General features: G+C 45.5%; 3 protein-coding genes across 5 annotated transcripts; all 3 read left to right on the top strand.

Moving 5' to 3' along the window:
• Window positions 1-1,533: 1,533 nt before the first annotated feature.
• Window positions 1,534-57,971, top strand: atxn3 (ataxin 3). Of its 3 annotated transcripts, none has more exons than XM_078406778.1 (11): window positions 1,534-1,582; window positions 9,594-9,758; window positions 12,242-12,286; window positions 18,501-18,586; window positions 18,820-18,886; window positions 21,309-21,396; window positions 25,455-25,593; window positions 25,987-26,159; window positions 36,966-37,098; window positions 38,575-38,648; window positions 55,247-57,971. In XM_078406778.1, exons 1-11 carry the CDS (start codon window positions 1,559-1,561, stop codon window positions 55,336-55,338), a joined length of 1,086 nt encoding a protein of 361 aa, XP_078262904.1. In that variant the 5' UTR covers window positions 1,534-1,558; the 3' UTR covers window positions 55,339-57,971. The 3 variants fall into 3 exon arrangements, with proteins under 3 accessions (XP_078262904.1, XP_078262902.1, XP_078262905.1); XM_078406776.1 differs by having other exon boundaries at window positions 18,820-18,889; XM_078406779.1 differs by lacking the exon at window positions 1,534-1,582 and adding an exon at window positions 4,787-4,840 and having other exon boundaries at window positions 18,820-18,889.
• A 15,775-nt stretch (window positions 57,972-73,746) lies between these two features.
• On the top strand, window positions 73,747-107,924 carry sgpp1b (sphingosine-1-phosphate phosphatase 1b). The gene is made up of 3 exons (XM_078406775.1): window positions 73,747-75,243; window positions 94,446-94,535; window positions 99,190-107,924. The coding sequence occupies exons 1-3, from the start codon at window positions 74,533-74,535 to the stop codon at window positions 99,739-99,741; spliced, it is 1,353 nt and encodes a 450-aa protein (XP_078262901.1). The 5' UTR covers window positions 73,747-74,532; the 3' UTR covers window positions 99,742-107,924.
• Window positions 107,925-118,736: 10,812 nt separating this feature from the next.
• wdr89 (WD repeat domain 89) lies at window positions 118,737-130,125 on the top strand. Its single transcript, XM_078407203.1, has 3 exons — window positions 118,737-118,993; window positions 122,556-124,287; window positions 129,076-130,125. Exon 2 carries the CDS (start codon window positions 122,579-122,581, stop codon window positions 123,743-123,745), a length of 1,167 nt encoding a protein of 388 aa, XP_078263329.1. The 5' UTR covers window positions 118,737-118,993; window positions 122,556-122,578; the 3' UTR covers window positions 123,746-124,287; window positions 129,076-130,125.
• The last annotated feature ends 11,175 nt before the right edge of the window (window positions 130,126-141,300 follow it).

The raw sequence follows: 141,300 nt of genomic DNA, 5'->3' as shown, positions 1-141,300 counted from the left end.
GTAGTTGAGGCTGAGACTATCCCATCGTTTAAGAAACAGACAGGTACATGGATAGGACCGGTTTTGAGGGATATGGACAAAGCGCAGGTAAGTGGGTCTAGTGTAGCTGGCATTGTTAGACGAGTTGGGCCGAAGGGCCTGTTTCACACTATCACTATGACTGAGAACCTTGGAAAAACCTCATGCCATTTTCAATATTTATAGTCCTATGGTTGGATCACAGTGAGGTGTTCTATAAAGCAAAAATTGATATGGCATTCCACTGCTAATATGAAGCCAATTTCCCCCTAGGTTTGTTGAGTAAACAGGTTTTATACATCCCCATCGCATATGTTGCCTGACCTGCTGAATTCCTCTGGCACTTTGTATTTTGATCAAGATTTCAGCATCTCCAATCTTATGTGTCTCAATTAGATGAGATCTGTTCAATTGCTCCTCTAGTAGTAGGTCAGAATCTGCTTTCTGATTCAACTCACGTTTATGGACATACTCTGTCAGAGTTAAGAAACTGACTTAATATTTTTTTTTTGAGAAAGAAACATTTAGTGTAAAGCAAATGTTCATCCGACGATGTTTATGTAAATGGTTCTGTAAATAGCTTATTTGCTTTTTGGGTTTATTACTGTCAGTGCCCCCAGGGTCGAGCCACACCTGCTCATCAGTTGTGGCGTGGCGCCAGTGCAGAGACCACATGCAAACTGAATGATAGCACCGCGTATTGTGTTTGAATGGCTTACAACTTCAGGGTACGAACACTGGAGATTAGTTACCTAAGATTGGAGAATTCAAATATCCCCATATGGACTCGTGTTCCGTTTCAGGGCATATGACAATAAAACACATTTGACTCGCCCATTCCTTCCACCTATATTCCCTACTCCAGCTTCACAATCCATACATCTATCCTTATCTCACACCTTTTGTGTTTTTTTCATCTCTGGCCTTTGTTCAACCATAGGCCTATCAAAAAAACGCTCACCTGTCTTCGGTGCAGAACTCGGCTCAGTCATTGCTGCCACAGTTCCCATTGCAGAGCTTCTCCCTGGCTGCTGAGCCATACTCTCATCCCGGCAGTGTCTCCTGTGCAGAGCTCCGCCCTCTCAACCTCGGCGTTGTCCCCAATGTAGAGCTATGCTTTCTCATCTCGGCAGTGTTCCCCGTGCAGAAGGAGAAGAAGAGTCTCACCTAACCATGTTCTTCAGAGACGCTGCCTGACCCCGCTGAGTAACTCGAGCACTCTGTGTCCCCGTGGCAGAGCTCCGCCCTCTCAAGCCCGGCTGTGTCCCCAGTGCAGAGCTCCGCCCTCTCATCCCGCAGTGGTCCCAGTACATAAGAAGAAGGGAAACGTTGCCCGTGCATGTCCTCCAGACACGCTGCCTGACCTGTTGAGTTACTCCAGCACGCTGTGTCCCCAGTGCAGAGCTCCGCCCCGCCGCCGGTGTCCCCAGCGCAGAGCTCCGCCCTGCCGCCCCGGCGGTGTCCCCAGTGCAGAGCTGATTGGTTTGTGAGGTTTGACCTGGCGGGTCACGCCGCACAGGACGATGGTCCATTATCCATCATGGAGGCGATATTTCACGAGAAAGTAAGTTGATGGCGGAAATTGTGTTTTAAATCGTCAACGCCAGCGGCGGGGAGGCAAGACGAGGCGGCATCACTCTGAGATGTTTTGGTGGAGGGGGATCTAATGAAGCCGGGCGGCCCCGAGCTGATTCCTTTCCTACAGGCCAGGCTTCGTGCACCGGGAGGCGGACGGCTGCACTGGTGTCGGGTGTTGACTAATGGTCGGGTAGACAGGGCAATAACTTCGTCTATCCGAGGTGGCAAGAGTGGAAAACCGGTGAAATGGCTTCAGGCAGAACGGCCTGGGAAAGAGGGGCGCTAATTTGGAAGGCTTGACAGCTGGGAATACTGGAAAAGACGACCAAAAAGATGTTAAATGTTTCAACAATTGGAACAAAAAAAGTAATGAGACAAGGGGAAGGTGAGACCAATGCAAACAGGAAGAGTTTCACCTGATCCAGCACTGGGAGATGGAGAGGAGAGTTTAAACTAAGGGGAATGGGATACAGAGTAAGAAGAGAGTGTCAGCCAAATGAAAAAAAAAGCTTAAGCTCCAGCACATGGGGAAAAATAGTAGGCTGGTTTCATCCATTAGAATACAAAGAATCTCTTGTGCAAGGAAGGTATTTATTCACAAAATGTTGGAGTAACTCAGCAGGTCAGGCAACATCTCGGGAGAGAAGGAATGGGTGACGTTTTGGGTCGAGACCCTTCTTCAGGATGTTGCAAGGATGTTGAACTGAGGATGACGATTAACTTGTGACTTTAACAACTCAATGCACAGAATTGTTAATCTTTGTGGGACAGGGGGACGATATTATGGATGAGATGGAATGACAATATTGATCAAGAAGTCCTTTAATGCATTAAGGAAGGAGGGTATTTTGGATGGTATCTGCAAATGAGGCTCTATGGCTGAAGCTTCAAAACAAAAAGCAGGTGATTACTTTGCAGGGGTGTACCATAAACCTCCAAATAGTTAGCGGTAGATGGAGGAGCAGTATGCAGTCAAGTCACAAATAAACTAGTTGTGGAGAATAACTAGAATGAATTGGAAATTAGGGTCCTGGAGATTTCTTTTCCCAGGATGGAAAAAACAAATTCTAGAGGTAGAGCTTTAACACGAGAGAGCAAAGTTTAAAGGAGATGTGCAGAGATCCAGTTATTTTACACAGAGGGTGGTGAGTGCCTGGAACACGCTGCTTGGGATGGTTGCCGAGGCAGATAGGATACTGACATTTAAGAGACTTTTGGATAGGCAAATGAATATGCAAGGAATGGAGGAATACGGATTATGTGCAGGTAGGTAAGAGTTAGTCTTGATATCATGTTCGGCACAGATTGTGGGCAGTACTGTGCTGTACTGTTTTATGTTCTATGAACTGGGAGAAGATTGATGTCAATATTGATAAGTCTGGACTTCGCAGAGATAGGCTAGGCTCAGCAACTTGTATACTTGGGAGGCATCCAAAAATGAAACAGAATTCAGAGAGTAATGGTGAAGGCCGGCAAGGCTATGGATCCCTTCATGTTAAGCACATCTGGACAAGGGGGGGAAAAGTATAGACAATAAGAAAAATCACAAGATATTTTATGTTACATTGAAGGGAGTAATCAGGAGAAATAGTGAGTTATTTTCATTACAGACCAAAGCCACACCCTGCGCATGGTGTTAGAGGAAGCAGGTGAGGTCCTAATGATATGCTTCTCATTTGTATTTACTGCGGAGATCTGATCTACAATAGTAAAGAACATTGTGGTTGGACAATTCTGGGGTGGGGGTGGGGAGAGGGGCAGCAATGGTAGAATTCTAAAATAAATCACCATTGAAAAGTAGATTTTGGACATTTTACTAGACTTAAAGGTGGATTAATCCCTAGGCCTGATAGGATGCATCACTGGTTTCTATGAAAGACAAAGGAAGAGATTGCTGGGGCCAGAATGAAAAATTCAATTTTTCCCTGGGACAACAAATTTGGTATCTCTATTCAAGAAGTGCAGAAGAGTTAAACCAATTTAGTCTAACATCAGTGGCAGGTAAATTATTGGGGAAAGTTCTGAGAAGCTAAATTTATTAGCACTAGGAGAGCCAAGGAAAAGGCAGATTCTATTTAGGGCACTTCTGACTGAATGATTTATTGAATTTTTCCAGGTCCCAAAGTGCCAATGAGATTAGTGTACTCACTGTAGTCTACATATACTTCAATACGGCCTTGACAAGGATCCCCGATAGGAGACCGAGCCAAAGGAAAAAGTACTTGTGATCCACGGCAATTTGGATCTGAAATTGGCTTGGTGATAGATGACAGAAGATATTGGTTGACAGTCGATTCTGAGAGTGAATGGTAACTGGAATGTTGGGGGGGACGGGGGGGACGGACTGATGAGTGGTGGGGAAGGAGCTAAGAGGGAGGACTGAATGAAAGAAATGGAGCAAAGAGGATGAATAGAGGGGAGGGATTTGAAGGAAGGGTGAGCTGAGGAGAGAGAGGGAGGAGAGGGAAGGAAAAAAGAGGGGAGAGATTATTGGGGTAAGAAGAAATATCGGAGTGGGGTGGGCGGGTCACAAAGTATGTTTCAATGAGAGTGTGGCGATGTTTGGCATTTGGTTAAGAATATAGATTGGTAAAGAGTAATGATGGGAAAGTGGCAATAAAAGTTCAATTAAGTTGGACGGAACGAGTGCAGAGGGTTACAAGAGGTGCACTGGAAGAAGCTGCATCTAATGATCAGTTTAGATATAGGCAGTAATGGAAATGGGTTACGTTAATGATGGATAAGACATGGTGTGAAGCTTAGTTTATTGAAACTGGACATGCAAGATCTTTGTTTCACACTGAGCAAATGGACAAAACGATTTAACCAGTGAGTGTAGAGTTATCGACCTGAGCATGTGTAGGGACTTGTAGGTGTCACGGCAGTGCCAGTTCATGAGTGATAGGAGCAGAATTAGGCCATTCGCCCCATCAAGTCTACTCTGCCATTCAATCATGGCTAATCTATTCTTCCCTCTTAACTCTATTCTCCTGCCTCTCCCCACAATCCCTGGCACCCTACTAATCAAGAATCTATCTCTGCTTTTAAAATATCCATTGACTTGGCCTTCACGGCATTCTGTGGCAATGAATTGCACAGATCCACTACCCCCTGACTAAAAATTCTGTCTCATCTCCTTCCTAAAGGAACGTTCTTTAATTCCGAGGCTATTCTGGTCCTAGACTCTCCTGCCAGTGGAAACATCCTCTCCCCATCTACTCTATCCCAGCCTTTCATTAATTCGGTAAGTTAAATATCTCCCCTCATCCTTCTAATCTCCAGTGAGAAGAGGCCCAGTGCCATCAAACACTCATCATATGTTAACCCACTCATTCCTGGGATCATCATTCTCATAAAAACTTTCTTTGGACCCACTCCAGCACATCCACTCCAGATCAGATATGGGGTCTCTCTCTGCCTCTCTATTTACCTCTGTCATGTGTTGGAGCCTATTACAGAGTCTTGATTGTTGAACCTCTATAGGCTCCTTTGTGCAATACACAAACAATATTGTCTAAAAGGAATGGCCATTTTTCAAAGGAAACATGAAAATTGATACTTTCTTTGCCCTCATCAATGCCATGTAGCTGTTCCAGTGTCCCAAGTAGAATTTCTTACTTAACTAACGTCACTAAAATAGATCATTTTGTGATTTTTATTTTCTTGCAGTTTGAGAGAAGTTACATTTTCTTACGTTTCATCAGTCCTTGCATTGCAAAATTAGTCCATTGTCTGTAAAGTCCTTTGTGATTGAAAGGTTATGAGGAAGATACTTTGTAATCCAAGTTTGTTCTTCAATAAGTGATATTGGTAGAGTCCAAGGTAATTCTGGAAATGTTGACAATTATTGATGAACACAACAAGGTTAGTTTGCTATAAATATGGAGCATTTTTGAGTCAGAATATTACAATGCAAAGTCTCAGTGAAAAACTATTTGGCACAAACTATTTGGACTAAATGCTCAATTTCTGACTTGTATATTGTATCAAGATTCTCTGTTAAAATATCGTGTCAGGTTTGGTACTTCATCTCATTTTTAATTCAAATTTCAACATGCAGCAAAGCTGGATTTCAGCATCAGTTAGAACATTTACAAAAAAACAAATAAGTATCAGTTAATATCCTACCCCATCTAGCCATGAAGCTTTCACCTGATAATCTATACACTGCTACCGATAGCCTTGAAGCTGAGTACCCTGAGGCTATGTTCATCATTGCCAGGGGCTTCAACTAGGCCATCTCAGTATCAAAATACTATCAACATGTCTCCTGACCCACCAGAGGCACAAACTCCCTAACGAATGGCTAGACAACCACCAACGATGCCTACCACTCCAGTCCCCCGCCCATATTTTGGGAAAACTGACCACATTTGGCTCTGCTCATATTCCCTGCTGACATACAGAAACTGAACCATGAGGATCCAGTACCAAAAGTTATCCAGTCCAGGTCCAATGAAACAGATGAACTCCTAAGTGATTGCTTTCGGTCAGTGGACTGGTCCATATTCAAGGACTCTGCAACCAATAACATAAGTATGCCACTGCCATCACAGATTATTTCATTAGGTGTGCAGAGGACTGTGTGCCAAAGAACTTAACCCAAGTGCTATCTAACGGGAAACCCTGGATGGACCATGAGATCCACTCCCCGGTGAAGTCCAAGTTGAACAATCCCAATCTGATCATGAAATCTAGGTACTAGAAATCTTCGCAAAGCCATGAGGATGACCATGAGAAAATTCCAGATCAAACGAGAGTCCCAGAATAGCCACACAGTCACCTGTCGATTGTGGCAAGGCGTGCATGCTATAATGGTCTGCAAAGTGGCTCTGACATCTGCCATCGTAAAATACTTCTGGAGGGTCACGACACCCATCAACTCTAACCTCCCAGACAACTTTTATCCACTGCAGTTTGCCTACCATCGCAGGTACATGGCAGACACAATCTCCCTATCCCTATGCTCTTTGCTAGAACATCTGGATAACAAGGACTCCCATTTTTTGACTGTAGCTCCACCTTCAGCACCATACATCTAACCAAACACATCTTTTATTTAAAGTCATTGCTGCTAACGTCTTTCCTGGTTTACAGCAGGGTTCTATTCCTGAGAACTGTTCATAACCCAATCAGTTTGCAGGTCAGAAATGCAGCTGTGAACCAAGTTTGCACACAGCAAAAGAGGCCCACAGAGGCAGGTTGTCCCTTAGGAATAGATAGGCTGGAGAAGCCTGTTAAATCGAGATTTGCCATTCTTAATAATAAAGTTGAAATTAACAAATTTAACCCAAGCCTTTTTTAGGTATTGCACGATACTCTTGAAAGAGGATTTTTCTGCAGACAAGGTTTTAAATGCCATATACGGTATAAAAAAAAGGACACAGCCTCTGGTGTGGGCAGCTTGTCTCCAGAAATAATTTGCAAATTGCTTACTTTAGTTTAGTTCAGAGATACAGCACGGAAACAGGCCCTTCGAGTCCACGCCGACCAGCAATCCCAGCACATTAACACTATCCTACCCACATGAGGGACAAAGCACAATTTTTACCGAAGCCAATTAGCCTACAAAACTGTACGCCTTTGGAGTGTGGGAGGAAACTGAAGATCCCGGAGAAAACCCTTGTAGGTCACGGGGAGAACGTACACACTCCATACAAACTGCACACGTTGTCAGGATCGAACCTGCGTCTTTGGCACTGAAAGGCAGCAACTCTACCGCTAGGACACCGTGCCGATCCTTTTGTGTTAATTAGAATGGATTCTTCCTGGGTTTGGCATAACAAACAGTTGCCTGCAACGCAGTAGCAGCGGCAAATCTCTTTCCCCAGTCCACATGTATGGGCTGTGCATAAATCGGGGCATTTATAAACTGGAGGCTATCGGTTTCATGGGATGAGATGTATAAATACTATAATTATTTGTGAAGTATCACAAGTTTACTAACTCTTGATTATAGAGAGAGATTTATTTTGGAGAAATTGAGTGTTTGGAATCTCTGAGCTTGGTTGATTAATTTGCCAATTCTCCAGAGACGGCAGAGGCATGACAGTTATTTAATTTACTTTGCTTCACTTTTTCATCTGGTTAGCCTGTGCCTGAGAGATGTGCTCAACTTCACAGTGCTTTGTGCAATAACAAAGTTATTGTACAAAGTTTGTGTGCAATAACCTCAATTGAATAATTGCCATTAACAAGATTTTTTGGTCTCTAAACAAGTGATTCTATTTGGTTCAGTGAGCAGGTTAATGGACTAAGGATAATGCCTGTGCCCTAATCTCACTGTTAATTTATTTGTAATTATCCTATAAATTAATGAATTAGTGGGAGGTACCACTCTCTGTTTATGGTGGGTCTCTTTAGTGCTGCTGCTGCATCTAGTACATGCCACAAAACTATAACAAGTAATTATTCATCATACAATCTGCTATTCCAGGTAATTAGTGCAGCTGGTCCCTGAGAAATGTCTTGTTACCGCTTCGGTTTTGTGCGCTCTGAGTGATTTTATGAGCCTGGTAACTGCAGCCTGTTCCACGAATGGGCAGGAGGTGGCTGACAGACAAGGCGTGAGCATAGTTTGTGAGGTACTGTGCTCTTCTGCTTCAGGGGTTGTATATGATTCTAAAGCAAGGCCACGTTATCCTGAATGCTGCTTCTCCCTTTTGAGCAGTCGTGGGTCAGATGTTCCTGGGAGTCATTGAGGATGTTGCACTTCTTCAAGGAACCTTTGAGCACATCCTAGCTTTTAAGCCATAGAAAATACCAAGATTAGCTTTAATCTATCTTGGTAAGAAGATTGAGCTGCAATTTGTTTGTTTTTTAATCTCCACTGTAAGATTTAAAAAAAAGAGATTAAGATGTGTCTTTTAATGACAAAACAATACAGAATACAGAATACAGAGCCTTTATTTGTCATTCGGTACCGAGGTACCGAACAAAATTACGTTACCAGCAGTCACACAAAAAAAGAAACACAAGACACATAACCCCAACACAAACACCCATCACAGTGACTCCAAACACCCCCTCACTGTGATGGAGGCAACAAAACGTCCGCTCTCTTCCCCACGCCCAAGTCCCCGCGGCCGAGCCACACCGGGCGCTGAAACATCCCGCGGCCGAGCCGGGCGATGGAAGGCCCCGCGGCCGAGCCGGGCGATGGAAGGCCCCGCGGCCGTACCGTGCGCAGCTAAGTCCCGCGGCCGAGCCACGCCGGGCGATGGAAGGCCCCGCGGCCGAGCCGCACCAGCGTTGTAAAGTCCCGCGGCCGAGCCGCACCGGCGATGGAAGGCCCCGCGGCCGAGCCGCGCCGGGTGATGTTAGGTCCTGCGGCCGAGCTGCGCCGGGCGATGTTAGGTCCCGCGGCCGAGCCGCGCCGGGTGATGTTAGGTCCCGCGGCCGAGCCGCGTCGGGTGATGAAAGGTCCCGCGGCCGAGCCGCACCTGGCGCTGAACCGTCCCTCGGCCGTACCGGGCGATGGAAGGTCCTGCGGCCGAGCCGCACCGGGCACTGTTAAGTCCAGCGGCCGAGCCGCACCGGGCGATGGAAGGCCCCGCGTTTTTTTCCCAGCGCAAACGGAGATACGACCCGGAAAGGGTCGCATCTCCGTTGAGGAAGAGATTTTTAAAGGTTTCCCCCACCACCCCCCACATATACACAGCTAAAGATAGACTATTTCATACATCTAACACTAACAAATAGACAAGAAAAGAAGAAAGACAAACAGACTGCCGGCGAGCCGCAGCTGCAGGGCAGCGCCGCCACTTCCGGATAGTTGTCGACTGGGCTTGTATTCACTGGAATTTAGATAAAATTCTTAAAGGATTGGACAGGCTAGATGCAGGAAAAATGTTCCCGAAGTTGGGGGAGTCCAGAACCAGGGGTCACGAAATGAGTCTTTTTGAGAATTGTTGACTTATTTTCAGAATGTTCCAAGGGACACTGCTCCCAGAGTTTACATGAAAGTTTTATGTGCTTTATTCTGTTTGATCCTGCAGCAAGAAGGGTCTCTCTGTGCTCAACATTGCCTCAACAATTTGCTTCAGGGTGAGTACTTCAGCCCCATAGATCTGTCTACAATTGCACAACAATTGGATGAAGAGGAGCGAGCAAGAATGGCAGAGGGGGGGACTACCACAGAAGAATACAAAATATTTTTACAGGTAAAAGTTGCGTCTTAAATCAAACCTGTGTTTACTTCTATTGTTTCAAATAGACTTTTGCAATAGCTAGATTTTAACAACTCAACTCCAAGTCAAACAGTTGTGGGTCTAACATGGGCAGGACCTACGGAGTGAATGAAACATCGAAGAATAGGTGCAGGAGTAGGCCATTCAGCCCTTCGAGTCAGCACCGCCATTCAATATGATCATGGCTGATCATCAGATATCAGTACCCTGTTCTTGCTTTTTCCCCATATACCTTAATTCCTTTAGCCCGAAGAGCTAAATCTAACTCTCTCTTGAAAACATCCAGTGAATTGGCCTCCACTGCCTCCTGTGGCAGGGAATTCCACAGATTCACAACTCTCTGGATGAAGAAGTCTTTCCTCATCTCAGTCCTAAATGTTCAACCCCTTATTCTTAAACCGTGACCCCTGGTTCTGGACTCCCCCAACTTCGGGAACATTTTTCCTGCATCTAGTCTGTCCAATCCTTTAAGAATTTTATATGTTTCTATAAGATCCCCTCTCATCCTTCTAAATTCCAGTGAATACAAGCCCAGTCGACACATTATTTCATCATATGTCAGTCTCGCCATCCAGGGAATTAACCTGGTGAACCTACACTGCACTCACTCCCTCAATAGCAATAATATCCTTCCTCCATTAGGAGACAAATTGCACACAATACTCCAGGTCCGGTCTCACCAGGGCCCTGTACAACTGCAATAGGACCTCCTTGCTCCTAGCAATGGTAGGGCTCTGGGGAGTGTTTTAGAGCAGAGGGATCTTGGAGTGCAGGTGCATGGTTCCTTGAAGGTGGAGTCACAAGTCGATATGGTGGTCTAAAAGGCGATTTGCACATTGGCCTTCATCAGTCAGACTATTGAGTATAGAAGTTGGGAGGGCATGTTGCTGGAATTTAGAATTTAGAAGACTGAGGGGGGATCTTATAGAAACATATAAAATTCGTAAGGGGTTGGAGAGGCTAGATGCGGGAAGATTGTTCCCGATGTTGGGGGAGTCCAGAACCAGGGGTCACAGTTTAAGGATAAGGGGGAAGTCTTTTAGGACCGAGATGAGAAAACATTTCTTCACACAGAGAGTGGTGAGTCTGTGGAATTCTCTGCCACAGAAGGTAGTTGAGGCCAGTTCATTTGCTATATTTAAGAGGGAGTTAGATGTGGCCCTTTTTGCTAAAGGGATCAGGGGGTATGGAGAGAAGGCAGGTACAGGCTACTGAGCTGAATGATCAGCCATGATCATATTGAATGGCGGTGCAGGCTCGAAGGGCCGAATGGCCTACTCCTGCACCTAGTTTCTATGTTTCTATGTATAAGTCGTTGGTAAGGCCGCATTTAGAGTATTGTGCTCCGTTCTGGGCACCATGTTATAGAAAATATGTTATCAAGCTGGAAAGGGTACAGAGAAGATTTACAAGGACAATGCTCGGGCTAGAGGGTCTGAGTTATAAGGAGAGGTTGAGTCGGCCGAAGGGCCTGTTTCCACACTGTATCACTCTATGACTCTAGGGGTTTGTTTTTGTCCGCAGAGAAGCAATTCAAAGTAACAAAAAATTATATATGGCGTCAAAAATTCCTGCAATTTTCATAAACGGGGAAAGTCACTTTCAGTGCAGTATAATTGAATAATTAACCAATGGTTTCGGAATTTTATAGTAATAATAATCCAAACCGACAAAGCAAGGAGTAGTTTGGTGGATTTTTCTGAATTGCAGTAATTGTAGATGGATGCAGTTGTCTCCATGCACCATCCTGCTATTTCTCGCAATATCCTTGTATTGTCTTTAGTAGGTGCTTATGAATATCTCAAATGACTTTTATTCCCCTCTTTTCTTAATTTCTTCTCTGAAAACCAACTGAGAACAGAAATACATTATATGGGAGATGAAGATAAATAAAATGTCCTCACCACTTTACAGTGTAGAGTACTGGAGTTTCCGTTTACCATTTTAACAAATGATTGAGATTACCAAATTATTTGATTTGAAACTCTTGCTTGATCGAAGTGATTGTGCAACAGAAACACACGCTAACTAAATTCATTATTTTGTGAACGTGTTATTTTGTCAACCGGGGACAGCAGTACATTATCATCTCCCTTTCAAAAATAATGTTTATACTTGTGTCAGGCTCATGAGAAGAAATTCAGAGTAGAGAGTTAGGTTCCTCTGAGTAACTTCTGTTTTTCAAAAATGAAATTTTAACTTGTGCACTTTGGTGCCACAACATAGTCTAAACTGCAAGAATAATTATTTTCGATGTAAAGAGCAGGTTTATAACTACAATTTTGATTATGTATGTTGATGAAATATTATTCCTACGTTGATTCTTTCAGCTCTGTTTGATAAAATAAGTCAGATATTGAAATTCTATGTTTGGCAGTTAGCATTGGGCAATTTTAGTCACAGTACGATGAATGCTTGTATTATCCCATCTTTACAAACTCTCTCTCATTTTAAAGCAACCGTCAGGGAATATGGATGACAGTGGATTCTTTTCAATTCAAGTAAGTATCTAATTTTACGCCAGTAACCTGTTAATTTTAAATATAAATTTGGCAGGTTTGCTAGTGCTACACGGGTGGTTTTAAACTAAAAAGTGTGGGGGTTGGAGTCAACAACCTGGAAGCATATCCGTGCAGCTAACGGGAGAGAGAGTGTAGGGAAGGTCACGTTTAAACTAACAGGGCAGGGGGATGGGACCCAATGCAAGGAGACACGGGGCCATAAAAGGACGGAAGCAAAAGGTAGAAGGGAGAAAAGAAAAACGAACCTGAAAGCTTTGTGCCTTAATGCGAGGAGCATTCGAAATAAGGTGGATGAATTGAACGCGCAGTTAGTAGTTAAAGGATATGATATAGTTGGAATTAGGGAGACATGGCTCCAGGGTGACCAAGGCTGGGAGCTAAACATGCAGGAGTAGACGATATTCAGGAAGGATAGACGGAAAGGAAGAGGAGGTGGGGTGACATTGTTGGTTAAAGCAGAGATAAATGCAATAGCAAGGAGAGACATTAGCTTGGGTGTTGCAGAATCAGTCTGGGTAGAACTGCAAAATAGCCATGGGCAGAAAACGCTTGTTGGAGTTGTATACAGACCACCAGATTTATTAACTGAATGGTGTCAGATTAGGAGAAGGGGAGGTGCAAGGATACCTGGGAGTGCTTGTACATCAGTCACTGAAAGTAAGCATGCAGGTGCAACAGGCAGTGAAGAAAGCCAATGGCATGTTGGCCTTCATTGCGAGAGGATTTGAGTTTAGGAGCAAGGAGGTCCTACTGCAGTTGTACAGGACCCTGGTGAGACCGCAGCAGGAGTATTGTGTGCAATTTTGGTCTCCTAGTTTAAGGAAGGACATTATTGCTTTTGAGGGAGTGCAGCGTAGGTTCACCAGGTTAATTCCCGGGATGGCAGGACTGACATATGATGAAAGAATGGGTCGATTGGGCTTCTATTCGCAGGAATTTAGAAGGATGAGAGGGGATCTTATAGAAACATATAAAATTCTTAGAGGATTGGACAGGTTAGATGCAGGAAAAATTGTCCCGATGTTGGGGGTCAAGAACCAGGGGTCACAAGTTAAGAATATGGGGCAAGCCATTTAGGACTGAGATGAGGAAAAACGTTTTTGCCCAGAGAGTTGTGAATCTGTGGAATTTTCTGCCACAGAAGGCAGTGGAGGCCAATTCAATGGATGTTTTCAAGAGAGAGTTAGATTTAGCTCTTCGGGCTAAGGGAATCAAGGGATATGGGGAAAAAGCTGGAACGGGGTACTGATTTTGGATGATCAGCCATGATCATATTGGATGGCGGTGCTGGCTCGAAGGGCCGAATGGCCTACTCCACCTATTTTCTATGTTTTTACCCTCCAACCCCTGACTCCCCATTTTCTGTATGCCAGGGATGAGGAAGGATTAAATTTGCCTTAGTTATCGATTTATTAAATATGACCATATAGTCTATAGTTTCAAGTTAGCCACATCTTCAGCCACATGCAATAGCTAAAAGTAATCTGCAGACAGAAATAACCCTAAAGAACCCTAAAGAACTGAAGCAGTGGTTGCGTGGGGTTAACAGTTTTCGTAATTCATGTTGTGGATGCTAATACAGGTTGAACACTGATTTTCCAGCACCCTTGGTTCCATAGTCTTTCTGGATTAACCGATTTTCACGTGATAATGAAACGACATTATCCCTTTCCCCGCTAACGACATCCCTCCCGTCTCTCAAAAGCACCATGGAGTGCCATAAACTTAAATAAAACAAATATAAAATGTAAACTGAATGTGAATGGAATGACCTGCCGACCCATCCCCGGCTCACACCGTCTCCCTGACTGTTTGGAGCCCTGACTTCCGACCCCACTCCCGACTGGCAAGGTGCACCGTGCCCTCCTTCACCCTCCAAAAGGAGGCCAAGTGCAGGAGTCATTCGGTGGGTCAAGATCTCTTGAGAACACGGATAGGTGACTGATACAGTCAGCTGAGTTACTCCAGCATTTAGTGTTGTTTCACTTTAAAATTAGGTGCTGATGCCGCTGGTCTGCACTAGCGAGCCTGTCTTTCCTATCGCTCCTGCATAATCAGATCTTTGGACTGAGGTTTCTCTATTCTTCAATTTTCACTGGAATCCTACCATTCATTGTATATGTCCTGCACTTACAAGTCCTCCTGAAATGCATCTCATTTATCAGGATTAAATTCCAAGTGCCATTGACCTGCTCATCTAATCAACTGATCAATACCATCCTGCTGCTTTTGACAATCTTTCTCATTATTAACATTTTATGGGTCATTTGTGAACAAACTAATCACAACTCCTAGTTTCACGTTCAAATTATTAAAATAAATAAGATCCCAACACTGATCCCCCTGGTACATTATAGTAACATTGCGACCATCCACTATCTGACTATTTGGAAAACCCATTGGTTCAGCATCTGGCTCATCAGATGCTAATTCCTGCACTCCCTTTATTACACTGGGTCTTACTAAACTCCATGTAGTCTATATCAATTGCAATGCATCAATGTGTTTTGTCATTTCTTTGAAAAATTCAATCAATTTGGTTGGAAAGAATATTCCCCCTAACAAAGCCATGACTACTATCTGTATGTAATCCTTACCTTTCCATGTGTAGATTAATCATATCCACCAGAATTTGTCACCCAGATCTATGCCAGGCTTAACCCTACTCCCTTTCTTGGGGAAAAAAAAGCACGTTTTCACTTCAGCAGTGGCGGGTGAAGATTTAAAAATAACTTTGTCAGGGTTCCAACAATTTCCGTGGATTGTAGGAGGTTGAGTTGTGACCTTACTGAGGTTTATATAATAATGAGGGGCGTAGCTAAGGTGAATAACCATAATCTTTTCCCCAGAGTAGAGGACTCAAAAACTAGAAAGGATAGGTTTAAGTTAAGGGGAAAGATTTAAAGGAGACCTGAGGGGCAATGTTTTCCCACAGAGGGTGGTGTGTAGAGAGAACAAGCTGTCAGAGGCAGTGGTAGAGGTATGTACAATTACAACATTTAAAAAACACGTAGACATATTCATGGACAGGAGAGGTTTGGAAATATATGGGATAGTTGCAGGCAAGTGTGACTAGCTACATTAAGTAACTTGGTCAGTATGGACAAGTTGGACTGTTGGGGCAGTTTCTTGGCTTTATAGCTCTTTGACTTTGTGATTCTATAATAGCAATGTGGGAGTACTTTCACTGGGAGGATTGTAATGGTTCAAGAATTTGGCTCAACTCCTTCGCAAGAGTAATCAAGGATGGGCAATAAATACTGGCCTTGCCGGCATTACCCACATATCCAAAGATTGTATGAATATATATTTTTTTAAGTGAAAATTAATCTCCCCTAAAGGCACAGTAGCAAGTGGTTAACTTATGGACAAGCAGCCAGGGTTTTGAATGATCGATTCATAGATGACCTTGAACTTCCACAGCAGCTAGGGCGATTTATATTCAAGCAATTAAGTGTGGATGCTGTCTGTAAGGAGCATTTTTTTAAAAAGATGGTGGTAGCCAAAAAAAATACTGGATTGTTTTAAAAAGCCACTAATGTCATTTGGGGAAGGAAATGTGCCATTCTTTCCTGTATTGGCCTGTGTGATTCCAAACCAACCAATGCGGTTCACACTTAACTGTCTGCTTAGGTCAGGGATAGTTAAGAATGGACAATAAATGTCTGTGTTTCAAGTGCCATCTGCATCCTGTGAGTGAACACAATGAAAAAGGACATAATTTGAAACTTAGAATCATACTATTGACGAGTGAAAACAAGGGGAACCATTGTGTACCCAGAATTAAAGAAACAGGTCTCGCCACACTCTCCCCTTCTCTCTATTTATCATGGCTTGTAACAAAATTGAGGCAGTTGACAATTTCAAGACAGATTAACCTTTTATTGGGGTTTACTACAATATATCACACACAGAACAGAGAACAGTACAGCACAAGTACAGGTTTTTTGGCCCACAATGTCTGTGCCGAACACTGTTATACTCAATTCCTCGATCAATGAAAGCAAGCATACCAAATGCCTTCTTTACCACTCTTATTAACTTGTGTTGCCACTTTCAGGGAGTTATGGACTTGGATCCCAAAAGCCTTCTATACATCAACGCTACTTAGGCTCGTCCATTAATTATATATTCTCCCCTTACATTTGACCTCCCAAAGTTCCATGCCTCACATTTGCCCAAATTAAACTCCATCTGCCATTTCTCCACCCATTTCTGTAGCTGATCAATAACCCGCTGTATATTTTTGACAGCCTTTCTCACAGTCCACGACCCCAGCAATCTTAATATTATTTGCAAACTTATTAACCAACTCGTCTACATTTACGTCCAAGTCATTTACATATGTCACAAACAGCAGAGGTCCCGGCACAGATCCCTGCAAAACTTCACTGGTCGCAAATCTCCAGCTGAATATTGTCCTTCCATTACTACCCTCTGTCCTCTATCAGTAAGCCAGTTCTGAATCCATAACAAAGTCACTCTTAATCCTGTGCATCTTAATCTTCTGCATCAACTTACCATGGGGGAGTTCATCAAATGCCTTACTAAAATCTATGAAGACAACATCCACCACCCTACCCTCATTGATCACCTTTGTTCCCTCTTCAAAAAACATGATCAAGTTAGTATGACACAAACTGCCGTGTACAAAGCCATGCTGACTCCCTAATTCACCCATTTTCTTCCAAAGTAAATCTGATCCCAAAGAATCCTCTTGAATTCTCCCTACCACTGACGAGATGTGCCCTGGCCTATAACTCCTTGAATTCTCTCCAGTTCCATTCTTAACCAATGGAACAACTTAAGCTACTCTCTAGTCCTCCAGGACCTCGCCTGTAACTAGAGAAGACACAAAGATCTTTGTCAAGGCTCCTGCAATCTGTTAATAACTTAAAATAGATCCCATCAGGTCCTGGGGATTTATCCACCCTAAAGTCAAGTCAAGTCAAGTCAATTTTATTTGTATAGCACATTTAAAAACAACCCACGTTGACCAAGTGCTGTACATCAGTTCAGGTACTAAGAACGAACATACAATGGCACACAAACATAACAGCCCATACATAAACAGTTCACAGTTCCCCCTCAGAGGGCCTCAAACGCTAGGGAGTAGAAATAGGTTTTGAGCCTGGACTTAAAGGAGTCGATGGAGGGGGCAGTTCTGATGGGGAGAGGGATGCTGTTCCACAGTCTAGGAGCTGCAACCGCAAAAGCGCGGTCACCCCTGAGCTTAAGCCTAGACCGCGGGATAGTCATTAGCCCCAAGTCGCCCGACCTGAGGGACCTGGAGATAGAGTGGTGGGTTAGAAGATTTTTGATATGGGGGGGGGGAAGCCCGTTTAGGGCTTTGTATGTGAATAGGAGGAGCTTGAAGTTGATTCTGTACCGTACTGGGAGCCAGTGTAGAGAGGCCAGAATCGGGGTGATGTGGTCCCTTTTACGGGTACCCGTCAGGAGTCTCGCTGCGGCGTTTTGGACCAATTGCAGACGGGGCAGAGATGATTGGCTGATCCCAGTCTATAGGGAGTTGCAGTAGTCTAGGCGGGAGGAAATAAAGGTCTTCAAGAGCCCCAACAGCCCCTCCTGCTTAATCCTAAACTTCTCTTGTATATTAGTAATCTCCACATGGATATCACTGTCCTCCATGACCTCCTTAGTGAAAACTTGTGTAATACCTTGCTCATATCCCCAGACTCCAAGCACAAATTCCCTCCTTTATCCTGAATTCTCTCCTTTATCCATAGTAAAACAGATTCAGGGGCCTATTCTTGGGTACTTGTGCAAGTGCTTTAGGTAGTGCTGAAGAGGTATTGGAAAATTAATTGAAAATTGCATTTGGGAAACTTGTGCTTGCACTGTTCATACATTTGGAAGAAAATGTCTCATTTGCCATACTATTTATAACATGTTTACAGAATGGTCACAGAAGACACTGAAGTTTCTACAGAGAAAATAATGAAAAGTTCTGCACAGATTGTGTTCCTAATTGTTATGTGAGAGGGAAGGGGCAGATTGATGCATTAATGTCCAAAATACGAAACCAATAGAGGTTTATTGATAAATATATATTTTAATGCTTATATTTCTGTGCATTATAACAGATGTTGCTAGTAGAATTATGTATTTTAAATGGGCTGCAATGTAATTATGTAAAATCCAAAACACTTTCAAATAAATGTTATTTCTACAGGTGATTAGTAGTGCCTTGAGAGTCTGGGGGTTAGAGATTACCCTCTTCAACAGCCCAGAATATCAGCGATTAAGGATTGATCCAATGTAAGACACATTATATATAAACACAGTGTTTTTGATTGAAATTACAATTATTGTTAATGCGACTTAATTTTAATTTATAGATTTTGGATTCAGAATTGCAAATTATATTCTTAAAACTCACAAATAAACAATAGCCATTTTGAATTAGGCATTTTGAAAAATTAAATTGATTCTTTCAATAAATTCCGTGTGAAATGGTTTACGGTCTATCCACATGTTTGTTGTTTCCACAGAAATGAAAGGGCATTTATATGCAACTACAAAGAACATTGGTTTACAGTACGAAAATTAGGAAATCAGGTAGTTTACTCTTTGACATTAAATAATTGGTATAGAATTTTGATTCTCACCTCCACAATAAGGAAAAATTAGAGCATTCCATTTACAATTTTCCTTCCAATATTTCCCATGATTGTTTATTTCTATTTGACCACAAAAAAATATTTTTAAAAATATGCTCCACTAATAGTTTGCTAGACTTTACAGTGCTGTAGTTTGAATGACTTCTATTGCAAAATTCCTAATTTAATTTTTTTTAAACTTCAACAGGTGTGAAAATAAATTTGTTTCTTTGGGAAGATTGAGGAATTTTAAAATATTGCTACAAAAATGCAATTTAAGTTGGTTGTCTTTCACCTAAACCAGGTTTTGCTCTCCCTCACAGCATCAAAATAGCCCTAACTAAACAGACTAATGATATTCACTGTGTCATGGTATATTATTTGCAGCTTTCGGCACAATTGATCATAGTATTTCAGCACATCCCCTTGGTCCAAACTCCGGAGTATCATCAAATAAATATGAAAGGAACCAAATATATTTTCCCTCCTTACCTTGGTAGTTTTGAATCCCCCCCCGCCCCCAACATCTATCCTTGCACTTCCTCACCAGCTTGGTGACTGCAACCTCTCATGCAAGCGCTACCATTGTACTGCCTCTCCCAGCTCCTGCACAGCCAGAATACTACTTGTAAAGCAACCAACCTGGGGAACTGCAGTTTCCTGAGAGGACTACAGCTATTTGTTTAGATTGCATCACAAGTTCTGTACCCTTGCCAATAATTCCATACACCTCGCCACTGCGCCCGTGCCGACTAGACTGTGAATTTGAAAGTTTACTGAATTGTGAGCTGATTCTCTATCGCCCCTTGTCTTCATCATTGCAATCCACCTGTCACTGCCATTACTTCAAACCATCAGCTACTCTTCATGACAAGTAGTTTGTAGATTTGATAATTCTTACACTTCTTTACTGATCAAATTCCTCTGGTGCTGTGAAGTGCAGCTGCTGCCTCACAGCACCAGAGACTCGGGTTCGATCTTGACCATGGGTATTGTCTGCGCAAAGCTTGCATGTTCTCACTGTGCCCACGGAGTTCTCCCTTCTCTGGATCCTCCTGTTTTCTCCCACATTTAAATACGTGTAGGTTTGCACATTCATTGGCGTCTGTAAATAGCTCCTATTTATAGGACATAGAACAAATGTACGGGTGATCAATAGTCAGCGTGGACTCTGTGGGCCGAAAAGCCTGTTTCCATGCTGTATTACTAAGTTCAAATCCTTCGCCTTTCATCAGCAAAATCTGCAATTTGTATCATATCCTGCACTGGCCATTTATCCCTTACCACATAACACCAGTTCCCCAATGCCTCAAAGCTTAATTTCTGATCCTGTAGTTTAAACCATTTCCTGACCATTCCATCCTACACCTGTCACTACACTTTCTGCATTTTTATTGATTATCCTAACTCTGTTTTATTTTTTCCCCATTGGCCTGCATTTACCTAGGTTTTGCAGTCTGACATTGCCTAAAGTTTGTCGTCCACTCTTTTTAAAGTTATTCTGGAAATGTACCTCTTTGACCTTCTCCATTGCTTCAGTATTTTTTTTAACCAGCATGATTTTTTTTGTTTTGTTAAAGACGCCCTATAAATGTTATTATGAAATGCAAGAAACCCAGCCTTTAAAACCAACTAATTTCAGATGTTTGAAGTGGAGTATTTATAATCTACTTTAATATTGGAAAAATCAAATTTTCTGTTACCTCAAGTGGCAGATTCTCTGCATGGTGAAACATTCAATCTTTAGGAACATTTCACACTTAGTATCCAGCTGTTAAGTTGGCCTTGACAGTTGTGACAGTACCTTGTCTCTCCATCCCACCCCTCTCCCTCCTCTTGTTAAATGTGGTAAATCTTGTGGTCATCAGCTAGCCTCAAAACAAAGTGTGTGCTTGTGCAATTTTACCTAACCAAACCACTGCTTCCCCCCAACAACCTTGCAGGGGTAAACTGGCCTAATCCTCAGTGATGATGTACCACGTGTTGACAGGGCCCTCTGCCATGTTACATCATCACATGGGGATAGGAGACAGCTGGCTAAACTACTCCCCCGACTTAGCCAAACTCACTAAAATAATTCATAATCACTCAAAATGGTTACGTTCAAAAAACTATTAAGACTTTTCAAAGAAAAGAACAATAAAACCAAAAAAAAAGTAAAATCTCTTAAGATTCAAGCAGTCTAGTCTAAATTAACAAAAACATCAAATACTTCTCAGGCATACCACTAGGTGGCGCAGTTGATGTATTTTCTAGCAGAGTTAGACTAATAAGGAGTAAACTTCGAAATACTTTAAGATGGGTTAATGTGAAGACGATGCATCTTTCCAGTAACTGTGTCACAGATGTAAAGAATAACTGTTGCTTTCTTTTCCGACCAGTGGTTTAACCTGAATTCTTTATTGACGGGTCCAGAATTGATCTCCGACACTTACCTCGCTCTGTTCCTGGCTCAGTTACAGCAAGAAGGTATTCCCTATTCAACATCCCTGCAAGTTATCTTATTAATCTGCATAAAGAAAATGTCTATAAAGCTTTTGATGCAACAGGCTTTGAATAAGAAAAGAAGGAAGTCTTGTTGCAATTGTTCAGTGGTTTGTGGTGCCAAAAATGGCGCCAAAAACATGGCGTGTGTAAATGTGCAAAAAAAAAATTCACTCTGTAGTTGTACATGTGACAAATAAAGCACCAGTGAACTATTGTTAATTCCACACATGGAGTATAATGCACAGTTTAAACCTCCTGACTTGAGAAAGAATAGTCTTGCCTTTTGATGTGGCGCAGAGGAAATTATCTATAAAGCCGCATGCAGTTTTAAGCTATGCTCTCTCGAATTTAAAAGCATGTGATGTGATCTCTTTCAGCACAATTTTGAGACGGTATAGCATGATAAATGTTGAGAAACTGAAAAATGGTAGAAATAGGAAGCTAAGTCTTGAAATAAGGGTTTGGGTGCTTCAGGCATTCCATTCATGAGATGAGAGATTTATATTCTTGGCGGTCCAAGTCTTTGGAATTCCCTATTCTAGAGAAATGTGGGTGAATGTGTTCAAGCTGAGATAACTAGGTTATTAAACATAGAGAATTAGGGTCATAATTGTCCATGGAAAAGTGTGACTTAGAAAGAAGCTTTTGGGTGCTGTCCATGTTCTTGTAAGATCACGGTCTTACTGATATGACAGATGGAGCAGGCCTCGGTGGCCTAATGGGCTAAGGCATACAGGTTTGTAGGCTAATTGGCTTGGTAAAATTGTAAATTGTCCCTAGTGTGTGCAGGATAGTGTTCGTGTGCGGGAATCGCTGGCCAGCGCGGACTTGGTGGGCCGAAAGGCGTGCTTCCACGCTGTATCTCTAAACTAAACTATTTCTCCGTCTTGGGTTTAATTTTTTGAAATGCTTTCATGGGATGTGGAAAGCCAGCATTTAGTTGCCTAATCCATAATTGCCCTTTGAGAGGACATGGGTGAACTGCTGCCTTGAACCTTGGCAGTGCTTGTAGTGTGGGTACACCCAGAATGCTGTGAGGTGGAGAGTTCCATGATTTTGACCCAGGAAGGGTGATATATCTCTGAGTCATGATGGTGTATTGCTTGGAGGGTAACTTCCAGGTGGTGGCGTTTATATGCTTTTGTGGTTCATAAGATCATAAGTGATAGGAGCAGAATTAGGCAATTCGGCCCATCAAGTCTATTCCGCTATTCAATCATGGCTGATCTATCTTTCCCTCCTCACCCCATTCTCCTACCTTCTCTCCATAACCTCTCACACCCGTACTAATCAATAATCCATCTCTGCCTTAAAAATATTCATTGATTTGGCCTTCACGGCCTTCTGTGGCAAATAATTCTACAGATTCACCACCCTCTGACTAAAGAAATTTCTCCATCTTCCTAAAGGAACATCCTTTAATTTTGAGGCTATGACCTCTAATCCTAGACTCTCCCACTAGTGGAAATCCTCTCCACATCCACAATATCCAAGCCTTTCACTATTCTGTACGTTTCATTGAGGTCCCCCCTCATTCTTCTAAACTCCAGCGAGTACAGGCCCAGTGCTGTCAAACGCTCATCAGATGTTAACCTACTCATTCCTGGGTTCTTATCCTACTAACCGGTGGATGTTTGCCGGTTTGGAAAGTGTTGTCTAGGTGAATTGCTGCAGTGCATCCAGCAGATGGTACAGATTGCGACAATTGCATGCCAGTGTCGCAGTGAGTGAGTGAACGGTTGTGGAAAGGGTGCCTATCAAGCAGGCTGCTATATCCTCTATGATGCATAACCTTGAGCGTTGTTCAAGCTGCTCTCATCAAGGCCTTTGGGGAATCTTCCATCGCATTGAATTTAAAGTTCTTAATTCAAGCCCAATAAATAATAGATGGTAAAGCGATAGCTCACAAACTGTCAGCCATTTAACAGGCAATAAACAATATCGCTATACTAGCCTCCTGATTCATAAAAGCCTTTATCATCTGCAAGATATAAATGACGTTCGGAAGGGTCTGCTTCATCAATACTTGGAGCTTGATACAGTACTATCCAGTATTCTAATTCAGTTTAGTATGTTGCCATACAATCCAGGATACAGTGAAATTCTTAGTTCACACGAAGCTCATAGAGGACTGGCATCCCGTCCACGTTGTTGTACATGATGAAGATACTTTATTGTCACTTGTACCTAGCTAGGTGCAGTGAAATTCTTTGTTAACAGCATTCATGCAAATGAATGTAAAACATTGAAAATTTCGGTGTGTTCTTTCAAAGTTGATGCAAATTATAGCTCAGATTTACATTGCTGACAATTGACTCATTTATTTTAATGGCCACTTGAACCAAATAAAACTTTGTAATTGATAATATCTCCAGTATCGAAAAATATCTGTTCATTGATTGATAGAAATAATCTCTTGTCATTTTTTAAGGATTCCACTAGCCTTTTATAATTTGATTCTCTGCTATAATTATCAGTTTGGCACAAACATGGGAAATTACCATTTAAGCTGTGGAGCGATAACCAAGCAAGAATGTGACTCTCAGAAAATGTCAGCAGAAGTTTAGGCAGGGAAATAGAAATGTAGAGCAGGATTAAAGTTCAAAGTTAATCTTTGTAAAAGTTTTTAATGATGGGGATATTTCTGTTGTGCATCTCGCATTCAATCATCTTGTAATAAAAATACAAAAATAACATGATACTGCAAAAATAATTATAATATTTTAAAATCTCATTTCACAGTACGTCTTCCCAGTTTACAAACACCTGACTTGTGCACTGCCCCTATATATGGCCGAGTGTTTGGGGGACGGGGACGGGGGGGGGGAGGTAGATTTGCCGGCTGCTGCTAGGCTGCGGGTGGTGAGTGGTCCTTGATTATTTTGACTGCTTTCCCAAGGTAGCGTGATGCAAGTAGTCATTGGGGGAAGGCTGGTTTGCGTGAATTGCTGGACTGCATCCACAACACTGCAATTTCTTGCGGACTGGAGCAGATGCCAATCCAAGCTGTGGTGCATCTGGATAGATTGCTCTTAATGGTGCTTTGTAGATAAAGCCAATGGAGACATGCAGAATGTTCTATCTCCCAAAGAAGTAGAGGTTTTGTGTGCTTTCTTAGGAGTAGCGTCAGTGTGGTTGGACTAGGATAAATGTTTGGTGATATTTACACCTAGGAACCTAAAGCTTTTGACCATCTCCATTTCACCACATTGAAGCAGACTGGGGGACTCCACACTGTTTTCTGAAGTCCATGACCAGCTTCTTTGTGGTGCTGACATTGCGGGAGAGGTTGTTATTTTGGCATCATTTCTAATCGGTTGTCTATTTCCTTCCTGACTCCATCTCGTCATTGCTCAAGATCCAGCCTACAATGGTGGTGTCATCTCCAAGCATGTCAATGCGAGTTATTTGATGGTTCAGTTCTAATCAGTCGTGATCACATAGAGTTTGATGGAATAAGTGTTTAAAGTGTTGGACGTCAAGGAAATGGAGTTAAACTTTCTACTGCAAAGGATATTGGGTGATAGAAAACCGTCTGCCACACACAAGGTTCTAGTTTGTTTACTGTTCATGTCTTTCTGCAAGTGAAAGTATTTCTAATGTATGGTAAGAGATTAATTACTTGGCTTTTTTGGTGATAGAGAATCAGGCAAAATGAATACTTTGAATTTTTAATAGGTAGTATTGTTAACAGAGATATTTTCTCAATTAAATATGCAACAACCCCAGTAAAGAAAACGGTGTGTGTAGTGCACTATGTACTATGTCTAAATGTGACTTAGGCACATGGCTTTTAATCAAATGTGCACCATTTGGTTGTGAAGCCATGGGAACTTGACCCACAACTCCAAATGAATGATGACTCTTAAAACATCTGGGTATTTTACAACATTTTGGCAGGGTTAATGCAGTAAGTTCTGGTGAACTATGGGTTACCCAACCGAAGATCGGTTAGTGTTTACGTAAGATAAAGATGATTTCAAATAATTTGGTATTGGGTCAGTTTGAAATGAAAGGAACAAATTTTGTTTGTCCCCCAGGTTATTCAATATTTGTAGTCAGAGGAGACCTACCAGAGTGTGCGGCTGATGATTTACTTAAAAGAATGAGAGTGGTGCAGCTAGAGAGACCAAAGCTAATTGGAGAAGAGGCAAATCAACGAACAGAAACTGAACAAAGGTACTGTGGATGAAAAGGCTAAAATTAATTTGCAAAGTTTACACCTGATAAATCATTTCTGGGCCATAAGTGTTGTGTAATTTATTTTTGGCAGTGATCCTAATGCTGCTCAATTAAGAATATAAGTGTTGATTGATGTAACTCCAGTTACTACTTTCATTTCCTCTAGGGATTCATTTTCCCAGCCATGAAAAGTGTTCCAGAAAACATTTAAATTTCACAATAGACATTCACAAAAACATCAGCACTTGAAAAGACTAATTCGTGGGAAGAATTAGAATACCTGTATGGTATTGTTTAAATGGCAGTAAGAATAAAAGAGCAATGGTAGGCTTATGCATATGCATTCCCCAATGGCAGGTTCTGACTTCTTATTTTGAATCATTTCTCAAGGGTACAGAGCAATGACTGGGAGCAAGTGATTGATGTGAATAAATCAATTACAAATGTTGTGGATGATGATGAGGATGAAAATCTGCAGCATGCATTGTCACTAAGTCGTCAGCACATGGAGACAGAAGATGAAGAAGCAGATCTACGAAGAGCAATTCACCTCAGCATGCAAGGTAAAGATGGGTGCACTGAGTTACAATCAGAAGCACTCCTTCACCAAGTTTAATCATCTGATCATCTGTTCAACTAGACATTTTAAGTAGGAAGGATCCGCAGGTGGTTGTTTACACCGAAGATAGTCACAAAAAGCTGAAGTAACTCAGTGGGTCAGGCAGCATCTTTGGAGAAAAGAAAAAGGTGATGTTTCGGATCGAGACTCAAAACGTCACCTATTCCTTCTCTCCAGGGATGCTGCCTGACCCGCTGATTTCCTCCAGAATTTTGTACCATTTTAAGTACCATTTTAAGATAGACCATTGTGCTAAAAACCGTGAATCCTTCCCAGGGTCAGAAATATCCTGTCATAGATTCATACGTATGGAAACTGGCCCTTCAATCCAACTCATCCATGCTGACCAAGATACCTATCAAAGCTATTCCCATTTACCTGTGTAAGGCGCATATTCCTCTCAAACTTCCTATAATGCACCTACCCAAATGTCTTTTAAATGGTGTCATTATAATTGCCTCATCTACATCCTCTGGCAGCTTGTTCCATATACCCACTGCCCTCTGGGTGAAAAGTTGTTCCTCGGGTTCCTATTAAATCTTTCCCCTCTCATTTTAATCCATTACCCACCCGCTAGTTCTTGATGCCCTTACCCTCGGGGAGAAAAAAGACTGCACTTGCCCTATCTATTCCTCTCATGATCTTGTACACCTCTAGGATTACTCCTCATCCTCCAGCTGTCCAAGGAATAAAGTCGTAGCTTGCCCAATCTCTCCCATAGCTCAGGCCCTCCAGTCCCAGGGTGTTAGCAGGGTGATCAAAACGGAACAGTGCGGTGTCACCAACATTTTGTGCATCTGTAACATCACACCCCAACTTCTATACTCAATTCCCTGACTAATGAAGGCCAATGTGCCAACAACCTTCTTCACTATCTACCTGTGATGCCACTTTCAGGGAACTGTGTACTTGTACTCCAATATCCTTCTGTTCTACAACAAGCCCAAGGGCTCTACCATTCACTGTGACCCTGCCCTGGTTTGACTTTCCAAAATGCAACATCTCACACTTATTTGAATTAAACTCCATCAACCATTCTTTGGCACACTTGACTGACTGCCGTAATTCTTGATAATCGTCCTCGCTGTCTACAATGCTACTTATTTTAGTATCATCTGCAAACTGACTAATCATGCCTTGTACATTCTTATCCAAATCGTTGATATAAATGACGAGCAGCAAGGGGCCCAGCACAGATTCCTGAGGGAGGCCACTAACCATAGCCTTCAGTCCGCAAAACAACCTTCCACCACCTTCTGCTTCCTACCATGAAGCTAATTCTGTATCCAGTTGGTTAACTCTCCTGAGATCCTATGTGATCTGATCTTCGAGAGCAGCCTACAGTGCAGAACCTTATCAAAGGCCTTGCTGACGTCTATATCGACTACATCTACAACCCTGCCCTTGTCAACTTTCTTGCTACTTCTTCAATTAACTCCAACCGGTAAGACACCATCTCCCACATACAAGACCATGCTGATTATTCCTAATCAACCTTTGTTTATCCAAATAATGTATATTTAATCCCTCGGAATCTTTTCCAGTAACTTTCCAACCACAGTTAGACCTCATCAAAAGTTCCCAGGTTTTTCTTTGCAGTCCTTCTTAAATAAAGGCACAATGTAAACCACCCTGTAGTATTCTAGCACCACACCCATATTCAACAATGATTCATATATCTCAGCCAGGATTCTTGTAATTTATTTCCCCCTTGGTGTTTTTGATTATATATCTGATTAGGTCCCAGAGATTTATCGACTTTCATATGTCTTAGGACGACCAGCACCTCCTCAACTGTAATAGAGGCATTCCTCAAGACGTTTCCATTAGTTTTCCCAAGTTCCCTAGACCTCATGTCTTTCTCTGTAGTAAAGTTCATTGTAATTCCACACATCATAATAAATCTCTGCAGTTACTACAAACCACAAGCATGCATAAGTGGTTCTTGCTGATGTTTTCTTGCTGGTAACAATAAATCAACATTCCGAAAAACATTGGTGCACCAAATTAACAAAATAGGTGACTTTAAAAATATATATTTTTAGTTTAGAGATACAGCGCGGAAACACGCCTACCAAGTCCGCACTAACCAGCAATCCCCGCACATTAACACAAGCCGACATTGGGGAGACATTGGGGAATCCTAGCAAGACATTAGGGACAATTTACACTTACACCGAGAATACAAACCCAAGCCAATTAAGCTACAAACCTGTACGTCTTTGGAGTGTGGGAAGAAACCAAAGATCTCGGAGAAAACCCACGCAGGTCATGGGGAGAACGTACAAATTCCGTACAGACAGCACCCGTAGTCGGGATCAAACCTGGGTCTCCAGCGCTGCATTCGTTATAAGGCAACAACTTTAACGCTGCGCCACCTTCTGGAGCAATAACCTTGCAAACTCCTAATAGGAGATTGCATTGAATTATTAAAATGCCAATATATCTTGGAGAAAGCAAACATTGTACATCTATCTGTTCAGAAAGGAAGGCTCATATGGTGAACCTACTTTACTCATTTATGCCGAACCTAAGCTTGTCAAACCTATAAGCCTGTAAAAACATAGAATTTGTGTTCACTGACAGTACAATGGGATAGCCATATTTTCAAGGAAAGTCTTGGAGAAAGATGCTGGGGTGGGTGGAAGATCTGGAAGAGATGATTGCTGATGAAACTCTGAAAAATAATTTCTAATTCTATTCTTTCAGTGTGTGTATGTCACACACATAATCCAGACTGGCATTTTTGTGTCAAGTTGTAGTTGTAGTTGGAACAGTAATTCAAGGCCCTGTATTCCCATTTAACTGGATGCAACTTGAAGGCAGTGGTGTTCACGTAGAATTCTGCCTAGTATTACTCCATAACTGTTAACTAAAAACAGATCTTTTTTTCGTTTACTTCATTGTTGTTTGTGGGATATTGCTATGTACAAATTCACATGCATTTTCCACAATTGACTATCTCAAAAGTACTTCTGTTGTAAAGTGCTTTGGGATATCATGACATTGAAAAAGATACAAGAAAAAACAGGTATTCCTTTTTTTTTTAATGGAAAACCACCGAGTCTTATTTTGTCATGTCTTCTCTGCTTCATTAGATAATAGACAATAGGTGCAGGAGTAGGCCATTCGGCCCTTCAAGCCAGCACCACCATTCAATGTGATCATGGCTGATCATTCTCAATCAGTACCCCGTTCCTGCCTTCTCCCCATACCCCCTGACTCCGCTATCCTTAAGAGCTGTATCTAGCCCTCTCTTGAATGCATCTCTCTTTCAATTCATCTTCAATGTAGTGTTTCCAAGTCTTCTCTTTAGTTTATAGTAGAACATTTGTCTAAGTTGTTCATTATTGAATGCCATTTCTATAGAAAGCAAAATATGAAGAGCCACCACAGACATTATTTTTAAATATTTTTAATGAGAACCAATTTAGATTACTGCTTTTCTACAGTTGGATTTTGAAAAAAGATAGATTAAAATAGCTTTTATCCTTTGATACAGAAATGTCCAAAAGAAGGTGATAGTCTTCACACCCCTGCATGGCTGGAAAGAGCGCAAAGCAGTACTGTATGCCGTATGTACATACAGTGTTAAGAGGGAGAGGAATCGTTATTGACCTGTTCTATAACTGGTTACAAAATAAAACATGAAAACCATGTTTTTATGTTTGTAGTTTACAAAAAAATGAACTGCATATAGAATTTAGAAGCTGCAGAATAAAGTGTTTTTTTAATGTAATCGTGTTGTTGAAATGATTAGGAAATATCTTTGGGGTACTTGGTGAAACCAACCCCTTATGTACTTCTGAACAAATGTTCTACTTCTGAAAATGATTGCTTTAAGAATGAAATCTGTTACTTCAAAATCAAATTAGATATGTAGCTAATAGCTGGTAGGCAACAAAGGTGATGCCTCCATTTCCACAATCAACAATCCACACCACAAAATTGTATTGTCAGATACCATGCCATAAATTGACAATTTCTTTTGATTTGAATTATAGAACTCTGCACTACGACAACCCAGTTATTAATCATACTTGTGCGAGTTCTTGAGCAGCTATTCACTTCCTCCGTATCTTTTTACAACTTTATCTACCCTTCATGCTGCCTCGGGGAAAGTAGTCAGCATAATCAAGGACCGTTTTCACCCCAGTCCTTCCTTCTTCTCTCTACTCCCATCAGGCAGAAGACACCAAAGCTTGAAAGCACGTACCACCCCATTCATTAACCGCTTCTCTACTATTATTGGACAACTGATCGGCCCACCCATAAACTAAAGAGTAGTCCTGACCTCCCAAATTATCTCTCTGTGGACCTTGCGCTTATTTTTCATCTGTACTTTCACTGTAACTGTACTGCTAGAAAGCTGTAACGCTATATTCTGCACATCGGTATTTTACTCTTTGCCTACCTATTCTACTTGTGTATGGCTTGATTGTATTTATGAATGGTATGGTTTGACTAGACAGCACACAGTCAAAGTATTCCACTGTACACTTGTCAATAATAAGCCAATACTAATACTTTTAAAACTTATCGGATTGCAGTAAAATAGAATCCTGATATGGCTACATCTGGAATATTGTGCACAGGAAATGCTATCTATCTAAGATGGGATATACTTGCAGGAGAGAAAGTGTATCAAAGGTTTACCAGAATGGTGAGATTTGTCTGATGAAGAGAGATGAAGCAGACTGGTCATATACTCTCTAGAGTTTAGAAGAATGGAAGATGATCTTATTGAAGCATGCAAAATTCTTAAGGGGTTGTCCATATTTTAGCAGGTCAACATAGCTTTTCTCCAAGTTGTAAATAAATTCATTTAGTTTACCAGAAGCCAGGGAAAATTGTTGGTGAACTTCCTGGTGAACCTTTATCATCTGGCTCTTTTTACCATTTCATTACCATTTAAATTGGCCTGCTGATATTATAATGCAAGTATTGCTGTGCAGCAACAGACTTGATGTTGTCAAGTTTAGAATTTCATTAACTGATAACTAAACCATGAAAAATCGGATGTGTTTATGGAATCATAGAGGCACATTTGGGAATGAAAAACAAATAAGACGATCGAATGCTGAAGGGAGGCACAATTCATGCTGAGGTTTAATATTACCGAGTAATATATAAAGGTAATCAAAATCTTGAATTACTTGTGGGTGTTAAGTTACCAGGTTTAAAGAAGAAACGTTGTTCTTGTCCCACATGAGGAGCAGAATATTTATTTTGTGTAAATAGTGGATTAAATGGGATGCGTTTTTGAAAATTATTTTACTTCATAATTTTTGATATTTTCATTATTTTGGCTAATACTGATTTTACCTACTACTTTTATTTGTTGGGTTACATGGAGCAGCCTCAAAGGGATGCCGATGTATTAACAGTCATATAATAATTGTAGCTTAAAAGCTGGCTTTAAGCGGAGCATAATTGTGTGATGTGGAGTTAAACTTTGTTCAAATAGGATGAAATTTAGGATAGTTAAAACAACCTGTTCTGTTAACATTGAAAGATGAGCTGTGGATTCCCCTGAGGGTTTAGGGAAAATAGTAGTAAGCAATGAAATGTTCAAAGAGATATTGGAATATTTTAGCATACAATGTGGCCAGCTAATGGTATAATATATTATTTGGTGGAATAGATAATATTGAAAGGAGAAATTTATCTCCATATCTATATACTAAAACTCTCGTTTGTTTCTTTGTTCCTGAACTATAGCCAAAACGGTACACGGTAGCGCAACAATTTTAGGCCCACCTTACTCACCGTCGTCCCTTTGGTGCTAATGGAAGACGTTTCATTGAAATTGGTGTTATATTTTTTAAGTTATTCACATTTTAAAGTTTAAATCTACTAGGGAGGGAGGGAGGGGGGGTTGAGGGGGATGGAGTGGAGGGGAGGGGGGGAGAGGGTGCTGCACCAATGCAGGAGAGGTTTGGGCCCAACGGGTCCACTTGGTCTAGTGAATAACTAAAGCTTGAACAGTGTCACGTGGCCTAAAATGTTGCATGTTCTCCAGGATTTCTAGATCTAAAATACATTTTGATTAAATAAATGTAAGAGGTACTATAAAAAAAAAAGACAAAGTTCAAACAATTTGGCCGTGTGAATGAATATTGTAAATTCAACGCAAGTGCATTATCAAAAGAAAATGTACATTCTGAACATTTTGAGGTCTATCTTGTTGATAAATGAGCAATTTGGTGGCTGATTTTTGTTTTTGGTATTGAAGGAATAATTAGTATAAATTCTTAAACTCACTTTGCTGAACCAAAAGCTTTTCTTTGGCAAAAGTTGTGAATAGTATTAACATTCTAATCAAACAATAGGAAAGAAAGAGGAACCATAATGATACTGACGCAAATCTAGTGTCACGCTTTTCCTTCTGTTCAGCCTGTCTAAAATGTAATGGAAGTCTGATTATTAGTATTCTTGTTAACTATTTAAATTGAATTTTATTTCAGTGCAATCAACACTGCTTTGCAGTGGTTCATACTGAAACTGCATAGGCATGTGTTTGGATCACTTACAGTGTGCTCTACCATTCAGCTGGATTTTAAAGTTTTAAATGAAGAATATAAATATTCCAAATTAATATTTTTGAAGTCAATGCTCTACCAATTAGACAAATTGAGCTTGAATTTAAAAATAAATAGCGGGAAACCCTCAATATCTGTGAAAAGAGGAACAGAATGAATGTTTTGAGTCAAAGATACTTCCTCAGATCCGGGAAAGAGAAACCAACTTGGTTCAATGTTGCAGAGCAATTGGGGGAGGGATGGATTAGCAAAGGGATTATTCCTGATAAACTGAGTAAAGAGCAGCACCAGGAAAAACTGTAAACTAGGTCAGATGGTTAAAGGGAGGCAATAGAAGAGGGCACGAATCTGAACAAAAGGATATAACGGCTATGAAATGGGGGCAGTTAAAAAGCGAGAACACAAAGGAATGTTAAAATTACAAAATGCAGCATATTTTGTCATTGCTGGTCGGTCATGTGGGGTTAATGAAGAGAGGGAAAACTGAGCCAATGTTACAGATAGAACGGTCATTCTGATGCAGCGAGAGAGAATTATCTGTAGTTGCAGAATTCAATGTTGGGTTCTGAGGCTCACATGGAGGCTCACATGGCTCTGTGTGCTCGCATGGAAGATGAGGTGCTTTTCCTCAAGCTCGCATTAAGCTGCCGACAGAAGACTCAGTGGGATGGAGAATTAAAGTTGTAGGCGGAGGCTTAATGCAGAAACTAAATAAAAATGGTGCTGAGTATGCTTATGTGAACGTTACATTGTTCAGTAGATAGAGCTCAGCAGAAGGGTTTATATTACACTTATTAAGAAGAGTATGTATTGATCTGTAGAATGTAGCTAACAAAATTTGGTAAACCTACATACACAGAGTAAATGGAATTTATTATTTTAAACTATTAACAAGGCTAAAGATAAAATTGATAGGGACTAAAAATTATTTTGATTTTTCATTTATTGAACAGAAGATATGGTCTATGGACTAACTGTCACAGGGAAAACAAAAACTAGTGGAAATATAATCTAAGATAGTGTAAAGTTTTGCTATCTTAAACTCAAAAGGAAACAAAGTCATTTGAAAATAATAGAAACAAAAATGTTGGTTCCTCTTTTATTGTCACATTTATACTTAACCTTGTAAGGAATTGAAATGTCTTTGTGGTACAATGCTAAATTATTTTGTGTATCCTTTATTCAGTGCTCAGGAACTCTTCTTCCAGATTTCTGCTGTAAACAATCTCAATCAGACCTTCAATTGAAGCCTTTTTTTGACATTCACCACCTGCACCTTGATCCATGGCTGGTTTTCGCCCCTTGAGTGCTGTCTTCCACTCACTGATATGAATCAATTCAATACCAACTGAAGGTCCAACTCCAAAATTTCCTATAATTTGCATTTCCACCAGAGGAGCCCAGTAACTATAGTCTAAGCAAAACAAATGGATCTGCTTTTTTTCTTTCCACTTATTAAGATTAGTTATAACATCCAACAGAGTGAGAATTGCAAAGTTCACCCATAATTTGCATAGTTCAGCATTATTCAGCAGGTCAAGCAGCATCTGCAGAAGCACAGTAGACCTTCTGAGATCTGCCAGCTATCTGCACAAATGTGAAACGGCCAGTTACCCCATTATTCCAGAACATTTAACCATGACGATATAACATTACTTATACCATTATACTAGCCAGATCGCTGTATGCCCCTGATATCAGTCATTAATGCACAGGGACACCTGCATATTCATCCATTATCATAGGGATTTTTAATCTCAAAAGTACTTCAATGTAATGTACTTCAGAAGCACAGTGGTCAGAAAGGTACAAATTAAAACCATTTTTTTTCTTGTGTGTTAGTATGTTGATTTTGTAAGTATACCTTAATGGAGATTCTGTTCAGTATTGATTCTGTGGTATTTACTTGTAAATGACTAGAAACATAAAAAATAGGTGCAGGAGTAGGCCATTCGGCCCTTTGAGCCTGCACCAATCTATTCAATATAATCATGGCTGATCATCCTAAATCAGTACCCCATGCTTTCTCCCCATATCCCTTGATTCCGTCAGCCCTAAGGGCTATATTTAACTCTCTCTCTTCCACCCTTATCCCTCCCACTGGTTTTACATTTCGCTCTTCCTCTTTCCTTATCTGACACTCCACTTTTCACATCTACCTTTGTCATTAAGAAGATACTAGTTTCAATCCCGTATTTAGTTATCTGAACTGAGCTGAGGCTGATTTTTATTATCGGAATTGTCTGCTGATTGGTGAAGTAGGAAGGACACGTATAATTTCCCCTTGCATTTGACCTTCCAAACTGCAAAACCTTACACTTGTTCAGGTTGCAATCCAGTCACCCTCAGTGAAAGTGCTCATTTTGAATATAGCTCTGCATTGACATTGTTACTCTGATACTTGCTGCATGGTTCAGACATTGCTTTCAGAAAGAAACGATTCAAGAAGAGGGATGTGGACAGAATGTAGTTTATGTACTATTTGCAATAAAGTAACAGTCCCATATAACAGCTGGCTCTCAGGGTTGTTTGTGGTGGAACAACAATATTCAGACTGAAGGTCTGTGACTAGTGGAATTCCACATGGATTGGGGCCTCTGCTATTGGGACCATGAGGTCTGGGCCTCTGAGATCTGGGTCCATAGGCTGGGTCTGTTGAGACCTCTGCTATTTGTGAAGTCTATAAATGACTTGGAGATAAATGTAGACGGGTTATTTAGCAAGTTTGCAGGTGAGAATGAGATTTCTGGGGTTGGACTGTGAGGACGGCTGTTAGATTATACAGCGTGATATAGATCAGCTACAGAAATAGGTGGAGAAATGCAGATGGAGTTTAATCTGAGCAAGTGTGAGATGCTTCACTCTGGGAGGTCAAATGTAAGTGGAATTGTATGCAATTAATGGCGTGACCTGTACAGCATTAATGAGGGCTCTTGGGGTTAAAGTCCATAGCTCCCTGAAAGTGGCAACACAAGTAGATGGAGCAGTAAAGAAGACATATGGTATGAGAAAATAACTGCAGATGCTGGTACAAATCGATTTATTCACAAAATGCTGGAGTAACTCAGCAGGTCAGGCAGCATCTCGGGAGAGAAGGAATGGGTGACGTTTCGGGTCGAGACCCTTCTTCAGTCGGGTCTGAAGAAGGGTCTCGACCCGAAACGTCACCCATTCCTTCTCTCCCGAGATGCTGCCTGACCTGCTGAGTTACTCCAACATTTTGTGAATAAATAGACATATGGTATGCTTGCTTTCATAGGTCAGGGATTGAATATGAGTCATGACGCAGCTTGCAGTTCTGGTTACCCCATTGCAGGAAGGATGGGGAGGCTTTGGAAAGAGTGTGGAGGTGATTTATCAGAATGATGCCTGGAATAGGGGGTAAAGGGAGAGGTTGGACAGACTTGGATTGTTTTCTCTGGAACGTCGGATGTTGCGGGGAGACCTGACAGAAATATATTAAATTATGAGAGGCCTAGATAGGGTAGACTGGCAGAACCTTTTTCCCAGGATGGAAAAATTAAATAGTACAGGACAGCTTTAAGGTGAAGGGGGCAAAGTTTAAAGTAGATGGGCGGAACAAATTTTATTTTACACAGAGAATGGCAAGTGCCTGGAACGCGCTGCCGGAGGTAGTCATTGAGGCAAAGTGAGACACAAAAAGCTGGAGTAACTCAGTGAGACAGGCAGCATCTCTGGAGAGAAGGAATGGGTGACGTTTCGGGTCAAGACTCTTCTTTAGTCATTGAGGCCTATTTTACTCTGGTTTATTTTCACCCACATGTTTAGACTGTAATGGTGTATCCTTATTGTTTTGATGTGTTTATGCTTTATTCTTAATTGTTAACTGTATGTTTGTGTTGTCATTTGTGAGTGGAGCACCAAAGCACATTCCTTGTATATGCATACTTGGCCAATAAATGTGTACATTCATTCATTCATTCATTCATTCATTCATTCAATAGTGGCATTGAAGAGACTTTTGGATAGACATATGGACATACGGGGAATGGAGGGATATGATTATGTGCAGGCAGGTAAGAATTGGTCTTGGTATAGTGTGCAGGACAGACAGTGTGGGCTGAAGGGGCTGTTCCTGTGGTGTACTATTCTAGTTGATTGGTTCTCAGATATGACATTTGGAAGAATGTAATTTTAAGTGCTTGGGATATATTCTATTTAATAATGTAATATTAACAAATCTTTAGGTTTTATACAAGGAACAGAAAATTCCGAAATGGCCGCATCCCAAAATAAAACTACAGATTCTTCAGGAACAATTGCAGCTGAATCTCCTACAATGGAGGAGCTCCGGAGACGGAGACAAGCGTACTTTGAGAGGTGAGCAAACCATAAGTCTGCATTACTACAACACATGACTTAATATCCCCGATAGAATGTGCAACCTTTCTTTTTAAAATATTGATTTTCAAAATGTTCTTAGTCTCCAGTACTATAATAACATTTAAAAGACATTTGGACAGGTTCATGGATAGGAAAGGTTTAGAGGATTATGGGCCAAACGTGGGCGTGGGCATGGGCATGTTGGGCCAAAGGGCCTATTTCCATGCTGTGTATGATCCTATGGCTTCTTATTTGTGATAACGAAAGAATGATCATTCACTCATCTCTGAAATAAAGAATTCCTAAGATTCACAGCCCTTTGAGTGAAGTCACTTATTTTTGTCTTGGTTCAAAATAGCTAAGCTTTTCTTTTGAGGCAAAGGCCTTGAGTTTTAAACCGGTCAACCAGGGTAACATTCTTCCAGTGTCCTCCCTGTCAAGCCCCTTATGGTATGTATTTCGATGAGACCTTAATACAACATCCCCAGATCTACTGATTCTCTAGATGGGATAATCTGTTCTTCACTACGTTCGTCGAATGAATATTCTGGACGGGTTCCACTCATTGGATTAATTTCATGTTTCTTGTTATGGTTTATGACTGGCAGACCAATTTCCCTCCTGGGATAAATAAAGTTCTATTGTATCGTATAGTATTATCTTCTTCCCTCTGCAAAGCCCAGCACGGTTTCATTGAAGTTTCAATAATTATACTGATACATCTGTCCCCTTGCACTTCAACCCCTTGTAATAAAGGCAACTGCATCATTTTATTTTCTAGGTGATCATCCAGGTTTAATGATCAGTGAATTGTGTATAAGAACACCTGAATCCTTTTAAATACCGTAAATGAAAAATTGTACCAAGATACACAGCAACATTTAAGAAATTAATTAATCTGTGCTTTTCTCGGTAATAACAAAACCTCTCGTTTTCACTCCTCACTTGTTATAGCTTGTCAGTCACAATCTCCGAATGGTCAATGTCCAGTCATTTTAGTAAATCCAACTCTTTAGATATTTTCCATAAAATTTGACACATTATAAAATTAAAAACTATCTGGGAATTTATAGTGGACAGATTGCATTCAATAAAAAATATCAATACTTTAATTTCATTAGACTGGCTTGGATTGATCACAATTGTGCAGACAAAATATTTTAAAACCTTTTTCGAAAAAGAGAAGGCAATATTCCCAGCATCCTGACCACTACAATTTATGTGTAATTTCAAAGCCCATGTTTGCATGATCATAATATTAAAAAATATCATGAACTAAATCAGACCATTCCTCAACAATTGAATTGATCATTTTGGAGTTCAATTATTTACAATAACTACTTCATGCATATTAAAATATTAGGACATTCATATTTTATCACAATGGAGAAAACTAAGCATTATTTCATAGTAGCAAACTATATTGCACTTACTATTTGTTTTATTGTACAGTGTCTTTTTTATTTCCACCAGAAAACAACAGTTACAGCCTGAAAATTTGGATCATCCAGAAAAACAAAGTTGTGCAGCGCAAAAGGCAAATTCAGGTCTGTTTCCCAATATGGTAGTTTTTAACCTATTGAATAAACATCACTGCTCTAAAATATGTATTAGTTTCCTTTACATGCTGCCTAACCATAGCTCTGTGTTTTGTGTTGATCATAATCCTGTTTAATAATCCTGTTTAATAACATCCTGTGCACAAGAATTAGATCAGCTGAACTTCAGGTTTTTTTTGTTTCCTGTTGAGGGTGGGATGATTGTTTAAACAATCTCCATTTCAAAGGATCTTCCATTGTTGATATTGCAATTTACAATGCCCTCCATAATGTTTGGGACAAAGACCCATCATTTATTTATTTGCCTCTGTATACTCCACAATTTGAGATTTGTAATAGAAAAAATCACATGTGGTTAAAGTGCACATTGTCAGATTTTAATAAAGGCAATTTTTATACATTTTGGTTTCACTATGTAGAAATTACAGCAGTGTTTATACATAGTCTCCCCCCCCCCCCCCCCTATTTCAGGGCACTATAATGTTTGGGACACAGCAATGTCATGTAAATGAAAGTAGTCATGTTTAGTATTTTGCCTTCACTATTGCCCCTGTACCCAAAAAAACAAGGATTACTGGTCTTAATGCCTACAGACCTGTCGCGCTGACTTCTGTAGTCATGAAGACCTTTGAAAGGCGTGTTAACACAGCTGAAAAACATCTCAAACCCCCTGCTGGACCCTCTGCAGTTTGCATACCGGGCCAATAGATCGGTGGATGACGCAGTCAACCTAGGCCTGCACTTCATCCTCCAGCACTTTGACCGCAAGGGGACCTATGCAAGGATTTTGTTTGTGGACTTCAGCTCTGCTTTTAACACCACTGTGCCAGAGTTACTACACTCCAAACTCTCCCAGTTGACTGTTCCTGAACCCCTCTGTCAGTGGATCATCAACTTCCTGACAGACAGGATATGAGGCTGGGAAAGCACATCTCTGACCCGCAGACCCTCAGTATAGGAGCACCGTAAGGCTGCGTACTCTCCCCTCTCCTTTACTTTCTCTACACCAACGACTGCACCTCCACAGACTCCTCTGTCAAGCTTCTCATGTTTGCGGATGACACAACCCTGATTGGACTGATCCAGGATGGGGAGGAATCTGCCTATAGACAGGAAGTGACACAGCTGGCGTCCTGGTGCCATCGCAACAACCTGGAGCTCAATGTTCTTAAGACAGTGGAACTGATTGTAAACTTTAGGAGAGCTCCCCCTCCCCTCCTCCCACTCACCATCAACAACACCACAGTCACATCTGTGGAGTCATTTAAGTTCCTTGGAACCATCATCACCAAGGACCTTAAATGGGAGGTCCCCATCAACTCCACAGTCAAAAAGGCCCAACAGAGGATGTACTTCCTGCGGCAGCTGAGGAAACAGGCAATGATGGTCCAATTCTATACTGCCATCGTTGAGTCCATCCTCACGTTCTTCATCGTGGTCTGGTTTGGCTCAGCCACCAAGCACGACATCCGGAGGCTGCAACGAATCGTTCGATCAGCTGAGATGCTTGTTGGCTGCAACCTCCCCCCCATTGACGAAATGTACACTGCAAGGGCCAGGAAGCGAGCGGGCAAGATCATCTCTGACCCCTCTCACCCTGGCCACAAACTCTTTGAAGCACTTCCCTCTGGAAGGCGACATCGGACTGTCAGCAGCCACAGCCGGACATAAAAACAGCGAGTAGTAGCTCTACTCAATAACCAAAAGTCTGTAGTCTCTTTTTGCTCTGGTTTATTTCACTCACATGTTTAAACTGCAATGTTGTATTCTTAATGTTTTATGCTTTATTCTTAATTGTTTACTGTATGTTCCTATTGTTATTTGCGAGCAATGACTGCTTGAAGTCTGCGATTCATGGACATCAGCAGTTGTTGGGTATATTCTCTGGTGATGCTCTGCCTGGCCGGTATTGCAGCCATCTTTAGCTTATGCTTGTTTTGGGGGCTAGTCCTCTTCAGTTTTCTGAAGATGCTCAATTGGGTTCAGATCAGTTGATTCACTTGGCCACTCAAGAATTGACCATTTTTTAGCTTTGAAAAACTCCTTTGTTGCTTTAGTTGTTTCGGATCATTGTCTTGTTGTAGAATGAACTGCCGGCCAATGAGTTTCGAGGCATTTGTTTGAACTTGACTAGATAGGATGTGCAGACCTCCCAACCCTTCCGAATTTGGCGGAACGTTTCCGCTTTCTTATTTAATTTCCGCCATTCCGATTTCACCTCACATTTTCCCGCAAAACATATGCCTCGCCGCTCACCCTGCCTCTCGCCCCGCCGCTCGCCTCACGCCGCTGGCCTTGCCGCTGGCCCCGCCTCACCTCGCCGCTGGCCCCGACTCGCCTCGCCGCTGGCCCCGTCTCACCTCGCCGCTGGCCCGGTCGCACCTCGCCGCTGGCCTCACCTCGCCTCGCCGCTGGCCCCGTCTCGCCTTGCCTCACCGCTGGCCCCGACTCGCCGCTGGCCCCGATTCGCCTTGCTGCTGGCCAAGCCTCGCCTCGCCACTGGCCCCGACTTGCCTCGCCTCACCTCGCCGCTGGCCCCGACTCGCCTCGCCGCTGGCCCCGTCTCGCCTCGCCGCTGGCCCCGTCTCGCCTCGCCTCGCCGCTGGCCCCGACTCGCCTCGCCTCGCCGGTGGCCCCGACTCGCCTCGCCGCTGGCCCGGACTCGCCACGCCGCTGGCCCCGTCTCGCCTCGCCGCTGGCCTGGTCTCACCTCGCCGCTGGCCTCGCCGCTGGCCCCGTCTCGCCGCTGGCCTCGCCTCGCCGCTGGCCTCGCCTCGCCGCTGGCCCCGACTCACCTCGCCTCGCCGCTGGCCCCGACTAGCCTCGCCTCACCGCTGGCCTCGCCTCGCAGCTGGCCCCGACTCGCCTCGCCTCGCCGCTGGCCCCGACTAGCCTCGCCTCGCCGCTGGCCCGGCCTCGCCGCTGGCCCCGACTCGCCTCGCCGCTGGCCCCGACTCACCTCGCCTCGCCGCTGGCCCCGACTCGCCGCTGGCCCCGATTCGCCTCGCTGCTGGCCTCCACTTGCCTCGCCTCGCCTCGCCACTGGCCCCGACTCGCCTCGCCGCTGGCCCCGACTCGCCTCGCCGCTGGCCCCGACTCGCCTCGCCGCTGACCCCGTCTCGCCTCGCCTCGCCGCTGGCCCCGTCTCGCCTCGAATCGCCGCTGGCCCCAACTGGCCTCGCCGCTGGCCCCGACTGGCGTCGCCGCTGGCCCCGACTCGCCTCGCCGCTGGCCCCGACTCGCCTCGCCGCTGGCCCCGTCTCGCCTCGCCGCTGGCCCCGACTCGCCTCGCCGCTGGCCCCGTCTCGCCTGGCCTCGCCTCCCCGCTGGCCCGGTCTCACCTCGCTGCTGGCCTCACCTCGCCTCACCGCTGGCCCCGCCTCGCCGCTAGCCTCGCCTCGCCGCTGGCCCCGACTCGCCTCGCCTCGCCGCTGGCCCCGACTCGCCTCGCCTCACCGCTGGCCCCGACTAGCCTCGCCTCGCCGCTGGCCCCGACTCGCCTCGCCTCGCTGCTGGCCCCGACTAGCCTCGCCTCGCCGCTGGCCCTGACTCGCCTCGCCTCGCCGCTGGCCTCGCCTCGCCGCTGTCCCCGACTAGCCTCTCCTCGCCGCTGGCCCTGACTCGCCTCGCCTCGCCGCTGGCCCCGACTCGCCTCGCCGCTGGCCCCGACTCGCCTCGCCGCTGGCCCCGACTCGCCTCGCCGCTGGCCCCGACTCGCCTGGCCTCGCCTCGCCGCTGGCCCGGTCTCACCTCGCCGCTAGCCTCGCCTCGCCGCTGGCCCCGACTCGCCTCGCCTCACCGCTGGCCCCGACTAGCGTCGCCTCACCGCTGGCCCCGACTAGCCTCGCCTCGCCGCTGGCCCCGACTAGCCTCGCCTCGCCGCTGGCCCCGACTCGCCTCGCCTCGCCGCTGGCCCGGCCTCGCGGCTGGCCCCGACTCGCCTCGCCGCTGGCCCCGACTAGCCGCTGGCCCTGATTCGCCTCGCTGCTGGCCTCGCCTCGCCGCTGGCCCTGACTCGCCTCGCCTCGCCGCTGGCCTCGCCTCGCCGCTGGCCCCGACTCGCCTCGCCGCTGGCCCCGACTCGCCTGGCCTGGCCTCGCCGCTGGCCCGGTCTCACCTCGCCGCTGGCCTCACCTCGCCTCGTCGCTAGCCTCGCCTCGCCGCTGGCCCCGACTCGCCTCGCCTCGCCGCTGGCCCCGACTAGCATCGCCTCGCCGCTGGCCCCGACTAGCCTCGCCTCGCCGCTGGCCCCGACTAGCCTCGCCTCGCCGCTGGCCCCGACTCGCCTCGCCTCGCCGCTGGCCCGGCCTCGCGGCTGGCCCCGACTCGCCTCGCCGCTGGCCCCGACTCGCCTCGCCGCTGGCCCCGACTAGCCGCTGGCCCTGATTCGCCTCGCTGCTGGCCTCGCCGCTGGCCCGGTCTCACCTCGCCGCTGGACCCCACTCGCCTCGCATCGCCGCTGGCCCTGTCTCACCTCGCCGCTGGCCCTGTCTCACCTCGCCGCTGGACCCCACTCGCCTCGCATCGCCGCTGGCCCCGACTCGCCTCGCCGCTGGCCCCGACTCGCCTCACATCGCCGCTGGCCCCGACTCCCCACGCCGCTGGCCCCGACTCGCCTCGCCGCTGGCCTCGCCTCGCCGCTGGCCTCACCTCGCCTCGCCGCTGGCCCCGCCTCGCCGCTGGCCCCGACTCGCCTCGCCTCGCCGCTGGCCCCGACTCGCCTCGCCTCACCGCTGGCCCCGACTCGCCTCGCCTCGCTGCTGGCCCCGACTAGCCTCGCCTCGCCGCTGGCCCGGCCTCGCCGCTGGCCCCGACTCGCCTCGTCGCTGGCCCCGACTCACCTCGCCTCGCCGCTGGCCCCGACTCGCCGCTGGCCCCAACTCGCCTCGCCGCTGGCCCCGTCTCGCCACGCCTCGCCGCTGGCCCTGACTCGCCTCGCCTCGTCGCTGGCCCCATCTCGCCTCGCCGCTGGCCCCGACTCGCCTGGCCTCGCCTCGCCGCTAGCCTCGCCTCGCCGCTGGCCCCGACTCGCCTCGCCTCACCGCTGGCCCCGACTAGCGTCGCCTCACCGCTGGCCCCGACTAGCCTCGCCTCGCCGCTGGCCCCGACTAGCCTCGCCTCGCCGCTGGCCCCGACTAGCCTCGCCTCGCCGCTGGCCCCGACTCGCCTCGCCTCGCCGCTGGCCCGGCCTCGCGGCTGGCCCCGACTCGCCTCGCCGCTGGCCCCGACTAGCCGCTGGCCCTGATTCGCCTCGCTGCTGGCCTCGCCTCGCCGCTGGCCCTGACTCGCCTCGCCTCGCCGCTGGCCTCGCCTCGCCGCTGGCCCCGACTCGCCTCGCCGCTGGCCCCGACTCGCCTGGCCTCGCCTCGCCGCTGGCCCGGTCTCACCTCGCCGCTGGCCTCACCTCGCCTCGTCGCTGGCCTCGTCTCGCCTCGCCGCTAGCCTCGCCTCGCCGCTGGCCCCGACTCGCCTCGCCTCGCCGCTGGCCCCGACTAGCATCGCCTCGCCGCTGGCCCCGACTAGCCTCGCCTCGCCGCTGGCCCCGACTAGCCTCGCCTCGCCGCTGGCCCCGACTCGCCTCGCCTCGCCGCTGGCCCGGCCTCGCGGCTGGCCCCGACTCGCCTCGCCGCTGGCCCCGACTAGCCGCTGGCCCTGATTCGCCTCGCTGCTGGCCTCGCCGCTGGCCCGGTCTCACCTCGCCGCTGGACCCCACTCGCCTCGCATCGCCGCTGGCCCTGTCTCACCTCGCCGCTGGACCCCACTCGCCTCGCATCGCCGCTGGCCCCGCCTCGCCGCTGGCCCCGCCTCGCCGCTGGCCCCGACTCGCCTCGCCTCGCCGCTGGCCCCGACTCGCCTCGCCTCGCCGCTGGCCCCGACTCGCCTCGCCTCGCTGCTGGCCCCGACTAGCCTCGCCTCGCCGCTGGCCCGGCCTCGCCGCTGGCCCCGACTCGCCTCGTCGCTGGCCCCGACTCACCTCGCCTCGCCGCTGGCCCCGACTCGCCGCTGGCCCCAACTCGCCTCGCCGCTGGCCCCGTCTCGCCTCGCCTCGCCGCTGGCCCTGACTCGCCTCGCCTCGTCGCTGGCCCCATCTCGCCTCGCCGCTGGCCCCGACTCGCCTCGCCGCTAGCTCCGTCTCGCCTCGCCTCGCCACTGGCCCAGTCTCGCCTCGCCGATGGCCCCGCCTCGCCTCGCCGCTGGCCCCGTCTCGCCTCGCCGCTGTCCCGGTCTCACCTCGCCGCTGGCCTCACCTCGCCTCGCCGCTGGCCCCGTCTCGCCTCGCCGCTGTCCCGGTCTCACCTCGCCGCTGGCCTCACCTCGCCTCGCCGCTGGCCCCGGACTCGACTCGCCGCTGGCCCCGTCTCGCCTCGCCGTTGGCCCCGACTCGCCTCGCCGCTGGCCCCGACTGGCCTCGCCGCTGGCCTCGCCTCGCCGCTGGCCCGGTCTCACCTCGCCGCTGGCCTCACCTCGCCTCGCCGCTGGCCCTGCCTCGCCGCTGGCCCCGACTAGTCTTGCCTCACCGCTGGCATCGCCTCGCCGCTGGCCCCGACCCGACTCGACTCGCCTCGCTGCTGGCCCTGACTAGCCTCGCCTCGCCGCTGGCCCGGCCTCGCCGCTGGCCCCGACTCGCCTCGTCGCTGGCCCCGACTCACCTCGCCTCGCCGCTAGGCCCCGACTCGCCGCTGGCCCCGATTCGTCTCGCTGCTGGCCTCGCCTCGCCTCACCACTGTCCCCGACTTGCCTCGCCTCTCCTCGCCGCTGGCCCCGACTCGCTTCGCCGCTGGCCCCGTCTCGCCTCGCCTCGCCGCTGGCCCGGACTCGCCTCGCCGCTGGCCCCGTCTCGCCTCGCCTCGCCTCGTCGCTGGCCCGGCCTCGCCGCTGGCCCCGACTCGCCTCGCCGCTGGCCTCGCCTCGCCGCTGGCCCTGACTCGCCTCGCCTCGCCGCTGGCCCCATCTCGCCTCGCCGCTGGCCCCGACTAGCCTCGCCGCTAGCTCCGTCTCGCCTCGCCTCGCTGCTGGCCCGGACTCGCCTCGCCGCTGGCCCCGACCCGCCTCGCCGCTGGCCCCGACCCGCCTCGCCGCTGGCAGCGAGTGGCCTCGCAGCTGGCCCCGCCTCGCCGCTGGCCCCGTCTCGCCTCGCCTCGCCACTGGTCTCGCCTCGCCGCTGGCCTCAACTCGCCTCGCCGCTGGCCCCGTCTCGCCTCGCCTCACCGCTGGCCCCGCCTCGCCGCTCGCCTCGCCGCTGGCCCGGACTAGCCTCGCCTCACCGCTGGCCTCGCATCGCCGCTGGCCCCGACTAGCCTCGCCGCTAGCTCCGTCTCGCCTCGCCTCGCTGCTGGCCCGGACTCGCCTCGCCGCTGGCCCCGACCCGCCTCGCCGCTGGCCCCGACCCGCCTCGCCGCTGGCAGCGAGTGGCCTCGCAGCTGGCCCCGTCTCGCCTCGCCGCTGGCCCCGTCTCGCCTCGCCTCGCCACTGGTCTCGCCTCGCCGCTGGCCTCAACTCGCCTCGCCGCTGGCCCCGTCTCGCCTCGCCTCACCGCTGGCCCCGCCTCGCCGCTCGCCTCGCCGCTGGCCCGGACTAGCCTCGCCTCACCGCTGGCCTCGCATCGCCGCTGGCCCCGACTCGCCTCTCCTCGCCGCTGGCCCCGACTCGCTTCGCCGCTGGCCCCGTCTCGCCTCGCCTCGCCGCTGGCCCGGACTCGCCTCGCCGCTGGCCCCGTCTCGCCTCGCCTCGCCTCGTCGCTGGCCCGGCCTCGCCGCTGGCCCCGACTCGCCTCGCCGCTGGCCTCGCCTCGCCGCTGGCCCTGACTCGCCTCGCCTCGCCGCTGGCCCCATCTCGCCTCGCCGCTGGCCCCGACTAGCCTCACCGCTAGCTCCGTCTCGCCTCGCCTCGCTGCTGGCCCGGACTCGCCTCGCCGCTGGCCCCGACCCGCCTCGCCGCTGGCCCCGACCCGCCTCGCCGCTGGCAGCGAGTGGCCTCGCAGCTGGCCCCGTCTCGCCTCGCCGCTGGCCCCGTCTCGCCTCGCCTCGCCACTGGTCTCGCCTCGCCGCTGGCCTCAACTCGCCTCGCCGCTGGCCCCGTCTCGCCTCGCCTCACCGCTGGCCCCGCCTCGCCGCTCGCCTCGCCGCTGGCCCGGACTCGCCTCGCCGCTGGCCCCGACCCGCCTCGCCGCTGGCCCCGACCCGCCTCGCCGCTGGCAGCGAGTGGCCTCGCAGCTGGCCCCGTCTCGCCTCGCCTCTGGCCCCGACTAGCCTCGCCTCGCCGCTGGCCCGGCCTCGCCGCTGGCCCCGACTCACCTCGCCTCGCCGCTGGCCCCGACTCGCCGCTGGCCCCGATTCGCCTCGCTGCTGGCCAAGCCTCGCCTCGCCACTGGCCCCGACTTTCCTCGCCTCACCGCTGGCCTCGCCTCGCCTCGCCGCTGGCCTCGCCTCGCCGCTGGCCTGGTCTCACCTCGCCGCTGGCCTCGCCGCTGGCCCCGTCTCGCCCCGTCTCGCTCGCCGCCGACTCGCCTCGCCGCTGGCTCCGACTCGCCTCGCCGCTGGCCCCGACTAGCCTCGCCGCTGGCCCCGACTAGCCTCGCCACTGGCCCCGACTCGCCTCGCCGCTGGCCCCGACTCGCCTCGCCGCTGGCCCCGTCTCGCCTGGCCTCGCCTCCCCGCTGGCCCGGTCTCACCTCGCCTCACCGCTGGCCCCGCCTCGCCGCTAGCCTCGCCTCGCCGCTGGCCTCGCCTCGCCTCGCCGCTGGCCCCGACTAGCATCGCCTCACCGCTGGCCCCGACTAGCCTCGCCTCGCCGCTGGCCCCGACTCGCCTCGCCTCGCCGCTGGCCCCGACTAGCCTCGCCTCGCCGCTGGCCCTGACTCGCCTCGCCTCGCCGCTGGCCTCGCCTCGCCGCTGTCCCCGACTAGCCTCGCCTCGCCGCTGGCCCTGACTCGCCTCACCTCGCCGCTGGCCTCGCCTCGCCGCTGGCCCCGACTCGCCTCGCCGCTGGCCCCGACTCGCCTCGCCGCTGGCCCCGACTCGCCTCGCCGCTGGCCCCGACTCGCCTCGCCGCTGGCCCCGACTCGCCTGGCCTCGCCTCGCCGCTGGCCCGGTCTCACCTCGCCGCTAGCCTCGCCTCGCCGCTGGCCCCGACTCGCGTCGCCTCGCCGCTGGCCCCGACTAGCGTCGCCTCACCGCTGGCCCCGACTAGCCTCGCCTCGCCGCTGGCCCCGACTAGCCTCGCCTCGCCGCTGGCCCCGACTCGCCTCGCCTCGCCGCTGGCCCGGCCTCGCGGCTGGCCCCGACTCGCCTCGCCGCTGGCCCCGACTAGCCGCTGGCCCTGATTCGCCTCGCTGCTGGCCTCGCCTCGCCGCTGGCCCCGACTCGCCTCGCCTCGCCGCTGGCCCGGCCTCGCGGCTGGCCCCGACTCGCCTCGCCGCTGGCCCCGACTAGCATCGCCTCACCGCTGGCCCCGACTAGCCTCGCCTCGCCGCTGGCCCCGACTCGCCTCGCCTCGCCGCTGGCCTCGCCTCGCCGCTGGCCCCGACTCGCCTGGCCTCGCCTCGCCGCTGGCCCGGTCTCACCTCGCCGCTGGCCTCACCTCGCCTCGTCGCTGGCCTCGTCTCGCCTCGCCGCTAGCCTTGCCTCGCCGCTGGCCCCGACTCGCCTCGCCTCGCCGCTGGCCCCGACTAGCATCGCCTCGCCGCTGGCCCCGACTAGCCTCGCCTCGCCGCTGGCCCCGACTAGCCTCGCCTCGCCGCTGGCCTCGCCTCGCCTCGCCGCTGGCCCGGCCTCGCGGCTGGCCCCGACTCGCCTCGCCGCTGGCCCCGACTAGCCGCTGGCCCTGATTCGCCTCGCTGCTGGCCTCGCCTCGCCGCTGGCCCCGACTAGCATCGCCTCACCGCTGGCCCCGACTAGCCTCGCCTCGCCGCTGGCCCCGACTCGCCTCGCCTCGCCGCTGGCCCGGCCTCGCGGCTGGCCCCGACTCGCCTCGCCGCTGGCCCCGACTAGCCGCTGGCCCTGATTCGCCTCGCTGCTGGCCTCGCCTCGCCGCTGGCCCCGACTCGCCTCGCCTCGCCGCTGGCCCCGACTCGCCTCGCCGCTGGCCCCGACTCGCCTGGCCTCGCCTCGCCGCTGGCCCGGTCTCACCTCGCCGCTGGCCTCACCTCGCCTCGTCGCTGGCCTCGTCTCGCCTCGCCGCTAGCCTTGCCTCGCCACTGGCCCCGACTCGCCTCGCCTCGCCGCTGGCCCCGACTAGCATCGCCTCGCCGCTGGCCCCGACTAGCCTCGCCTCGCCGCTGGCCCCGACTCGCCTCGCCTCGCCGCTGGCCCGGCCTCGCCGCTGGCCCTGATTCGCCTCGCTGCTGGCCTCGCCTCGCCGCTGGCCCGGTCTCACCTCGCCGCTGGACCCCACTCGCCTCGCATCGCCGCTGGCCCGGACTCGCCTCGCCGCTGGCCCTGTCTCACCTCGCCGCTGGACCCCACTCGCCTCGCATCGCCGCTGGCCCCGACTCGCCTCGCCGCTGGCCCCGACTCGCCTCACATCGCCGCTGGCCCCGACTCCCCGCGCCGCTGGCCCCGACTCGCCTCGCCGCTGGCCTTGCCTCGCCGCTGGCCCGGTCTAACCTCGCAGCTGGCCTCACCTCGCCTTGCCGCTGGCCCCGCCTCGCCGCTGGCCCCGGCTCGCCTCGCCTCGCCGCTGGCCCCGACTCGCCTCGCCTCACCGCTGGCCCCGACTCGCCTCGCCTCGCCGCTGGCCCCGACTAGCCTCGCCTCGCCGCTGGCCCAGCCTCGCCGCTGGCCCCGACTCGCCTCGCCGCTGGCCCCGACTCGCCTCGCCGCTGGCCCCGTCTCGCCTCGCCTCGCCGCTGGCCCAGTCTCGCCTCGCCGCTGGCCCCGACTCGCCTCGTCGCTGGCCCCGACTCACCTCGCCTCGCCGCTGGCCCCGACTCGCCGCTGGCCCCGACTCGCCTCGCCGCTGGCCCCGTCTCGCCTCGCCTCGCCGCTGGCCCTGACTCGCCTCGCCTCGCCGCTGGCCCCATCTCGCCTCGCCGCTGGCCCCGACTCGCCTCGCCGCTAGCTCCGTCTCGCCTCGCCGCTGGCCCAGTCTCGCCTCGCCGCTGGCCCCGACTCGCCTCGCCGCTGGCCCCGTCTCGCCTCGCCGCTGTCCCGGTCTCACCTCGCCGCTGGCCTCACCTCGCCTCGCCGCTGGCCCCGGACTCGACTCGCCGCTGGCCCCGTCTCGCCTCGCCGCTGGCCCCGTCTCGCCTCGCCGCTGGCCCCGACTCGCCTCGCCGCTGGCCTCGCCTCGCCGCTGGCCCGGTCTCACCTCGCCGCTGGCCTCACCTCGCCTCGCCGCTGGCCCTGCCTCGCCGCTGGCCCCGACTAGTCTTGCCTCACCGCTGGCATCACCTCGCCGCTGGCCCCGACTCGCCTCGCCTCGCTGCTGGCCCTGACTAGCCTCGCCTCGCCGCTGGCCCGGCCTCGCCGCTGGCCCCGACTCACCTCGCCTCGCCGCTGGCCCCGACTCGCCGCTGGCCCCGATTCGTCTCGCTGCTGGCCTCGCCTCGCCTCGCCACTGTCCCCGACTTGCCTCGCCTCTCCTCGCCGCTGGCCCCGACTCGCTTCGCCGCTGGCCCCGTTTCGCCTCGCCTCGCCGCTGGCCCGGACTCGCCTCGCCGCTGGCCCCGTCTCGCCTCGCCTCGCCTCGTCGCTGGCCCGGCCTCGCCGCTGGCCCCGACTCGCCTCGCCGCTGGCCCCGACTCGCCTCGCCGCTGGCCTCGCCTCGCCGCTGGCCCTGACTCGCCTCGCCTCGCCGCTGGCCCCATCTCGCCTCGCCGCTGGCCCCGACTCGCCTCGCCGCTAGCTCCGTCTCGCCTCGCCTCGCCGCTGGCCCGGACTCGCCTCACCGCTGGCCCAGTCTCGCCTCGCCGCTGGCCCCGACCCGCCTCGCCGCTGGCCCCGACTCGCCTCGCCGCTGGCCTCGCCTCGCCGCTGGCCCGGTCTCACCTCGCCGCTGGCCTCACCTCGCCTCGCCGCTGGCCCTGCCTCGCCGCTGGCCCCGACTAGTCTTGCCTCACCGCTGGCATCGCCTCGCCGCTGGCCCCGACTCGCCTCGCCTCGCTGCTGGCCCTGACTAGCCTCGCCTCGCCGCTGGCCCGGCCTCGCCGCTGGCCCCGACTCGCCTCGTCGCTGGCCCCGACTTACCTCGCCTCGCCGCTGGCCCCGACTCGCCGCTGGCCCCAATTCGTCTCGCTGCTGGCCTCGCCTCGCCTCGCCACTGTCCCCGACTTGCCTCGCCTCTCCTCGCCGCTGGCCCCGACTCGCTTCGCCGCTGGCCCCGTCTCGCCTCGCCTCGCCGCTGGCCCGGACTCGCCTCGCCGCTGGCCCCGTCTCGCCTCGCCTCGCCTCGTCGCTGGCCCGGCCTTGCCGCTGGCCCCGACTCGCCTCGCCGCTGGCCCCGACTCGCCTCGCCGCTGGCCTCGCCTCGCCGCTGGCCCTGACTCGCCTCGCCTCGCCGCTGGCCCCATCTCGCCTCGCCGCTGGCCCCGACTCGCCTCGCCGCTAGCTCCGTCTCGCCTCGCCTCGCCGCTGGCCCGGACTCGCCCCACCGCTGGCCCAGTCTCGCCTCGCCGCTGGCCCCGACTCGCCTGTCCCCGACCCGCCTCGCCGCTGGCCCCGACCCGCCTCGCCGCTGGCAGCGACTCACCTCGCAGCTGGCCCCGTCTCGCCGCTGGTCTCGCCTCGCCGCTGGCCCGGTCTCACCTCGCCGCTGGCCTCACCTCGCCTCGCCGCTGGCCCCGTCTCGCCTCGCCTCACCGCTGGCCCCGCCTCGCCGCTCGCCTCGCCGCTGGCCCGGACTAGCCTCGCCTCACCGCTGGCCTCGCATCGCCGCTGGCCCCGACTCGCCTCGCCTCGCCGCTGGCCCCGACTAGCCTCGCCTCTGGCCCCGACTAGCCTCGCCTCTGGCCCCGACTAGCCTCGCCTCTGGCCCCGACTAGCCTCGCCTCTGGCCCCGACTAGCCTCGCCTCGCCGCTGGCCCGGCCTCGCCGCTGGCCCCGACTCACCTCGCCTCGCCGCTGGCCCCGACTCGCCGCTGGCCCCGATTCGCCTCGCTGCTGGCCAAGCCTCGCCTCGCCACTGGCCCCGACTTTCCTCGCCTCACCGCTGGCCCCGACTCGCTTTGCTGCTGGCCCCGCCTCGCCTCGCCTCGCCGCTGGCCCCGACTCGCCTCGCTAGCCGCTGGCCCCGACTCGCCTCGCTAGCCGCTGGCCCCGACTCGCCTCGCTAGCCGCTGGCCCCGACTCGCCTCGCCGCTGGCCCCTGGCCCTGTCTCGCCTCGCCTCGCCGCTGTCCCCGACTCGCCTCGCCGCTGGCCCCGTCTCGCCTCGCCTCGCCGCTGGCCCCGTCTCGCCTCGCCTCGCCGCTGGCCCCAACTCGCCTCGCCTCGCCGCTGGCCCCGACTCGCCTCGCCTCGCCGCTGGTCTCACCTCGCCTCGCCGCTGGTCTCACCTCGCCTCGCCGCTGGCCCCAACTCGTCTCGCCGCTGGCCCTGACTCGCCTCGCTGCTGGCCTCGGCTTACCGCTGGGCTCCCCTCGCTGCTGGGCTCGTCTCACCTTGCCGCTGGCCTCGACTCACTTCGCCGCTGGCCTCGCCTCGCCGCTGGCCCCGACTCGCCTCGCCCCTGGCCCAGCCTCACCATGCCGCTGGGCTAGCCTCGCTGCGTAGCACAAGACCCGTTGATGTTGAGAGGGAATGGGGTGCGGGGGAGGGGAGCAGGGGAGGGGGGAGTGGGGGTCGGAGGGGTGGAGGAAGGGTGGGGGTGGAGGGGGGTGGGGGAGGAGGGGAGGGGAAAAGGTGGGGAGGGGAGGGCGAGAGTGGGGGGGAAAGGGAGGGGATTGGGGGGGTAGGCGGGAGTGGGGAGGAAAAGGGGAGGGGGGTAGGCGGGAGTGGGGGGTGGCGGGAGTTGGGAGTGGGGGGAGGGCGGGGGTCGGGGGGAAAGTGGGAGGGGAGTGGGGGGGAGTCTGGAGTGAGCCTAGAGTGGGAGTGGGGGGGGATGAGGGTGGTGGGGAGGGTAATGGGAATTAGTGGGGGGTGGGGGGGCATGAACTGTTGTGATTTGCTGTTGAAGACCACTGGAGCAAGTATGTCTTCAATGAAATTAGGTATGTGCGTTTTAAATGAAACTCTTTCTTCATATCTTAGTCATACATTTTATGTAAGGAAAAAGCAAAATGGAGAAAACAAAACAAAACAATTTTTCTTTGTGTTGTAAAAAGTATTTCTGGTCAATAACCTTTCTATAAATAGCAGAATATACTCATGATAGGCCTGACATTGTACATGTAGTCCAAGAACTACAGACTGTTGGAAATAATAGTCGTTTTTCAGACATGAATGTTGCGCAACATGGATGCACATTTGGCGTGCATACCTTTTTTTGCTGAAAAGTTGCATTATGAATTTTGATGTAAAATTCTGAATTTTGGACATCAAAATTCTGAATTTGTAAAATCAAATGTTGGGAGGTCTGGATGTGTCTGTACACTTCAGAATTAATTATGCTACTACATCAGCAGTTGTATCATCAATGAAGATAAGTGAGCCAGTACCTTCAGCAGCCGTACATGCCCAGGCCATAACACCCCCACCACCGTGTTTCACAGATGAGGTGGTATGCTTTGGATCTTGTGCAGTTCCTGCTCTCCTCCTTACTTTGCTCTTGCTATCACTCTGATATAAGTTAATCTTCGTCTCATCTGGCCACAAGACCTATTTCCAGAACTGTGGTTGCTCTTTTAAGTACTTCTTGGCAAACTGTAACCTGGCCATCCTATTTTTGCAGCTAACCAGTGGTTTGCATCTTGCAGTGTCGCCTCTGTATTTCTGTTCATGAAGTCTTCTATGGACAGTGGTCAATGATAAATCCACACCTGACTCCAGAACAGTGTTTCTGATCTGTCAGAGAGGTGTTTGAGGATTTTTCTTTATAAGAGAGAATTCTTCTGTCATCAGCTGTGGAGGTCTTCCTTGGCCTGCCAATCCCTTTGCGATTAGTAAGCTCACCAGTGCTCTCTTTCTTCTGAATGATGTTCCAAACAGTTGATTTTGGTCAGCCTAAGTCAGCTGATTTTGGTCAGCTGATGTCTCTAACAGTTTTATTGTTTCTTAGTCTCATAATGGCTTCTTTGACTTTCATTGGCACAACTTTGGGCATCATGTTGATAAAGAGCAATAAAAGTTTCCAAAGGTGATGGAAAGACTGGAGGAAAGACTAGGTGCTGAGAGCTCTCTTAAATATGCATTAAGCAGGCATTTAAACACATCTGAGCAATTGCTGAGCACACACCTGTGAAGCTATGTGTCCCAGACATTATGGTGCCCTGAAATGAGGTGACTATGTATAAACACAGCTGTAATGTCTACATGGTGAAACCAAAATGTATAAAAATGGCCTTTAATAAATTCTGATAACGTGCACTTTAACCACATGTGATTTTTTTTTTCTATTACAAATCTCAAATTGTGGAGTGCAGAAGCAAATAAATAAATAAATGATGGATCTTTGTCCCAAACATTATGGAGGGTACTACATAAAAGCTGATCACACAGACAGAGACAGGTGTGCTTTCCCTTTTTAAAAAAATGTTGAAATTTAATCAAATGTATGGATTAAAGGGAAAGAAAATTGCCTGTGGTGAGGATATTGGGGAAACTACTTTCTTATATAAGAAGAGTTTAGAAATATTTTGTTCCCCGGATTATCAGTGCTGTCAAGGTATTTATAATGACACAGAAGGAAGCAGGGGCGATGTTAGTTCCCAACAGTGAACCCACTGGTTCCATCTTCCTCCTTATTTTTCCTGCACACCTGCCACAACTTCTCTCCTATATACCCTTCAGTACCCATTTCATTTTTTATGCTACTAAACTACACAAAGAAGTAATTTACTGTAACCAGTTCTCCCCCAGTACAACGCTGGGTGATGTGGGTTCTTAAAGAGACCGGTGTTCAATTCAAGGCTGTATAATGAGATTAAACTATTATTTTTCTCCCTGGTAAATAGTATTTCCATCAGGAACCCCTGAATAGCTTTGGATTTATATCATGGTATTTTTTTTAGTGAAAGTTTAGTTTAGAGACACAGCATGAAAACGTGCCCTCGGCCCACCGAGTCCCCACCGATCATTGATCCCCATAAACTAGCACTATTGTACACACCTTAGGAGCAAGTCACTATTTTTACTGAAGCCAATTGACCTACAAACCTGTCCGTCTATGGAGTGTGGGGGGAAACCGGTGCACCCGGAGAAAACCCACGCGGTCACGGGGATAATGTGCAAACAACATACAGCCAACAACCATGGTCAGGATCAAACCCGGGTGTTTGGAGCTGTAAGGCAGCAACTCTACCGCTGCGCCACCGTGCCATCCTATATTTAAAGGGTTGGTTTCAATTAAGGAGGGGACTGCAAATATTGCCAGTTATTTAACAATAAAGAGCCTTTAAATAGCATTATAGCTCAAGATTTTATGGGCATCCTTTCTTCAATGAGCTGATACATTTAGAACCAATAAGAGTTATTTTATCTTTCCTATCTATAGCTAACGTGACTGAAGGAGAACTGCCTCAAGCAGATGTGTTGAAACCACTAGAAGCTGGTGCCAATAATAATTCAAAAGGGGAAGGAAGTTAATTTAAGAACAAATATACCAGTAACAACTGTACTTCCACTTCTGATTTGCGTGAACTGTTCTCCTCGTGTACATCAGCTACGTAGTGAAATAGGCAGATGTGTTGAGAGAGAACAAAGATAATGTTCACTTGATGCAATTGGCATTCATTGTTTAATGAAATCGGTCGTGGTACAGAACGAGTTTTTGGTCTTCAATTGTAGCACCTTACCTGCTGTAAAACCTTCTTCATGCACAACCTAGTAAATTACAAGGAAGTGTTGAAATATTTTGCACCCACGTGTAAACTTTGCCACTTGGCAAACACTTACTGGTTTATTTCATGGTTTAATTGTGCAACTGGGCCTTGGAAGAAGGAAGTGTTGATATGTTAAGTTCTTTGCTTTTTAAAAACTTATATACATGTTTAAGCCTCTTGCCTGATGTATCTGTGAAAATCAAGTTCATGTAAATTTTGACTTAAGGGATACAATATGCAGCAAATGCCTGAGGTTTGAGTGTTTTATTGACACTTGGAGATTTTTAAAAAAATTTTGTTTGGATATTGATCCTGTGCTGGCACTGAAATGCCTTTGAGTCGCTCTAAAAATTAATCACCTTTATGTTTAATGTGTTGTACTCAATTATGCAAGTTCTATTTATGTCCTTGAATTTCAATTTTTGTCCATTTAATTTTGAAGTTGAAGTCTGGGAACATAGGTGCAGAACATGGAATTACATGAAATATGAAAAACTGTATTTGAATCATTAATCTGATATCCATTATGACTTCTGTTTAAAGATTGTAGCTTCAGATCACATTTTTGATTGTAATGAAGTAAATGTCTCTGCATTTTATGCATTATTTTGTTCTTTCATCGAAACATTTAAACTCAGTCACACATGTTATCCATTGAAACGTCATGAGACTTGCATTACCATATTAATGCACAAAAATCATGTGTTTGTCTATGCTTAAATTTATGTTCCCTGCAAAATACTGGTGCAAATTAGGGTCCAAACATACGAGGAATAAATATTGCTTAATCAGATAATAAGATTGTATTTTAAAATAAATTAACAAGGAAAAGTATGTAAATTGCTGGATTTTCATAAAATCAGGCTCTTCATAAATGACATTTTGGAAATAGAGCTTACTACAAGTCTGATCTACATTCTACTACAATCTAACACTACTCTAAGCTCCGGAATAAATCTGGTTAACTTGTAAAGTGGCCTTTTTTAGTTAAATATAAATTTGAAATTGGCGGTGCTGGCTCGAAGGCCAAATGGCGGCCTCCTGCACCTATTTTCTATGAAAAGTGAGAATTATTTGTCTTATTGCTCTATTTTCGTCCCAAGACTTTGGCTCGATAGAATATAGTAGGCACTAGTGGTCACCCAGCACCATAGTGTCAGTAACACTCCTCTCTTCCTGGACTGAGTAGCTTAGTAATTCTAACATGGCGGTGGTTGGGGATCAGGATGGCAGAGTAGAAGAGTGGAATTAGGAAATTGTGACTAAGCTCATTTATTTAACTAAAATGTTTAAGCAGAAGGTGATGATGGATAGGAATGGTAATTTTGTTTTCACCATCAACACTTTGCCACCCTTTATCATGCAGCATTGCAAAATGTAGGCTCAGTTTTAGAAATCCCATTCTCAACTCGACTGACATCAGTTAACTCTGAGTCCAGGAATGTCACATTGATATTTGTGTCATACCAGCGCTTTATGTCAGTTTAGTGTGTGTGTGTACGTGAAAATATACAATTCTATTCATCTCACTTTTGAAGTTTGACCAAGGCCAGCTCCAATTTTAAGGTAAAAATTCTCTCTGACTAACCTATCAAGTCTATTTATAATATCCCTTCAGTTAAAATATCTTAACGTGAATGCCAGAAATGCTGAAGCGCCCGATTCAATTGTTAGTTTGGGAAACATTTACTTTTACCTCAATTGGATGGAGAGTTGGTACAATGATTGCCCATTTGATTGTGTTTTCCAAGGCACAATCAAATAGACCTTCTGCTTGTGGCGACTGGCCTGACTTCCCCAATGGCCTCTGCAGAGGAATGGCCAGTTAACGGCATCTGGCTTCACTGAAGTGTAATCTCTTGTGCAAGGGACCAGGGTGATTAATTCTTTGCCACACTACTAATGAATGCTTTTGGGAGGGAGGCTTGAACGGGAAATAAAAAGCAGAACTTGCTCACATTTCAGCTTTCAGTGTGTTTTTAACCATGTTTTCTCAAAACTATTGGCATTATTTGAAACTACTGCAATCTCCATATTATTTCCTTCCTGCTTACTTTTTTTAATGTTTTTTTTAAATGGTTCCTAAAAACAGTTGCAGTGCCTGTATGTTACGTGTGCTGAAGTTTGGACTTTAATTTCTCCCTGTTCTAGGAGTTATCTGCAGAATCAAATTTCTATTTGAATGCAGTTTTTTTAAAGGTTAAGACCAAAATGGTAAAGAATGTTAGATTAAATGAGAATGTCTTCCTGCCTTGTTTTATTTTAGCAAGGAGGTAGATGACATTAAAAAAAAAAAAAGGTTATTTGCATTTTGCAAAGCTTTTTTTCTTCATCTGCACACTGGAGATAAGATGTGTTGGTCTCTAAAATAGTATTTACATGGCTGTGTATTAAATAAAGCTGCATTTTGGTTTTGGAAGTCTGTGTCTTTCTTGATGTTATGCTGTGAGTTACTGAATGAGTCATTTCACTGACGTCATGAACTGATAAGCATACTTGGCATAGGTTCGTGTTTGAAACGATAAAACGTGCGATTTTGTCTTTTAGAGATAACCTAGTGGTCTTTCAACAGTCTGGAATGTTGTGACAATTTCCAGTGCATCTGCAAACTTAACAGATTTTTGAAAAATATCTTCTTTTCTGTAATATTCAGAAATATTTTCTTACACCAAATAGAGTCATTGTTAAACAGCTTTGAAACAGGCCCTTCGGCCCAACTTGTCCATGCCCATCAACTTGTCCCATTTGCTTGCATTCGGCAATATCCCTCTATTTCTTTTCGATTGTCCAAATGTCTTTTAAATATAAATATACCTACTTCTACCACTTCCCTTGGCAGCTCGTTCTATAGATCCACCACCTTCTGTGTGAAGACGTTGCCACTCAGTTCCCCTTTCAATCCTCCCCCTCTGACCATAAACCGATGCCCTCTAGTTTTAGACTTCCCTATCCTGGGAAAAAAAACTGTGACCACCTTTTCTCTGCCGCCATGATTTTGTACATCTCTATAAGGTCTCCTTTCAGCCTCTTTCAATCCAGGGGGAAAATGGCCCAACCTATCCAGTCTGTCATAACTCAAGACCTCCAGTCCTGGCAACCTCCTAGTGAATCTTTTCTGTGGCCTCTGGCTTAATCACATCTTTTATTAGAAAAAAACAACACATTTTTCAGATTCTAAACCTTATAAAATGCTTGGTGTTGAAGACTGTGTCTAAATTATGTAATATTGCATTGATAATTAATGTTGGCAGCTTTCTAGTTCCATTGATTATGGTTTTATAATTCCAGAAAATACTGAAGCTTTAGCGTTTCTCTGCAAGGCCTACATTTTTTATACCCCCTTTTTGGAGTTTTGTCTTTACATGTTCAGAGATGCCCATGGAAATCTAATCACCCATGTCAAAAGGTCTGAACAACAAACTGATTTAACATCTTATTAAGTCTTAAAATAATTAGCAGTGGCCTCACAATTATACAGGTTTGACCTTGGCACTGTCATGCCCTGTACAAATATCATTTCTATATATTTGTAGACAGGAGAAAATCCTAGTCTGAATATTCACTGTCTGAAAGATCCAACATTCAGGTCAAGTCAAGTCAAGTTTATTTGTCACATACACACACACACACACGATGTGCAGTGAAATGAAAGTGGCAATGCCTGCGGATTGTGCACAAAAAAGAATTACAGTTACAGCATATAAATAAAGTTAATATAGAGAAGACAAAATTTAGTCCTTGGAGTTATAAAAGTTAACAGTCCTGATGGCCTGTGGGAAGAAACTCCGTCTCATCCTCTCCGTTTTCACAACGTGACAGCGGAGGCGTTTGCCTGACCGTAGCATCTGGAACAGTCCGTTGCTGGGGTGGCAGGGGTCCCTCATGATCTTGCTTGCTCTGGATCTGCACCTCCTGATGTATAGGTCCTGCAGGGGGACGAGTGTAGTTCCCATGGTGCGTTCTGCCGAACGCACTACTCTCTGCAGGGCCATCCTGTCCTGGGCAGAGCTGTTCCCAAACCAGACTGTCATGTTGCCGGACAGGATGCTCTCTACAGCCCCAGAGTAGAAGCAATGAAGGATCCTCAGAGACACTCTGAATTTCCTCAGCTGTCTAAGCTCAGGGTCAAGCTCAGGGTCCCTGCCACAATGGATCTTTTCCAAAGGTTGTAATTTCCACATGCAGTGCGGAATATCTCATTGTTAATTACTGTCTTTAAATTAATATATCCCAGAAATTTAGGAGCGGCAAAGGATTTACTCAATGCAAATATCACTAGATATGTCATGGGTGGCATTTTGCTTCTGCGAGGAGCAATCATAAAATGAAAAAGCGGAAGAGGAGGTCATTTAATTAATCATGCCCTTGCCGTTTCTCTCAAAGGCCTGCCCCCCTGTGCTTCCCTTGGGGGGAGGGGAGGGAGGGGGGGGGGAATATCTGGTATTCAATTCCATTTTGAAAGTTATTTCTGAATCTGCTCCCACCAGACTTAAAGGAGTACCTTGCAGATTATAAATTGCTGCAAAAACTTTTGTTTGTTCTTCTAAATTCTACACATTTTGCCAAGTACCTTAATTCTGCCACACTTGGGACTGCCATTTTGCCTTTGAAAATAGTTGCTCCTTATTTACTCTCTCAAAATCATGAATGACTTTGAATACTTATCTCAAATTCCCCGTTCCATTATTCTGCTCCAAGGAAAACAATTGCAGCTTCTCTAGACTTACATAGGACAGATACAGGAATAGGCCATGTAGCGCCTCAAGCCTGTATTTCTATTCAATTGTGAAGCCAGACACCAGATATCTGTAGCCAGACACTTGCCTTTCTTCTCATCCCTTAACATCTTTGGTGAAAGACGTTCTATCAGTCTCAGAATTGAAATTACAAATGTTCAAGTCAACTCCTTTCAAACCTCCACACTTTAACATTTTGAAAGTATTTCCGAACATCAATCTGCCCAAAACTAAACTCATTTGTTTTCTGTCCTATCAATTGCACTTCAAAGCTTGAAAAATGTTATCAAATGGTTGTTTATTCTTCCAAATTCCAGGGAAGATGACTCTAGTTTGTGTATTCTACACCCTTGGATTCGAGGTACGTTTCGGATAAATCTGCACTGCACCAATTGCAAAGGCAATATCTGCTTCCTAAATGTGCAGTGTACAGAAGTGAATGCAATGTTTGAGGTACAGCCAAAACTTACCTTTCCTTAAGCAATCCTTTGTGATCAAGAATGAGTCACTACAACGCCCACAGTGACTGATGAGTCTTGTGTGGGATCAACAGGCTGCCGTAGATCCCCTAGGCTGATTTCTTGACTAGTTGGGAGAGTTATCTGAGGTGTCATGCACTCCTTTCACATTTACACATAGCTAATGTGCTCCTATCACAAAGATACAAGCTGCTTTGTGCCTTCTGAATACTTCTCCATGTCGAATAATCACATGCCAAGGAGTCCCTTGAGTCAGAGAGGATTTTATGTTTTTGCATGCATTTCTTTTAACATTCTTGAAATATTTTCTCTGTCCTGGAAATCTCTTGCAGCAGAGAGAATGGTATTTAACAGATCATGTGTTGGACGCCCAGAACTGGGAGAGTATGATCAAAGCCAGTTGATGGGGTTATTGCTCCAGAAGATGACGCTGACATAGCTGCCAGAAAGTAGAAAATTCAGTGTCAAAAATACAATGTCCCTGGTAATTTCCCTTTTCAATATTCACTGTGTGCTCTGAGAAATCCAGGGCGGCACGGTGGCACAGCCGATTGGTGCCTTACAGCGCTTACAGTGCCAGAGACCCGGGTTCGATCCTGTTACGTTCTACCCGTGACCAGCATGGGTTTTCTCTGAGAACTCGGTTTCCTCCCACACTCCAAAAAAGTACAGGTTTGTAGGTTAATTGGCTTGGTATACATGTAAAAAATTGTCCCTAATGTGTGTAGGATAGTGTTACTATGCGGGGATCGCTTGTCGGTGTGGACTCGATGGGCCGAAGGGCTTATTTGCACGCTGTATCTCTAAACTAAATTAAAGACTTCCATTCCAATGTTTGACACACACAATTGGCCACAAGCACAAACTGCTGTTTTCCATAAAGATTTGGAATAACTCTACAACCCAAAAGTTTATATCAGTTATAAATATAAATTTGCACCACTGAAATTAAATTCTGTTTCGCTGGCATATATCCAATTGAATAAAATGTATATAATTATATGCCACAAGACTTTGCCTTTTCTGTTAATTTTTGTATTGTTTAATAAAAAGCTGCAGTTCGCCTATCCATATTTTATTTTTGTTTTTCAATGGCAGATTTGTTCGGATTAGCTTTCTGTAAGATTATCCATCCATTGATAACACCCACAATAACATTCTACCAGTTCCAAAGACGACAAAAAATGTTTCTGTTGTGTTGAATTTCTTTTAGTATATTCCAAAAGATTTCAATATTTTTACAGTGTAAAACACGCAGTATTACATCAGCCACCCGTTAAACATACCATCTGATACCAAATTTGTACAACTGGAAAAGCATTGAACATAAGGCAGTGAATGTTGGAGGTAGTGACTATTGGTATTGGTTTATTTTGTCACATGCAGTGTTTGCATATTATCCAGTCAAATCATACTATACATAAGTACAATCAAACCACACAAAGTGTAATATTGCAAAGAGAAAAAATACCGGAGTGCAGGATATAGTGTTACTGTTACAAAGAGACTAGCACAATGCCACCCGTTTTGCACTTCTGTCCAAGATGAAATCTTTCTTTTCAATCTAATTAGCTATGAAAATTTGTTGCAAATCATAATTCAAGATAGAAAGAGGAGAATGTTAACACAAAAATCTTGACAATTTTGCTGATTTGAATGAACTGTACTACCCTTGTAAGTCAGCAATAAATATATTTGCAGAGAGAGAAAAAAATTGTATTCTGATCCAAATAATATTTGATGCCTTTTGGGAAATTTGTGCTATAAACTTAAATGGTTTCCAATCTTTAACTGTAATACTTATTGTCTGAAAACTCTTCCAAGCACAACCCAGCCGAGTGAATTAGAGGTCGGAATTGAAAGACTTTGCACTCTTTTAAACTATTACAAAAGGTTAGTTATGTTTTAAAGATTTGTTTTTGGATGAATTTTTCAGTAGTATTTACATTTTTATTCACGCTAATATAGAATTTGGGTCTGGTTTATTGTCCATTATATGTTGTTTGCATGTTCTAGATTCTATAATGTACTTTGTTTACATTTTCATGAACATACCAGAGGACAAATGTAAAATATGAAATTACACAAAATGAAACAAACTCTTTTTGAACAACTGATCCAAGTTTCTTTTTGGATTTTCTTTTCCAAACTGCTTCCATATCAAGTCTTTCATTAATTAAGTAGTAGCTGTATATATTTAATTAATTTGTATTTTTTCCAGTAATTGAAAAATAAAAACTCAGTCAAATTTTCCATGAATTGATGCTGTGAAAAATATTTTTTACTATTGATAAACATAAAACAATGGCATGTAGCACTTTGTCTTTCTAAATGCTCTAAACTTTATAAACTTTGGCTATTTGGCTATATCGCAAATTTAAATCTTTGAATGATACTGTAACTATGGCAGCCTTGTGATTATAGTGCTAGGCCCAGAGGTCAGAGGTGCAATTGCTGCAGAAGCATTTAAAATTGAGTTCAAAAGATCAGATAATAGATGAAATATTATTGTGAATAATTGACAATGAAAGGTGCCAGATTTTCATATTAGTTTGCAAATGACCTGTACAGCAGGGAGAAAACAGGATCTGAAGAAGGGTTCCGACCCGAAAGACCCGCTGTCCATGTTTTCCATGGATGTGGCCTAACCCGCTAAATTGCTCTTGTACTTTGTGTCCTTTTATGTGTAGAATGCAGTTTACTGTCAGTGTGATCTGCACATATCATATCATCATCATATCATATATATACAGCCGGAAACAGGCCTTTTCGGCCCACCAAGTCCGTGCCGCCCAGCGATCCCCGTACATTAACACTATCCTACACCCACTAGGGACATTTTCTACATTTACCCAGCCAATTAACCTACATACCTGTACGTCTTTGGAGTGTGGGAGGAAACCGAAGATCTCGGAGAAAACCCACGCAGGTCACGGGGAGAACGTACAAACTCCTTACAGTGCAGCACCCGTAGTCAGGATCGAACCTGAGTCTCCGGCGCTGCATTCGCTGTAAAGCAGCAACTCTACCCCTGCGCTACCGTGCCGCCATGATTCCAATCCAACAGACTCTGTGGCAAATAAAATGAGCGACATATTTTGAAGTGTCGTTGTTGCTGACACTCATGCGTAAATTTGTATATCGCATCTTTTTAAAGGACTATTATTGGAAGTTTAAGGGAAAAAAAATAAAATTTGCAATTTTGATGCATTCCGTCATGGCATTGATTCTGTTCAGTTCAATGTTATAAGTTCGGGCACCCCTCAACACCATTGTGTATGTTGGACACTTCACACCATGATCAACTTATTCTAGCATAAAGGGAGGAAAAGAACGATGTGTCTGAGCAGAATTGTGGTCAAATCAGATTATCTACAAACAAGCAAGCAAAAAATTTTGATTAGGAGATTGGTGGTGTATACAAAAAGGCAATAAAGATTTGTGTTGAGGAAAGACACAAAATGCTGGAGTAACTCAGCGGGTCAGGCAGCATCTCTGGAGATGTATAGAATAGAAAGGCAGATTATTATCTGAATGGTGTCAAGTTAGGAGGAGGGGGAGTTCAACGAGATCTGGGTGTCCTAGTGCATCAGTCAATGAAAGGAAGCATGCAGGTTCAGCAGGCAGTGAAGAAAGCCAATGGAATGTTGGCCTTCGTAACAAGAGGAGTTGAGTATAGGAGCAAAGAGGTCCTTCTACAGTTGTACCGGGCCCTGGTGAGACCGCACCTGGAGTACTGTGTGCAGTTTTGGTCTCCAAATTTGAGGAAGGATATTCTTGCTATGGAGGGCGTGCAGCGTAGGTTCACTAGATTAATTCCCGGAATGGCGGGACTGTCGTATGTTGAAAGGCTGGAGCGATTGGGCTTGTATACACTGGAATTTAGAAGGATGAGGGGGGATCTTATTGAAACATATAAGATAATTAGGGGATTGGACACATTAGAGGCAGATAACATGTTCCCAATGTTGGGGGAGTCCAGAACAAGGGGCCACAGTTTGAGAATAAGGGGTAGGCCATTTAGAACGGAGATGAGGAAGAACTTTTTCAGTCAGAGGGTGGTGAAGGTGTGGAATTCTCTGCCTCAGAAGGCAGTGGAGGCCAGTTCGTTGGATGCTTTCAAGAGAGAGCTGGATAGAGCTCTTAAGGATAGCGGAGTGAGGGGGTATGGGGAGAAGGCAGGAACGGGGTACTGATTGATAGTGATCAGCCATGATCGCATTGAATGGCGGTGCTGGCTCGAAGGGCTGAATGGCCTACTCCTGCACCTATTGTCTATTGTCTATTGTCTATTGTCTATCATGGTGAGGTGATGTTTCGGGTCAGGACCCTTCAGATTGATTACAGGGGTGGGGAAAGAAAGGAAGCTAGAAGCTTTCTAAATGTGTTTTGTGTTGAATCACTGATTCGTCAGGAAACAATGTACTTTCTTGTCAGGAAGAAAGGTAAATATGTCAGAGAAAATTCAACAACATCTTGGAAATAGAAATTTGCCTGTAAGCTCCACAGGTCAGGTCTGTCACTTATTTTAGATCAGGGCAGATCTGTAACTTAACTCCATGCGGCCTCCCTATTTCTGCATGCTATTACTCTTACCGAATCTATCTACATATGACTAAAACTCTCATCTTGTATGTATGTATATATATTTGTATGTTCCCGAAACACAGCCAAAACAGTACACAAATAGCACAACAATTTTAGGCCCACCTTACCATTGGCCTGTGGTGTGCAGTAGCAAGTTCCGTTCAAATTGTTATATTTTAAAAGTTATTCACTTTTTAAACTTTAAAAATACTCCTCTTGTATATATGTTTGTTCCCAAAATACAGCCAAAACAGTACACAACAGCGCAACAATTTTAGGCCCAGTAGCAAGTTTTGTTCAAATTGTCGTTATATTTTAAAAGATATTCACATTTTATACTTTAATAAATAGCTATGCAGCTTTAATAAATAGCAGGAGAATGAGTTCCAGATTTCTACTACCTTCATTTGCTTTGTTACCTTGCCCTAAGTCCTAATTTTATTCTGTTTTCATAATTTATCCTTAGCTATCAAATTACTTCATTGTTTTAATCAAACACATGATTGATTGAATGATACTTTCCTATCATATGTGACATCTCACAGGGGAATGTTTTGTTTTGCATACCATACACAAGGTATAGGGTGTCAACAAAGTCACTAAATATTTATCCTTATCCCTAACCAGCTCTCGACCTGAAAGGTCACCCATTCCTTTTCTCCAGAGATGCTGCCTGTCCCACTGAGTTACTCCAGCTTTTTGTGTCTATCTTCGGTTTAAACCAGCAACTGCAGTTCCTTCTTACACATACTAAATATTTATTATAGTCCCCAATGGTCCCCCTTTGTTCGCAGCAGCCCCCCTACATAGGGTCCCTCTTTGTTCTCTCGGCCGGCCCCCCCCAACCACGCCGGGTCCCTCGTTAGAAGACTATAAGACTTAAAAAGGTCAGGGGAATCCTGGTGCTTGCTTCAATAAATAGATTGCAAAAGGTTCCCTAATCACAATTGGAACGGGGTACTGATTGAGAATGACCAGCCATGATCACATTGAATGCCGGTGCTGGCTCGAAGGGCCGAATGGCCTCCTCCTGCACCTATTGTCTAATTGTAGTGATAGTGAATACAACTATTCAGCCCCATTGCCCTGGTTCAGCAAAGGACAACCAAACATGTCATCCTCTTTTGATTGTTATCCAGTCTGCCTTGTTCAGTGGCTGCTGTTGTGGTTAACACTCATTTATCTAGACACATGGAAGGAAAAGGTTATTTCATCAGGAAACCGTGGGGAAAAAAGGAACTGTGGATTATCCCTCAATCTGAAGAAGGGTCTCGACCCGAAACGTCATCTATTCCTTTTCTCCAGAGATGCTGCCCGACCCGCTGAGTTACTCCAGCATTTTGTGTCTACCTTTCTGCGTGTGTCTCACCACCATAGTTTGCTTCAAGAGACAGGTAAGAAAGGTCTCTGAAACCAAACTTAAAACCAGGTTTGCTTTGTGTATTATAATTTACACTATTACTTCTCAATTGCTGCTTAATGTAAAAATGATGTAATATGTTTACTTTCTTCTTTAAAACAAAAACAGCATAGTGGTGCTTTGCAATATTTTAAGTGTCTAGAAAGGCTTGTTGGACCTATGTTGGGTGTATGAGGTTTGGATCTTAAGTATTTCACTACTTAAGTATATAGAAGATTATATATCTTAAGTATATAGAAGATTAATGCCAACGCAAATATCACAATTCGAATTCAGCTTTTTCAAAATGTAAAGACAATGTTGGTAGACATAAGTCTCTTGCTATCTTATTTCATGTTTCCTAAGAAATAGATGACATAATGTATGATCATTTATGTTTTGTAGACCTTTTTGTGTGTGTGCATTGGAGATAAGATGTGTGCTCCCTAAAATAGTATAAAATCATGTCACCATATATGTCACAACATGAAAAATGTTTTCGTGCTGCGTTAATGAATGAGTCATTTTCAGTTCAGACAGGCAGTTGACGTAATGAACTGATAAAGCTATTTTTGCAATGCCTACGTTATTTTCTGGTAACATGTGTAATTTCGTCTTTTAGAGATAATGTCTTGAGTATCGTCTGTTTTGAATTCTGGGTGTTTACCATGATACCATATATAGAACAGAGAGAAAATGTTGAGGTTAAAATTTGCTCATGATGATACAACACAGGAAGAATCCATTCAGCCAACTGTACCTCTGTTGGCATTTTGCAAGACCTATTCAATTATCACTGCATAGTTATTACCCTGGCAACTGCCACAAGCTCATCTCCCAAAATACGATTAATTAATTTGCACATTTGAAAGTTACAATGTGTTTGTTCCCACCATTCCTTCAGGCGACATGTTCCAGACCATCACAAATTACTAATTGAAAAAAAAAAGTTTCTCGCGTTACCTAAATTATCCAAGTCCCTGTGTGCTAAAGAGGTTATGCTGTACTATTTCATCCATTCTGAACATGAAGCAGTTGTAATATTTTATACTTAAAATATTTCAGGTCCGTTCGAGTTTGTTGACGTACGAGGTGAGGTTCAGCTTCAATGAAAATCTTATTTGCAGCAGCATCGCAGGCACATCGACTCAGACAACACAGGAAAATATAAATTATATGTAAATGACACAAATTAAAGGAAAAACATCGTGCAAAAAAACAAGACATCAGTGTAAAATACAATTAGAAAACAAGCCCAAAGAGCAAGATGTGGTCCATTATGTTCCATTGCCAAGGCCAGATTAGGGTTGTACAGGTCATTTCAAAAACATAGCTGCTACTCAATCTAATGGTTTGGGGCTTCTGTACCTCCTGCTTGATGCTGACAGTGAGAAGAGGGCAGAGCACTAATGGGAAGATCTTTGAAGATAGATGCTGCTTTCTTGAGGCAGTGCATCATGCAGATGTTTTTGATGGTGGAGAGGGCTGTGTGTGTGATGGACTGGGTTGAGTTCCTCTAGTGTTCGTATGCATTGGAATTGCTGTACCAGATCATGATGCTATGCACAATGCATCTGCAGAAATGTGTTAGAGCATTCTGTGAAATGCCAAATATTGTTAAACTCGCCAGCATCTCCTTCGCAATCACATCTATGTGTTGGGCCCAGGACAAGTCAGCAGCGATGTTAATGCCCAGGAATTTGAAGCTGTTAACTCTCTCTACTGCATTCCCAATAAGGAAAATTGATGCATGGTCTCCTAATTTCTTCTTTCTGATGTCAACGATTTGTTCCTTGGTCTTGATGCTGAATAAAAGGTTGACATGGCGTCACTCAACCAGGTGCTCCATCTCTCTCCCATATGCCAACTAATGGCCACCTATAGTTCAGAGAACAGCAGCGGTGTCATCGGCAAATTAGTAGATGGGATTGAATCTCTGCTTAGCCACACGGTCATGAGTGTGAAGGTAGAACAGGGGGGCTATATATGCGGCTTTGAGGTACATATGTGTTTAGACTTTTTAGACTTCAGAGATACAATGTGGAAACAAGCCCTTCAGCCCACCGAGTCCGTGCCAACCACCGATCACCCCTAACGCGATCCTACACACGACGGACAATTTACATTTTTTTACCGAAGCCAATTAACCTACAACCCTGTAGGTCTTTGCGTGTGGGATGAAACTGGAGCACCCAGAGAAAAACCCACAGGGAGAACGTACAAACTCTGTACAGACAGTACCCATAGTCAGGATCGAACCTGGGTGTCTGGCGCATTAAGGTAGCAAATCTACTGCTGTGCCACTTGATGCTCAATGAGGAGATGTTACCGATCTGCACTGATTGAGATCTGCCCACGAGGAAGTCAAGGATATAATTACAAAAGGGGGTCATAGGAGTCCAAGTCTTGGAGCCCGATGATGAGTTTGGAGAGCTTGATTGTACTTTAGTTTATTATTGTCAGGTGTACCGAGGTACAGTGACAAGCTTTTTGGTGCATGCTATCCAGTCACTATACATGATTACAATCAAGCCATCTACAGTGTACAGATACAGAATAAAGGATACAACATTTAGTGCAAGATAAAGTTCAATTAAATTCTCGTTCAATGAGGTAGATGGGAGGTCAGAACTACATTCTAGTTGGTGAGAAGACGGTTAAGTTGCCCGATCACGGCATGGAAGAAACTGTCCCTGAATCTGGAGATAGGTTTTTCCATACTTCTCTCCCTCTTGCCTGATAGGGGTGAGACTGGTCCTTGATTATGCTGGTGGCCTTGCCGAAGCAGCGTGAGGTGCAGATGGAGTCAATGTAAGGGAGGTTGCTTTGTGTGATGGTCTGGGCTACATCCACAACTCTATGCAATTTCTTGCGGTCTTGGGTGGAGCTGTTCCAAAACCAAATGACTATTGCGCTGCAGGCAATGAACAGCAGGATTAAACTCACAATCAAACAAAGCCACTTGCAACATTGGACAGCTAAAATTATCATTCTGAATGTTATGCTGTCTTTTTCTGATCAAAGGACTGTTTCATAAACCTGCTCTTTCCATTTGTACAAATTAAATTAATACTATTTTGGCCAGCTGCATGTATTTTTTTAATTTGTTTTGTGCTTCTGTCAGATCTTGCAGCAATATTTAACCCATCTTAAAATGTTGCCTAATACATCAATCAATCTAAAACACCTCAAGGCAACTCTATTTGCAAACTTTGTAAATCTACCAAAAAAGCCTGCTAAATATAACATTCAACAAGAAATCTCAACTGCTGTTCTCATACTCCTTGCTTCTCCTTGTCCCATGATAACTGAATGAGAATAAACAGAAACAATAATCCATGTAACGTTCTACCCTTGGCATTGATACATGTACATCTGCAAGTGAACTATTCCATGGGATCATTTGTTTACATGCCAACCATGGGTTATAGTCTTCATAGCATCTGTGATATATCAACTGGAATGTAATCCAACATTAAACATTTTCAGAGTTAGTCTTAATAGATTTGCACACAGCTGGTGACATGAGTCTCCTCCTTTCTACTGGAAAGAGTTTGAACGTTACTTGATTTGAAATGCAATCCTGCAAATTTAAATGAGCTACAGTTCAATAATGTTTCCTTAAATGCCCTTCCAAAGCAATTGGTGCCTCCAACAGCTGTTCCTCCAGACTGTACCTTTTAATATTTGTTTGTCTGATTTTGACAACTGCTTCTCCAAGATGTGCTGAATCCGATATGGCTTTGCAGAGAAATGCAATGTTTATGCAGATTCTTTACCTTCAATATTTCCCCCTCTCCCAATGTGTGAACGCATTATGACATTATACTTGTTGAACTTAAGATGATGGGATTTTCATTGAAGCTGTAACTTGCCGATTTCAGAGCAACCTTGTCCAAACGTTATTTATTTATAAGGGAGGTGCTGATCGCTTTTGTTTTTTAACTATGGAAATCTCCTCTTTTGAGAATTCAAAAACCTATAAACATCAGTACTGAATTGAATCAACGGCTCGTTATTTTCGGCCCTCTAGGGCAGAGAATTCTAAACATTCATAACCTTCTGACTAAAGAAATTTATCACCTAAACGGTTGATCTTTTCCATGAGACAATGTATCTAGCTCTAATCTCTCTCACCAGAAGTAAAGATGTAACATAATCACAATTTTCCAGCCCATTGTTTACCAGATTAATCATGAAATTTTACACCATGGAAAAGTAACTTAACAAATTGATAAATCTTTAGATAAGTAGTAACCTAAGCTGAATTTTGAAAAATACTCAGTAGTTCGATCTAATTGAGAAATAAATAGAATGTCAATTAGAGTTAAATTGATAAAGGATTAAAGAACTTTTATTAATATATGAAACTAGACAGTGGAACCGTTGGGCCAAAACCTCTCCTGCATTGGTGCAGCACCCTCTCCTCACCCCTCCCCTCTACCCCCCACCCCCCCCCTCCCTCCCTCCCTTCCCCTCTCCCCCCCCCCCCACTCCATCCCCCTCAACCCCCCTTATCCTCCTCCCTCCCCCCCCCACCCCCTCCCTCCTAGGAGATAGATTTAAACTTTAAAATGTGAATAACTTTAAAAATATAACACCGATTTCAATGAAACTTCTTCCATTAGCACCAAAGGGACGATATTGAGTAAGATGGGCCTAAAATTGTTTTGCCATTGTGTACCGTTTTGGCTGTAGTTCATGAACAAACAAACTGAGGAAGTATTTCAAAGACATTGTTAGATGTAAAAGGTTTGTAACATTGAAACCAACGGGCACAGCAAACCCCATAAGGAGTAAGTGATACAGAGTCATCGTCCTACAACATGGAAACAGGCCCTTCAGCCCAGCCTGTCAAGGCTGAGAATGTTGCCCCATCTAACCAAATCCCATTTGCCCATATTTGGCCTATAACCCTCTGAAACCTGTCCTATCCATGTACCCGTCGAAATATATGTTGGAAGATAGACACAAAATGCTGGAGTAACTCAGTGGGACAGGCAACATCTCTGAATAGGAAGAATGGGTGATGTTTCGAGTCAAAACCCTTCTTCAGACTGAGTCAGGGGAGGAGAGAAATAGAGATATGGAAGGGTAAGGTGTGAAAACAAGACATCAAATGGGACGCAGTTCAAGGATAATGTGGAATGGGTCATTGTTAGCTGAGGGAAAAGTGACAACGATGCATACAATCAGTAAAATTTAATCAGGACAGTAAAACAAATCGGAGAGCTAGGATGAGGGAGGGATGGAGAGCATGTGACAGCAAGGGTGACTTGAAGTTAAAGAAGTCAATAGGTTGTAAGCTACCGTGAAATATTAGGTCCTGTTCGTCCAATTTGCATTGGGCCTCAGTGGAGGAGGCCCAGGTTAGAAAGGTCAGTGTGGGAATGGATGGGGGGAGCTGGTGTTTAGTAACTGGGAGATCAGAGGTCTCGGCGGACTGAACCGTGGTGTTCAGTGAAACAATGGCCGAGCCTGTCTTGGTCTCGTTGATATATAGGGGTCCACACCTGGAACAATTCCTGTCTACGCCGCATCCGCGTCCACGGTGACGTGTTCCATACCAGGACATAAATGTCCTCATTCTTTAGGAAACAGGGGTTCCCTTCTTCCATCATAGATGAGGCCCTCGCACGGGTCTCCTCGGAATCCCCCAGCTCCACTAGCTCCCCCTCCCCCCTGTCACAACAGGGAAAGCTTGTTAAAATTCAAATTACATTTAAGAATAATTTTAAACATATAAAATTCTAACTATGATACACTGGGCTATAAATCTAACACAGGCATTCCGTTAAAATGTTATGTCAATTTCTCTCCCTAACAGTGGACTCTTTGTGGAGGGATAATTAGTGTTAACTTTTCTGTTTTATCCACAATCTGCCGCGTGATTTATGAATATTTTTGTAAATATGTTCTTTATTTCCCATGCACTGTTTTTGTCTTTTCTTTATTAAGAACTGTTTTCTCTTAAGGCTTGCAACGAGCTCGCTGCTTCGGTCAGCCTTGGCTTGCAGCACGTTTCTGATCATATCAATTACATTCGAAACGAAACCACTCCCTTCGGTCCAGCCTGGGCGCGTGCCTCGTCGGGAGCGAACATCACAGAGGGGGGGGGGGGGAGGGGAGAGAGAGGGGGGGGGGGAGGGGAGAGAGAGGGGGGGGGGAGGGGAGAGAGAGGGGGGGGGGGGAGGGGAGAGAGAGGGGGGGGGGGGGAGGGGAGAGAGAGGGGGGGGGGAGGGGAGAGAGAGGGGGGGGGAGGAGTGAGGGGGGGGGGAGGAGTGAGGGAGGGGGAGGTGGGGGGGGAGGAGTGAGGGAGGGGGAGGTGGAGAGGGAGGGGGAGGTGGAGAGGGAGGGGGAGGTGGAGAGGGAGGGGGAGGTGGAGAGGGAGGGGGGGGGTGAGGAGAGGGAGGGGGGGGGTGAGGAGAGGGAGGGGGGGGGTGAGGAGAGGGAGGGGGGGGGGTGAGGAGAGGGAGGGGGGGGGTGAGGAGAGGGAGGGGGGGTGAGGAGAGGGAGGGGGGGTGAGGAGAGGGAGGGGGGGTGAGGAGAGAGGGGTGAGGAGAGGGGGGTGAGGAGAGGGGGGTGAGGAGAGGGGGGTGAGGAGAGGGGGGTGAGGAGAGGGGGGTGAGGAGAGGGGGGTGAGGAGAGGGGGGTGAGGAGAGGGGGGGTGAGGAGGAGAGGGGGGGTGAGGAGTGAGGGGGGGTGAGGAGAGAGGGGGGGTGAGGAGAGAGGGGGGGTGAGGAGAGAGGGGGGGTGAGGAGAGGGGGGGTTGAGGAGAGGGGGGGTGAGGAGGAGAGGGGGGTTGAGGAGAGAGGGGGTGAGGAGAGAGGGGGAGGGAGAGGGAAAGAAGGCAGGAGAGGGGAGGGAGGGAAGTAAGGAGGGAGAGAAGTAGGAATGGAAGGTGGGAGGGAGGAAGGCAGGAGGGAAGGAGGGGAGGGAGCGGGCACGAACGTAGAGCAGCCCTGCCGCCTCCGCCTCCTCCACCGCCGCCCCTCCCCGCTCTGATGGAGCGAGGTTTGTAGACAGCGGAGGCGGGAGGGAGGCCGGGACGGGCAGGGGCAGAGGCGGGGCTCGGCTGCGGCGACAGTTAGTGGAGAATAAGGCAGGAGCCCGCAGACACTTGGAGAATCTGCAGGCCTGGGGAAGGACAGCGGGGAGCGGAGCACCGGAGTCTGGGACAACCGAGCCGAGCAGAGCAGCCGCCCCACGGACCAACGCAGCACCGACCGACCGACCAGCGGGGCACCGAACCGAGCAGCCGCCTTGTGGGACCGACCAGCGGGGAGCGGGGCACTGACCGTCTCTGGGACCGCGCAGCCTCGGGCATTCATATCTGAGACAGCGGGGAGTCTCCGGGGCCGCGCCGAGCACCGCTACACCCACTCACACACACCCCCACACACATACACCCAGACACTCACACCCACACTCACACCCCCACACACATACACCCAGGCACTCACACCCACACACAAATACACCCAGACACCCACACTCACACCCCCACACGCATAGACCCAGACACTCACACCCCCACACACATACACCCAGACACCCACATACACACAGTCAGACACACCCCCACACACATATACAAACAAACACAGAGACCCACCCAGACACCCACATACACACACAGTCAGACACACACGCACCCACACAGACAGACCCACCCACACGCACCCACCCACATAGACAGACACACCCACCCACATAGACACAGACACACCCCTATACACACACACACAGACACTAACATGGTCGTGAGGGCGGGCGGATGGTGGCAGCTGGTCGACTACTTGCACGACCCGCACCGAGTGGCCAGATTTCAGCAGCTGTGCGGCGTGTCCGCCGTGCGCTTCACCCAGCCGTTGGCCAACGGCGACTGCCGCCATGGGGCCGGGGCCACTGGAGCTGGAGCCACTGGTGAAGCCGGCGCCCGGTACCGCGGAGACACCCCCGGTTCCCAGAGCAAGAACGGCGTGGCCTGCGCTCCGGCGGCCGGCTACTGCGGAGACACCACCTCCACCTCCATCTCCACCACCACCAGCTCCTCCACCCCTGCAGACACCCAGCCACCCACCACCGACCCCAAGAAGAAGCCGAGGCGCACGAACTCTCTGAACGGCGAGGTGGGCACTGAGTTCATCATCCGTAACCGCCTGCTCTACTACCTGTTCAGCCTGGGCACTGAGCTGGGCAACGAGCTCTTCTACATCACCTTCTTCCCCTTCTGGCTGTGGAACATTGACCCGTACGTCGGGCGCCGCCTGATAGTTATCTGGGTGTGGGTAATGTACCTGGGCCAGTGTACCAAGGACATCATCCGCTGGCCCCGGCCCGCCTCCCCTCCAGTCGTCAAGGTGGAGGTCTTCTACGACTCCGAGTATGGGATGCCCTCTACTCACGCCATGTCCGGCACGGCCATCCCCTTCTCGCTCTTCTTCCTGACCTGCGGCAGATGGGAGGTAATGTCATCGGTTTCACTTATTATTCTTTCCTCCTTTGTGTTTTGTTTTTAAATGTCAACTCTTTAATTGTGGGAGGGTATTGCTCAAATATCAGGGGCAAGGTTGTGCCTTTTTTGTTGTTGTTGTTTTGCCTGGTTACATTGGTACCCAGTGAAGGTAACAACATAGTGTAGGAAGGAACTACAGATGCTGGTTTAAACCGAAGATAGACACAAAAACCTGGAGTAACTCAGCGGGACAGGCAACATCTCTGGAGAGAAGGAATGGGTGACGTTTCGGATCGAGACCCTTCTTCAGAACAACATTGGCGGTCGTACAATCCTCTCCTGCAAACAAGATTGCCATTGTATCGGTACCTCGCCGTACGTGTGCATGTGACAACAAACTCGATTTGACTATTCAAAACAGGTAAAATGAAGATATGGATGATATTAAGTCGTGAGTTGTTTTCAAGCAGAGGATGTTTTGGTTTACCTGAGTGGGGATACTTTCAAATGAACCCTGCAACTTAAAAAATATATATATTGGATTTAAATTAATGACGATTAAATTAATTATCGCTCTACAACACTAACGGTTGTCACTTAATTTGGTCTGTGTATGGTACTAAACGCTGAAGTTTTAAAGAGTAGTTGAACGTAGTTCCAAACAGTTCCCTTCCACGGTGTTATTGGCGACCTGCCAGTCCAGTTTGTGTGACCCACCACATGATTATTAAAATCAATCACTTTTTATCATTCACTAACATTAAACGTTAAAACACTTAAAAAGGAGAGGAAATTTGTTATTAGCAAGGTTTAATAAGATTGCAATTGTTTATAACCTATAGAAAACAGATCTCATTGTTCTTAGCACTTTATGTAGCTTGTTATCGTGCTGCTAAGGATGAAGGGAATACACCTAGAGTTTGCATGTTATTCAAAATATAACGGTGTTTACATGTATGTGAGGAATATATCTGCTTTATTTTGTCTGAGTCGCCACCTTATGATGTCTACTTTGGTCATATTCTTCCATTAGTTGGCACACTCTCACCTCCTGAATCTGACAGTCATCAATCCATGCCCTTAGAACTTTTGTATGCTGTGTAGATGTGTAATTAAGATGGAGGCGTTGATTGATGGCCTTACAATTCCTGTCTTTCCAGATGACAAAAACTGTCTTGTACTGATACAGCAATTACATTGTTAGTGCAGGGTCAGTAGGTGAAATAATCCAAGTTTTCTGCTAAACTATTTCCTACTTACTTTATTTTGTGAGTTTTTCTCTTTCCTTGCCCATTTTGGGTGAGGCTCTGACCCAATATGGGATGTTACATATGGATCCAAGCTGTTTGCAATTTGCATCGCTGTATTTTACTTAATGGGGTATGGAGAGGAGGGGATGTCCAGATGTGATGTGTCTAGTTTGTTGCTGATGAAAAGTTAGATGCCAGAGTGGATTGTGAATAGAATGCATGTGGAGCTTTGAGGAGATATGGACTGTGAAGTTATCCATTTTGATAGAAACACCGATTCATTTTTAAATGGTGAACAATTAAAGTTGGTGTTCAGAGGGACCTGGTTCTCCTTCAACAAGAATCACTTGAGGCAAGCAAAGGAAGAATTTGCAGGGGCACCAGCAGAGATTTTATTTCCTCTTCCACCGCACGTGGTGGCTAAAGCTTTGACTTTATTTAAGAAGGGGCTGAAAGGTGAATGGCCACTGGGATTCCTGCATTTTCTGGCTATTCCATCTGCCTTTCCTGGTGGTCATCCAACTGCTTGTACATTGCGTGTAACCTTTTTACAAAATCTTCTAAGATGCTCTCAGCATCATGGGTGCAGCTCCAGAGCAAGTCTAACTGCAGCTCCAGTTTGCTGATGTGGTTAGTCAGGAACTGCAACTGGCTGCAATTCCCATAGCTACAGTCACCAGCTGTAGGTATGTGCTTACAGCTGGTGGCTACAGTTTCCCAAAACCCCCACCTCTACAGGAGAAGCAAATGACTGCCTCATTTGCTATGTCTACACCACTAAGATTCCAGAGGAAGGTAAAAGATTGTGCCTTTCCATTGCACAGCCTCCTTGCTGAGGCCTCTTGAAACAAAGCCCCTCTCTCTGTGGCTGCTGTGGTGCAGCACACCACCTTTCAAATACTTGCTCCAGGCTTGACTCATTGTGCCTGTCAAGGCCAGAAAGCCATTAGGCATGGACGAGTTGGGCTGAAGGACATGTTTCCATGCTGTATAACTCTCTGCATCTGAGTTACAATTAACTTTGTTACTACATAGGTTTTCAATTCTTGAATGGAGATATTAATTGTTGAAGCTTCACAAATGCAATTAAAAAAACAACTTTAACATCTAAAATTACTTTTGTCGATCTAAACACAGAATTTATTTGTACATGATGTACAACAAAAATAGGTTCAGTTGGAAGGATTTGATGCACTCGGGTCAGATTTTATTGTTTCTTGACCTAACTGGTTGTATTTAAGGCAGCTTTTCCATGTAATCATTTTTAAGAGGCTAGACAAGTGTTAACAGGCTGACCATAAACACAAATGCACTCAGTCCATTTGCACTTGTTATCATTCATATGTATATATTTCTTTTAGAGGGGTCACCAAAAACAGATCAAGAGATATTGATCAGGTTGCTTTTGTCCATTTCCTAACTTGTGAACAATAAATATATATTCCTGGGACTACTTTGGTTTCTCTCAGCATGGTAGATAAATCTGGGATCAAATTCCAGATCTTCATGGCACGAACCGTTAGAGAATTTGTACAAAGCTTTTGATGCCAACCCAAATTCACTTTCACCATTTTGACCTCAGCTAGAGATTGCCTGGAATCAATGGGAACGTTGCATTTATTTTCCAAGAAGCACTTGAGGACATTCTTGAATCTATTCCCTTGTCTCTCTGGTAATCTCTTTCCCTGACAGAGCTCGGAATAGAGTTTCTGTTTTGGAAGTCTGGTGACCTGTGAATGATGTATGTTTAAATGTATAAGCTTATTTTAAGTGGTCCTGATCCGGCGTAGTTTTATTCTTATAATTTTTGCAAAGGATTATGTCATAGACTGTTACAGCAAATACATCAAGTATTAACTCTATTAAAGTGATGAGGTTGAGAAGCAAAGGCTAATGGTCAGTTCAGGTCAAACAGAGCTAACTGCAAAGGATGTGCTGAGCAGAGTGCATTTAAAACTTGCGGGACGTGAAACTTGGGGCACTAACTTAGACTGTTGGTATTTATTCACAATATGCTGGAGTAACTCAGCAGGTCAGGCGGTATCTCAGGAGAGAAGGAATGGGCGACGTTTCGGGTGAAGAAGGGTCTCGACCCGAAACGTCGCCCATTCCTTCTCCCCTGAGATGCTGCCTGACCTGTTGAGTTACTCTGTGAATAAATACCTTCGATTTGTACCAGCATCTGCAGTTATTTTCTTACACAACTTAGACTGTTGGGTCAGGCAGCATCACTGGAGAAAAGGAATAGGTGAGACCCTTCTCCAGACGAGATGTTCTTGAGATGAGTCGGAAGAAGGGTCCTGAAGTGAAACATCACCTATTCCTTTTCTCCAGAGATACTGCTTGACCTTCTGAGTTACTCCAGCATTTTGTGTCTATCTTCGGTGTAGATCAGCATCTGCAGTTCCTTACTACACAACGTAGACTTTTGTTGTTTAAAGCCAGCATAGCCTCGGTCAGAATAATTATCTACCAGGAAGCAGCTCCTGAAGGATGGCACCTGAAACAAATGAAGTAGGGAAGGTACTGTGATTGCGAGAGAACAAAGCAAAAGGACATGTTCCTGAACAAATGACATTTGTGATGGAATTCGGAACAATTAGTACAAGGATACTATTCATTGGCATGGTTCAGTCTGCAAGGGTGTAAACAACAGTGATAAGGAATGTTTGAATCTGCAAATGAAAAGACAGAAGATAGACACAAAATGCTGGAGTAACTCAGCGGGATAGGCAGCAGAGTTAGGATGGGTTTTTAAAAGGAAGAGACACATGCTAACTCTGGAAATTGTTAGTGGTTGATATAAGACAAATGGCTTATAATGGAGGAGAGAGAGCAGAAGGAAGGAAGAGAATATGCAGTCCACAGAATGAAGGAGGTCTGTATTAATGAAGTAAATTGAGTGCAATTCAGGCCTTGGTGCTGGGATTACAGGCATGGCAAAGCATGCTGTTAATCCTTTCAAAAGAGAATACTACGAGCTTTAGTCAGAAGAAAGGTCCTGACCCAAAATATTGCCTTTCCGTGTCCACCAGAGATGCTACCTGATTTGCTGAGGTACTCCAGCACTTTGTATTCTACACAAGATTCTAGCATCTGCAGTTCCTTGTGTCTTCTAGCTCTGTCTTTTATTTTGCAGGTAGAAACATTCTTCATCACTGCTGCTTACTCTCGCAGATTGAACTATGTCATGATTGGCACAGGAGAGGTTGCTGATACTAGTTTGCCTAACCTGCCATTTGGACTTTGCTGAGACACAGTTGATGGTATCTCTCCAAGACCTTGAATTGCCTGTACTACAAGTAGGCTAATATGTGTCTCTTTTATTCAAAGGCACTGCATTCAAGAAACAAAGTTTGCCATTCTAAAGATTTGAGGATTGTGAAAACGCTCATTCAATTAGTCAAATACTAAATGTCAGCTAAAATTGTTAAGAGTTAGAAGTAGAAGTAGATCATAACTCTCCATAAATATGCTGCCATTTATTTATGCCAAGACTAATATATATGTATATTTGGCCTTCCTTGATTCCTTTCCTTTATTGTCTAACCTAAGCGGTGCTACAATGGTGTAGCTGGTAGAACTGCAACATCAAAGACCACAGTTTGATCCCGATCTCAGGTGCTGTCTCTGTGGTACTTACACGTTCTCCCTGTGATTCCGTGGGTTTTCTCCGAATGCTCCAGTTTCCTCCAACGTCCCAAAGGCGTACGGGTTTGTAGGGTAAATGACCCCTGTAAAATTGCCCATAGAGTGCAGGGAATGGATGAGAAAGTGGGATAACATAAACTAGTGTGAATGGCTGATTGAGGTTGGGCTGAAGGGCCTGTTTCCACGCCATACCTCTGAACTAATAAAATCCTGTAGAATATTTTGCCTTCGAAAATGTAATTAACCTTAATTGTGGTATGCAGCCACGTCTTATTATTTAAAATTATTCAATTAGATTATCATTTTATTTGATAAAGTAATGAAGAGGTTGAAGTAATCTGTCGTCATTACTTGACCTTTGAGTTCTTGTTCTACTTTGCTGCCACTGCACTATGCACAAGTCCTTTATTTCCACCCCGGACAATTGGTGACTGGAAATAAACATAGTACACGACCTTGTGTGCAACAGAAACATCAATCTTTCATTTCAATGCTTGTGCCATTAAAACCTTTTTAACCTTTAGCCATTTTAATTACTATTATACCTGATCATGGCCTTTATTGCAGTGTACGTGCCCACCTCAATTCCATTCCTCCCTTCCAGTCTTTTGCCTGTGGACATATTCAGATTGCTTTATCCAAAGTGAATCACTTTCTTGTATCTCAGCCACATTTGCCAGTTTCACTCACACTTGACTTTTGTCCCGTGGCAACTTCTAGCTCGTGTCTGCAGGATTGATTCTCCAACATTGTGCTATTTGTACTCGGTCATTGATGTAGGATGCTAAAATCCTCTTTTAAAAAAAAAAAAAGAGAAAATGCTGGAAAAATTCAGCTGGTCAGAGGCAAAAAAAAAGAAGAAAGTTAGCACTTTGGAGACATATGTAACTTTGTCAGCGCCGTTTATGTGGCGACTATTTGCATACCTTGGGTATGCAAGCAAAGAATTTCACTGTGCCTTGTTACACGTGACAATAAAGTATTCCATTCCATGACTGCAGATGTTGCAAATCTTGAGCAAACAGCAAAGTGGTGGTGAAACCAGACAGACCAGGCATCATCTGTGGAGGTAAAGGGTAGATGACGTTTTCCAGACTGAGATCCTCCAGCACTTTCCTTTTTCCTCAAGTTAACATTTCTGACATGTGGTTTTGTCAAAACTTGCCTAAAAAAAATGATCGTTCCCCTTTCTCTCATTCTGCTCGATGCAGTGGTTACCTGCAGTGGGACCTGTGTGTCACCCTGAGTCAAGTGGTGTCAAGTGGTCAAGTGGTGTCTATCTGGAGTTTGCATCATTCCCTTGTATCAGCATGGTGCTGCAGTTTCCTTCCACCTTTTAATATATGCAATTTTGAATCATTTAAAATTGAGCAGAAAGTGTAATTTATTCCACAGATATTTTATCAGCAAGTGGTCAGATGGTATCTCGTGCCTATCAATGGTTTTTTTTAAATTGAATAATGAGCCATTTGAGCAGCAGTGATTATTTTGCTCACGGTGTTTGTAAAAGTCGATGTTTGTAAAATTAATATCTTAATTATTAATCCCACAACAACGTTCTCATTTTGTATTCTTTCTGCACTCCTGGAACAGTGACCGCTTCCGATGTATGTTTCCATACGGATTGGTTGCCCACCAATATCGTGTTTGAGCGCTATTCATTGGTGTTGGCAGTGCAGAGATTCTGCTCAATCACTAAAACAGCATTTGAAACTTCTAAGTGCAAACTTGCAGCTGAGATGAATCAAAGCATATTTTTTTCTGGCACAGTTCTTCCAATTGGAGTCGGCTAACTTGTGGCATTTAGTCAATTGATACAACACGAATAGGAGAATTTAAAGCTGGATGTCGTCATCCAAATGTAAAAGATGATTTTAAACAGGAAAATGTGTAAAAACCCAGCCCTTTCCATCTTACCTTTGTCAATCTTTATGTTCTCCTTGCAGCGACACTGTTTAAATTAAAGGTAGAAGTTTTTATTTGAGGGCCTACCTTGAAGGAACTTAATTGCTTGATCCAATATTTACCATCAGATGTCCATTGCACAGTGGATTGGGTAATTGTAGTTAACTAACAGCATCTTAGAAGTGGTACTTTTTTTATAAGAATCAGTCGGGTGCCCTCCTGAACTGTCAGTAATTTTTAGAGGTGACAATAAGTCTACAGAACCAAAATATTTAGAATTTCTTTATTTAGTTTTTAGACCCATTGTTACGAAATCATAATTTTTGAGTATCATTTTCTGCCATGTTCCTAAGAGTTATTCTTATGGGTCTTCTTTCACTCATATCCATCTTGATATAAACCAAATGAAACAATAGATCACACCAGATAACCAGATAGTTCCTCAGTCCCTCTCTTTCCCCTCCCCTTCCCAGTTCTCCCACTGTCTTCCTGTCTCCTACTACATCCTATCTTTGTCCCGCACCCTCCCCTGACATCAGTCTGAAGAAGGGTCTCGACCCGAAACGTCACCCATTCCTTCTCTCCTGAGATGCTGCCTGACCCGCTGAGTTACTCCAGCATTTTGTGATACCTTTGATTTGTACCAGCATCTGCAGTTATTTTCTTACGCACCACATCCCACAGTGGATGCAGGGCAATTATTTATTTTAAAAGGTAATAACTGACCTGGAACTTGAACTTGTAACCAGCCCTGTATCTGTAAAGGAACTTGGATCTCTCCTTCTTTTCTTAACAGCAATTAGACTATCTTGAAGGAGTCTTAGAAGTAGCAGAGTACACTACATTTTTTTTAATACTGTTTTGTAAAACACCGCTGTACAATTTGCTGAGAGAAACATTAAGAAAGCCACTGGTATTTTTAAATAAATTGGAACACATTAAGCAATATATTTTATGCTACATGAAGTACTATGCCAATTTAAAACAAAACTGGTCAGAGTAGTTGGTTCTGGCTTCAGGGCAATGGCTGACCTCTCTGTCTTGTAAAAGGAGTAATCAGGCCTGAATAGAATTTAATTCCTTCCAGATGGTTTAGTAAGTGCTCTTTCCATGAATAGTGATACCCTGTGTGTCATTGCAATCTACCACCTGCATTATGAATGATGGGTTCCCAGTAGTTCGTTTTCATTTCTCCAACAGTTGACCTATTAAGTTAAACTTTGAATTTGTTTTTTAGCAGTGGAGTTGTTGTTACTTCATATTTTGAAACCTTCTCAACAAATTTTATTTTGACAATTCCAGTTTATAACAGTCTTTTTTTGGGGTGTGATCGGGGTTCTTTTCACATTATCGTCATTGAGTTTTTCTCCTGTCCTCTTTACAAATAGCTTCCTGTTCCACTGGGATAATCCAGACTTATTCATTTGCAGTCTCTGAAATTTCCACTCTTGTCAATAGACAATAGATGCAGGAGGAGGCCATTCGGCCCTTCGAGCCAGCACCGCCATTCAATGTGATCATGGCTGATCATTCTCAATCAGTACCCCGTTCCTGCCTTCTCCCCGTACCCCCTGACTCCGCTATCCTTAAGAGCTCTATCCAGCTCTCTCTTGAATGCATTCAGAGAATTGGCCTCCACTGCCTTCTGAGGCAGAGAATTCCACAGATTCACAACTCTCTGACTGAAAAAGTTTTTCTTCATCTCAGTTCTAAATGGCCTAACCCTTATTCTTAGAATGTGGCCCCTTGTTCTGGACTCCCCCAACATTGGGAACATGTTTCCTGCCTCTAACGTGTCCAACCCCTTAATAATCTTATACGTTTCAATAAGATCCCCTCTCATCCTTCTAAATTCCAGTGTATACAAGCCTAGTCGCTCCAGTCTTTCAACATATGATAGTCCCGCCATTCCTGGAATTAACCTAGTAAACCTACGCTGCATGCCCTCAATAGCAAGAATATCCTTCCTCAAATTTGTCTTTCTAAGCTTTAGTCATACTGTCTTGATCTGCGCCCATGCTGTTGAAAGTTCAACCCACTATGGGGTGTCCTGGCTTAGTTATTTGTGTCTCTAATTTTAAATCATTGTTATGTTACAAGGCAATGTTATTTAATGTTGAAGTGCTGGGGCAAATACACCCTCCTTGATTGTTTGAAAATACAAGGATTTTTTTTTTTAGTTTAGTTTAGAGATCCAGGAATTAGAAAATCCTGGTATTTTCAGCCCACCAAGTCCGCGCCGACCAGCAATCCCCACACACTAACACTATCCTACGCACACTAGGGACAATTTACAATTTTACCGAAGCCAATTAACCTACAAACCTGTACGTCTTTGGAGTACGGGAGGAAACCAGAGCACCCGAGGAAAACCCATGTGGTCTCGGGGAAATGTACAAACTCTGTACAGGCAGCACCCGTAGTCAGAATTGGACTCGGGTCTCTAACTGTAAGGCGGCAATTCTATCGCTGCTCCACTGTGCCGCCCCGCATTAATGGAGGCTAGACAGCTAATTCGCAAACACATTAAACCTATCCCTACTCTAATCTGTGGTTTCACCGGTTTAAGATGACCACTATCATCCCAGTGCCAACGGGAAACAAGGTACTGTCCATTAGCTCTGATATCCACTGTCACGAAGTGTTTCAAGAGGCTGGTCATGCACACGTCATCTTCAACCTCAATCTATTGCAATTTGCCTACCACTGCAACAGGCCATGCCAGTGCCATCTCCCTGGTCCCACACTAGTCCCTGGAGCATCTGGAAACTCTTGGAGTGTGACACAAAATGCTGGAGTAACTCAGTGGGCAGGCAGCATCTCTGGAGAGAAGGAATGGGTGACATTTTGGGTCGAGACCCTTTTTCAGACTCGAGTGTGTATGTTCATGTTCTTTTGTTTTCTCAGTGTGTGTGCTGAGATATTCAGTTTAGGTCTATTTCTCGGTAGGTAAATGTAAACCACCCTTGGTGTACAGCTGTCTGGCCCAATTAATGTGGGGACACTCAGTCATGGTTTTCTTACAGGATCCATTCCAGCTAATTACTGCCCTATCAGTTTACTCTCAATCATCAGCAAAGTGACTGAGGCTTTTATCAACTGCTATCAAGCACCAAGTACTCGTCACTTGTATTCAGAGCAAGCATGATGGATACTCAGTTAGAATTCAGTTAGAATTCTGCCACAGAAGGTAGTTGAGGCCAGTTCATTGGCTATATTTAAGAAGGAGTTAGATGTGGCCCTTTTTGCTAAAGGGATCAGGAGGTATGGAGAGAAGGCAGGTACAGGCTACTGAGCTGGATGATCAGCCATGATCATATTGATCCCTGGGATGGCAGGACTTTCATATGAGGAAAGACTGGATAGACTGGGCTTGTACTCGCTGGAATTTAGAAGACTGAGGGGGGATCTTATAGAAACATATAAAATTCTTAAGGGGTTGGAGAGGCTAGATGCGGGAAGATTGTTCCCGATGTTGGGGGATTCCAGAACCAGGGGTCACAGCTTAAGCATAAGGGGGAAGTCTTTTAGGACCGAGATGAGAAAACATTTCTTCACACAGAGAGTGGTGAGTCTGTGGAATTCTCTGCCACAGAAGGTAGTTGAGGCCAGTTCATTGGCTATATTTAAGAGGGAGTTAGATGTGGCCCTTTTTGCTAAAGGGATCAGGGGGTATGGGGAGAAGGCAGGTACAGGCTACTGAGCTGGATGATCGGCCATGATCATATTGAATGGCGGTGCAGGCTCGAAGGGCTGAATGGCCTACTCCTGCACCTATTTTCTATGTTTCTAAAAGATGCTGGAATCTGGAACAAAAAACTGAACCCTGCAAGAACTCAAAAGGGCAAGCAGCATCTGGGGAGGAACAATGTGCAAGTCGACATTTCAGCTTGAGACCCTGCATCAGGACTGAGAGGGAAGAAGAAAGAGAGTCAACATATAGCAATGCAAAGGAAGGACTTGACACGAAACGTCACCCATTCCTTCTCTCCAGAGATGCTGCCTGTCCCACTGAGTTACTCCAGCATCACGTGTCAATCCTCAGTGCGAGGGAATGGTGTGACAGAGGCTGGTAGATGATAGGTGGAACCAGATGGTGAGATCAGGAGCACTTGGTTCCAGACTTCTTCCCAGCCTTGTTGCAAATGTGGGTCAAAGAGCTGATTCGATACGTGAGATGAGAGTGACTGCACCTTTCATTAAGGAAGCATGAAGCATGGATAACATTGGAGTCATTGGGCATCAACTATGTCACAGCAGGAATTCCACCACCTCCTGGTGGTGTCGTCCAAAGCAAAACAAATTTCCATTGCTTCATCAATAACCACATTTTTGTCAAGAAGACAGAAGTAGGATGTTTGCTAATAACTGCAATGTTCAATTTTATTTACAATTCCTCCGCAAAGGAAGCAATCCACACCTGCTAACATTCAGACGTGTGCCCGTTTGTAGTAGACACCATTTGTGCCACAGACATGTGAGGCAATGATCATCTCCAACAAAAGAGAATCTTGTCGCCTATCCTGAGAGTCAGCATTGACCAGTCATACGACTAAAGTGGCTACACGAAGCCAAACACTGGGTATCCTGCAGTGAGACAGATGGCTCCTGATATCCAAGCCTTTTCATTGACTCCAAGGCACAAGTCGGAGGCATGAAAGAATACTCTCCACTTACTTGGGATGACTGCAGATCCAAAACTCTCAAGAAGCTTTGTAGCATCCAAGACAAAGTAGCCTGCTTAAAAGCCCATCCACCACTGATGAACAGTGGCTACTGTATGTTCCGTCTGCAAAATGTGCTGCAGTTACTCGCCCAGGTTTGCCCAACGGCACCTCCCGACCCCTATCATCTATTGCCATGAATGGCTGATACAGCTAACATGGGGATACCACCAATTGCAGGTTCCCTTCCAACACACGCACGCCTTGATTTGGCAATATAATGCTGGTGCTTCCCCCTCATTGTTAGAGCCCAATCCCTACAGGGCGGCATAGTGTCGCAGAGTTGCTGCCTTTCAGCACTCGAGACCCAAGTTCGATCCTGACTCTGGATGCTTTCTGTGTGGAGTTTGTGCATTCTCCCTGTGACCATGTGGGTTTTCCCCAGGTGCTCCGGTTTCCTCCATACATTGCAAAGACACGCAGGTTTTTAGGTTAACTGGTTAAGTTGTAAAATTGTCCCAAGTGTGTGAGGGTTATTGTACAGGCTGGTCGGTGGGCCGAAGGGCCTGTTTCCGTGCTGTATCTAAAGTCTAAAGTCAAAGTCTAGTACCATGGGAGCACCTTCACCAACATGGTTGCAGCAATTCAAGAAGGTGCCTAACCTCCACTTTCAAGGACAATTGGAGATGTACAATAAGTGCTCTCCTTGCTGGTGATGGCCATATTTTTCACTATTAATAAAATAAAGCCAATATTCCGAGTAAACTCTGCACTTTGGCTTAGGATCTGTACCTACTTCTATGGCTGTCATGTTTCTTGCACTCCTGCAGTACTGTGAAATGTCAGCAAACATGTCATGTTCAGTTCTAATTTTACTCTTTTGCGGAATTAGTGTTCGTTGATGGTCTGGCTTTTTATTTCCATGGAACACGGTAGATTAACATCAGCTCGCATTTAGTCTACAACTGTCACAAATTTGGCCCAAAAGCATATCCTGCCACTTCTCATTTCAAAACCTGTCATTAAAACCTTCCACAAAGCACTTGGAAATGAAGCATTAGACCGATTGAAGAGAATGTATCATTATAATATGTTAAAATCTATTTTTAACAGATTCCTGATTTTTCACATTCCTCTTTGTTCTTGTCTGTGAGTTTTTACATATTTAACCTACCATGAGAAAATCTGAAATTACATAAACACAGGATTTCCCTGCAGTATGTTTTGGACTATCTAGCTTCTATGTAGCACATTTTCTGAAGAACATTTGTCCTTGTGGTTGCAGGTTTTGGTTGAAAAAGTCATTGTCAAACATCATGACAAAGATTTATTTTTTAAATTGTGATGGATTGAGTAATTAAATTAATAGAATCCAAATGATAACATGCTTTTTTTTTTTAAAAGGAAAAAAAATCTAAAAACGTAGGTAATACTCTTTGACTCTCAGATGGGAAGGACTGTTTCAGTATTTTGATGATCCAGTTGCTATGTAAATCATGGCTGTTTGAACAGCATGGTGGCACAGCAGTCAGTGTTGCTGCCTTTCAGCTCCAGTATTCTGAGTTTCATCCCAACTTTCTGCTGTTTTGCAGAGTTTGCTTGTCCCATCCACGACCATGTGGAATTTTTCTGGATACTTTGAATTCCGCTAAAAATCACAGAAGTGTGTGGGTAGGTTTGCTCGCTGCTGTGAATTATCCCTGAGTTGTCAGTTAATGGAAAGAATGACTAAGGGAGTAGATGGGCACATGTGGAAGAAAATAAGTTGCTGGGATACAGGGAAGTAACAGGGGAGGGGGTGGGTCTAATGGAATTGTACCCCTTGGAGCTGATGTTGACTTGATGGGCCAAATCACCACTCATCGGAGAGAGGAGAACTTCTTCAAAGTAGACATACCTTGAGGAGATTACGCAGTGGAGCAGACTAGATGTGTAGGAAAGAATTCCTACATTTTTTCCTGGTTTAAATTGAAGATAGACACAAAATGCTGGAGTAACTCAGTTCCCTCTCTCTCCATCCCCTCCCCCTTCCCAGTACTCTTACTAATCTTACGGTCTCCGACTACATTTTATCTCTGTAACGCCCACTCCCCGACAACAGTCTGAAGAAGGGTCTCAACCTGAAACATCACCCATTCCTTACCCGCTGAGTTACTCAAGCATTTTGTGTCTAGCTTAGGGCCAAATGACCTTGAATGCTGCAAAATATAAAATAAGATCATTCTTAAAATCAATTGAGAACTTCAAGGACTTTGGCACAAAAAGAAATGGCTTTACATTAGACAATGCAAGGATTTTAAAGGACATGTGTTAATGATGAAGATGGACCAAAATTGTAATGCACTAAAAATGTTTGACAACCTCCTAACTAAGTAAGATGACACTGGTTTCTTCATGGAGATTAATTTTAGGAGGAAACCCTTTTGCAAATGTTAAGAATGAATATATTTCAATGGGAGAGATACAAGGAACTGCAGATGCTGGTTTATTAGAAAACAATGCAAAGTGCTGGAGTAGCCTAGGCAGGTCAGATAGCATCTCTGGAACACATGGGGAGGTGATGTTTTGGGTCTGAGCCCTGCAGACGTATAGTTGTGGACGGGGAAGAGAAAGCTGGTAGAGAGGTGGTGACAGGACAAAGCCTGGCAAGCCTGCTTCCCCTCCCTCTACCCCCCACCATAAACAGTCTGAAGAAGGATCACCTACCAATGTTCTCCAGAGATGCTGAACCACTTAGTTACTCCAGCCCTTTGTGTCTTTGTTTATATTTCAAAGGTATATTAACTAGCATTAATCCTGCCTTTCGCAGTAATAATGTTGAAACTTTCTTGGAAATTAATGCCAAAAGTTGAAACTATCAGAAATGGCGCATGATTTTGTTCGGTTTCAAAATCCTTTTTCAACAATTGCAAACTGCTCCGACTTTACTGATCACTGGTTGTCAGGAATATAACTTAGAGAATAAGAGATGCCATTTGGGATCTGCTTTTCATTTGGAACATGATTAGAAAATGGCTTAGATAAGATATGTCCAATTGAAGCTACTCGTCATTGAATTTGTTTCTTTCTGGCCATGTGAATTTATTCTGACTGTTGGCGTCAGGAGTATGTGCTGTAATACAATGTTGCCTTTGTTTCATTAAGTTGCAACCAAGGAAGTGAGGATCAAAAAATGATTGTGCACATTTATCCTCTCTCATGTTAACCAAAAGTGAGACAAAAGTGTTAAAGTATGCAAGGCTCACTGTTTAAATCATTTAAGATTATTTGAATTTGCTTTTCTAAATTACAGTAATCGACATTAGTATTTGCAGCAAATCACTAATGCATTGGATGACACAGGCCAAGGAACCACTAACACCGGTGCATTTCCTTTTAATATCCTCTAGCTTGATGATGTATGCATAAAATTAAAAAATATATACTTGCATATTACCCACATTATGCATACAAAAACAAAGATTCTCTCCAGTGCTGCATTTTTAAGTCTGAACCGTGTTTAGTCATGTGGTAATGCAGGTTCACACCTGCAACACTCAAGGTCTAATTTTCTTTTTTTGTGGGTCTACATTCTTAATCTACCCTCTAAGCTTCTCACTTCTTGACTGCGGGCACATCAAATAATTGGCATACAGATGTAAAACACAGGCTTCCCAGGATATTTTTAATACTTCTCTGTTTTTCAAATAGCTTTGCCATGCAGATCAATAACATTTGAAATTCCCAACAATGGAACGTAACATGAGACATTAATGTGTAACATTAAAGGGCGGCACGGTAGCAGAGGTAGACTTACTGCCTTACAGCGCCAGAGACCCAGGTTCGATCCTAACTCCAGGTGCTTGTCCGTATGGAAATTGTACGTTCTCCCCATGACCTACCTGGGTTATCTATGGTTTCCTCCCACACTCCAAAAATGTACAAGTTTGCATGCTGATTGGCTTGGTATAATTGTAAATTGTCCCTAGTGTGTGTAGGTCAGTGTTAGTGTACGGGAATCGCTGGTCTGCGCGGAATTGGTGGGGCAAAGGGCCTGCTTCCGTGTTGTATCTCTAATCTAAAATAAACTAAGGGCAAAATATGCAAAGGACACAGTGTGTTACTCCAGCATTTTGTGTCCATCTATAGTATATCTGATCTTCTCTGTGCCAACTGGGAGCCTCCACAACAGTGCCTTTTGTTTTCTGGCAATCTTCTGAAATGTGGAAGAGTCATTATTAATCCATGGTTGATGTGCTAAGGGTGGATCAGAGTTCTTGTGATATGGAAGAGTTATGTCCTTTTCTGAAAACAGGAAAGTCCAGTCACTGAAAAGCGCCTTTGCAGACAATGGGTGTTGTCCGTCTGAGATTTGTGCGTTAATTAGAAGCAGATTAATTTAACAAAATATTTGCTGTTGCCTATTGGATAGAATGTATCAGCAGCTTTTTCAAGTGGCTTTTCTTACTCAGTAAGTTGGGTAACGGTTGAGCTAGATTGTTGAGCTATTACTGGTTTAGAAAGCATTGGCATGATAAATGGAGCACATATGGCAATAAATGGTTTTATGAAGTTTAGGAATTTTAAGTGTCGTCCCCCCCCCCCAAAAAAGAAAACCCAGCAAGAATGATGGCTCAGTTTTGTGAAGAGAATGACTGAAACCGTTTAGTGTTTTTTAATATCTTAATCAGGCCTGAAAGTCATTATTCCAGCAACTTCCATTCCCTGGTTAGACGTGCTGTCTGTGTTACTTGTGGCTGTTGACAGTGAAATATGCACAATCTGATTTATTTTTCTCTCAAATCAAGAGAATTTCACCATAAGTGTGCAGAGAAGATTTACGAGGATGTTGCCAGGACTAGAGGGTGTGAGCTATAGAGAGAGGTTGAGAAGGCTGAGACTCTATTCCTTGGAGCGCAGGAAGATGAGGGGTAATCTTATTGAGGTATATGAAATCATGAAAGGAATAGATCGGATAGATGCACAGAGTCTCTTGCTCAGAGTAGGGGAATAGAGGATCAGATGACATGGGTTTCAGGTGAAGGGGAAAAGGTTTAGTAGGAATCTGAGTGGTAACTATTTCACATAAAGGGAGGTGGGTGTATGGAACAAGCTGCCAGAGGAGGTAGTTGAGGCTATCCCAATGTTTAAGAAGCAGTTCGACAGGTACATGGATAGGACAGGTTTGGAGGGATATGGACCAAGCGCAGGCAGATGGGACTAGTGTAGCTGGGACATGTTGGCCAGTGTGGGAAAGTCCTGTTTCCACGCTGTATCACTCTATGACTCTATTTCTGCATTGTTGGTGCTAAATGACTTGCTGTCCTCTGATTACTGTTCCCACATTGATAGGATTGCAATAAATTGCAGTGCAATAATAGAAGTTCTTGCCATGTACAATACAGACTGATGAGGCAAATTGAAATTTCTCTTTAATTTTCATGTAAAAGCTGACAGGTTTTCTGTCGGATCCGAGCACATCTATTGAACTTTTAGATGAGATTCCGTGACTATTCAAAACCTTGAAGCCTACTCTTTATATGAATCTGTTCCTTTTTTGAAGTGGAAAATTTTAAATTGAAATACTTTAATAAATAAAATGACAACTAAAATGTTTGTACAACATGTGGCCGGCACAGTGACGCAGTGGTATAGTTGCTGCATTACAGCACTTGCAGCGCCAGAGATCCGGGTTTGATCCCGACTATGGGCGCTGTCTGTACATGACCTGCGTGGGTTTTCTCCGAGAACTTTGGTTTCCTCCTACACCCCAAAGACATACAGGTTTGTAGGTTAATTGGCTTGGGATAAGTGTAAATTGTCCCTAGTGTGTGTAGGATAGTATTAATGTGCAGGGATCGGTGGTCGGTGCGGACCCGGTGGGCTGAAGGGCCTGTTCCGCGCTGTATCACTAAACTAAGCTAAAACTTCAACTTGAAGAATTTGATGAAACACTGCACACCAATACCATTGATTATCCATTTAATCATGTAACCATGATTAAATCTAACCATGTGAAGTTTAAATGTGTGCTTACTTTGTGTGCATTTGATTTCTTTATTCCTCAATACATTTCCAGTTACTTGTTCTTTAATGTACATTATATTCTTAAATGGCATTTTTAAGAGATGGCATTGCATGTTAAAAACCAGAAGTCAGTTGAATTATTCAGCCAAGATTCAGTGAAGGTTCACTTGTGCTGTACTCTCACTGGGGCATTTGTACCCCCTTGGTGGTGACAGCACACATTTGAATACTCTGGCTGTTTGTTTTACTGAAAACCTTATATTGTCCTAATGGAAGTGGGAGAGGAATAGAAAAAGATAAGCAAATTGATGGTGGGTCAGAATCCAAGAAGTTACGTGACGTAAACTAGTTTGCTTTAGTGGGTTAAGCAATTATTTAGTCTATACATAATCGTGCTGCAGTGTGGAAAATTTACTGATTTAAAGTTTAATGCATTAAAGGTGGATCAGAATACTCCTGACAGGTGCAAATGTTTATCCTTATCTAGAAACTCTAGTGAACTCCAGTCACGAGAGGATATTATTGCAGGAACTTTCTTGCAAAATTGTGATTAAGGAAGATGACGTTGCATTCAGTCTAAACTTTTTCAAGATTCTCACCCAAAACATGCTTCAGGAAATGTCAAGTTTTTGCTCTCATTTGGCTGAATAGTTATTCGTCGACCTTTCATTGCATCTTTCTAAGAGATGTTAGTTTTATTGCTTTATAACAAGGGGAATTATGGAATCTAAAGTAAACTGTTGTGTTGCAAATGTTCGAAGCTGGGTTCCTGTGGGGGTTCGTGCTTGGGCAATTCATTCATAATTTGTGTCAACATTTCAAGCCCAAGGAATCAAATATTTCATTTTAAAATTTGCAGCTAACCTACCGGGAGAAATAGGATAGGCCAAGTTGCAAAATGGCCATTGCTAAATGTCAACAGGCCCTTTGGCCCACTGTGTCTGTTCCTACATCATGTATCTAACCATTATGTATCTAACAAGCTAGATGCAGGAAAAATGTTCTCAATGTTGGAGGAGACCAGAACCAGGGGCCACAGTCTAAGAATAAAGGGGAGGCCATTTAAAACTGAGGTGAGAAGAAACCTTTTCACCCAGAGAGTTGTGAATTTGTGGAATTCTCTGCCACAGAAGGCAGTGGAGGCCAATTCACTGGATGAATTTAAAAGAGTTAGATAGAGCTCTTGGGGCTAGCGGAATCAAGGGGTATGGGGAGAAGGCAGGCACGGATTACTGATTGTGGATGATCAGCCATGATCATAATGAATGGGGGTGCTGGCTCGAAGGGCCGAATGGCCTCCTCCTGCACCTATTTTCTATGTTTCTATATTCCCATTTTCCAGCATTCGGATCATATCTTCTCTGCCACATGTCCAGGGGAAAAATATTCGTGCTCTCCTGTTTTGCATCTTATAATTTTGGATAACTCAATCAGGTCCCCTTCTGCCTCGTTTGCTCCAAAGAATATAAACCCAATCTATCAAGGCTCTCCTCAGTTAAAGTACTACATCCCAGGCAGCATTCTGGAGGGGCGCCACTTCACCCTCACCAGTGTAAATCGCATCGTTCCTGCAATGTGGTCACCAGAACTATATACATGGTGTGTATAGATAGATTTAATATTTTCGCAACATATTCCAAACTGGCAGCAACTGAAATTGGTTTTAATTATGCAACTTTGCGAATAATTGTACCGCAGCGTGAACTTAGTTTATTATTGTTGCCTTTCTTTTTCAGTATCCATATGTAATTGGACTACTGTTAGCTTCAAGCTGGTGCGTCCTTGTTTGTCTCAGTCGACTTTACATGGGGATGCATTCTATTTTGGTAAGTGAATCATGAGATTTTATGTTGGCCGCTTTTGTTTGAATCTGTTTCCTGTCTTAAAAAGATTAAAGTATAATGACTCAGTTCATAAGCACAAGCAAACATAGTTAGCAATGCTACATTCTGCTAGCTGCCACTTATTTGAATCTGTGGCCAATGAAGAATCCTGATCGTTTTGAACTACTTCACAAATATGTCTGATAGAGTTAACATTTTCTCATTATCATTTAGTTTAATGGTGTGGATTTTTTAATCCTTTTTCTCCCTTTAAGTAGTGCTGATTTTCTATGCTTTATGACTCGGACTAGGTAGTATCAGAGACATGACCATAAATTCATCACATCAAACGATGTCCATGTTCCACTTCAAAGTTTAAATAAAACAGACTGCAGGAGGAACTGGAAGGGCTGAACAGCAGCTGTAGGATGGGAGTGGGAAGGAATTATTGACCTTTCAGGTTGAGATTCTCCATCAGGACTGAGTAGAGGGGGAAGAGTAAACAGCGTAAAGAGGAGGGGGTGCAGTAAGGCCCAATTAGGTGGACTGAGGAGTGGTGAAAGATGACGGGCAGACAAAAGCAAGGTATTGGAGAAGTGGAGTTGGGAGATGGAAGAACGTGGCGGACAAATGAAACAAGACAGGGGGTCAGGGGAGTTGGAAGGGGGGCAGATGTAGCCAAGTGAGGGAAGGTGAAGAGGTTGAGGGTGATAAGTGGTGACATAAAGGTTCCCAGTCCAGGAATCTGATAAGTAAGGTGACAATGGGATCCATTTAAGGGAAATATGAAGGGCAAATGGGGAAGGGATTCCAGAGGGTGAAATGTGTGGTGGCAGGTGGATGGAACTGGGGCGTGGGAATAGAAATGGGAGGATTGGCGGTGGGTTGGAAAGAGAGAATGCACGGAACCTGGAGGCAAAGCTTATCCAAAATTGGAAAATTGTGTGAGACAATAGGTGCAGGAGTAGGCCATTCGGCCCTTCCAGCCAGCACCACTATTCAATGTGATCATGACTGATCATTCTCAATCAGTACCCCGTTCCTGCCTTCTCCCCAAACTCCGCTATCCTTAAGAGCTCTATCTAGCTCTCTCTTGAATGCATTCAGAGAATTGGCCTCCACTGCCTTCTGAGACAGAGAATTCCACAGATTCACAACTCTTTGACTGAAAACATTTTTCCTCATCTCCGTTCTAAATGGCCTACTCGTTATTCTTAAACTGTAGCCCCTGTTTCTGGACTCCCCCAACATTGGGAACATGTTTCCTGCCTCTAACGTGTCCAACCCCTTAATAATCTTATACGTTTCGATAAGATCCCCTCTCATCCTTCTAAATTCCAGTGTATACAAGCCTAGTCGCTCCAGTCTTTCAACATATGATAGTCCCGCCATTCCGGAAATTAACCTAGTAAACCTACGTTGCACGCCCTCAATAGCAAGAATATCCTTCCTCAAATTTGGAGACCAAAACTGCACACAGTACTCCAGGTGCGGTCTCACTAGGGCCCTGTACAACTGCAGAAGGACCTCTTTGCTCCTATACTCAACTCCTCTTGTTATGAAGGCCAACATTCCATTGGCTTTCTTCACTGCCTGCTGTACCTGCATGCTTACTTTCAGTGACTGATGCACAATTTCTAGGGCCACCTCCTTAAGTACCCTGGGATGCAGACCATCAAGCCCTGGGGATTTATCAGCCTTTGTTTTTCCATTTTTAGAGTGCAGTGGGATTTTACTTTTGACCAGTCAATTGCATTAAATTAAACAAAATTATTAATGGTCTGTAAGAATCCCAACAAGTGTTCAATGTCTCTCAAACATTAATCATTGCCAAAAGTGACTCTGCCTCTGTGGCCAGAACACAATGGTGTGAACGTTTGCTAGAAAACTGATAGGCATAACTTTGTTTGTATTAGCTAGCTGGTGCTGAGATATCGTGTATCTTTGAAAAAATATGCATGGCCTTAATTTTTCAGCAAACATTTGATGAATATACACAAACTGTGTATTTTGTTAAAAAATGTTCAGGATGTATGTAACAATTATCAGTGCTCTGATTTACTACTTTACAGTACACTGGCCTACCTGATTTCTGTCCGTTCAAATGTTGATTCTTGGAGCAGCCACACCTGTGACTGGTCCTGTCCTCACTTGTTTCATTGCTGTGTATGTGTACATATCTAGCCCAAGGGCACAGAGGTAGGTTATAAACACAGAGCTGCTGTTTCTGCTTCTCCCAAGCTGAAAACTTTAAGATTGACCAAGTTTGAATCAAGACAACCCCTTGGCCTATATGGTGGAGCACGGCACTAAAAGACTTAAATGATCCTTGGGCTTTTGAGGAATTACTTCTGCAGTAAATGTAAGAAACTTTCATTGGGGAAACTGGAAGTGTCTTTGCAATGTAGTTGTTCTCATTCCGGTGATGTTGCATTAGAGTAGAGCGCTATTTAAAATTAGTGGACAAAAATTCACTTCAGCTACAACTTTTAGAATTGAAGTGCAGGATGACTATGGATTTTAAGATCGGCACCATTACTTGCATAGGCAGGTAATGATTGAGGCGTAAGAGACTGAGTTGTAGTAATCTGGAGTAAAAAAAAACAACTGCTGGAGGAACTTGGTGTGTCGAGGAGTATCTAGACAGAAAGGGAAAGTAAGATTGTCTCACCAATCATGGAAATGCTGTAGACTCCTCCCATACCCCCACCTCCTTTATCTGTGATCATCCTTGAGATAGACAAATTCTAATGAATCAGAATCATAATTTTCCTACCTAGCAGTGGCTATTTCATCTGAAGTAACTTTCAGTACCTTGCATGAAATTAGCGTTTTGCTACCAAGAACTAAAAATCCCCCAAAAAACGTGCAGCAGAAAACAGCAATGTCTCTGGACAAAATGGACGGATTTTGATCAGTTATTGGTGAAAGTCAATGAAATCTGTCAGCAATAATCCTTTAAATAGTTTTCAGCAGGCACCTTGCTGTCAAATGTTGGCAATCAATCCTAGAACCTTTGCTAACATGCAGATAAATTGTTTCTAGAAAAAGATGTTTTTTAAAATGTCATGAAAACTACAAAGCGAGTATTGTAGACCAGAGTGGACTGGGTGGGTGGAGCTTCCTGTTCCACTGACAGTGTGAAGGGGCCTCTTGTCTTCCTGATGCTGACTTGCCTCACTAAGGTTTGATTTGAGCATTTACACACGTGCCCCATATTAAATAGCATCTTTTGAGTCAACCTTTTGTTCTACTGCTTGGTTGTGATCTAATTTAGTCCCAATTCCCCTGATTTGTGGAAAATTTGACATCTTTCAGTATTCTGTCCACATATTTGTTCCTCTGTCTCACTTACTATTAAGGGGCCTATAGTATAATCCCATTAGAGTGCTAGCACCTTTCTTATTTCTTGGCTGTACCCATATCGCCCCAGCGGGCAAACTCTCTCCGGTATGTCCTCTCTACGTGCTGCAGGGACAGTCACCTGATGAGTAGTGCAACTCCTCCACCACTTGTTTTATTCTTAATCACATCCGAAGCATCAAAACCTCAATATTGAACTGCCAGTCATCACCCTCTCCCAACCATGTTCCCGCAATGACCACAACGTCATAATCAACCCTTATCAGCATTGATATATCGAGGGATTTAGGGGTTTCAAATCTGAAGGACCTGTTTCTGTGCTGTGTTCTGAAGGACTTGTAATTGTGTGCTGTGCTTCCTTGTCTGTTGATCTTTGGAATTATAATGCTCCAGATTACCCAGGAATAAGAAAGTCAACCAGATAAGGGAAACAGAGAGCTGCCTTTCATGTTTTGAAAAAGTATGGACTTTATGAAGTTGAAAGTAATATTGGGTTTAGTTGCAGCATCAATCCGTGGTCAAATAATTTGCCCATGCACCATCTTGGCCCATGCACCATCTTGGCCCATGCACCATCTTGGCCCATGCACCATCTTGGCTGATGTCTATCATCAAGTTAGGGTCCACCAAAGCAATTTGGCATCTGCAGTGTTGGCACACTTGCCTCTGATTTGGAAGATACTGAGATCAATTTCCATCCCATAGACTTGCATAGACAAATTCTTCTCTTTTCCCTCATTAGGCGGTCTCTCCCAAGCTCATCTTGCCCGTGAGATCACCTTCCCATTCAGACTCCCATGCTACCAAATATCTCTTTGAACCAACATGGCAGCTGACATTGTAGGTGCACCTTTGCCTCGGGTTTTCATTTCGGAATATGTTGCTGCAGAATTCTGAGTTTGCTCAGCTGCTGATCAGTCCTGCTACTGTTTATTTAAATATGATCTTGATAATAAGCACTTTAATGCCCAAGATAATTATAGTCAAATAAGTCAGCAGGTGACTACAAAGGTGCTGTTTACAAAGTACGAAGTGGGTGATCTACCAATGGATTGTTCAGGAAAATTTAAACTAATTACAAAAGTGTTGCATAATATGAACCTTTAAATTAGGCAAGGAAACCACAATAACAACAACTAATTTACAACTATGGCTTCTAGTTGAGCTCTGTGTGCTGATATATATTATCTTCATTGGTAAATCGATAAATTATGGTTTTCATTTAAGAAATGGACTTTTGGATTTAATGAATCAGATAATGCTTTAAAATAACAAGTCTTTCCTTTCTTGACAGGATATTATTGCTGGAGTTCTTTATAGTATTCTAATCCTGATCATCTTCCACCCAGCGTTGGACTTAATTGACAACTTCAACTTGACCTACAAGTATGCCCCATTATTCATCATCAGCCTTCACCTGGGAATGGGCCTCTTCTCATTTACCTTGGACACGTGGAGCACGTCGCGTGGAGATACTGCTGAAATTCTAGGCACGGGAGCAGGTATCGCTTGTGCTTCTCATGTCAATCACATATTTGGCATCTTGCCCGACCCACCACTTGTCGCTCTCCCGTTTTCCACCCCCTCGATCACATTCAATCTGGTCGCGAGAGCTTTTCTCCGATTTGCAGTCGGAGTCGTGGTCCTGCTCTTGACCAGAGCAGTGATGAAGGCAATTACTATCCCTCTGGCCTGCAAAATATTCCGTATCCCATGCACTGACATTCTCCAGGCAAGGAAAAGAATGGAAGTAGAACTTCCCTATCGCTACTTAACATATGGAACAGTAGGATTTGTGGCGCTGTTCCTGGTTCCCTGCTTATTCAATTACCTGAACCTCTCCTGATGGGAAGGACTAGGCATTTTTGACAGTGCTATTGACTGAAAGAAGGAATGCAGAGTTTTAACTGCTAAGAAAAAAAAAACAATCTACGCACTCTCCTGCTACCCCTGATCTGCCATTTGTATGGACACATGAAACATGGAAGTTGGCAAGAGGAAAGTAATGGACATGACCAAAATTTACGCTGGTTGCTTAACCCACTATCAAATAGAAGCTTCCTGAGGCCAATCATTCTGAAGAGAACATGAGGAGAATGAACTGAATGATCATGAAAATTCTTCTTAAATTCTAGCAGAAGCTGATTAAATCTGAAGCTGATTAGAATGATCTCACTGTAATCTAGTCATAATAGATTCACGGTTCAGTATCTAACAGCTTATTCAATTGTGCCTTTTAGTTTATTGCTTACAAATTGCTGTAATTTCTGCAGTGATCATAAATTCTAAATGCCTCAGATGAGTTGTGCAACGTTCTTTTTTTTCCCTGACACTTCCTTTTACATTTACTGGCATTTTAATCCTGATACCTGTTCAGGATGGTTCACATACTTGCAATTTACACTTGCTTTCTGAATATTGCGATTGTAGAAGGAGTTTCATCTGAGATCAACGATGCTTTTTTTTCCATTTAGTTAGACCTGCTTTTATAAACAGGTTTTGCAATAAGAACTTGGATCACTTTGTAGATAAACATGTACCAAGGGTTTAAATTTTCACCCTGCAGCCTCTTTGTTAAACCTTAATAGCTTGTGTCTCCCATTTGGCCTATTGGAATCTTCATATTAAAGTGAAAGATTACATTACTGGACAGCCTGTAAGCCAAAGTTAATCATTCACATGCTGGAAGATAGACCTGGCTCCAACCAAAAGTCCTCTGAAGGAAGGACTAAACTGAGAATAATCAACCGTGTAACAAGCCTTTTCTGTGCTCTGAGCTCTGTTTCAGGAAAAATGCTGTATTGACGTTTCATTTTAAGCCTCAGGCATTGATAGAGTAAACAAATATTTTTTCATTGACTATGTGGTCCCGTTAAATGCAGATCCTTTAGGTTGAACAACCCAAGAAACATAAACAATAAAAACTGCAGTGGTCATTCTAGATTTCAGCATTGTTGCATGACTTCTATTAATGGTAGCCAAGATCGCATATTGTACTAATTGTGTTGTTGGTGTTTAAGTCACTGAAGTAGACCTTGTTTATATTTTACAGTGTGGCTTACAACCTTGCCCTCTATGCAGTTTGGATTCAGGTTATTGTGTGGTGAGCCTGTTAATGTAACCATCGCTTCTAATAAATGATGTTTTTGACTTCTTAAATCTATAGATTGTTATGGACAACATAATCCCCTCATTCAAAGATTGCTGCCTAGATTGTGTGTGAAGTGAACCCTATACATTTTGCATGGGACAAATGCCTGACATAAAAGCCACTTTTTATATCCATCTGTTTTTGACCCCCACCCCCACCCCATTATCTAAAGGTAATAATGGTCTCAGGAAGTGGCGGCGCTGCGCAGCAGCTAAGGCTCACCTGCAGTCCGTTTGTCTTTTGTGTTTTTTGTCTTAATTGTAGTGTTTAGATGTGATGTCGTGTTTTTTGGGGTTGTGTACTATGTGTGGGGGGGGGGGGGTGGAACTGTAAAATTGTCTCTTCCGAACGGAGACCCGACCTTTTTTTCTGGGTCTTGTCTCCGTTCTCGCTGCGGCCTACCATCGGCCAAACACCTGGAGCTGGCGGTCTCCACCTAGGACCACCGGGGCTCTGGTTCGCCTTCGGAGGCTGTGGTGGCGCTGCGAGTGCGGCTGCGACTCGCCTTCGGAGGCTTCGGCCGCGGGCCGCGTGGATATCGGAAGCTCGCAGGGCCCTTGGTGAGGGCCGACATCAGGAGCTCCGGTAGCGGCAGCGTCTGCACCCGCCCCGAATCGCGGGGCTTGGATCGGCCGGTTGGATGTGCATTTTGGAAGCATTTCCCTCACTGACTTTTTAAGCATCCAGAATTGTTGTTTTTTTTTAAGAAAAAAGTAGCTGCTGCACTTGACAACATAGTATTTGTGCAAGTTGCATAAATGGTCTTGGGGCAAATTGCGTAATTTCTAAAATCATTACTTGGGAAGAGATTTTATTGAATCTAATTGACCTTATTTACATCTCAAAGTTGGACTTTTTATATGGAGCTAATCTGCCCTGGTTAGAACCCATGATGTTTGTTTACTCTTACAAATCAACAGTATTCCATGGTAGTGTACGTTTTGTTCCTGTACCTATCCAATATACCATCGATGTATTGATGAGATTTACTGTTGCCGTATTCATAGGATGGAATGTGGAAGGGTAGTATGAAGGGAAGGGAAGGAATAAGGTGGAATGACTTATAAAATTGTTCTCCAAATACTTTGTGTAAACCAACCTACCAACTCCTTCGATCTTTAACCGGTTAACGCCATCAAGAAATGGTTACATGGTTCTAACTGGTTGATGTGCAAAACAACTGTACAGCAAAATATAAAAGCTGCAGATATGTTTGAGCAATGCAGCTTATTGAAAACTGGGAAGTATTTGGTTTATCAATACAGAAATTTTATGTCATGAATTAGTTAATTCCCATTTTTCTTAGTGATCTTTTATCTTTAAATATATAAACTTGATTTTCTTTAATCAAGCTCCTTTTTTGTAAGCTTTTCCGTGCCCAGATGACAGACATTATTAGTTGGCTAAGAGAGTAGAGTTGAAGCTACTAATCTAATGAAGATGTCAATATTAAAATATATTTTTTTGTAATACTATTAAATAAACTGCCTCGTGTAAGAATCTGAAGTTATCTCGCGAACAAAACTATTTCCCTGGGTTTTCATTTGTGGCAAAGTGATTAATGAGATAGAAAATTCCACCAGCGGGCGTCGAATGATGGCTGCTTCGCCAAAGGTCTGTCTCCTCTTTTTCCTTGTTTTTAGTTTGTTGTTAAATGTGTGTTTTAGTGTACCTTTAGTTTTGTATTATGTGGGGGGGGGGGGGGGACTTTTTAATCTCTTTTCTCGACGGAGATGCGACTTTTTCCGTGTTGTATATCTCCGTCTGCACTGCGGCCCAACATCATGGAGCTGATGGCCTCTTGGTGGGGGATCGACCTTGGGAGGTCCAAGCGCAGGAGCCTGCGGATTTAACGTCGTGGAGCTTGTGGTCCCTTTGCCAGGGATCGACCTCGGGAGCTCCAACTGCGGAAGCCTGCGGACTTAACATCGTGGAGTTCGCGGTCCCTGGTTAGGGATCGACTTTGGGAGCTCCAAGCCGCAGGAGCTTAGACTACCCCGATCACGGGAGCTTTGATTGCCCCGATGTGGGAGCTTCAGTCGCCGTCTGTGGGAGCTTCAATTGCCCTGACTGGGGATGGTTCGACAGCCCCGACCGCGGGAAAAAAAGGAGGAAAGAAGATAAGACTTTATTGCCTTCCATCACAGTGGGGAATGTGGAGGAGCCACTGTGGTGGCTGTTTATGTCAATTTTTTGTGTAGTTGTGTGTCTTGTTGCTTTTTTGGTATGACTGTATGGCAAATCAAATTCCTCATATGTTGCAAAACATACTTGGCTAATAAATTACGATTATGATTATTATGATGATTATGGTTATGATATGACTTTCACTAAGTCATGAACCCAGTACAAAGGTACCTCGCTTGGCACTCAGGATGCACTCCCAGTAACAAGGATTCTCCTGGAATCTGCACTCTATATAGATTACAGACAACATTGATTACACTGCTGTGCCAAGAGTCTGGCATGAAACCAATCCCTCTTGATCTCAGCAATGAATCATCCATGGCTCAATCTGCAGAGGCTGTCAATGAAAGCTAGTGTCTGGACAGGCAATGTGGTTACTTAGCATTGCGGTATGTGCTAGGGATGTGACCTTTCTCAACACCACTTGTTGGATGTGATGGAAACTGCTTTCTCCCCCCCTGTTTTTGGCCTGGCCCGAGAGTTCTCTGTGATACAAAGCTCAACAGCAGCCACTGGCCTTTGATCTCATCGCGTCCAACAGGAGGTGATAAGAGAGGCCACAGAATCTGTGAAACATGTCAACATGTGGAGTAGGTGCTGCTAGTCCTGACCAGTGGCCAACTCAACAAACCTGCTAATATTGTCATGAACTACAGATCCTGGTTCTCAGCAGCTATGCTGCTTATCCAAACCCTCGCAAGCACCCATCCACAAAGCTGTGGGCAACTAATTGCTCTGCAACTGCCAGCATGCAGCAGGGTTTTGCAACATAGCAGCATGCAGCCTGAGTAGATGCATTTTAAAGCTGTAGAGGGTATATGCATTTGACTGAGGACCAAGAGTGCTGTAATGAATGAGTGCTCTCTGGCCAGTGCTAATTGAGGTATGTATGAGTATCTTGCTTCATGCTGCACTTCAATGAATTACTGGACTCTCAACGCCTTTGCAAAGGGTGTGCCAGGAAAGGAAAGCTGATGTTGCCCTGACCCTGGCGACACCTTAAGCTCCAGTGGGAATAAATGTATGGAAATTGGATAAGATCGTGTCTGACTGCTGGAACAGTGACATTATATCTGAATGCAAAAAAAGGAAGCTTGGCTGAGGTAGTGTGATGCTGCCACCAACTTGAGTTGTAGCTTCTAAGAGATAAGTAAAATAGTAATTAAAATAATCTATTTTCTGGAATATTTGGGTTCATTTTTGTAAATTATTCCCAATCAAGATCTTGCAGTCAGGGATTCGTGTTAATTTTTTTAACATCTTTTGGTTTTGGTAAAAAAAGGCTCTGATCCTGATTTGTTGGCAGCCTGCTTCTGATTGTATTTTGACCTGATCTTTGCAGCTTTTCACTGGCTGTTCTGGTGGTGATATTCAAGACCTAGAACGTTCACTGTAATGACAGCTGCACTTGTAAATGTTCCCATTTTTTCCACTGCTGGATAGTCCTTTAAGCGAGGACTATCTGACCAAATGGGCATTTGCTGATCCCTTTAAGCATCAGTGCTGCAAATACATTTATCAGCTCTTGACAGTAAAAGGCGACGTGCATTGTATTATGTTAAAACAAAATCCTTAAAGGGTTCTTAATCATAATTATAATCATACTTTATTAGTCAAGTATGTTTTGCAACATATGAGGAATTTGATTTGCCATACAGTCATACCAATAAAAAGCAACAAGACACAAAATACATTTTAACATAAACATCCACCACAATGACTCCCCCACATTCCTCACTGTGATGGAAGGCGAAAAAAAAGTTCAATCGCTTCCCTTCTTTGTCCTCCCGCGGTCGGAGGCCTCGAGCCTTCCGTTGACGGGACGTAGCCAGTAGTCGGGCCATCCGGGTTGGGGCGATCAAACTCCCGCATCGGGGGGATCTCAGCTCCCCACGCTGGGGGATTGGACCCCGGGTCGGGGCTAGTCGAACCTTCTGCGACTTTGGAGCTTCCCGGCATCAGTCTTTACCCGAGACTGCGAGCTCCTCGATTTTGAAATCCACAGGCCGCGGTTGGAGTGCCGATCCCAGACAAGGGATCGCAGGCTCCGATGGCAAGTCCACGGCCCCACGGTGGGGCTCAAAGTCAGTCTCGAGCAAGGCCGCCAGCTGCATGATGTTAGGCTGCAGAGCGACCGGGGATACAATCTGGAAAACAATCGCATCTCTGACAAGATGAGAGTTTGGATAAAGGTTTCCCCTGACGCCCTCCCCCACCCCCACATAAACAAACCAGAGAACATTAACACATACTTTTAAAACACACTAAAAATAACAAAAAAAGACAGACCGTTGGCGAGTCTGCCATTGCTGATGGTGCCACCAATTCTTCATGAAATAAGAATTGATTAATTTGTGCAAAAGGTTGGTTTGGCTGGGTGGAAATGTATCTTTTTGGTTTCGGCCCCTTCTGAATATGGGGGATGGTTCGTGGAGAACATTTTTCTAAATGCAAAGGTTATCTTGTCAACTACATTTCATATTATATGAACAATATAATAATCCATTGTAAAATTTGAACTGCAGATTTATACACTTATCCCGAATGAACAATAAATTGTTTGGAATACTTTATCATTTATTCATTCCATGTCTGTAAATGAAGCTTGTTAAATTTGGGGAGCACAATTATGTTTGAATTTTGTTTAACCCTGAAGTGTTTTCACTAAAGTCGTTTCTCTGCAACACTGAAAACTGGGTATACTCGGCGAAACTGAATAAATCCAGATGCAGCTCAGAATTCTGTTGCTTGCATTTTAAAAACAAAGTATTGAAGTTAGATCTGACCCTTGAGTCTGAAGACGGGTCTCGACCCGAAACGTCACCCATTCCTTCTCTCCAGAGATGCTGCCTGACCCGCTGAGTTACTCCAGCATTTTGTGTCTACCTCCTTTGTTTAAGTGATAACTAAGATTCTACATGAGGCCCAATTTTTCTGATAAGTTTTATTGATTCTTTGAAAATTTAATGGCCACTGATAGCAGTGGCTAAATGTTCTTGAACCAAGACTATCTGGTTGACTTGCCTCCAATTTAGCCCCTTTGACATTATTTCCATGCACATATTCAAAATTGTCATCCAGTTGAAACTGCATGAATACTTGGCCCCAAGCCAGTTAGTTGGTTGTTGTGATTAAATTCCCACTTTCCAAATAGAATTGTGAGTGTGCATAATGCACAGATGGAAAAGGGATGCTGGCACCATGGAAAATGAGCTCTGCTTGAAGAGTAGTCTGTGGGATACATTGGCACTCAAAATATAAATCTCACTGACAAACAGTGAATCCAGTAAAAAGTTCTGGCCCGTGCGTGTTTCTAACAAAAATATTCCCCATGCCTTTCATAATAGACTCTGTCATTTCAGATAACTGATTAAGATAGCAAGAGTGAATTGCAGAGTAGTGGATTTTTTTATGCTGGAGTCGTGGTACAATAACAAAGCATATTAACTGCCTTGCAGTTGCAGAAGATTGCTGTTTGTCCTTTTAATCTTCATTTGAACAATTCACAAAGACTGGGGGCTTTGCAATGAATGCATTTGTGCATTTCAGATTGTAATCATATGGCTGCTCTGTAGCTGAATTTGTGAATTCATTTGAAAATGCTTCATTTTAAAAAAATGCATAATAAATTCCTTCAGTGTTCACTGTGCCAGAAATTCTACATGTGGGATTTTTCAAATTGAACATGATTCAGGAAGGGGCTTAACATTAACTATATGCTTCCTTTACTTATTCAGAATTGTTTCCTATTTACTCTTTCATCATTATTAAGCTTTCAGCTGCTGTTAAAGCATTTCCATTAACTGCTGTCATTGTTTTTTTCATCAGGCAAGTTGCTGCTTTTTGTTCAATTAACCTTGTTCATTTTGCTGACATGAATTGTAAGCTCATTCTCTTAGCCATTAACACTTAAACTAGTTCAGTAATCTATTAATAAAGCAAGGAAGATGTTTCATTTTTTATCAACGTCAGCTATTTAGGGTTTCTCTCAAAACGAATCCCATTTTTTTCCGAGTGCTAGCATTCCAATTTAAGAAATAGTCCATTAAGGTTTAAGCACTCATGGACAAAAGTCTTTTGCCCTGCTTGTGTGGGATGATATATACCATCTCCACCTATTCATAAAAGTTGGAGTGTGTGCTATGAATTGATTGTGAAAAATTATTTTGCATTATAAAAAAATTCCAGCGAGCCATGAAGGAAAATAAGACAATTGCCAAAGTAAATGTACTGATCATTAAATGTTTAACAATATTGTTTGAGTGTCGAACAGTTGTGAATAAAGATGCTCTGCATATTTTTCCTCAAAGTTATGTTTAACCAGCAACAGAACCGTTTTTTGTCATTTTTTTCCAAATCTTATAAATGCTTTTTAAATGTTATTCTTCTGCTTTGAACTCTGGCTCTATGTATTGTAACTGTGTGTGTGTGTGTGTGTGTGATTTTACTCCCTGCTCCCTCACAAAATGCAGTTATCTCAACTCTGCAGTCAGCAATATCGTGTGCGTGGCATAACTCACAGTTCACTTGAGTAATTGCAGTTTGCACTTTGCACTGCGCTGAAAATAAAAAAATACCAGAAGACTTGTCCGATTGGTGTTCTTTATTGTTTGTATTGGTAAATAAAGTACTTGCAGAATTGCTCTTTGGTTAGTGACTACTGATAATACTTTGGGCTGGCCAATTGACTTTTTTTTATCAGCTCAGCAAAACTGAGAGTTCAGATATTAAATGGTCTCCACAACTAACCGCGTAAGGTGGCATGAAGTATTTGAAATCAGCCACTGATGTGCAAATAATCAGTTACCTCACTCTATATTCAATTCTGTTGGCTGTGTTTGCTCCCTGGCATTGATTGGATACTTCATGATTAATCTGGCTTGAAAGACCATCTTTTGTTATGAAGTATACTGAGGTCATTCTGCTCATCAAGTTCACAGAGCAATCTGATTCCTCCCACTGATTTTATCTGCAACCTATTCTCACCACATTCTCACAAACTCTCACAGATTTATCGTTCGCCTACACTGTGGGCATTAAAAAATAAATAAACCTGTATCACTGAATCTGTAAGGCAGCAGCTCTACCAGCTATGCCATTGTGCTGGCACAAATCAGAATCAACCATAATTGGTAGTTCTGTAGATACCTCTTGGGTAGTTCTGTAATTCAGTCCATCTTTGGTAGTTCTGCAATTGACCAATAAGGATAGCTGATTTCATTCACTGAACGAGACAGTTTTTTATGACAATCAAGCAATGCTTGCCGAAACTGAAATTCAATTTTAATTCCTGTCTACTTGAATTTAAATTCCCCAGTGGCCATTTGAATGTATTCATCTGAATAATCCAGACTTCCAGAAGCTAATCCAGTAAATTAACCACACTGATACTATACTAGACAGGTTTGAAAGGATAAATACATTTGCAATGATTGGGTACATTATGCAGTTCTGGGCTACTTCAGAATAATTTATATCTGATCTATAGTTTTTAAATTTGTATTGTCTGCTTGACTGAAAGTTGTTATTTCATTTGTATATAGACATGGTCCTCCTTGCTCCATAGCTCTAGTCTCTCCCATGTCAGTAATTCTCCATTATCTGCGCTCTTCAATTTGAGCATTTTGATCATCCCCAAATGCACATGCTTCGCCATGAAAGCTCATATGTTCACTTGCTAAGGCCTTAAACTCTGGAATTTGCTTCTTAGATATCAATGTCTGTCTACATCTTAACACAGTTCCTAAAATACCAAAACCCAGAGTGCTAGAGGAACTCAGTAGGTCAGACAGCTTCTGGGAAGGGACATTTTGAGTCCTCTAAATCTCAGTCTGAAGAAGGATCGTGACCTGAAACGCTGCCTGTCCATTTCCTTCTGCCCAGAAGCTGCCTGACTCGCTGAGTTCCTCCAGCACTGTTCTACTCAAGATTCTATCATCTGCCGTAACTTGTCTCCTAAAATATAATTTTGACCATCTTTGTGATCATCTGCTCTATTCCCAGTAATATTTAATAATTTGCCTGAAGTATCTTGGGATATTAGAGGAACACTACCTTAAATGGTGCAAGATCGCAGGGCCAAATCAGTCACTTTAGTTTATTGTCACGTGTACCGAGGTACAGTGAAAGGCTTTTGTGTGTTGGCCACAGCAGAAAGACAATACATGATTACCATGGAGTCATTTACAGTGCACATGATAAGGAAATAACATTTAGTGCAAGGTAAAGCCAGTAATGTCCGATAGTCTGGGGGTCACCAATGAGATACATAGTAGCTTAGGACTGCTCTCTAGTTGTGGTAGGGTGTCGAAATATGGACAGATTGAAGAGGCGTTTAAAAAGTTAAAGTAAGAACAATTGTTGTTGTTGTAGGAGTAGAGATTTAAGAGTGGAGCGACTAACATCTAATTGTAGATCTGCTTCTGTGGCTAGCATTCAAATAGTCGGTTGGACGCCATCTTACCCAGTCATTTAGCGCCAAATTACTCACTCATTTGTCACAGCCATACAGTGGATGCAAGCAATTGGCCCACCATGTCCATGTCAACCAGTGGGGACCTCTCTGTATTCATCGCATCTTACAGCTCTTGGTCCATAGCCCTCTGTGCCTAGAGAATCATGTGCTTTTCTTAAATGCTATCGGCGACTCTGCTTCCACCACTCTTTCCAGTAGTGTATTCCAGGTCCTTGTCACTCTCTGGGTAAAAAAGGTCCCTCTCATATTTCCTCTAAATCTCTTTACACTAAATCTGTGGTCTCGTTTCATCCACTTCTGATGTGGGAAATAGATTCTTGCAGTCTATCCCCTCTGCTGTACCCCTCATACTTTTATATTCCTCAGTCGTGTCCCCTGTTAACTTCCTCTGTTCCAGGCAAAATATACAGAGCCTCTCCAAGCTTTCTCCTTGAACGGCACGGTGGCGCAGCAGTAGCATGGCTGCCTTGCAGCACAGGAGGTCTTCGGTTTCCTCCCACACTCCAAAGACGTACAGGTTTGTAGCTTAATTGGCTTGGTATAAGTGTAAATAGTCCCCAGTGTGTGTAGGATAGTGCTAATGTGCAGGGATCGCTGGTCGGTGCGTACTCAGTGGGCTGAACGGCCTCTTTCCACGCTGTATCTTTAAACTAAACTAAACTGAAATGCTCCAACCCTGACAATATCCTGGTGAACCTCCTCTGCACCCACTCCAGTGGTATCAGATCTTACCTGTAAGTGTGGTGGCTAGAACTGCATGCAGTACACCAGTTATCCATGCTTTATAAAGTTGAGACATACTTAGTGCCCCCAGTAATGAAGGCCAGCATCCTATATGCCTTAACCCTGTACTGCCATCTTTGAGGATCTTTGGACTTGCATGCCAAGGTCCCTCTTTTGCAAAGCTCCCTAGACTCAATTATTTATAGTATATTTTCTAGCCTCATCTGTACCCAAAAATGCATCACCTCACAATTATTCAGATTCAGCTTTTTGTTGGGAATTTTGAGAATTATAAGGAAGATGACTAGGTTATAATTTGGATAACCCTCGAGCTCACACACTGTGAAGCATGGTGGGAAAAATGGCCGACATAGAAAGTAGTTGAAAATAGCAAAAGCTGAAACATTCTGCTGAAAAGCAGGCTCTCTTATCTATTGGGGGAGAATAGTCCTTCGCAGTTCTGTTTAGGTTCTTATCTGTTGCAATCTTGAGATTACAGCTGCTCTTTGTCACTGTGTTTAGCAGGCGAGGCTCCCAAAGGTTAGCAAACGACCTATTTAACGAGGGGGCCCCATTTAGCGAGTAGAATCCATTCTCCCTACAGGGCCATTTGTGGGTTTTATTTGTTCGGTATAAGGGAGAGAGATTCACAAAACTACAAGAAACTCATGGTTAAAGTTAACTGGGGAAAGACCAAGATGGAAGGTCACAGAGATATTGATTAATGATTTATTTCAGCTCCACAAGTAACCACTGTCATGAGGATATAAAAATCCTATAGTTACTATGGCTTGTAGAAACAGTTTGAGTCTCCTCACACTGTTTCCGATGCACATCGATAAAGCCTTTAATAAACCGACTTGTTCGATAGACACACCACTGATCTATGAGCTGTTTTATTTTGTGTCTGTGCCTATCTGAGTGATGTCAGAAATAGGGCAAGGGTATAGTACAAAATTCCCGCCTTCACAGCTTGTCTCCACTCATTTTACCAACACATCAATATCGCACTGAAATTACCAACACTACCGAAAACTCCACCAATTTTTGTGTCATCTGCAAACTTGCTAATCATGCTGTCTACGTCTACATCCAAATCATTCTTGTGCATTACAAACAGCTAGTAACCCAGTACTGATTCCTGTGAGACACTACTTGTCACAAACATCCAATCTCAAAAAGAATCCTCTACTATCACTCTATCTCCTATTGCCAAGGTAATAGTGAATCCAATTTACCAATTTGCCCTGGATCAAATGGGTCCTAAGATTTTGGGGCAGTCTCCCAAATGGGACCTTGTTAAAGGCCTTACTGAACACCACGTAAACCACATCTAATGCAATTTTGTATGCTTGTAAGCTTCCTTATTAAATGTAAAATGTTATTTGTCTTCAAAACTGAAGAGTCTAATGAACAATTGTTCAATAGTGTAATGGTGCCTCTAGATAAACTGTGTACTAATCCTATAACCCATGCACATTTGCCCATTAATACTTGTATTTTCAGTAACACTTGAATAAATAAGTTAATTACAAGAATCAATTATGAAAGCAATTAAAGTATTTCAAGTAGCTCTCCATTTTCTGGAATTGATTATGTTTTGGAAGAATAAATCAGATAAAACCTGTCTCCTTGGCGATGAAGTATTTTGATTGTTAAGTACTTTAAGATTCCATTGTCTTAATCTTTGTTTGTACTACTGATTTTTGCACTGCAATCTCGTACCAAAATGCTGTCTGGGCTCATGTTTATTGTTTTATTTATCATCACTATGAATACTATTTACTCTGTGAGCTTCATTGCACCCCAGTGAATGTAGGACAATAAACCTTGGCGTGTACATGACAATAAAATACTCTAATCTGTTTTTGTTCAATTACTGAAGTCTAAATTGCTGCGCTCTTTTTAAAAATGTTCCATTATTTACTTAGATCAGTCTTTTACAGGAAGCTGAACAGATATATGAAGCCAAATAGAGGTTTAGTGCACTCATGTGTTTTCTTTGGACATAATATGTTTGGAAACAGGTTATTGAGAAACTTTTTGTAAGAGGCCATTATGGACCAATGATCCCTCATAGCTTGCAAAGCCTGTTTACAAATGAAATATTTTAAACAAGTCTTGTGAAAAACCTGTAGTAATAACATTTGTATGTTCTGCACCTTGCTCAGTTGGTATCTTTTTAAATATCTTTCCTGTTGAATCTTACACATTCTGCATGTGTTTCCTGACAAAGAAGATGTGGTATCACGTGCGATGGTTACATTTTCCAACTACGTATGACATTTAATATTTTGACATCAGCAGAACAACTTTGTTTCTGTAATGTTTCACAACTTTATAAATGTGTTTGAAAAGCCATTGTAATAAGAACAATGTATTTTATGCTCATTGAGATATATTAGATTTCTATTTGAATTGAAGAGACAACTAGATAAAGACTTTATAACTCATGGTAGAGTATATTCTGATATTGGAACAGATTATGGAAATAATAGTGAAAAGACAAATTTTGGTAATTGTACAAACAATTGTCTAAAACTTGGATAGAATTCCAAACCTATAATGACAAAATATGACTAAAACCGAAACCAGAGCTAAAATGAAAACATCATTTCATTTTGTAGGTTTGGAATTCTATCCAAGTTTTAGACAATTGTTTGTTAAAGTGCACATTTAGAAAAAAATCGAATATTTTGTCATTATGAGTTTGTCTCATCAGATGGATTCTGACATTCCCAATAGGTAGACAGATAGACACAAAGTGCGGGAGTAACTCCGCAGGTCAAGCAGCATCTCTGTAGAAAACGGATGGATGACATTTCGGGTCAGGACCCTTCTTCAGACTTAAAAAGAGTCGGAAGAAGGATCCCAACCCAAAACAACACATCCTTTTTCTCCAGAGATACTGCCTGATCCACTGCGTTACTCTAGCACTTTGAGTCTATCTTCTGAAAAATCAGCATATGCAGTTCCTTCACAATAGGTACCTTTGTTTAAAAACTGCTCCCATGCCTCCTACTGTTTTTCACCTTATGAAAACTGTAGGTACTTTCTGAAATGCATTACAACACCATGTCACTCCACTCCACAGAGTCTGTATTTGCACAAAGTGTCATCATCGAATGGCTGGAAACATCATAACTGAGTACAATTCCTTGTTCTCTATCCATATAAACACAGTGAATGGACAACAAAAAATGCACCATAAAGTTGCTACAATCTGTAATTTTGGACGATGTATGTAAAAACTATATGATCCTTTATAAACTAATTAAACCGCAGCTGTGAAAAGAAAATTAAATGAAATGGTACCCCATGAAACTGGTTAGGGTAGAGGCTTGGTACAATGTTCCATTTCAGCTCCTGAGGTTTGAATCCATGCCAGTTTTCTGGGTTTACTAAGACAATCTCTCTCTTGGAGCTATATAAATCCCATGAGGTTAATTTGAACACTTACCAAATGATTAAATAAAGGCAATATGTTGAAAAGAATCACAAGATAGTTGCAAGAGATGTGGGAAAACAATCAGTCTCTTTTTCTACCGCATGCCTTTCTGCGGTAGTAATTCAGATTTTGACTTGTGTGGCAAAGTAATGAATACTGGGTGATTAAAAGTTGAGATGGAAATGAAATGTTGCCCTCCAAGCATTTTGGCTTGCTGCACATGAAACATATCTAGCTGGAGAATCATTAAAACAATATTTTGATTTGTAGCTTATTTTCAGAAAATAGGAATTTAAATATGAATGTAATTTTCTTCGTACACTAGTCCATAAATATGTCACATAACCTGGACCTCTAGAAAAATAGTTGTATGATTTTTAATATATTCTGTGGAAGATTATGAAGAATGCTAACACGTTTACAGTACACAAGGCTGATCTATTGGAAATAACTGAAATCTGCTGCAGTTCAATGGCAGCATCTTGCATCCGAGTCAAAGCTGAGTTTGACGATTCCACAAAATGAAGCACATAAATGGACTGGTATTTTATGTGTTGTTCTATAGGTACGATGTGAAACCAAAACACCACTTTCCCAATGAGCTAGATAGAAACTACTTCACAGGCAACCTACTTAATTTATTTCATTGTAGTTTTATGTGCTCATTGCAGGCTCCTCCATTACACCATAGTTTATATTTCAAGAACTGTCAGTCCCTCTTGGACAATGAGATTGTGAAATCCAGTTCATTCTTTAGACGACAGAGGAAGCAAGGGTGGCCTCACCTGGTCAGTGACAATATTGCAGCAAATATTCAGTACAGCAATATTTAGCCAAGAACCAACAACCACTATTTTAAATCAAATGAAATATTGCACATGATCTTCAGAATCACAGAAGATTTTGTTTAACCCCAAATGACCTAGGTATATAATAAGTAGTATAAGAAAATAACTGCAGATGCTGGTACAAATCGAAGGTATTTATTCACAAAATGCTGGAGTAACTCAGCAGGTCAGGCAGCATCTCAGGAGAGAAGGAATGGGTGACGTTTCGGGTCGAGACCCTTCTTCAGTCTGAAACCTTCTTCAGTCTGACCCTTCTTCGCCCATTCCAAAACGTCACCCATTCCTTCTCTCCTGAGATGCTGCCTGACCTGCTGAGTTACTCCAGCATTTTGTGAATAAATACCTTAGGTATATATAAGTCAAGTCAAAGTCAAAGTCAATTTTATTGTCAATCCTCAGCCAGTTTACACAGACAGAAAATCGAAATACCGTTTCCCACAATCCCGAGGAACAAAGTGCATAAAACAAAAGGCACAGCAAACAACAATCAACATAAAATATAAAATATAAAATATAGTCACTTCAAATTTTTTTTTTAAAAAAGTGTCTGGTGCTGGATGTGCGTGTGTGTGGGGTGTTAAAGTCCAGGTCCCATAGGGGCAGGGGAGAGAGGAGGAAGGGAGGGGAGAGAGTTCAGCATCCTGACAGCCTGGTGGAAAAAACTGTTCTTTAGTCGGGTGGTGCTTGACCTCAGGCTGCGAAACCTTCTCCCTGAAGGCAGGAGGGTGAAGAGGCTGTTGGAGGGGTGGGAGGGGTCACCCACAATGCTCAATGCTTTGCGGGTGAGGCGGGTGGTGTAAAGGACCAGGAGTGTTGGGAGTGAGGCGCCAGTGATCCTCTCAGCAGTGTTCACTATGCGCTGCAGGGTCTTACGGCTGGAGGCTGTGCAGCTTCCGAACCACACAGTGATGCAGCTGCTGAGGATGCTCTCGATGGCACCTCGGTAAAAAGTGTACATGATGGGTGTGGGGGCTCCCGCTCTCTTCAGTTTGCGGAGGAAGTAGAGGCGCTGCTGGGCTTTCTTGGCGATGGACGTGATGTTGTTGCTCCAGGAGAGATCCTCGGTGATGTTCACCCCCAGAAATTTGGTGCTGCTCACCTGCTCCACAGCAGCACCATTGATGGTCAATGGGTGGGGGTGTTGGGTGTGCATTCTCCTGAAGTCGACAACAATCTCCTTTGTTTTCTCCACATTCAGGAAGAGATTGTTGTCTGTGCACCACGCGGCCAGCTGGTCCACCTCCTTCCTGTAGTGGGTCTCGTCGTTGTTGCTGATGAGACCCACCACTGTTGTGTCATCCGCAAACTTGACGAAGTGGTTGGAGCTGTAGGATGCTTGGAGTTGGAACTGTGACTGATCAAAGAGTCTTTTAGCTTGGCCAACTATTAAAATTGGAGATTGAATCGAAAAGCTGGAGCAACTCAGTGGGTCAGACAACATCTCTGGAGAAAATGAATAGGTGACGTTTCGCGTTGAGATCCTCCTATTCAGATTGTCAAACATACCGAGGGTGCAATGAAATTAATTGCTCCATGAAGCTCAGAGTGAAAGGTATGCATAAACCAATGATAAATATAACAATAAATAAATTACGAGTGCAAAGCGTGGAGTGGGACAAAGATTGTGGTGCAATCCGAAGTAATGCAAAATAAAACCAAAGTACAAAAATAGGATAAACAAATGAGGTAGCACTAAGACAATGTGACAGAACCTCTGTGAATGAGACAATTAGTTCAGGAGTTTGATAACAGTGCGGTGAAGCTGTTCTTAAGTCAGAACATCTGGGCTCTCAAGATTCCACTCTTCTCCCAGAAGGCAACAAGGAAAGGGAATAGCTTTAGAGGTGGCACAGCAGTAGAGTTGCTGCCTTGCAGCGTCAGAGACTCTGGTCCGATCCTGACTACGGGTACGCGGTCTGCAAGGAGTTTGTACGTTCTCCCTGTGGCCGGGTGGGTTTTCTCCGGGTGCTCCAGTTTTCTCCTGCATTCCAAAGCCATACAGGTTTGTCGGTTAATTGGCTTCTGCAAATTGTAAATTGTCCCTAGTCTGCAGGATAGTGCTAGTGTATAGGGTGATCGCTGGTCTGAGTGGACTTGGCGGGCTGAAGGGCCTGTTTCCACGCTGTATCTCTAAAGGCCAAACGCCGGCAATCTTGGTGATACTGCCAACTTTCCTGAGGCAACAAACCGTGAAAATGGATTGGATGGAAGGCAGGGCCAAGCCTGTGATGGATGGAAGATAGACACAAAATGCTGGAGTAACTCAGCGGGACAGGCAGATGGACTGAAGAAGGGTCTCGACCCGAAACGTCACCCATTCCTTCTCTCCCGAGATGCTGCCTGACCTGCTGAGTTACTCCAGCATTTTGTGAATAAATCGATTTGTACCAGCATCTGCAGTTATTTTCTTATACAGATGGACTGGGCTGTGTTCACCAAACTCTGCTGGTTCAGGTGATCAAGGGCATAAGCAGTTGCCACACCAGGCTGAGATGCATTCTGTCAGAATATTTATAGTGCATCTGTAGAGGTTAGTGATAAAATCCTCATGGACATGCAGAATCTTCTTCGGTACATAAGGAAGCAAATGTGCTGATGTGCTTTCCTGATCTCTGCATCGTTGTGAAGCGATAAGCATTGTGTTGCTGGTGCCACCCACAGATTTACCGATTACACCGCTGTTGTTGGCTGAAGCACAGGTTAGTTTCCAGGAAAGAGAGGGAACATTTCTAATTGAGCTCTCATTCAAGATCAACAAAACCAAGGGACTTCAGAAAGTGGAAGTTGGGAGACCACGTGCCAGTTTTAATTGATGGGTCAGTAGTGGAGCTAGCAGCTTCAAATTCCTGGGTGTTATTATCTTGAACGACTTGCACAGCCCGTAAATACAGGTGGGTTTTGCTCCCTGCCTCTTTTAATACAAGTGAAGGGATTGTGATCTCTTAAATACTTTTTCAGTCAGAGAGTTGTAAATCTGTGGAATTCTCTGCCTCAGAAGGCAGTGGAGGCCAATTCTCTGAATGCATTCGAGAGAGAGCTAGATAGAGCTCTTAAGGATAGCGGAGTCAGGGGGTATGGGGAGAAGGCAGGAACGGGGTACTGATTGAGAATGATCAGCCATGATCACATTGAATGGCGGTGCTGGCACGAAGGGCTGAATGGCCTCCTCCTGCATCTATTGTCTAAATACAAGCGGAATAAATGCCTGCAGTCTAATTAATTATATGGGAAGTGAATGCGCCCAGCTCATAGACATAGAAAACATAGAAAATAGGTGCAGGAGTAGGCCATTCGGCCCTTCGAGCCTGCACCCCCATTCAATATGATCATGGCTGATCATCCAGCTCAGTAACCTGTACCTGCCTTCTCTCCATACCCCCTGATCCCTTTAGCCACAAGGGCCACATCTAACTCCCTCTTAAAATATAGCCAATGAACTGGCCTCAACTACCTTCTGTGGCAGAGAATTCCACAGATTCACCACTCTCTGTGTGAAGAAATGTTTTCTCATCTCGGTATTAAAAGACTTCCCCCTTATCCTTAAGCTGTGATCCCCTTGTTCGTATAATATATTGTAAGGGGCTGTGATTCCTTTAATGCATGGAGAGTGAATGGTCACTGTTCCTTTAATGCATGGAGAGTGAATGGTCACTGTTCCTTTAATGCATGGAGAGTGAATGGTCACTGTTCCTTTAATGCATGGAGAGTGAATGGTCACTGTTCCTTTAATGCATGGAGAGTGAATGGTCACTGTTCCTTTAATGCATGGAGAGTGAATGGTCACTGTTCCTTTAATGCATGGAGAGTGAATGGTCACTGTTCCTTTAATGCATGGAGAGTGAATGGTCACTGTTCCTTTAATGCATGGAGAGTGAATGGTCACTGTTCCTTTAATGCATGGAGAGTGAATGGTCACTGTTCCTTTAATGCAGAGGGAGTGAATGGTCACTGTTCCTTTAATGCATGGAGAGTGAATGGTCACTGTTCCTTTAATGCATGGAGAGTGAATGGTCACTGTTCCTTTAAAGCAGAGGGAGTGAATGTTTCCCGCCCCCTTTGAATGCAAAGGGATGCGTGGATGCGTGGGGTGTGAATGCTAATATGCGGTGAGTGAGTGAGTGGTCTGGGTCCCTGTTCATTTAATGCAAGAGGTTGCACGGGGACTGAATGCACGCCGTCCTTTAAACCCCGCCCCGCCCGGCGATGGCGATGGCGATGGCGATGGCGATGGCGATGGTTGTCCGGCGGCTCTGTGACCACTGCCAGGTAGGTGAAGGCTCGCAAACTCCGCCGTGCCCCAGGCGGAGAGGGGCTGCAATGCCGGCCGCCTCCCGCAGCTGCCCGACCTCGGCCTCGGCCTCCGCGCCGCACCGCACCGCGCCGCTTGCTCGGGCCCACGGCTGACTGGGCGAGTGAGAGCCGGCGTAACGGTGGGGCCTAGCCCGGCGGCTGTGTATGATCCACACGCGGCCCGGCGGCTGTGGAGCAAAGGCCAGGCTCTCAGGCCCATGCTGTGTGCAGCTGGGGCCCGGTCTACAAGGTTGCAGGCCGGCGGGGGGATGAGATCAAAGAAGGGGGGGGGGGGGGGGAGAGGGTAAAGGAGAAGGAGGGAAGGAGAGAAAGTGAAGGAAGGAGGGGGAGGTGGAGGGATGAGGGGAGGGGTGAGGTGGAGGGTAAGGAGAGGGGAGGGGTGAGGGGGGGTGGTGAGGGGAGGGGAGGAGGGGAGGGGTGAGGGGGTGAGGTGGAGGGATGAGGGGAGGGGTGAGGTGGAGGGGGTAAGGAGTGGGGAGGTGGTGAGGTGGAGGAGGGGAGGTGGAGGGGGTAAGGAGTGGGGAGGTGGTGAGGTGGAGGAGGGGAGGTGGAGGGGGTAAGGAGTGGGGAGGTGGTGAGGTGGAGGGGGTAAGGAGTGGGGAGGTGGTGAGGTGGAGGAGGGGAGGTGGAGGGGGTAAGGAGTGGGGAGGTGGTGAGGTGGAGGAGGGGAGGTGGAGGGGGTAAGGAGTGGGGAGGTGGTGAGGTGGAGGGGGTAAGGAGTGGGGAGGTGGTGAGGTGGAGGAGGGGAGGTGGAGGGGGTAAGGAGTGGGGAGGTGGTGAGGTGGAGGAGGGGAGGTGGAGGGGGTAAGGAGTGGGGAGGTGGTGAGGTGGAGGAGGGGAGGTGGAGGGGGTAAGGAGAGGGGAGGTGGAGGGGGTAAGGAGAGGGGAGGTGGAGGGGTTAATTAGACGGGAGGTGGAGGGGATAAGGAGAGGGGTGGAAGAGGAGAGGTGGAGGGGTGAGGAGAGGAGAGGTGGAGTTGTGAGGGGAGGGGGGTAAGGGGAGGTTGAGGGGGTAAGGAGAGGGGACGTAGAGGGGGTAAGGGGAGGTGGAATTGTAAGGGGAGGTGGAGGGGGGTAAGGAGAGGGGAGGTGGAGGGGGTAAGGAGAGGGGAGGTTGAGGGGGTAAGGAGAGGGGAGGTGGAGGGGTTAATTAGACAGGAGGTGGAGGGGGTGAGGAGAGATGGAGGGGGTAAGGAGAGGGAAGTAAAAGCTGGAGTCTGAGAAGGACAAGGAGGTCAGCTGGAATTTACACTAAACAACGCAGCACGGGGCACAATGTTTGTGCGGAATATAATGCCAAGTTAAACTGATCTCATTTACCTGTACATGATCTATATCCCTCTACTCACTGCACGTCCAGGTGCCTATCTAAAAACCTCTTAAATGCCACTAATATATCTGCCTCGACCATTCCTGGCAATGCGTTTCAGGTCTCCATTACTCCCCGAGTGTAAAAAAATACCTTGCACATCTCTTTCACACTTCTCACATTATAGCTTAGCCCTCCAGTGTTGGACATTTCAACCGTGAAAAAGGTTCTGACTATCTCTATCCATACCTCGCATCATTTTATATACACTATAAACATACTTTGCTCAGAGACACACAACGTGGAAACAGCCAGTTGGCCCAACTTGCCCATGCCGAACAACATACCCCATCCACACTAGCCTCACCTGCCTGTGGTTGGCCCGTAGCCCTCTAAACCTATCCTATCCATGTATATGTCCAAATGTCTCTTTATGACTGGAATTTAGAAGGATGAGAGGAGATCTTATCAAAACGTATAAGATTATTAAGGGGTTGGACACGTTAGAGGCAGGAAACATGTTCCCAATGTTGGGGGAGTCCAGAACAAGGGGCCACAGTTTAAGAATAAGGGGTAGGCCATTTAGAACTGAGATGAGGAAAAACTTTTTCAGTCAGAGAGTTGTGAATCTGTGGAATTCTCTGCCTCAGAAGGCAGTGGAGGCCAATTCTCTGAATGCATTCAAGAGAGAGCTAGATAGAGCTCTTAAGGATAGCGGAGTCAGGGGTATGGGGAGAAGGCAGGAACGGGGTACTGATTGAGAATTATCAGCCATGATCACATTGAATGGCGGTGCTGGCTCAAAGGGCCGAATGGCCTCCTCCTGCACCAATTGTCTATTGTCCATGACGTTATGATAGTTCTTCAACTACCACCTCCGGTAGCTCGTTCCGTATATCCAGCACACTTTGTGTTTTTATAAAAAGTTACTCCTCCAGTTCCCAATCTCCTTGTCACACCTTAAATCTATGTCCTCTGCTTCTCGATTCCCCCCACTCTAGGCAAAAGACTACATTTGCCAGATCTATTCCCCTCATGATCTTGTACACCTCTCAGATCACCCCTCATCTTTCTGTGCTCCAAGCAATAAAGTCCTAGCCTGCTCAAGCTCTCCCAATAACTCAGGCCCACCGAGTCCTGGCAACACCCTTGAAAATCTTCTCTACACCCTTTTTAGTTTTTAAAAATTTTAGATGAAGGAATAGATGTTTAGTAAATTGGATTACTGTAGGTGGGTACTTGATTGTTGACATGAACATGGTGGGCTGAAGAACCAGTTTTAGTTTTTGAGATGGGGACCAGGTCCAGAGAAGGGATGAAGTGTCCTTTGATGAACATCGAGACAGTTACTTGGGCCAGGGATGGCAGATTGTAGAATTCATCAACAAGAGAGACAATCTTGGGCTTCATAAGGTCATAAGTGATAGGAGTAGAATTAGGCCATTTGACCCATCAAGTCTACTCCACTATTCAATCATGGCTGATCTATCTATCTCCTAACCCCATTCTCCTGCCTTCTCCCCATAACCTCTGACACCTATGCTTGCTTGTTCGAAGCTGCTTGGAATAGACCAAGGGGGTAGCTGGTAGTATTCTATTCTATAGTTCTGAATTGGAAATGATGAAAATTACATTAGGGTTTTATAAGTCTCAGCTTTGGAAACAAAAGGAAGAAAGTAAAGCCATTTTTATTGTTTCAATCAGTTGTTGGTGTTCAAATGATCAGTGTAATCGGGACCTCTCAACCAGTGGAGTTGGAAAATCATATTTTACAAGAGGTTTTATTAACTCCAGGCTGAACAACACATTTCATCATCTGGCTTGAAACTGAGTTCCCATATTTTTATTGGAGTGAACTGTTACGAGAGCTGTTGTGTTTCTGAGTCACAGTTGGGAAAAAATCATTCGGAATTTCCTTTCTTGCTCATCATCCAGTGCATTGTGAGGGGGGGAAATGCATTTGTGGATTTCATGTGGTGGATTTGAAATGTAACCTTTGTTTTGTGGATCAAAAGTGACTTTCTTAGTCTTAACAATCAAGAGTTAGAAATTTGAGCCGTTGGCTACTGAATGCATCAAATTTTTAATGGACAACTTGGAGAACACCACTAAAAATGTGTCTTTTTGTTGCCAAAATATGTTGGACAGGATGAAGTTTGTCAGTGTACTTATATTTGCTTATTTATCTCATTCCATATTACCATTAAGATCGTGGAGGGATAACTTCACTCATGGAGGAGATTGAGCGGTGGTTTCATGACCTGCGCATTGCAAAGAGATCGACACAGAAAACTGATGATTTAACCTACCTGCTGGATATTGACTGCATCAAATCACCCACTGGTCAAAGTAGCCATCTAGTTGCTGTTTCATGTTCCAACCACTCCATACGTGTATACAATAAACAGACTCTGGCTCTGGTTCAACAGTTCCAGGGCCATTCTGCTCCTATAAGTGGAATAAGATTTGCACAAACTAACAGCCAGTTACTCTACTCTGCATCGTGTGATGGGACACTGATGTGCTGGGATGTGCGTTCGTCTAGCACCAATGCAGTGCAGATTTTTAAAGGCTACCCTAACAATGCCTTTACCAGCTTTGATATTAGCTGTGACGATTTAGTTATCTGCGCCGGAACGGAAAAGATTGAAGAAGATGCTTACATGGTTTTCTGGGATGCTCGAAGTGGAACAAATGCGGATTGTCCTGGAGCTCAGGGACCTCTCGGGGTGTATTCGGAGACCCACAACAATGACATCACCCAAGTGCGTTTCCACCCCACAAATCCCAACATGGTGGCATCAGGCTCAATAGACGGGTTGGTCAACATTTTTGACATCAGCCAAGAAACAGAAGATGATGCTCTCCTTGCAACTTGCAACTCTGATTCTTCTGTCAGTTTCATTGGTTGGTCCGGTAAGCAGCACCAGCAGATTTTTTGTTTGACCCATGACGAAGGTTTCTTTCTATGGGATCTCGCCCATCTCCATAGCGATGAGCCCATCACACTGGTTAAGATGCAGGATGCCAGAGAGAGCTTGAAGTTGGACAGTGGCTCTCTGGAATACCTGATTGGAGGTTTTTACCACAAGAAAGCCGATCGATTGTTTGTGTTGGGCGGCAGCCATATGGGGAAGCTTCACTTCTTAGACTGTGAAGCCGGTGGCCTTGCCCACATGTATTCTCTACGGGATGGACACTCAGCTACAGTTCGTGCCTTCTACTGGGATCCTGAGGATAATTCTTTGTTGACGTGTGGGGAAGACTCTCAACTGGTTTTATGGAAACCAAATGCCATAGAAACAACCACAGCAAAGAAGCCAACAATGAAACTTCCTTCTGATGTGCAGATAAAAATGCGAGTTCATGGCAAAAGTACTTACAAAAGCAAGAAATAAGACCTGTAGATGCACGCTTGTATTTGGCACAGCTGAATTCCAAGAGATTAACTTCGATTTTGCTCAGAGAAAAACAATTCTTCATGTCTAATGGCAATTTAGCCATTTTATGGCAGGAAATTGGCAGCTTTAAACTGCATCCAAACAATGTCATTTTAATTGGAAAAAGTGCATGAGTGAAAGGCAATGAAAAAGATAGGGCGAGAGTTGGAATTCAATTTGCATAATTATTATTTTCTTGCTTTTTGATATTAAAAACGTATCTTTCTACCATAAATCAAATTTTAGTGGGTCATTTACAGAGATCAATTAACCGACAAACTTTCACAACTTAGGGATGTGGAAGGAAACTGGAGCACGCGGGGGAAACCCACATGGTCACAGGGAGAATGTGTAAACTCCACACAGACAGCACCCGAGGTCAACATCAAACCCAGGATTTTGGATGTTGTGAGGCAGCAGCTTTACCAGCTGTGTCACTGTGCTGCCCATGTATCACCCCTCAGACTCTTCTCCAGTTACTTTCCTAATGCAGATGTTAAGTGTAAAGGAGTGTTCTCTGACACACTGTAACCTTTACTGGTAGTTTATTATAGCACATGGCACACACGTCCCAGCACTGACTGCATCCAGCCTTCAGACGTACCGGGACCTAAAAGGGTGGAACAAAGGGAGGAGACTACAGTTGTACTAATAGGATGGGGCGTGGTTAGTGGTGATAAGGTAGCTACAGTATAGGTTGCATGCATAACCATCTACATCCTTCCCCTTACAATTCAAACAAGTTACTACAGTAGCAGGATTATTATACAGTACCTGCAAAGCTAGACATATTCTCCGTAGCGAGCCGGAGGTTTTACAATCCGACCCGAGCGAGTGCGCACAGCACCTTCACCCTCCCCGCCCGAAAGAGTAGGAGGGGGGACAAGAACAGAAACAGGAGGAGAGAAGCTGGGTGGAGAACCCAGCTTGCAGGGGGAACGGAGGGACACAGGAGAGCCAGGCGAAAATGAAGGGGTAGAACGAGTTGAAGTTGGAGAGAGAGAAGATTTTGCAGGGGACAACAGAGCCTGGGGAGCAAGCCCGGGAGGAGCAGGGGGGGCTACCCGAGGCAAAAGGACCGACCGTGGCATGCAGGGAGCAGAGGGTACGTTAGTGGAGGAAGGCTCGACACGCGATGGAGGGGTATACGGAACCGCAGGAGGTGGTTTGGGCTCGTTAACCGCCAACAGGTGCTGGCGGCTGCGTCTGTAGACAGTCCCTTCGAAATCCACGAGGTAGGAACGTGGCGCGGTGTCAAACCCGACGACGGTGGCAAGTCGGGAATAGCCGGTGGACGTCTGCAAACGGACGACCTGTCCCGGCATCAGTGGAGAAAGAGGGCGGCAGGATTTATCATGCGACCGTCGCTGGATCTCGTGTTTTTTTGCAATACGTTTCTGGACATCAGCAGGCTGCAGGACTTTAGGCATCAGGGACTGCTGGGCAATAGGCATCGGAGGGCGGACAACTCGGGACATGAGTCGCTGGGCAGGGGATCCCATGGAAATGTCTCGAGAAATGTTGCGAAGGTTCAGGAGACACTGATAGAAATCCCCGTTCGAGAGGCGGGTTTGTTCAAGCAGGTGCTTAGCGCTCCGGACCGCCCGTTCCGCTAGACCATTGCTTTGAGGGTACTCCGGGCTGCTAGTGAAATGATTAAAGTTCCACTTTGTAGCAAACGCTCGAAACTCAGCGCTGGTGAACTGGCGACCGTTGTCTGTCTGCAGCCGGACAGGGGAACCAAACGTGGCAAAGTGGCGGCGAAGCTTGCTGATCACCATCTCGGAGGTGATGGCAGGGAGGAAGTCCACCTCGAACCAATTCGAGTAAGAGTCTACTAGCACAAGGTATTGCTTACCACGCCAGTCGAAAATGTCGGCAGCCAGAGAAGTCCAGGGCATTTCAGGTGCAGGCTGCTGCAAAAGTGGCTGTCTTTGCTGATGCGGGGCAAGCGAGTGACAGTCCGGACAGGAATCGACTCGGGCTTGGATGTATTTAGCCATGGCCGGCCAGTAGTACTGGTCCTGGGCATGTGAGATGGTGGCATCTGCACCGGGATGTCCCATGTGGGCGGCATCAAAATACAAGCCACGCAGTGATTCCGGGATGACAACCTTGTGCCCTTTGATAATAATACCATCCCGGAGGACTAACTCATCGCGGACCAAAAAATAGGGGTGGACGCTGGCAGGCAACGAATTCCGCTTGGTGGGCCACCCGCGCTTGATGACAGCAGCAAGCTGCTGCAGGTCGGGGTCGTTTGCGGTGTGTTCAACCAGGCATTTCAGCTGGTGAGAAGGGACGAAGTTGACGTTCAGTACCTGTAAGTCCGACTGCTCGAAGGGGTGCTGGTCGCAGGAGGTCCGGGGGGCCCGGGACAGTGCATCAGCCACATGCATCTCGGTGCCCCTCTTATATACGATCTTAAAGTCAAAGCGCTGTAGCTGCAGCATCATCCGCTGTAGTCTGGCAGGAGCGCAGTGTATCGGTTTATTAAGTATTGTCACCAGTGGCTGGTGATCCGTTTCAATGGTGAACCTGGTGCCGAATAAGAAGTCTCTAAACTTCGAACACGCGAAAACCACCGCCAGCAGCTCCTTCTCTATCTGAGCATAGCGTTGCTCTGTGGCCGTCATTGTCCTAGAGGCATAGGAGATAGGCCGCAGCGAGTCGTCAGCGTGGAGTTGCAGGCAGGCAGCACCCAGTCCAAATCGGGAGGCGTCGCAGGTGACCACGATTGGAAGCAGCAGATCAAAAAACCTTAGTGTTGGTGTGCTGACCAGCCTCGTCTTCAGCAGGTCGAACGCCTGCTGGTGGTGTGGAAACCATGCCCAGGCAATGTCCTTCTTTGTGAGTTGTCTCAGGGGTGCGCTCAACTCGCTGAGGTCGGGGATAAACTTCCCCAGGTAGTTCACCATGCCCAGGAAGCGCTGCAGACTGACAGCGTCAGTCGGGGCCGGCAGCTCAGAGATGGCGCTGGTCTTTTGCGGGTCTGGCTTTAACCCTTGGGCTGTGAAGATGTGTCCGACGTATGTGACCTCAGGCACCCGGAACTTGCACTTTGACCGATTGAGCTTCAAATTTATCTGCCGGGCACGGTCCAAAATCCGCCGGAGGTTGTGGTCATGTTCGGCCACGTCCCTCCCATAGACCAGAATGTCATCCACAATAATCGCGCAGGGCAGACCTGCAAATAGTTGTTCCATAGAACGCTGAAATACCTCGCTGGCAGAGTTGATGCCGAACGGCATCCGTAAAAACTTAAACCTGCCGAAGGGCGTGCTGAACGTGGTCAGATCCGTGGAGCGTTTGTCCAGGGGTATCTGCCAAAACGAGCTCCTTGCATCGAGGACGGAGAACACAGTAGCTTGTCCCACCTGGGCGGCAACATCTTCGACAGTCCTCATGGGGTAGTGGGGCCGTTTAATTGCCATATTTAAGTCCTTGGGGTTAATGCACACCCGTATCTCATTTTTTCCTTTCTTCAACGTGGCGACCATGGTGGAGACCCATACGGTTGGATCGCTGACAGCCTCCAGCACTCCCATGTTGACCATGTCCTTGAGCATATTCTCCACTTTGCCCTTCATGGCAAAAGACACCCTGTGGGGTGGACGGATCACGGGCTCCACAGATGGGTCTGTCGCGATCTTGTACACCACCGGCAGCTTCCCCAGCTTGTCGTCAAACAGGTCTGGGTACTCACATAGTGGATCCATCACAGGTTGCACCTTGTGGACCGTATGGTTAAACGACACCAGCCCAAGATCCTGGCATGCCCGGTTGCTAAGCAACGTCACACAGTCACTGTCCAGAATGAAGAAAGACAGGTCCTGGGAACCTTCCTGCAGCACGCAGTGGAAGGTCGCCCTCCCCACAGGTGTTAGTTCCTCTCCCCCATAGGCACGCAAAACAGAGCGGTCGGCAATCAGCAGCTCATTATTCCTTATCCGGTGGAACAGCTTTGTTGACATTACGTTCACCTTCGCCCCCGTGTCAAGTTTAGCAGAGAAACACTTATTGTTGACAGTTATGTTCACAGAAGGATCGGGGAGGCGAGATCGGCTGTGGAGGAGAGTGTAAATACTTACATCTCCCGTGGAAAAGCTGGGCTCAGAGTCCATCTCGCTATCAACCTGCAAAAGATTGTCTAGGAGTTGTCTGGGAGCTGAGGGAACTTTCCCACGGGATCGGCAGGCAGCTGCAAAATGGTTTCTTCTCCCGCAGAAATTGCATGTCTTCCCAAGGGCTGGGCACTGTGATTCTGAGGAGTGTACGTAGCTGCAGTTAGGACACTTGTTAGATCTTGGGTCCCGGGGTGTGCGAACGGGCCGCTGTGGAGGGCGAAAGTTCTCCCTCATCCGTCGTTGTCCAGCAACTCCAGTTAAATTTACGGCTCGGTCGTCAGACCCCCTCTGTCCGTGAGGATGGTGGACCACTTCGGCAATGCGGCACGCATGCATTGCTTGAGTCAGGGTTAGGTCAGGCCGTTGCAGCAGGTCGGCACGCAGCTTCTGATCGACCATACCGGTAACGAGAATGTCTCTGACGAGCTGGTCGCGCATGGTTTCGAATCGGCACCGCTGGGCAAGGTGTTGCAGGTCGGCAATGAAGCATTCAACAGGTTCATCCGGCTGTTGCTTGCGTGAGAAGAACCTGGCCCGCTCCAGTATACGGTTGGAGGGCAGGTCGCATAGCTCCGCGAATTTGCGCAAAAGACATACCGGGTCGTCGGCCGATTCAGCTGGCTCGACCGGCTGGTCGTTGTCATCCAGGACCGCTGGTGCATAGACAAAGGCTTGAGCTCTCTTCATTGCGTCGGGACCGGCCAGGTTGAGCAAAAGTGATGCTTTGACCGCGGCTGGGTCGTTCCGGTTCGCAATATTGACGTAGTGAGTGTAGTCCATCACAAAAGTCGACCATCGTTCCGCAATGTCGGCATCGAAGACAAGGGGAGATGGCTTTCGGCATGAGGACGCCATATCGAGGGAAACCCGAAACTGGGCACTAACGGGAACAAAATAAATGAAAACCGGTAAACGGGAAACGCTCGCATCCCACTCCTGACACCATGTAAAGGAGTGTTCTCTGACACACTGTAACCTTTACTGGTAGTTTATTATAGCACATGGCACACACGTCCCAGCACTGACTGCATCCAGCCTTCAGACGTACCGGGACCTAAAAGGGTGGAACAAAGGGAGGAGACTACAGTTGTACTAATAGGATGGGGCGTGGTTAGTGGTGATAAGGTAGCTACAGTATAGGTTGCATGCATAACCATCTAGGCTTACTAGGCTCTAATTCCCACGTTTTACCTTGCAACACTCCCTAAATAGAGGCACAACATTAGACATCCTCCATCATCCGGTAACTCACTCTTGGCTAACAATGATTTCTGTGTTCAAAATTTCCAAGGAAAATTGTACAAGTCTGATAATATATGTGGCATAGAGCATAAATCACACGGAACAACTTTTTATCTTTAGTATAAGAAGATAACTGCAGATGCTGGTACAAAACTCAGCAGGTCAGGCAGCATCTCGGGAGAGAAGGAATGGGTGACGTTTCGGGTCGAGACTTTTTATCTTTTCCTTCATATTGACAATGGAAATTATTTTTTCATTTGGAAAAGCTGCCCTGCCCATTCCTGGCAGTCCAGCATTTTTCACTATCCGTCAGGTAGCTAAAGTATTTTATAATTTCACTATTAGCCTTGATCTAATTGGTATTGCTTTATTATTGTCAGATGTGCAAAGATACAATGGAAAAGAAGTTTGTGTAACATCCTAAATAACCATAGGACATGCAAGTGCAGCAAAGAGCAAAAGAAACAATACAAAATATAGAGAGAGTGCAGATAAAAAAAGTGCAAAGGCCGGTGAGGGAGATTGGAAATTAATCCGTAGCATGCAGTGCCATAGTGAGGCCCACCGGAAATTGGAGGAACAGCACCTCATATTGCAGCCCAGTGGTATGAACATTGACTTCTCCAACTTTAGATAGTTCCTCTGTCCCTCTCTTCCCCTCCCCTTCCCAGATCTACCACTGTCTTCCTGTCTCCACCTATATCCTTCCTTTGTCCCACCCCCCTGACATCAGTCTGAAGAAGGGTCTGGACCCGAAACGTCATCCATTTCTTCTCTCCTGAGATGCTGCCTGACCTGCTGAGTTACTCCAGCATTTTGTGAATAAATACTTTCGATTTGTACCAGCATCTGCAGTTATTTTATTACACTTAGCATAAGAGAGGTCAGTTGAAGAGTCTGATAACCGTGTGAAAGAAGCTGTTCTTGCATCTAGTGATGGTATATCCTGTGATATTCTTCAGAGGAAATAATTTGTATCAATCCTACCTAAAATTATTGACAGAGTGACATAGAGATGGCTCAAAATAGTTAATAAAGCCAAGGAAATATTCTGCCTATAAATCTTTCATTATAATTTGACATTTTTAAATATTATCATTCCAGCAAATCAGTGTTGTAACTCAAAACACATTTTTAAAAAATATGTGGAGTATCAAAATTCCAGTGCTTACGTCTGATCAAGGTTTTGTACAACTCGAGTAACACTACTCATTGACATAATATTTTGTGTATTTACCTACATATTTGGTTTAAGGTTTTATGGAGTCCTTTGCTTCCCTGTTCTTTTGTAATTTGAACAAAAATTGGTCCCATTTGCCTTTTTTGCATTCAAATGAATGACTCGTGTTGATTCCCATCTGCTATTGTTTTACCCATCCACACTATTAACTACTACGCCAATCTTAGTGTTATCGACAACTGTTTTGTAATCATTTAATGCACTTCATTAAATGTTCAACTCACTGAGAAGACATTTTGGATCATATTATGTAGCAGGAAGACATCCCATTGAGTGTTATTATGAAGCACATGATAAGAAATATAGTGCTGAAACTGATCATCTATAGTTCACTGAGCAAACTATTGAACTCTCATTCCAGCTTGTCATGAATAAAGCCAGAGGGAGGTGGGAACTTTTCCCAGTGAGATATCCTCAGTAATTGACAGGACTTTGGATGAAAATGGCCTACAATGTGTTTTGTGCAGAACTGGCACAAATAACCTAGATACGCATATGGGGAAAAAAAGACCATGATTTAACATTTTATTTAGATTTTTCTTGGCTTTCCCTCATCTCCAGTTGCAGAGTAAAAGTGAAAATAATTATATTCCACAGACATCTTTTTTCTCAGCCGCTGTCAAAGTCAGCACAATAACATGCTGATGCATCAAAGATTGACACAAAATGCTGGAGTAACTCAGCTGGACAGGCAGCATCTCTGGAGAAAAGGAATGGGTGACGTTTCGGGTCGAGACCCTTCAGACTTCAGTCTGCCTGTCCCGCTGAGTTACGCCAGCTTTTTGTGTCTATCTTCGATTTACACCAGCATCTGCAGTTCCTCCTAAACATGTTGATGCATATTGGAAGAGAGCTAAGAGTGACCTGGAGCCAAACCTATTCTGATTTGAAAATTATTACTAGTCACAATTTTAAACCAAAATAAATGAACCTCAGAAAATGGCAGATATGGTATGTACCAAGACAGCCTTCTTCCACCTCAAAAACATCGCCCGTCTCCGTCCATCCCTCCTCCACAGCTGCAGAAACCCTCATCCACGCCTTCATCACCTCCCGTCTGGACTACTGCAACAGCCTCCTCTATGGCTCACCCTCAAAAATCATCAGTAAACTTCAATACATTCAAAACTCCGCTGCCCGTCTACTCACCCACTCCCCGATCCGTGACCATATCACCCCCGTCCTTTACAAGCTCCACTGGCTCCCCATCCCCCAGAGAATCCAGTACAAAATCCTCCTCATGACCTACAAAGCCCTCCATAACCTGCCCCCATCCTACCTGACTGACCTCCTCCACAGATACACTCCCACCTCCACCCTCCGCTCTGCTGCTGCCAACCTCCTGTCCCCCCCCCCCCATCCGGACCAAACTCAGATCCTGGGGGGACAGGGCTTTCTCCATCGCTGCTCCCACCCTCTGGAACTCACTACCCCAAACCGTCAGGGACTCCTCCTCACTCACCACATTCAAAACATCACTGAAGTCTCACCTGTTCAGCATTGCCTTCAACCACTGACCGTCACCTCACCTTCTGTCTCCTTTTTCTGTTCGTTTACTTATTTATCTATTTATTTTCTTCTCTATGTTCTAGTAATCCCTGTAAAGCGTCTTTGAGTGTTTGAAAAGCGCTATATAAATGTAATGCATTATTATTATTAATATTATTACCATCATTTAAAAAAAATGAGATTTTGGAACGGAGTCGTTATCAAAGGTTTCAAAGGTCTTTTATTGTCACGTGTGCCAATTAAGGTACAGTGATATTCGTATCAATGATTAATAACATGCATTCATCCTGTGTTTCACTGGAATAGATCATTCTGACTGCCCTTAATTTGGGTTCTGCTGTATGGAAATAAAAAATCCTGAAATTAAATGTTAAGACAGAACATTACAGCAATAGGAATATAAAATAATAGAAAGGCAGCAGTTGATCAACTAATAACAAATTCAGTGCCTTTGATCAACACTGAAATAAAATCAGACGTGTTAAGGTAGATAAAGGGAATAAGGAATGGAATTGGTTAACAGATACGCTCTACTCAATAACCAAAAGTCTGTAGCCTCCTTTTGCTCTGGTATTTTATTTCATTCACATGTTTAAACTATAATGTTTTATTTTTAATGTTTTAATGCTTTATGTTTTATTCTTAATTGTTTACTGTATGTCGTGTTGTTATTTGCGAGCGGAGCAAATTCCTTGTAGGTATACATATTTGGCCAATGAACTTTTAAAATTCAATTCAATTGAACATCTCCAATTCTAGGTAGCCTCTAACTACCCAACCATCCCCTCTCCCCCTCTCTCCGCCTCCCCCCCTTCCTATCCCCCCTGCTACTTTCCCCTCCCCCTGCCCCCCGCCCCCCCCTTGCCGCTTTCCATCTGCTGGCTTCACAGTCCCCAATTCTTCAATCCTGTCTCACACCTTCTGCTTTTATCTTTGGTCCAACCATCTGCCTATCAACCCCCCCCCCCCCCCCCCCCAACCACTAATCCCTACCATGCTTTGTTCTGCCTCTCCCCTTTTCCAGCTTTCTTCTTTCCCTCCCCACAATCAATCTGAACAAGGGTCTCAACCCAAAACATCACCAATTCATGTTCTCCAGAGATGCTGCTTGACCCGAGTTACTCCAGCACTTTATGTCATTTTGTGTATCAACCAGCATCTGCAGTTCCTTGTTTCTACGAATTGATTATATTGTCAGATATAAGAAAAAAAATACTAATTATGAATGGGATAAGTAAAGATAAAAGAGGGGACGAACAGCTTTAATGTTGGAATTTCTGGGAGTTTAGAAAGCAATGCAAAACTAAAGAAAAATTAAAATAAATACTGTAAATCTAAAATTAAGGTTGTGCTACAAATGCCTGTCCACTGCAATGTTATTCTAATGTGTAGGAAGGAACTGCAGCTGCTGGTTTACACCGAAGATAGACACAAAATGCTGGAGTAACTCAGCAGGTCAGGCAGCATCTCTGGAGAGAAGGAATGGGTGACCTTTCAGGTCACGACCCTTCTTCAGACTGAGAGTCGGGGGAGAGGGAAACAAGAGATATGGAAGGGTAAGGTGTGAAAACATGAGTTCAAGGGACGAAGTTCAAGGAAAATATAGAATAGATCATTGTTAGTTAGGGGAAGATGACAACGAGGCATACAATGTAAAATTTTAATGAGGAGGACAGTCAGCCTGTTTGAAAAACTGGGATGGGGAGGGATGGAGAGAGAGGGAAAGCAAAGGTTACTGGAAGTATTGAAAGGTTTTGACCAGTTGCAGTTTGAAAGAGCTGCTGGAGAATGACAATAACATCCTTTTATTCTAATGTTTGGTCACTAGATGGCGCAACCTCGGTTTCACCAGTTGTAGTTTGAAAGAGCTGGTGGAGGATGACAATAAGATTCTTTTCCATACTGACTTAAACACAGAGAAATATCCTTCGGCACTCCTCGGAGCATTACCCAATGCCCAGCTCTAGAACAAAACATGAATTCTGCAATTCACAAGACAGTGCCCAGTTCTTGAGCTGGCCATTGTCGCGTGAATTGCAGACTTCATGTTTTGTTCCATCGAATACATGGTCATTTATTCTCAATGACAAAACTTATTATTGTTGGACGAGTTTGTTGTTTCGCTGGAAGAATTTGGCGGTTTCTGACATGATCTACTTGAGAGTAGTGTTTGCGATGCACGTGGCCAATATTCCGTCATCATTCACAGGCACTGATTTTCTGTTGTCTACAGATAAATCGTTCCCATTTAACTCGGCACTTGCATTTGAACAATCTAACCGATTGTGTCAGCATAAAACAGATTGCTACAGTCAGAGTGCAGTCATCATTGGAACATTTCTTAATACTTATTTATTGGCGTCCAGTTGCTAACAACATTGCTTGTATTAAAGTCAGGCATTTTTCATTACTGTCGGTCAGCTATATTGTCCGCCTGCCAGATACCAGACTCCCAAAACAGACAATCTCTTAGCATCGTAGTGCTGGGAAGATCACACGGTGGTTGGAGAAAAGGATAGAAGGGTGTGCTTGCAGCTTTCCTCGAAGAAATGGGCAGCCATGGTGGCGCGGCGGTAGAGTTGCTGCCTTTTAACACTTGCAGTGCCGGAGACCCAGGTTCGATCAAAAAATGTGAATTAAAAGAACATTTGAGTGTTAATTGAAATGATATCCGGATGTCTGGAAAATCTGTCGGTCTGGCACCACCAGTGTCCCAGGCATGTCGGAGGCCAGGCAGGTAACCTGCATTTTAAGGCCACTCGAGTTACGGAAATGCACACATTGCAGGATTCATAAATCATTACCCAAAATGCAAGATATGTAATAAAGTTTGCGCTTATGGGAATTTGTGTGTGTTGGGTGGGGGGTCAGGGAAAGGGATTACATATATCAATGCAAAAGGAATAAGGAATTTTGTTTATTAATTTTAACTCGTTTCTTGACCCATGTGAGATAATGTGGCGAGTTTTTATTAACATGGAAGGTTCATTTTGCTAACAGTTTTATTTTCAAATGTTTTCCATAACTAATGCAGAGTTAGCAAAGTCTCGCTCGAAGGGCCGAATGGCCTACTCCTGCACCTACTGTCTATTGTCTATTGCCTTTTGTAAAAGACTGACATTCAATGAGGGGTTTGAGATATTTATATATACATCAAAAGACATGTAATTGACCAGATCTAATTGAAGGATTCTAGAGGTTTATACATTGAATAACAGATAACTAGGAATGAATTACATCGGGATCCAATTAAGAGATTCTGCAGGGTGGGTGGGTAATACATTAAACAACAAATAACAAGAAGTAAGTTATAGGCTGGATTCAAAATCTACTTCACCACCCCAATCTACCTGTAATGCCACTTGCAGGAATTATGTACTTGAGGCACACCACGAGACACAGGCCTCCAATCTGAAAAGCAAGTTTCTACCATCACTACCCTCTGCTTCCCACCATGAAGCTAATTATTTATCCAGTTGGCTAGCTCTCCCTAGATCCTCAGCAATCAAACCTTCCAGAGCAGCTTACCGTGTGGAACTGTACCAAAGGCCTTGCTAATAATCCATATAGACAACATAAATGGACCTCACCAACCTTCTCGGTTACTCCAAAAACTCAAATTTGTAAGACATGATCTCCCATGCAAGAAACTTTGGCAGTCCCAGTCTATGGGTGCTGTCTGTACAGAGTTTGTACATTCTCCCCATGACTGCGTGGGTTTTCTCTGAGATCTTCGGTTTCTCCCACACTTCCAAGACGTTCGGGTATGTAGGTTAATTGGCTTGGTGTATGGGTAAATTGGTCCTAGTGTGTGTCGGATAGTGTTAATGTGCAGGAATCACCGGTTGGTGTGGACTCGGTGGGCCGAAGGGCCTGTTTCCGCGCTGTATCTCTAAACTGAAAGGAACATGTCCACTTGGTGCTTGGGGTAGTATTGAGAACCCAGGCACATATATCATAAGTCATGGAAGGAGTGTGCTGCCTCACAAACTAACAGCCTGCCCACCTTATCAGCCAGCTCCTGCCCCCATCAGTCTGCTTAGTCTGTAATAAGCCCTACATTAGTCCCACATTGTCACCTCCAAACTCAAAACTGGAGCATATCATTCTGGATCCTATGTCAATGTATAAGAAGAAACTGCTTGGAATAGTATTTTCTCCATATCTCTATACAAACTATTAAAACTCCTGCCTTAGTTTAGGCCCTAGTCCATCCTTACTGAACTATGATCATTTGATTAAATTATGCTGCCTGCTGTACAGGAGCTTTGTATTTCTATACACATGATTAAAACTCCTGAACTAGGATAGGCTCTTTATTATACTTAATTGGACACTGCTTAATTCAACCACTGAAACTCCTCCTTATTTCATGTCAGCGATGTTAGACTAAAATCCCCAGGATTTCTTGGATAGTACAAGTGATACATGTACTGTATCCGTGCCAGGATACGGGATGTCTGACTTCCTGCAGAGTGAATATAGCAAGTCAGGCAAAAGGTTAAAAAAACGACCTCAGCCCTTTTCCTACCTAAGTCATTTATGCCAATGTGCACAACTTGCTCACTCTTCCCCTTGATAATGTTCTGCAACTGCTTTGAGACATCCTGTATCCTGGCACTGAAGAGGCAACACACTGTCCAGGAGTCCCATTTGCTGTTGGAGAATTCTCCTCTCTGTCCCGCTAACTAATGAATTTCTTCTCACTTGTGCTATCCAGGGAATCTGGGGCATTTTAGTCTAACAGCACTGACATGAAATGAGGAGGAGTTTCAGTGGTTGAATTAAGCAATATCTAATTAAGGACAATAAAGAGCCTATACTAGCTCAGGAGTTTTAATCACGTGGGTACTAATCTCTGGATTACTCCCCACACGATTAAAACTCCCGAGTATAGGCTATTTATTATCTTTAATAATAATCTCCAGATTACTCCCAGTGCCATGTTCCAGTGAAGGTAGGAATAGGAAGATCGGCCAGGTGAATATATAGCTGAGGAGTTGGTGTAGGGGGCAGAGTTTTAGATTTTTGGATCATAATAACAGGGACCCGTATAAAAGGGATGGGTTGCACCTGAACTGGAGGGGGACCATTATATGGCCGGTAGGTTTGCTCGTGCTACTTGAGAGGCTTTAAACTGGCAGGACAGAATCCAATACACTGGGAGACAGGTGGTAGACTGGAAGTCAGTACAAAATCAAGGACAGCAAGTTCAGTAGGCAGGTGAGGTGGATGAAGCGGGCGTGGATACACACAAGATTGGGATACCAAAGCAATTATAGAAACATGGCCATGGGAGGGACTGGACACTGCAGTTTAACATTCCAGGGTACAGTTGCTACAAATGAGATGAGATGTGAGTAAACGTGGAGGAGAAATTGCTTTACTGAATAGGAAGAACATCACAGCAGTAATCCAAGATGACATTATTGAAGGATTTTCCTGTATGGCTGGAGCTGAGATATAAAAAGGGAATGATCATGGTACTGCAGGTCTCTAATTAATCAATAGGAATTGGAAGAACAAATATGCTGGGATAGTCAGACAGCTGCAAGACTAATAATATTGTTATAGCAGAGGATTTTAACTCCAAATATAGACTGGTTTCATGCATGGGAGATTGTCTCACATGATTTGAGTTTTTGGAGTAACTGAGGTTGGTGAGGTTGTCTACATGGATTTTTAGAAAGGCCTTTGGTAAGGTTCCACATGGTAAGCTGCTCTGGAAGGTTTGATTGCTTCGGATCTAGGGAGAGCCAGCCAACTGTATAAATAATTAGCTTCATGGTAGGAAGCAGAGGGTAGTGATGGTGGAAACTTGTTTTTCAGATTGGAGGCCTGTGTTTAGTGGTGTGCCTCAGGTACATAATTCCTGCAAGTGGCATTTCAGGTAGATTGGGGTGGTGAAGATGATTTTGAATCCAGTCTATAACTTACTTCTGGTTATCTGTTATTCAATGTATAAACCTCTGGAAACCTTCAATGATCTGGTCGATTACATACTCCTGGATGTCTTTTGTTGTGTATATAAATATCTCAAACCCCTCATTGAATGCCATTCTTTTACCCCCCTCCCCTCCCCCCACCCAATACATACAAACACAAATTCCATAAGTTTATTCCATATCTTGAATTTTTGGGTAATGATTTATGAATCCTGCAATGTGTGCATTTCCGTAACTTGAATGGCCTTAAAATGCGGGTTGCCTGCATGCTTGGGACACTGGAGGTGCCAGACTGACAGATTTTCCAGACATCTGGATATCACTCCAATTAACACTCCAATGTTCTTTTAATTCACATTTTTTGATATGCGTTACATAGTATGATGGTATCATAAATTTTCCAGCGAACTGAGTAAGTTTCAACGAACTGCAGCAAACAAAACCAAGCGAGCTTAACAGGATGGAAACCAGGCCCCTACGGAGTTTAGAGGGACCGCAGCAAGACATTTGACAGGATCTCATAGTGAAATCAAGTTGTAGACTATCAAAATCACAGTCGTAAACTTAGAAAAACATGACATTTCAGCTCCTTGAAAATGCACAGGCAAAGTTTACTCATCTCTTTTTTCACATGGATCTCATATAAATCATCTACAATACAATACAATACAATACAACATATCTTTATTGTCATTGTACAGGGGTACAACGAGATTGGGAATGCGCCTCCCATATGATGCAATAAATTAATTAGCTAATCAGTATTAATTTAAACAACCCAATGAAACAAATTAGAAACAGTTTTAAAACAGAATAAAGTGCAAGTAGATCTGTGCCGGTTCACTGTGCGATGTGACCATCTGGCTCAGCAGGACTGGTTCATGGCAGCTATGGCCCTGGGGATGAAGCTGTTCCTGAGTCTGGAGGTGCGGGCGTAGAAGGCCTTGTAGCGTCTGCCCGATGGTAGAAGTTTGAACAGACTATTGCAGGGGTATGAGGAGTCTTTGTGAATGCTGGTGACTTTTCTGAGGCATTGTGTGTTGTAGATGCCCTCCAAGGCTGGTAGCTGTGTTCCGACAGTCTTCTGAGCTCTATGAACTACCCGCTGAAGAGCTTTCCTCTTTGCCTCCATGCAGCTGAGATATCACACAGGGATGCCATGTGTTAGGATGCTCTCTATGGTGCAGCGGTAGAAGGTCGACAGCAGCTGTTGGGGTAGACCAGACTTTTTCAGTGTTCTTAGGTAGAACAATCGTTGCTGCGCCTTCTTGACCAGCGCAGCAGTGTTAGTGGACCATGTTAGGTCCTCCGAAATGTGAGTGCCCAGAAACTTGAAGCTGGACACTCTCTCCACACTGACCCCATTGATAAGGATCGGGGCATATTCCCTGTTGTGTGACCTACGGAAGTTGATGATCAGCTCCTTGGTCTAGGAGGTATTTAGGGACAGGTTGTTATCAGAGCACCAGTCTGCCAGGTTCTGCCCCTCCGCTCTGTAGTTTATTTCATCACCGTTGGTGATCAGCCCGATCACCGTTGTGTCGTCTGCAGACTTGACAATGGTGTTGGTGTCGAATGTAGGAACACAGTCGTGTGTGAATAGGGAGTAGAGCATGGGTCTCAGAACACAGCCCTGTGGTGTGCCGGTACTCAGGGTGATGGTGGAGGACAGGTGCGGGCCCATTCTCACTGCCTGCGGTCGCTCCAGCAGGAAGTCCAGGACCCAGTCGCATAACGACAAGCTGAGACCTAGCTGGTGGCGTTTGGTGATGAGCTTGGTGGGGATGACCGTGTTGAAGGCAGAGCTATAGTCAATGAATAGCATCCTCACGCACGTGCCCTGTCTCTCCAGGTGAGTCAGGACAATGTGAAGAGCCAGAGAGATGGCGTCCTCTGTGGATCTGTTTGCTCTGTATGCAAATTGATGCGAGTCCAGTGAGGCAGGGATGCTGGATTTGATGTGTGAGGGGACCAGCCTTTCAAAGCACTTCATGACTATAGGAGTTAGGGCAACTGGACGGTAGTCGTTCAGGTTGGTGATTTCTGCTTTTTTCGGCACCGGCACTATGGTAGCCGACTTCAGGCACTTGGGGACCGTAGCCAGAGATAACGACAGTTTAAAGATCCTGGTGAATACCTCAGCCAACTGTCCAGCACAGTCCCTAAGTATCCTTCCTTGAACTCCATCCGGGCCTGCAGCCTTGCGTGGGTTGACCCTTCACAGAGCGCGTTGTACTTCCTGTGTACTCAATTGCAAGACCTGTCCCTCTGCCTTGGCTGGGGTTCTTCCACTCAAGGTGGTGTTGCCAGTTTCGAAGCGGGCAAAGAAGGTGTTTAGCTTGTTGGTTAGTGTGACATCGCTGTGGGGGCAGGCAGGGCTCCTCCTGTAGTCAGTGATGTCCCTGACACCCTGCCACACGCTTCTGGTGTCCGTGGTATTGAAGTGGTCTTCCACCCGTTGCCTGTGGGTGTCTTTGGCCCTTTTTATACCTTTGTTGAGGTTTGACCTGGCTACACTGTATGCTGAAGTGTCACCAGATTTAAAGGCATTGTTGCGTGCCCTCAACAGATTCTGTACCTCCTTATTCATCCATGGTTTCCAGTTTGGGAACATCTTTGTTTCCTTGTCCACTGTGACATTCCCCACACAGCAGTTGATGTAGGAGAGCACAGGAACTACTCGAAAATAACAGTGACCAGTCATGTATAAAAATAATTTGAATTTAGATGGAGTTCTTTTCACCTGCTGAGGTTATTTTCTTTTATAATTGTTCAATATTGCCGAATGAAATGGAATACTTTATTGTCACATGTGACTAGGCATTGCAAAATTCTTTGCTTGCATACCCGTTGCATACAAATAGCAGCCACAATAGTGCTAACAAAGTTACAAAGCATGCTGGGTCCTCGTTTTGTTCTCCTCCCCCCCCCCCCCCCCCCCCCCCCCCCCCCACCCTCACCCCCTCACCTCCCCACAGCGGATCCCCGATGCCGGGTCCCCATTGTCCATTGTTCTCCCACCCTCCCTGATTGTCCATTGTTCTCCCCCCCACTTAGCTCAAGGCGGTCCTCCATTGTTCTTACACCCCCCCCCTTACAGCGGTCCCCCCATGGCAGGTCCTCCATTGTTCTTTCCCTCCCCCCTCTAGGCGGTCCTCCACGATCTCATCAACCAGCCACCTGAGGAAAACCTCGCTGTTTATACACGGTATTATGGCGTGTCCGAGACTTGTAGTTGTAGATGAAGTTTATTGCAACCGCAATACACGAATATAGAATCAAAACAACAAGTCGCAGGACAACCAATATAAACTTACTGTCTTCCTTGAAGACTCAGACGAACTAACTAATTCGGGCGCCAAACGCACCCATGACATCGCTGGCCAATCAGCGATGTCCTTCCCTGGACCAATCCCCATGGTCGCGTTCCCACGTGACCTCGCTGGCCAA

This window comes from Rhinoraja longicauda, chromosome 10 (assembly GCF_053455715.1).
Source record: "Rhinoraja longicauda isolate Sanriku21f chromosome 10, sRhiLon1.1, whole genome shotgun sequence".
NCBI lineage: Eukaryota > Metazoa > Chordata > Chondrichthyes > Rajiformes > Arhynchobatidae > Rhinoraja > Rhinoraja longicauda.
This window is presented reverse-complemented; position numbering and strand designations above follow the sequence as displayed.

Bases quoted from the DNA above. Each gene is read 5' to 3' on its own strand.
- sgpp1b (XM_078406775.1), top strand. From the start codon at position 74,533: ATGGTCGTGAGGGCGGGCGGATGGTGGCAGCTGGTCGACTACTTGCAC. The intron at 75,244-94,445 runs GTAATGTCATCG...TTTCTTTTTCAG, and splicing joins TGACCTGCGGCAGATGGGAG to TATCCATATGTAATTGGACT. The intron at 94,536-99,189 runs GTAAGTGAATCA...CTTTCTTGACAG, and splicing joins TGGGGATGCATTCTATTTTG to GATATTATTGCTGGAGTTCT.
- atxn3 (XM_078406776.1), top strand. From the start codon at position 1,559: ATGGAGGCGATATTTCACGAGAAA. The intron at 1,583-9,593 runs GTAAGTTGATGG...TTGATCCTGCAG, and splicing joins AGGCGATATTTCACGAGAAA to CAAGAAGGGTCTCTCTGTGC. The intron at 25,594-25,986 runs GTACTGTGGATG...TCATTTCTCAAG, and splicing joins CGAACAGAAACTGAACAAAG to GGTACAGAGCAATGACTGGG.
- wdr89 (XM_078407203.1), top strand. From the start codon at position 122,579: ATGGAGGAGATTGAGCGGTGGTTTCATGACCTGCGCATTGCAAAGAGA.